At 56.1% G+C, this 121,896-nt stretch overlaps 2 protein-coding genes and 1 pseudogene across 5 annotated transcripts; all 3 read left to right on the forward strand.

Annotated features, from left to right (window-relative positions):
- Positions 1–52,268: 52,268 nt before the first annotated feature.
- ELN (elastin) lies at positions 52,269–83,879 on the forward strand. 4 transcript variants are annotated; one of them, XM_060285414.2, is made up of 35 exons: positions 52,270–52,533; positions 58,726–58,776; positions 59,749–59,775; positions 60,627–60,659; positions 64,618–64,713; positions 64,959–65,003; positions 65,093–65,149; positions 65,845–65,892; positions 66,884–66,955; positions 67,233–67,262; positions 67,736–67,807; positions 68,469–68,510; positions 68,920–68,979; positions 69,570–69,623; positions 70,990–71,070; positions 71,156–71,209; positions 71,778–71,975; positions 73,191–73,244; positions 73,831–73,941; positions 74,159–74,197; positions 74,598–74,681; positions 75,513–75,569; positions 76,544–76,639; positions 76,723–76,782; positions 77,333–77,437; positions 78,119–78,157; positions 79,561–79,629; positions 79,715–79,780; positions 80,077–80,160; positions 80,692–80,730; positions 81,053–81,106; positions 81,487–81,531; positions 81,917–81,946; positions 82,567–82,617; positions 83,750–83,879. In XM_060285414.2, the coding sequence occupies exons 1-35, from the start codon at positions 52,452–52,454 to the stop codon at positions 83,791–83,793; spliced, it is 2,229 nt and encodes a 742-aa protein (XP_060141397.1). In that variant the 5' UTR covers positions 52,270–52,451; the 3' UTR covers positions 83,794–83,879. The 4 variants fall into 4 exon arrangements, with proteins under 4 accessions (XP_069899812.1, XP_060141397.1, XP_060141398.1 ...); XM_060285415.2 differs by having other exon boundaries at positions 74,598–74,654; XM_060285416.2 differs by having other exon boundaries at positions 73,831–73,857.
- On the forward strand, positions 83,859–84,746 carry LOC115861058 (uncharacterized; annotated as a pseudogene).
- A 12,196-nt stretch (positions 84,747–96,942) lies between these two features.
- LIMK1 (LIM domain kinase 1) lies at positions 96,943–121,493 on the forward strand. The gene is made up of 16 exons (XM_030871984.3): positions 96,943–97,065; positions 98,769–98,865; positions 105,307–105,445; positions 105,790–105,899; positions 107,397–107,603; positions 112,267–112,372; positions 112,460–112,626; positions 113,718–113,901; positions 114,737–114,823; positions 115,149–115,280; positions 116,590–116,649; positions 117,022–117,087; positions 117,437–117,593; positions 119,617–119,672; positions 119,893–120,050; positions 120,128–121,493. The coding sequence occupies exons 1-16, from the start codon at positions 97,011–97,013 to the stop codon at positions 120,288–120,290; spliced, it is 1,944 nt and encodes a 647-aa protein (XP_030727844.1). The 5' UTR covers positions 96,943–97,010; the 3' UTR covers positions 120,291–121,493.
- The last annotated feature ends 403 nt before the right edge of the window (positions 121,494–121,896 follow it).

The raw sequence follows: 121,896 nt of genomic DNA on the forward strand, positions 1-121,896 counted from the left end.
CCAACCCCATCAACAGTCAGGGTGGGCTTGTAAAAGTGGCACATGGGGCCATGTCACCCTGAGCCTTGCGTCTTCCCTGGCTCCCTGTTGATTGCAGAGAAAGTTCCAGGTCCTTAGCTAGTTGTCAAGGCCCCTGATATCCCAAGGCATTCTTGCTCTCCCGGCCCCAGTCTCCCTTCCAGGTAAAACATCTCTGGCCCCTGGAAGGTCTGGGCTGTTCGACAGCACCTCCTCAGTCCTAGGCCTAGATTTGGCTAAAACATGCCCCCTTCATGAAGCGTTCCTGCTGATTCCTTTGGCCTGGGGGACTTGCTGTGGTGCACCCACATGCACTGTTACGCTCAGGGGCACTGACTGGGGTCTTAGCCTTCCTTCCCCATTATGGTGAAAGCTCCTAGAGGCAGGAGTCCATCCTGTTTCCTGGTCTTTGTGGCCCCAGTGCCCAGCATGGGGTCTGCCCCAGAGAGAGGCTATGCAGGAAGTGTGTTCATTCATTCATCCATCCATTCCCTACTATTGAGGTGTTTTTGGAAGACTGGACAACATTCTCAAGCAGGACAGCCATGGGCAGCTGTGCTCAAAACCACAGGGTTTGGGGACAGCTGACAGGACCTGAGAAGCAAGGGGAGGTACAGATGATTGGTGTCTGAGGGGGAGACCTGGCCCCTGCCCCAGGGAGACCTGTTTTGCAGTAGCCTGGTGCATGGGACGGCTTGGGTTTAATTTTAAGCTCTCCTACTTCCTAGCTGTGCATCCTGGGTAAGCTGATTACCTGCTCTGAGCCTACAATGACATTTTCCCTTAGGGTTTCGTGAGCAAGGACGTGGTGCTGGTAAAGCCCATAGTGGGTACTCGATAGATGGCTACTTCCCACCCCTTCCTTCTCTGGGGAGCTTCTCGTTCCATGTGGGACACTTGCAGCCTATTCTCAAAGAATCAGGACGTTGGGACTCCTCAGCCTGTGGAAGCCATCCTGAGGTGTCCCTGGGGGAGTGTGAGCACGGCAGAGCGGTCCTGGAGGTCTCTGCCTTGGGAGAAGGGGCTGCCTGAGTCAGGGGCACAAGGGTGCCTGCCTGCCCTTCTTGCCCACAAGCTGCCACGGCCCCTGTCCTCTGCGCTCCTTGGCAGCCCAGCAGGGCCAGTACTGGGTGCGCCCAGCATTGGCCCTACAGCCACTGGCAGGGCCAAGCCTGCAGTCAGGCCTGGCCCTGCGCCTGGTATCCCTCTGGCATTGCCCGGGCACTGGCTTCCTGCAGACAGATGCAGGCTTGTGCCCTGTGCTGGCAGGCCCTCCCAGAGCTGAAGGTGCCTGGGGCCAGGTCCCCACCACTGACCCTCCCAGGGAAGGCCTGATGAATGGAGGCTTGTCAGAAAAGGGCCACATCTCCGCACAGGTCACAGCAACCAGAGCAGGGGGACACCTCCCTCCTCTGACTGGGGCTTTTCAGAGCAGGGCCTTGCTCACCACCCTCCTCAGACTAGACTTTCTGAGCCAGGGCTGTGTCTCCCCGCTCAGATTAACTTACTTTTTAGGGTGGGTCCGTGCTCCCTCCCTCATAACCAGCTTCACGGGACAGAGCCATGGCCCTTGCTCAGACTAAGAGAGAGGAAGGGTTGCAAGAACATCCTAGAAGCACCTGGTGGTGGGGAAAGCATGGAGAATTCAAGGTCCTACAAATGGTACCATGGGTGATGGGTGTTAAGTGGTAGAGGAGGGAAAATAATGGATGAAGTGGGCTGGGCCCTGTGGCACCCTCAGGCTGGGCTTTTGTCCTGAAGATTATGGGGAGCTGGGGAGGGAAGCAAGAGGGTCAGATGGGCGAGTCCCACAGATCCTTCTGGCTGCTGTGTGGACCACGGGAGACAGAGGCCTAGGCTGCCGAGTGGCGGAGGGTGCGTGGGGGCGCACAGGGGGCCGTTTGGGAAGGAGGGATTGACGGTGCTGGTGGCGGGGGGAGGATGGTGGAGTCAGGCCCAGGCCCCTGAGTTTGGCTTGGGCAGTTGAGGCAGGGTCTCCGGCAGGGCAGCGATGAAGATGGTCATTTGGGGCCTGCACCTGAGAGGTGCCCCAGGGCTGTGCAGGTGGCGGCGTCCAGAGCAAACCCTGGGAGGGCTTTGAGTCTCAGGAGTCCGGGGAGGCGGGCAGCAGGTGGAGTCGCCCCGCGCACGGGAAGGCCGGAGAGAGGGAGAGGCAGAGATTTCGCGGCTGGGCTGGGGGACGCAGGGAGGAGAAGGAAGGGAGATCCCCCACTGCAACGCCTGCGTCCTCTTCCGGAGAAGGGGAGGACTCGTCCTGCCGGACTGGGGTGAGGGCCCAAGGCAGCCGATGTTCGGACGGCCCTGTGGGCTCCCTACCGGCCCGCCTTCCTGGTGTGAGGCCGCCTGCCCTCACCTCCAGCCCTTCCACTCAACACCGAGCCCGCACACTCCCTTGGAGTTTTCCAGGTGGAAATTCACCTCAGAGGCCCTCTGGCCCCGCATACTGCATCCATCTTGTCTCTGGTCCCACCCACCCCTGAGCCCCAGCAGTCCTATGGGCTCCAGGACGGAGGCTCCCTTGGACCACAGGGCCCTCCTCCTAGGCGAGCAGCGGCCAGGGAAGGAGGCAGGCCCCCTGGTGACCCCCACGTACTTCTCCCCACTCCCCACCAGATCCAGACACATTTGCGATTTCTCTCTCTCTGTTGTTTATTATGTGCAGTCCAGGCCTCCCAGCCAACTTGGAGCCAGACCGGCTAGCCATGGCCCGAGACGGCCGTCCCAGCCAAGCCCCGAGCAGCCCCCCGCCTGCCGTCCTCTCCGCCGTCCCTGAGCCAAGCAGGCCCTGAGCTCTGGCCGGGCCAGACGCTCTTTATGGAACCCCAGGGCCCGTCTCCCCTATTGTCTGTCCATGTTTACAGCCTTGCTGTGCTGGCCTCATGATTTTATTGCAGGTGACGCCCCAGTCTGGACAGGGCCTGCATGCCATCCTGCTGAGGCCTCTGTCATCGCCCGGGCCCTGGGCCCCTGGACCCCTCATCCATCATTCGGTGGAATCTCACCCGCCTGCAACAGCACCACTGGGAGGGCTTATCACCCACAGGAGAGCGAGTGAGAGCGCGGCGGGTGGGCAGGGCAGGAGGAGTGCCTGCGTGTGCGTGCTCGTGTGTGTGCCTGTGCGTGCACGTGCGTGTGTTCGGGGCTGGGGAAGGCACATGTGCACGCGTGCACACACACGCACTCTTACCCCCTGAGTCTGTCAACTGTTGTCCCATCTCTGCTGTCGCAGCACAGCCTGGAGAGCTAAGGGTGTGGATCCCCGCAGACCTCCAGGCCGGCTCTCTCCTTCACAGGCTAAGCCACTCACCTGTCTGGGTCTCAGTTTCCTTTTGGGTAAAAAGAAGGCTGTGCTGATACCAGCCTCACAGCGTGCCTTTGGGCAACCAGAAGGGCTGTGCCGGCCTCTGGTGGCAGCCCTAAGGTCTGTCTGCCCCTCTGTCCCTTGCTACCTCAGCTGCAGTTGTTAATTTTTGAGGCTCTTCCCAGAAAAACACAAATGTACACATACAGGTAAACTTCGGTAAGTCCCCGGAAGCACCTGCATCAATCTTCTGGTGAAAAACCTCTATGAGACTGGACAGAAGACTCCCCAGGAGGCCTAGAGTTTTCCATCGCAAATGCAGTAAGAGTGGTAATCACCGTGATGTCCCAAGAGGCCAGCAAGCGACCCAGGCAGCCGCCCAGGCCCGTCTCCTCTGTCCACCAAGAAACAAAATAAGGGGGCAGGTCTCACACACCCTGAGGCCAGGTATGGCAGGTAACCTGAGGTCATACCTTGACACTGGATTGTCTGATGACAAAGGTTGGTGCCCCCATCTCTAGAAATTGGGGTGCTGGAGTGCTCGCTTAGCTGTGTGATCCTGGGCTTAGGTCCCCTGCCAGCCCCCTGGCTCGAGTGACCAGGGCAGACCGTGGCTGAGGGCCTGGGAGCGGACGTGAGGGGAGGATGGGGCCGGGTGGTGTGCAAGATGGCAGAGCTTTGTGGACCTTGCTGGTTCTTTATGGGGTGCTGACAGCCGGGCAGCGCTGCATAACACTTCCCAAGCACGTTCCTGTCCCTAGAGGCCAACGGTGGCAGTCAGATGGCCACCACCTGGGGCTCCCAGGGGCAGGCCCGGGAGGTTTGTAAACTCCTTGGAGACATCAATGCCCAAGGCCACCTGCCTAGGATGCCTACCCCCCGACAGGGCTGGTTTCCCAGGGTCTCCCTTCCTGGGAGCCACAGCTATATTTCTGTGGCCCCCGGTGCTCTCTCTGGAGCCAGACTGGAGACTGGGGACCAGCCCAAGCCCTCTGGGGCTGAATGAGGAACTGACAGCTGGGCTGGTTGTGGCTGAGGCAGGGGTAGCTCAGGGGTACCCTCGATAGGGAGAGGGGTCACCCCAAGGATGTGGAACCCCCAAAGGGGCCAGTGGTCTCCTGGGCCTCCTGACACCGGCTAACCCCTGTGCACTAACCTGGGTGGGCAGGGGGCTCCCCCAAGCACCCTCAGAGGCTGAGGTGACCAGGCCCGGATAATCTCTTCTCCCCCACCCACCCCAAGCTGCCTCAGACCCTAAGAAGCTTCTACTTGTTCCACACCAGCCGGGGGTGCCCAAGGAATTGACACAGCATCTTCCTGGATGGTACCGGAAGGTACAGGGAAGATGGAAGGCTCCCCTGTCCCCACCAATGGGCCAGTCCCCCAAGAGCCAGGCTGGAGGGAGGGACGGACGGTTCTGGAGAGCCAAGCTCCTCGTCCCTCTCTGTGACCAAACCTGGCGCTCAGGAAAGGCTGTGCTGTGCACATGTGTGAATCCATGTACACTCGAAGCCTCGGGGGTCTGTCCAGAGTCTACAGAGACAATTAGACACGCCCCGTGACTCCGCGGCAGGCCATGCGGCTCCATCTGGGAATCCGCGGTCCTAGCCAAGCGCGGGCTCGCGGCCCACTCGCCCCACACACACGCAGAGGCCAACATCCCTCTGATCGCCCGCCTTTCGGAGAACAGAGCATTGGGGGTTGAAGGTCTCGGGAGAGCTCATAAAAGCGCCAATAAGCGTACTTATGTTCCTCCAGATGACACCGTAACAAAGCACACAAAAGAAAGAGGCAACATTTCACTTGCCTTAAATCACGGCCATGAGGACCGTGCGATTAATTTCCATTTATCATCTTCCCTGTGCGCTCGAAACGTCCACTTCTCAGACTAGCCCCCTCCCCCGCAAGCCGGTTTCAACCAGACGCTCATAAATCTGTTTTGCTCGTTCCACACGAGCTGCCTGGGAAAAGGCCTCACGTGCCGCGTCTGCCCCTCTGTCCAAGCGTTCAACGCCTTCGGGATTTTACGGTTTCCAGTTATTGACTTGGCTTCCCGGGTCTCCTGGGGCAGGCGGCTGTTTGAGAGCATGGCAAGAGACCTGGGGTGACCTCAGGTTCACCCCCTCGCCTGGCCGGAGCAGGGAGGACCACGCAAAAGGCATGTAGCTGCCCAGGGGCCCTGCGGCCTCACCTGGGAACTCCTGGCGGACCCTGACAGGGCTGCCCCTCTGTGCCCTGACTCAGGCCCCACACCACACCCCATCCTGAGGCCCGTTTGTCCTCAAGTTCCCCCACCTGCATTGCCAAACCCTCAGCTTCTGCTTCCCTCTCCTCCCTCCCTCCCCAGCCCAGCTCCTCCTTTCCCCAAGGATGCCCCCAAGGGAACAGACCTGAGGTCAGAGTGTCCTGAAAGCACAATGTCCAGGTGCAGGGAAAGGTGTGCAGGGGTAGTGACCAGGGTCATTCACGCCATAGCCACGCCAGGCCTCCTCTGTGCCACACATGAAGGCCGGGCTGATTTTCAGCCGGTACGTCCTGGAGAAGTGGCACGGGTTGTTAAGTACTTTGACTCAGGCCCAGAATAAGGGGCACGTGCCCTTGCCTGGAGGGAGCTCGTTCTTGAGGGCGAAACAGGCAAGTAACTAAATAATGATGATTCCAGTGTTCAGCATGACATGGGCATTCAGAGGTACCATCTGCCCCTGATCAAGGCTCCTAGGGGAGGGGCAACCTCTAAGTTAATCCCTGAAGGACCCACAGAAAAACTAGAAGTTTATGGTGACAGAAGGGATTGGGCAGGAGAGTGGGAGGTAGGAACTTCCAGGCAGAAGGAAAAGCATGTCCAAAACCCAGAAGCAAGAGAGACACATTTGATGTGTTTGAGAAACAGCTTGTGGTGTTGATGAAACGGGGAGATGAGGGCTGGATAGTTTGCCTCGGGCCAGATGTGAGCTAAGGCGTCTACACAGCTGGGCTTGGGAGGCTGAGGTTTGCCTGTGGGAGACAGTTTAAGCAGGGGAGTGATATGGGGAAGTTTGAATTTTGCCAAAACCATCTTTCAATGAGGGGAGTTGATTGGAAGAAAGAAAGAGTCAGACCGATAGAGGTCACCCTACCTCACACCATATACAAAGGTTAATTCAAAGTGGATCACAGACCTACCTGTAAGAGATAAAACTATGAAACTTCTAGAAAAAAACGTAAGGAAAAAATCTTAATTACTTTGGGCTTGGTAAACATTTCTGAAATGCAATACAAAAAGTACAAACAATAAAAGAAAAAAAATCAATAAATTGGACTTCATTAAAAAGCAAAAGTTTAGTTAGCCCTTCTGAGACACTATTGAGAAAATGATAAAGGCAAGATACAGACTGGAAATTTTGTAAAATATATATCCAACAAAGAATATATGGAGAAATTTTACAGCTAAGTTGTAAGATAAACACCCAATTTAAAAATGGGCCCAAACCGGAACTCCTATTCATGGCTGGTGGGATTGCAAAATGGAACAACCACTCTGGAAAACAGAGTGGCGGGTCCTTAAAATGCTAAACATACATAGACCTCATGACCCAGCTATTCCACTCCTAGGTATTGCCCGAGAGAAGTGAAAGCATCTATCCGCACAAAAAAGTATACATGAGGGTCCATAGCAGCTTTATTTGTAAGAGCCCCAAACTGAAAACAACCCAAATGTCCATTAATGGGTAAATGGATGAATAAACAAATTGAATTGTAATTATACAGCAGAATAAGACTCAGCAATCAAAAATGAATAAGCTATTGATACACGCTGCAACATGGATGCATCTCAGAATAATCATTCTGAGTGAAAGAAGCCAGACCAAAAAAGAGTCCAGAAGATCCTAGAAAATGAAAACAAATCTATAGTGAGTTGTTGGAGGACGTGGTGGGAGGCTGGAGGGAGGGATTGTGAAGGGGCAGGAGGAAACTTTGGGGGGTGATGGATGTGTGTGTTCATTATCTTAAATGTGATGATGATTCCATGGGTGTATACATGTGTCAAAACATATTGAAATTAAACATTTCAGATTATCGACGTTAATATATGTCAATCGAACCTCAATAAAGCTGTAAAAACACAAACAAACATGCAAATTACAGCGGACGACCAGAGAGATGTGGGGTGATGTCAGGACTGTGGGTGGAGTATTAAATACATGATCATTCATTCACTCATTCACTCATCTTTTGCTAAAGTTTAAGTCCCATAAAGGGATAAATGAAGTCCCCCATGCCCAGGTTATAGGAGGCACTGGGGCAGAGAAAAGTGGATCGTCTCAAGAGGCATTTAGAAGGTACTTGGCCAGACCTGAGGATGTCTAAGGTGAGAAAGGTTGAGGAACAAAAAATAACCCGCCATGTTTCCAGCTCAAGTAAATGCTGCTGGGGTACAGACCTGAAGGGGAGAGGACGGTGCATTCAGACTTGGGGATGCTGAGTTCTTGGTGCTGGGGACCATGAAGTGGAGACAGACAGGATTTGGAGCTCACCAGTGTCTCTCTCAGTGGTTCTGAACATTGGCTTCATACTAGAATGAAAACTGGAAAGTTTTTTGTTTTTATTTATTTATTTATGGCTGTGTTGGGTCTTTGTTTCTGTGCGAGGGCTTTCTCTAGTTGCAGCGAGCAGGGGCCACTCTTCATCACGGTGCGTGGGCCTCTCACTATAACGGCCTCCCTTGTTGCGGAGCACAGGCTCCAGACGCGCAGGCTCAGTAATTGTGGCTCACGGGCCTAGCTGCTCTGCGGCATGTGGGATCTTCCCAGACCAGGGCTGAAACCTGTGTCCCCTGCATTGGCAGGCAGATTCTCAACCACTGCGCCACCAGGGAAGCCCTGGAAAGTTTTTTTAAAAAATACTGTTGCCTGGTCCCCACCCCTAGACCAATAGCATCTCTGAGGAAGGATTCTGCTTGGCACTGGAATTTTCCTAAAGCTCCTAGCGTATTCTAAAGTGCAGCCAGGGTTGATACCCATCACTGGGGACGGTAATTGAAGTCTTCAGAGAAGATGAGCTCCCCAGAGGAAGGTGTGGGGAGTGAGAGAGAAGAGTATCGGAGACCGAACCTTCAGAAGACTACAAATTAAAACCATGACAAGATGCTCCCACATGTCTCCCAGAATGGCCAAAATGAAAAAGACTGACAATTCCAAGTGTTGCCAGGATGTAGGGCATTTTATACTTACACGATGCTGGAGGAAGCAAAAAATGGTCAACCACTTTGGAAAATTATGTTGTAATTTCTAATAAGGTTAAATACACATCAACCCTCTGACCCAACAATTTCACTTCTAGGTGTATAGCCAAGATAAGTGAGTTCACAGGTCCTCCAGAAGACCTGCATAAGAATGTTCAAGGCAGTTTAATTCATAATGCCCCAAACTAGAAACAACTCACATATCCATCAGCAGAGAATAGATAAATGAATTGTGGTATATCCCATACAATGGAATCTACACAGCTATAAAAGAAAGAACTAACTACTGATTCACACAAAACATGGATGAATCTCAGAAACATGTTACTGAGAAAAATAAACTGGGCACAAAGGAATGTATACTGTATGACTCCACTTTTGTGAAGTTCAAGAAGAGACAAAAGCAAAAGTGCTGATAGAAATGGGAGGGGATGTGCTTCCTTCTTCCCTTCCTCCTTCTTGATGACTGGAACAAGGATATGATGGCTGGAGCTTGAACAACCATTTTGGGCCATGAGATGGATGCTCTATGTTGATGCTAAAGATAGCAGGGAAGCAAGAAGGAAGGATCCTGGGATCCTGATGATTCTTTTTTTTTTTTTTCTTTCGGTACACGGGCCTCTCACCATTGTGGCCTCTCCTGTTGCGGAGCACAGGCTCTGGACGTGCAGGCTCAGTGGCCATGGCTCATGGGCCTAGCTGCTCTGCGGCATGTGGGATCTTCCCGGACCGGGGCATGAACCCGTGTCCCCTGCATCGGCAGGCGGACTCTCAACCACTGTGCCACCAGGGAAGCCCTCCTGATGATTCTTGAAGCTTGACCCTTGACTGCCTTTCTCTAAACTCTTTTTAGAGAGCTATAAATCTCTTACTTGTTTAATATACGTTTTCTTTTTTTTTTTTTTTTTTGGCTGCGTTGGGTGTTTGTTGCTGTGCGCTGGCCTTCTCTAGTTGCAGCGAGTGGGGGCCACTCTTTGCTGCGGTGCACGGGCCTCTCATTGCATTGGCTTCTTTTGTTGCGGAGCACAGGCTCCAGGTGCATGGGCTTCAGCAGCACGTGGGCTCAGTAGTTGTGGCTTGTGGGCTCCAGAGCGCAGGCTCAGTAGCTGTGGTGCATGGGCCCAGTTGCTTCATAGCATGTGGGATCTTCCCGGACCAGGGATCGAACCTGTGTCCCCTGCACTGGCAGGTGGACTCTTAACCACTCTGCCACCAGGGAAGTCCCAAATATACTTTTATTTTGGATTTTCTATCACTTATGATCCAACCTTTTTCCTAACTGATACAGCAAGAGAGAGATGGAATCTGGCCTGGAGAGGGAGGGTCGAGAGGTCCAAATGTGATGGAAAATAGAAGGACCTACAGACTGGAGGTCCTGATGCAGTGGGCGCACAGTGGGAGTGGGAGCCAGGAGGCTCAGGATACTGGTGTCACAGAGTGGTAGTTACAGAAGGGGAACAGCGTAGGTAATGACACTCTTCAGGGTGGATGGGATTGGGGGGCAGACATAGCTTAGAGGTGAAGGTGGCCAAGAAGCATGCAGGCTGTCTGTGCTGTCCCTGGGCAGCAGGAGGCACTGGGGCTGGGCAGAGATGAAGCATGCAAACTAGAAGCTGTCATCTCCTGTGAAGGACAGGGGTGACCAGGTGGTTGGCAGATGAGACAGGGGAGAGAGTGGCTTACCCACAGGGCCTGTGCCTTGGGCTCGGGTGGAGGAATGGCTTGGAAGAGGCGTTAGGAAGCAACAAGATTGGCAGGCAGCAAGGACTTGAGATCTGAGCTGGCCAGATTCTGAGCTCGCGGCCAGGTAAGCCTGCCGCAGCTGCCGGTTGGTGCTAGAGACAGCAGTGGGGGGGTGGGGGGGTGCTCCGGGCTTCCAGGAAAGTATGGGCAGGGGGCAGGGACTCAAGCTTGGCGAGGAGTCACTGTGCTGTGTCACGCTGCTCTCCTAGGCCTAGGTGCCCTCCATTTCCCACAGGGCACAGCTGGGGAACAGCTGCCTGAAGCCACACAGTCCCCGTTTCTCTCACATCTCTCCTGCCCCCGACCTTTCTCTCCATCCCCACCCCGCCGCCCTGGACACCTGAGATTACAAAGCACTGCCCTGGGCCCTGCTAACCAAGCCTTGAGGCCAGCAGTGCAGCCAGCACGAGTCCCAGCTCGCAGGGTGGGTGGCAGAGGCTCAGCTCCCCTCTGATGGCAGGGGTCCCCCTCTACCAGCCCGTCTCCTCTCTGCTGGCCAGTTCCAGCAACCTCCTCATGCTCGCCCAGCCTCCTGTCTCACCTCTCCCCCTTCGTGATCCACGTGCTACCTTACCAGCTGCTGCTGGAGCCCTTCAGTGGAGCCACTGCCTTCAGGCTAAAACTCAAGCCCCTTGGCGTGGCATTCAAGGCCTCTGTGGCCCACCCCATTTGCCTCTCCAGCCTGTGAGACCAGATGGGGGATATGGGACCTGGGCGGGATACGGAGGGTTGTGGGGCTGAGTACACAATCACCAGGCAGGCTTTGGGGCATGCCAGGGGAAGGCTCTAGGAGACCCACGGCACTGTCCGGGGCTGAGACAGACCAGACAAGGCTTGCATGCAGTAAGGAGTGGAGGTGGGTTGCTGCTGGGGGTGGTCCCTCTGCCCCTCCTAGTGATGCACACGGCCAGGGCACAGGGGAGCAGGTCAGGCCAGTCACTGGTGACACATCTGACTTCCCAGGGGAGGAGGTGTCAGCATGAGTGGGTCTGGCCCAAGGAAGTGGGAGTTCGACATGGACTCTTGTCCCAGTGGGGAAACTGAGGCAGAAGCCTGGACCTGTGGACGAGGCTGTGCAGCAGATGAAGAGAAAGGGCAAAGCCTGGGCCATCAGGAGAGTTCAGCCGATTGGTGGTGGGGTCTCAGGGCAGAAGGACCCAGGTCCCAGCTTTGTTGAGGTGAGGAGGGTTCTGGGGGCACCAGATCCTGTGCTGGGTTCTGTATCAGGAGAGTCTCGGCAGGGGCTCGGTGATACACCCAGAGGGATTAACAGAAGCAACTTTAAGGAAGGGAGTGGGGGAGGGACGCATAAAGCGAGAAGGGTTGCAGAGGCCCAACATGGCAGATGTGGGCTGCCGTCATCTGCCCGCCTCCAGGCGTGGAGCGGCGCACGAGCTGGGACCACGCCAGAGGGGCTGAGACCCTGGCAAAGTCAGGACCAGTTGTGAAGCTGGCTGGGGATAAACACCCCAACTTCTCCTGCCTTCCTCCCAAGGGCACCTCAGATGCACTGCTCTGTTATCGTCCCTCAAAGTGGCGATTTTTAGTCTATTTTATGGGAAAGGAACATAAAGGTCAGTGGGGAAGGGGCTGCCCGCAGCCACTGCACAGTTGGTAAGTGGCTGAGGCCCAGGCCTGGGGCCTTGACCTTGGTGCTCCGGGCACGCCTCCGCAGGTGCTCCTCGGGTGGAAGATGGAGAAGGCAGCCTGGGGTGGGGGGGTGCACCGTGGTTAAAGCTGGCTTTGAGGACCCTGAGCTTGTCACCAAGCAACGGGCTCCCTCAGGATGGCAACCTCAGCCCCCTCCTGGCTCTGAGGCAGGGCCCTGAGCCGAGTCTGGGTCCCCTCTGGTGGCTCCCCTCACAGCCATGTATGGATGCTGGCCCATCACGCGGCCGGTGCTGGTAGATTGGGTATCTCCAGTGTGCCGGTGGCTGCCGCTAAGTGGCTTGCTGGCAGGGAGTCAGAGGTCACCGCATCGCTGCTCTGCTCAAACAGTGTTGGCCTCCTCAGGGTGCCTCCCACGTCTGTCTGCCAGGATCAGGTGTGTTTAGCATCACCTGTGAGATGTAGCCCTTGCCTTGTGACTCTCTGGGAAGAGCAGCTTCGGGAACGAGCAGCCTCATGGGGCAGATGAACTGCTGGCCAGAGGGGCCCTGGGCCCTGGGCCCTGGGCCCTGGATTCAAGCGAGAGCTGGCAAGTCTCACCACCTGTGTACACAGTGTGCCACACGTGCAGGGCTGGTTGTATCCAAGGAGCTTATATTCCATCCCCTTGTTCTGGAAGGTGGTGTCCAGGCCCCTGGTTCTGGGCAAGCCTTTGATGTCAGAATTTTTCTTTTTCTTCTTGTAGTGTATTTTCCCCTCGAGGCCTGTCTGGGGCCCGGGGACTGGGTGAACCTGCCTCCAAGCCACCATCTAAGACTACGGTCCTGGTCAATGAGGCCACTCACCAGTGCAGGGAATGATCACAGTGGTCAGACCAGCACGATTCGAGGACCAGTGCCATCACCTAAGCTGAGTGACCCTGGGCAAGTCACTTCCCCTGCTTGGGGCTCAGTGTCCTTTGAAAAACAGTGAGAAGAGAGCCGAGTACATAATAGGGCTTCAGCAACCCAGAGCCGTGATCTGGGCTTGTGCGTCACTGCAAGGCTGGTCTGCCCTGCTCTCCCAGCAGTCCTGGGCCAGCCCTGCGCTGGGGGTTTACACACAGCCCCAGCCAGGAGGGGAGGCAAGTTTAGTACAGGGTGACAAGTGCCACTGGAAGATATGTCAGAAAGAAGGGGAAGCATGGACGAGGTGGAGGTCAGGAAAGCCTCCTCGTAGCGACGTAGAAGGGGACGCATGGACAAGGTGGAGGTCAGGAAAGCCTCCTCGTAGTGACGTCGGAGCTGGTCCATGAGGCCGAATAGGGGTATTCTGGGTAGAAAGGAGGTGGAGGAACAAGCCTTCCAGGTGGAGGGACCAGCACGTGGAAGAGGGAAGGTGATTGTTTTGGGGAAGCAGATATGGTTCTCGATGGTCAGAGCAGAGGGTGCATGGGGTGAGGTAGCAGGAAGTCAGCTGGAAAAGTGGGGTTCTGGGGACCGGGGGGCAGAGGCCGGGTGAAGGCGCAGGCTTTCTCGAGGTGTGACCAGGGCACCCTGCCTCTGATCAGTTGAGGAACTGTTAAAATGCAGATTTCAGGCCTATAGCTCCACAGCTCCAGCTGAGTGGGTGGCAGAGAAATCTCAGGAACAGGGAGACAGCCCCATCTCAGCCCAGTCTAGGCCTGGGGCAGTTTGGGGACCATTTGCAGAGGGTGGCTGAGGCCCAGGGTGAGCCAGGCGACAGGCCCTGGGGGTCCCACCCGTGCCCCATCTGTGCCAGGCTCCTGGCGCTGGGGACAGGTGGGCCTCCGCGTGTTTCCCAGCAGGGAGAGGGCCCATTTACCTCCACTTTTCCCTTCTGAGGCAAGGAGGGGCAGGGGCTGAGCCTCTGGGGTCCCTGGCAGGGGCTGTAGGCCTGGATCCCTGCAGCAGAAAGCCTGGCCCCGTACCCAGCAGGCGGAGCCCTGTCTGGCTGGCACTCACGCTTTGTCTGCATGCCAGCAGGGGAAGGTGCCTGGGTTGGTGTCCAGCTTGGTTGGTGTCCAGGCCAGGTCAGCAGCGCCAGCCCCCCATCTGGCCCTGGAGACGCCCCCAGAGTTCCAGGGCTCCACTGAGAGAGGTCAGGATGCAGGCATCAGGGTTGGGGAAGCCTTGGGCTTTTCTATCAGCACAGGCTGAGGCTCAGCGGGTGCCCAGAGACCTGGCTGGGCCATTCTAGGCCAAACCCCCAACCCAGCTGGACCAGGGTGGCAGACCGCATGCTGCCCAGACAGCTCTGTGAGTTTGCACATGGAAGTGAGGCGTTCCCCAGATCGCCAAGGATTCAGACTTGAAATAATCCCTGCTCAGTGAGGGCTGGGCGCTGAGGAGGCCAGGGAGGAGGGCGGGGCTCAGGGACCCAGGGAGGGTCCAGGGGCACTGAGAGGGGCTTGTGTCCTGAGCCCAGGGATCAGCTGAGGCTGGGGTGGGTCTGGGTTGGCCTCTTCCAGAGCCCTCCTTGCTGGGCAGTGGACGGGGCGGGCCGGGGGCTGCGCGCGGCAGCTCATATCTAACGGGTTACTTCATTCATTGTGCTCCCACGGATCCCTTGTTTATCTCACTGGGAATGCAGCCGTGGTGGAAGCTGGGGTCAAGGGAAAAGCCAGAGCCTGGGCCACCTCCAGGAGGGCCCCAGCCCCAGTAGCCTGCCTCCTTCCCCTGGGTTCCTGGGCTGAGCCCGCTGGGGACAGCCATCTCGGCACCGCCAATCTCTAACACGGAGCCCAGAGGCAGCATTCTGGGCTGGGCCCTGCCATGGATGGGCTGTGTGACCAGGCCAAGAACGGACTGTCTCTGGGCCTTGCTTTCTCTGTCTGTGAGTCGGAAGTTGTCCTAAGTGACCTTTGGGAATGCTTGTGGCCATGAACAATAGACTTACTATTTCATAAGTGTCCACCCCGTGCCCACCCTGTGTTGGCTCTGGGGCTCCCTGCCCTCACCCGATCCTCGCACATCTCCGTGGATTACCGTGATCCCACTTTTAGAGAGGGGCGGGGGTACCTGGGGCATCCCCAGGGGGAGGTGGGGGTGGAGGCCAGACTGGGGAAGACCCTCTGGGCGGGGTGGGGGGAAGCAGCATAGGAGGTCAGAGCTGCAATGGGCAGGGGTGTGAGGGCCCAGCAGGGCCGGTGCCTGAAAATGTCCTTTAGGAACTGACCAGAAGGATATGCCAGGCCTCCACCACACCTCCTGTTGCAGGGCCCCTGGCTGAGGGTGGAGGATGGGGGCGTTGGTGGCCTCAGGGGCTTGGGGTAAGTGGGCCCTAATCCCCATCGCTGAGAAAACCTGTCTGCCCCGGAAGATTACCCCTCTGGGATTGGGGGAGGCATTTTGGCTTTAAGCAGGCCATTCTGAGCCCTTGTCCTTAGTCAGTGACATCCAAGGACACCACCACCCTGCCAGGAAGGGGCTGCCAGTCCCCCAGTCACACGTGGAAACTGAGGCTCAGAGAAGCTGATTGAGTTGCTCAGGGTGCACAGCTGTGAGTGGCAGAGCTGGGATCCATCCACAGCCTGTCTGACCCAGAAGCTTAGACCACTGATCCGGGCCTTGACCCTCCTCCAGGGCCCCTGCCCTGAGCTCAACGACCCAGGAGGGCGTGAGTTCAGGCCATGAGAGACAGAGCGTCAGTGCCCTCTGACTTGGTTTTCCAGTCTGTGAATTGGGGTGGGTGGGCCTAACTCCAGGCCTGTTTCTGCCTTTCATCCTGAAGCCTTGGGGAGGAATGAGGTCATATTTGTCTAGGGGTTGAAGTGTCTTGGAAGGAGAAAGCTAGGCAAAGACAAGGGCCCATTGTCCCCTCTTCCCACCCCTGCCAGCTTCCGCCCCAGTCACCAGACAAGGCCAGCCCTGCCTGTAGGCCCCAGAGGCCACTGCGTGCCAGTAGGAGGTGACTCAGTGCCCCCTCCCTTCCCATTGGTTGCCACTGCCTGGAATCCCACCCTCAAAGCTTTGTCGGGGTGTGCAGAGGGGCAGGCAGGAAAAGAAGGGACGGGTTTGGGGGTCCCGGCTTGGGGATCCCACATTCAGGGTGTTACAGTAGGCTTGAGTGAGGGGTCAAGGACAGCGATGTGTACACTTGCCTTTCAGCAGCCTTGCTGTGAACCTCTTACAAGCATCAGCTCAATGAAAGCTCACAGCACCCCTGGGGGGGCACTGATGCCATCACCCCCATTTCACAGTTGTGGAACACTTGCCCTAGGCCACCCGGCTCATAACTAGTAGATGCGGAAGGAAGAGGTGGAATTTGAACTGGAGTCTGTGTGGTTCAAGAGAATCCTGCAGAGAGGATCCAGGATGTGCAGGCGAGGGCTGGACAGGGGGGACAGAGAGGGGACAGGCCCAGATCCTGGAGCTCACAGTGGATGAGCGGTCCCAACAGATATGCAACACCTCCCCACTGAGCCTGTAGACCAGGTCATGGTCCTTCTTTGCTGCAGAATGAAGAGTTTGGGGCAAATCAGCTCTTCCCCTGCTAGGGACTGGGAAGGCTCCTTGGCCTCCGGAACTTCGAAGGCAGGATAAAGGATCCTTGCACAATTTCGGCACTTCGAAACACCTAACGGGGCCACACATGACCAGGGCCACTTCTGGGCGAGAGCCACCCCCTCTTTCTGGCCTTCCCGCAGCTCTGAGGCCCGTGGAGCTCTGTCAGCAATTAACCAGGCAAGACAAATAACGGCTCGAGTGTAACAGGTCCAAAAGTAAGCTCTTGATTTCCTCCCCAACCTGCCCCTCCCTGTGTCTTCCCCATCTCAGGAAATGGTACCATCGTCCGCCCGGTTGCTCAGGCCAGAAAACTGGGAGGCATCCTTGAATCCTCCCACGTCTCACCACCCACAGCCATCCCTTGCCAAGATGTGTCAATTCTACTTCCAAAGTAAACCCCCAATCCACTTTCCTCTGTCCCCGCTGCCACCACTGTGTCCGAGCCACCACCGGCTCTCCCCTGGACCACAGCGCCAGCCTCCTGCCTGCCTCCCCTCTGCCCCCTCCAACCCACTCTCTCCAACAAGAGCCAGAGGAATGGGCTTAAAATGTAAATCAGATCCCACCCTTCCGCTTAAACAGCCCCTCCCCCCAACAACTTCTTATCGCTTCCGAAGAAAAATTGACATCCCCTCAATGGCTATGAGGTCCTGGTGACCTGGCGCTACCTTACCTCCTTCCACTCTCCCGGCACGATCTTCTCTTTGCATCTGTGTATTTGCACGTGCTGTTCCCTTTGCCTGGAAGCTCTTCCCCGCAGTTCTGCACCCAGCTTGCCCCTTCTTGTCATTCAGGTCTTGGCTCGGGTATCACTTTCTTCACTCCCACTTCCAACTCGGTCTCCTCCAGGCTGTTTCTTCAGAGCCCCATGTTTGTCTCCATTATAGGAATTTGCCTTCATTTACAATTATGCATTTCCCCTTTGTCTCCACCACAAACGATTAAGATCCCTTGCTCTGTGCTTCTGGTTGGCACTCAGATCTCTGCTGAATAAATTAGCAACTGAAATAACAGCAGCAGCTATTCCTAATTGAGCACTTCAACCTCTCTCTCACGTGGAATGTAAGCATCTCCACCACCCAGTGAGGTAGATAGTATTCGTGCCCCTGCTTCTCAGGTGTGGAAACCGAGGCTCAGAAGCTGGGATGAGTCACCAGTATTGACAGCCAAAATAGGGCAGAGCCAGGCTTAGAACCCAGGTCGGTCACATCTGAGGTCTGACCTAACCACTATGCTGCAGTGGTGTAATGTCATCAATGCCATTACTATATCCCAGCAAATCTTAGAAGCCACCGAGTCAAGGATGCACCATTGTTTTCTGGTCCGTTAAGAAAGGTTAAAAATCCTGACAATTAAACTAGGACAAGCCATCCCAGTTTCAAAGATGTGAAAATGTGAAAACAGTGTTTTTTTTCCTAATTGATGAAATATGGTATTTTGGGAACAAAAACCATTCAATCCTTAGGACCCAAGGGAAAAAATAGACGGGGTTTCTTAGCAGGGCTGAGGATTGTTCTGTAGCTACCCGGGAGCATGGAGAAGCCCCGCCCTTGGCCCTGGAGAGTTCAAGGTTAAGTGAGGACAGCCCAACGTGCTGAATGTGCAGTGACCAAGAAGCCCAGGACTCCCTGGGAGTCCGATGGGGAGACACCAACACTGCCGGGGAGGCAGAGAGGCTTCACGGAGGAGGGGGCACCTAAGGCAGACCCTAGAGGAGGAGCAGAGGGGCTGAGAAGGGTTGGGAAGTGTGCCAGGCAACGGGGCGCACTTCCCTCATGAGACATGGCTTGTAGCTCCCTGGGGCTGGAGCAGAAAGAGAGAACAGGCTAGAGGTGACGTGGGGTGAAGGGCGACGGTTCTTCCAGGGCTGATGAAGCCGCTGAGGCTGCAGTGCAGGGAACCCAGGAAGTCACGAGGCAGTGGAGCGACAAGGCCAACTTTAAAAGCCAGAAGGATGGAGTGAGGGGCGACAGGGGGGCTTGAAGGCAGCGTGGGGGCCTGGGAACGTCTGGGAAGATGTTGTCAGGATCCCCAGTCACCCTTGGGCTGGACGGTACAGACGCTCGCTCTTGGGGGCTCCCCTGGCTGTGGCCCGATCCACTAGTGAGGGGCACGGGGCGCAGGCTGGGGCGGGGGGCAGCCTCCCTCCCCCAGGCCTGGGAATGTCCAGGCCGGCTGAGAGCCCGCTAGAGGCTGGTGAAAGGCTCACTTACCACGACGGATGGGGGCCCCGTCAGGCCACGCCAATTAGGCAAGATGGAGTGCCAGGGCAGTGCTATAAATATCTTGGCCAAGGGCCGGCCCAAGAATGTAAATGGTGATGTTGAACAAGCAGGAGAAAATGTTCAGTTCAGACATGATGGGTTTTTTGTGTTTTAAAAACACGTTCGTCCCTCTGCGCAGACTTCAATCGGGCAGCAACGAGACTGGGTGCCCAAGAGGGGGCTACTTGTCCCGTCGGGCCAGAGCAAAGCTCATGAGACTGAAGCTTCAGGGCAAGTCTCTGGGAAGATTCATGTATTTGAAGCCCAGAAAAATCCTGAACCCCACTTGCAGCTTTGGCCCTGGGTGAGGGAATGCATTAACCATCCAATCTGGGGACACACAGCCAGCTAGGTGTCAGGGGTGCGGCCAGGGAGTGGAGGCATCTCCCAACACCGGGCTGCTCCCCCAGAGCTCTCTGTCCAGCTGCGGGCACGCTGGACAGGGTGTCACAAGCTGGGGCTGAGGGCACCGCTGTTCAAGGTGAGACAGGGGGCCCACTGGGGTCATGGAAGAGTGAGGCTGGGAGGCCCTCAGCAGTGCCTCTGAAGGTGGGATCCTATCCACCCTACGCTTTTGGGGAATCTCAGAGCAGCACAGACCCACAAGATGAACCCTCCACCTCATCACCTCTTTGTCTCTAACCACAGGGTTGCAGGGTCACAGGCAGAGGGGGATGAAGGTCTGGCTGAGAAGGGGAGGCACTCAGGTGCCCAGCAGCATCGGTACCCGTCCCTCTGCACAGAGAGGCTCCCAGTGCCAAGGGCTTGGGGCAGCCTGGAGACCCTTGGTCAAGCTCTGAGAGTGAGATATTCGTCCTCAGAGGGGTCTGAGGACACCCAACACAGGAGGGACAGGGTGAGAGGCCTGGGCCTCCAAATGGAACAGTGGCTGTAGCCCAGTGAGAGCCAGGGCTCCAGAAAACCTCGAGGCAACAGAAAGGGTGACGTCCAGGGAACCTCGTGGTGCTGGGGCCCTGCTCTGTGTGCCCAGGGGAAGGCGCTCCGAATCAGGAAGGACGTACCCTCCCCAGGGAAGGGAGAGGCAAACAGGGTGCATGTGAGGGGCATGAACAGAGTTGCATCGAGCATGGTCTCATCTCCTGACCCAAAGCAGCCCACCCCTAGGGGCCGGGCTGAGGGGAGGGGTCCAGGAGATCACTAGAATGTTCGAGGGGTCATTGAGGAATTGACTCATTTGTCAAATCTTTATTGAGGACCTACTATGTGCCAGGCACTGCGCTCAGCCCTGGCTGGAGTCCCTGGGCAAGGAGGCTGGCAGGGGGTCTGGTCTTCCAGGGAAGGGGGTCCCGAGGGCTTGGAGATGGGATGAGGGCTTAGCCAAGCTCCAGACAGAGCTCAGGGCAGAACTCAAGTTCTAAGGGGAAGTTCTGCGTCTGGGGGTTAAGCCCAGGCAGGCACTTGGGGTTGGGCCGGACCGACTGGACGTGGGTAAAGGGTAGTGGGGCTTGCCGGGCAGGAGCAGACCTGGGAAGCACAAGGTGGAGGTCAGCACTGCTCCCTTGGAGACCCCCCGCTCCCCCAGCAGCCTGGGTAGGTAGGAGGGCTTAAAGAACAGAACTGAGCCTGCAGGTGAGGGGATCCTGTGACCTCGCCTGGAACATGGCGCTTGTCTTTCAAGGCCTACAGACAGGGATTAGAGCAGGCACAGATGCACCGTACTTCTTGAGCTGGAGAGGGGTCCAAGGTGGGAGTATGGGGGTGGGGCAATAGGAACTGGAGCACAGCAGAGGGGTGAGCTAGCCCCAGACTCCCAGTGGCCCAGTCTGGGTGGGCACTCAGGTACCATGCCCTGGAGTGAGGTGACCACCCAGGGAGGCCCAGGCTGTGCAGGTAGATGAGGCCCTGGTCTGTGCTCAGCCACCAGCTGCATCTCCCCAATAGGCGTGCACACGCCCGTACATCTCAAAGCAATTCCCCAAGGGAGCGCTTTTGTGGGACACAGATGGGATGCATGAAGCCAAGAGAAGATGCATCTGTGGAAACCCAAGCGTGTGACAGTGCAGCCAGGGATGTAGTACACAACCACGGATGTGAGTGTGCCCTGAGGGTACGGCCTTTGTGAACATCCAAGGGCAGCCAGGCGATTCCAGTCACCGGCAAAATGCCAGGCATATGTTGGTCTATTTCTCAGTCTTCACAGATGATTTACACTGCTGGTCACTGCGCCTTCGCCCCCCATGGTCGCTCGCAGGGGATGCCCTCTGATCCTTCCCCCTACACCACCCATCCTGTAGCCAGAAAGGTTCATCTTTTTCCTTGTGATTTCTTCTATTGCTTGGAAACTTACCAACCCCTCAGGAAGTTTAAGAAAAATTAAAGAATTTAAGGAATATGTATAAATGATTTTGCAGAGAGTAAGAAAGTCTTCAATATTTCCTACTAGCTACTGTAGAATTTTATTACTTATTTATATAAGTTTTAACTCTGTCCTCTGCCTGGAGATGACTTTAGTGTTAAATAGAAATCATTAGCTAATTGCCTCTCACCCCGAGTTGCTGATCCTTCAATGCATTTGATAGTCCTTGCTTTACTGTGCATTGCATTTTTATATATAATTGGTTCTTATATATAATTGTTGCTTTGCATTCTATTCCAATGTTGCATGTTTCTGATCTTACATCAGTACCACACTTAAATTATTGTTCTTATAGGACATGTTTTATTGAAGCCTTTATAGCATAGTAATTAAGATTATGGCTTTTGAAGTCAAACTGACTGGGGTGTATATAGGAACTTTGCCACTTAATAGATGTGTGACCTTGGGCAGGTTACCTCACAGTTCCTCCTCAGTAAAATGGAGTATTAGGAGGCCCATAACTAACACCTTCACAAGTTCTGAAAAAACTGAGAGATACAGGAATCAGTCAGAGAGACAGCATTAGCCTTATTACTGTGGGTTGCTGTCCATTGTCACCACTTGCGTTCAGCATTACACAGGAGGGCCTAGCCACTGCAATAAGGCAAGAAAAAGAAATAAAAGTTATGATGATTAGAAAAATAAGCCCCAAACAAAGGCACAGTGGGCATCCTAACCCTTCATCCCTGGCTTGGATAGACTTGGATAGAACCCCAGTCCCAGGTAGTGCCAGACACCCTAGATCTTTCTTCCACCCCTGCCAGGCAGAGCCTTCCCTCATAAAGTTACTGCGGAGCTCAGCAGAAAATACAAGTGTCCTGGTGGAAGAAAAACAAGAATGGAGAGAGGACTGGAATGTCCTCTAGCTGAACTCCCTTCACATAGAAATGTGAGGTGGGGTGGCAGTGGAGACTCCCCCAGTGACAACCTCACATGGGCCCTAGTGATTATGCAGTAAGATAATGTCCATGAGGCACTTAGGACAGTGCCTGACACACAGTAAATGCTGCTCGTATTATGAATATGCATGGGGTCTTGTTCCATTTCATTTCTCCTCTTGTCTTTTTTTTTTTTTTGGCCATACCACACAGCACGTGGAACTTCCCTGACCAGGGATTGAATCCGTGCCCCCTGCAATGGAAGCTCAGAGGCTTAACCACGGATCACCGGGGAAGTCCCTTTCCTCTTGTCTTGAATTTCTAAAAAATTGTCACCCATGTATTTTTCCAGATGAAACATAGGATGCTTTGATGGTATTTTAAGGAAGAAAAAAACAAAAACACCTCTCTCCAACCTTTGCTCCACCCCCACCATTTCAATAGTTGCTGTATCAACATATAAATGACCCTCAGGTGTGGAGGCTTAATCTAGGGTTGGGCAAGGGTGGGCAGCAGGGATGGGAAGCATGGCATTCAGGTACGGCTAGAGGGAGACAAGGCACAGAGGGCTCCAGGGAGAGGGTCGCCAAGTTCTGGCTGAGAGGGGAGCATGGTACACTCGGGTGCATCCACGATGGCTGGGGTAGAGCTGGAACAAGAGGGTCCAGGGCAAGATTGGTGCAGTAGGCTTGAGCCAGATAACACAGGGCCTTGTGGGCATGGAAAGAATTTCTTAGGTTATCCTACTGGGGGTGGGAAGTTATTGGTGGGTTTAAGGCAAGTGGTGTGATAAGATTGGCATTTTTTAAAGATCAAGCTGGATTAGAAGGGGGCAGGAGTGGATGACATTAGGGGAATTGGAAAGCTATTCCAGTAAGGCGGGTGAAAGTGAGGGCAGCTGGGTCTGGGAGAGGGAAAGGGTGATGATAGAGGAGGGTGGTGGTGATGGGGAGGTGAGGGAAGGAAGGTGTGGGGGGCGATGGGAGTAGCAGTGAAGGAGCAGTGGTGATGGGAAGATGGTAGGGGTGGGGTGATGGGGATGGTTTGGGGGAAGGTGAAGAACTGTGGTGAAGATTCCGAGGGGGTGTAGATGAGGGTGGGAGTGGTGGCAGTGGTGGGGTGGGGGTGAGCAGGGGTAACAAGACAGTGCTGGGGTGGTGATGGAGTGAGCAGAGGGTAGAAACAGACAAGTAGACACATACCAGAGGTACTCAGGAGGTCAGATTTCCAGGGCACCGTCCTGGTTTGGACGTGGGGCGGGGAGGAAGCGGCAAGTGTGGGAAATGACTCGGGTTTGAGCGGCTGGGACGGGAACACTGCAGGGGGAGCAGTTTGGGGAAAGACGAGCAGTCTAGGTTTGGACGACTGAGACTTAGGGGCCGAGGGACAGCCAGCGGAGGTGACACTGCCTGTCTCGACCAAGGAGGGCAGAGGAGGGTCCTAGGAGCCGGGAAAGAGAGGGTCTTGGGGAGCGGGTAGTCCGCAGTGTTGAATGCTGCTGAGATGGCAAGTTAAAAAACCGCGATGGGCTTCCCTGGTGGCGCAGTGGTTGAGCGTCCGCCTGCCGATGCAGGGGACACGGGTTCGTGCCCCGGTCCGGGAAGATCCCACATGCCGCGGAGCGGCTGGGCCCGTGAGCCATGGCTGCTGAGCCTGCGCGTCCGGAGCCTGTGCTCCGCAACGGGAGAGGCCGCAGCGGTGAGAGAGGCCCGCGTACCGCAAAAAAAAACCCCCCAAAACCGTGATGATGCACGTGGGGCTGGGCTCCATGGGGTCGCCGCTGACCTCGGTGAGGGCCGTCTGGGCGGCGCGGTACGGGCAGCAGCCAGACAGGAGTGGGCTGAGAAGTGAGAGGGAGGTGAAGAGTGGAAACAACTGTGCAGACAGCTTTTTGGAGAGCTTGGCTGTGACAGGGAGGCGAGAGATAGGGGGCAGCCAGAGGTGGATGTGGGGTTCAAGGAAGGTTTTCTTTTTATTTTGCTAATGGACTCTCTAAATGCCATTGAGAAGGTACTGATAAAAAGGCAAGTGCTGGAAACCTAAGGGTGGTGGATAGGCTGAGATGCTGAGCAGGTGGGGGAGGGGAGCCAGGCACAGGTGGGTGCACACTGGTAGAAATGGCGTCTCTTCTGCCTGGACTGGCAGGAGGAGGGCGGACAGAAGCCAGAAGCTTGGAGACGGCAGGTTGAGGACGGTCCCACAGAACTAGCCGCAGGCTGTGGATAAAGGCTCGGAGAGGGGACGTGGAGGATTTCTGTGTCAGAGCTCAGTGACGGAGGCAAGCCCAGAACCAGCCTGGGGCTGAGGTCAGGAGTCATGGTGGACCTTGAGCCAGGTCTGGGTCTGGAGTTAGAGTCAAGATTCAACCCAGGGGCAGAGAGGGCTCTATCCAGAATGGGAGGCAGATGGTTAACACACGGTCAGAGCCCCGCACCCCTGGGGTTCATCCCAAGCTCAGGGTGCAGCCCAGGAACCACTGAGGTCAAAGGTGAACTCTCCCAGACGCTCAGTCTCCAGGTGTCTGTCTGATCTGGCCTGGCCCCCATCCAAGAACCCTTCACCCCGAGGGGCGATGCCAGCCCAGACCCCACTCCAGCTCACCCTCCAGGGTCCCCCAGCTCAGCTCACCCTTCCCACAGCTGGGCATGAACCGAGTCCCACCCTGCCCAGGCCAGGGTGAGAATTCCGGCCACATGTTTCTGTGATGTGGTCACGTTGGAAAAATGTTAATCAAATATGCTCCTCCGTGTTTCCTTTCTTTCCCAGGCTGGATTCCTAGAAGACAGGAATTTATGGTGTGAGAGCTCCAGCCCCCACAAACCCACAGCCAAGGTCAACAGCACGAGGCGGGCAGCACTGCCAAGCCAGGAGGGGAGCCCAGAAAATCAAAGTACATGCATTTAAAAAATTCCCTTCTCCCCTCACGTTCCCAAAGGGAGGGCTCAAACAAGGTCTCCCAGACCGGCCCAGAGGAGCCCCACTCAGAGACGGGTCCTGCAAAGCTGCAGGGCAGGGGGTCTCTTTGGCCCACGGAGGGTGTGGAAGTAGCCCTATCGCTGAGCCCCAAGCACAGCAACCCCCATCTGGTCCGAGGGGTGGAAGACTGGCTGCCCACGGTCCCCCTCCTTCTGGCCAACCAAGAGCCGCTGAGATGGACAGAGGTGCCCTGGGCCCTGTCACAAAGACCCCTGAGGTGGGAGCCTGATTTGCCCAATCTCTCCTCTGCCTCCTGGGGTCTGGGGCCTTGACTGCCTACCCACAGTGACCGACCCCCCCCCCTTCCCAGGAGCCAGGGATCCCTGTCACAGGCCCTGACCCCGGAGCCTCTGGCAGACAACAAGGTAGCTGAGGGGAGGTGAGGAGAGGCCTGGAGACCACCTCGATGCAAAGCGATGACGCGGTGCTGCCCTCACCCCGGCTGTGAGCCCCTGAAAGTATAACTAAACATCCACGAGTCACCCATGCACTTGCCACTCACTGAACCACGTGGAGGGGGGCGGCCAGGACCTTGGAAAGAACAGGGCAGCCTCCTGCCCCAGAGAAATGCCTCCAAGTGAGGGTGGAGGGAAGGCTGACGTGGAAATAGAGGGTGACCGGCACGTGAGTGGCTGTGGGCCTCCCAGGAGAGAGTGACCGCACGGAGGAGGGGGGGCGGAGGGAAGGACATCGGTCAGAGAAAGCTTCCTGAAGGAGGTGGCTGGAGTTCACCAGGCAGACACGGAGCAGGAGGGGGGCTTGGGGGGAACGTTCCAGCTAAGTCTGCAGCATGTGCAAAGGCCCAGAATGTTTATACCGTGGTAAGACTTCTCATATAAATACCTTCTTAAATCCAAAACAAACAAGCAAACAAACCCAGACCTCTGGCAAACCACATGTCTGGGTTTCTTGCTCAGAGAATGAGGCCTTGCGCTGCCCTGGAACCCCGGGGACCAGCAGAGCGTGTGGCCCGACACAGCCCTCAGGGTCCCGCTCTCCCTACCGGCCACCACCTCAACAGCACCAACCCTGCACCCCCAAGGAGTCCGTCCATGCTCTCAGCTCCGGCCTCACACGGCCTGCTTCCTCCCCACCATCTCCTTCCCAAGCCCAGGTACCACCTTCAGCCTGTTCTCCACGTGTGCCAGGAGTGAGGAAGGGAGGGCAGAGACTCACCTGGGACCGCAGAGTCTCTCTCTCTCTTCCAGGGTCTCTGCTCCCCGGGTCCCAGGAGTAGAGGGAATCTGAACCTCCAGCTTATATTTCATTTTTTAAATCTCTTTTTGGCCTTCAGGCATAGAAGTTTCATTTACGTTGTCCCTTTCAGCCCCACGGCCCTACCCCTACAGTCATCTTTATAACGAATGTCCTTTTATTCATGTGTGTTCTTGTAAAACGTGGACTACTAGTGACTGCTTGGTGGGTACGGGGTTTCCTTTTGGGGGGATGACATGTCTCGGAACTAGAGAGAGGGGATGGTTCATTGCACAACATCGGGAATGGACAAAATGCCACTGGATTGCACACTTTAAAATGGTAAATGGTTAACGTTATGTGAATTTCAGCTCGATCTTTTTAAAATGTGTGTCACTATTTGAAGGGATCTTTTTTTACATGAGTGGAATTGGGCTATGGGCTACATTTCTCTCCTACTTTTTCTACTCAGTGCTCTGTTTTTAAGATCTAATAGCGTAGTCTTGTCTCCATTGGGCTGGTCGCTTTGCACGGTTACCTGGTGCCCCCCGGGGGGTGGGCGGTGGCCATATTATATACCCACACTCCAGTGATGGGCACCGAGGGGGCCCGTCTCCCTGCCACCACGAGCAATACTGCTATGGACATCCGTTTGTGGGCCTGGGTGGCAGTGTCTTGATGATACAGCTGGGAGGATTGTGAGGTCTGAAGGTACATGTGCACTTAATTTTTTTTTTAAATAAATTTATTTATTTTATTTTTGGCTGCGTTGGGTCTTCGTTGCTGTGCGCAGCCTTTCTCTAGTTGCAGCGAGCAGGGGCTACTCTTCGTCGTGGTGCACGGGCTTATTGCAGTGGCTTCTCTTGTTGCGGAGCACGGGGTCTAGGCAGGCGGGCTTCAGTAGTTGTGGCACGTGGGCTCAGTAGTTGTGGTGCACGGGCTTAGTTGCTCCGCGACATGTGGGATCTTCCCAGACCGGAGCTCGAACCCGTGTCCCCTGCATTGGCAGGCGGATCCTTAACCACTGCGCCACCAGGGAAGCCCACATGTGCACTTAATTTAACGAAGCCCTGCTAGATGGCCCTGCAGCTGCCCACACCCCGGCCCTCTGCCAATATTTGTCATTACCTGGCTCTCTAACACCCGGCAGTCTGACGGGTGTTGAGAAATATCCCATGATTGTTTTAATTAGCATTTCTCTGATTATAAGTGACTTTGAGTCTCTTTTCCTATGTTCTCTAGTTGTTTATGTTTTCTCTCCAAATCGCAGTTCATACCCTGAGCCCATTTTTCTACTGGGGCTGCAGTCTTTTTCTCCTTGCTCTGTAGGCATTCCTTGCATATTCCAGATCACAGTTCCTTGTTGCTTAAGAAACCACAATATGTCGTCATCGTCCTGTCTGTCACTTTGTCCAGGGGATCCTTCATTGAACCCAAATCCCTAATTCCAGCTGGATATTTTTGAGGAACTCGATAAACTTACTCTAAGATTTATATAGAAAACAGATTCATGAATGGCTATAGGTGACTTTGAAAAAGAGAGCAGAAGGGGGCACCTGCCTGCCGGATATTAGCACATACAACAAAGCCATTGGGAGGAAAATGCTATGGCGTGGGTGCAAGGACAAACACATGGGGGACGGAACAGATCAGCAAACTCAAGGACGGAGGTTAACCCACCACAGGTCCACCGGGAAACGATGGAGCGCTTAATAGGGTTGAGGAAATGGGCTCACTTTACAGAGAAAAATTACAACCAGATCGCTACTTAATATCTCGTAAAAAGGTGACTCCAGATGGATTAGAGACCTCAACGTAAAAAGCAAGGCTGAATTTGCTAGAATGAACTGTTGGAGAATAGCTTTGCCACAGAGGAGTGGGGAAGGACTTAGAACAAAACCCCCGAAGCACAAGCCAGAAGGCGAAAACGGCGGGCCTGCCGCCTTATCCAGAGGAAGTGGCATTTCCTCCCGGATGCCAGCCTCGGCCCTGCCCACCTAGTGAGTCACGGGCGCTCTCGAGGCTGGCAGCCTGGCCCGCCCTTCCCGTCGGTCCCCAGGAGGGAGCAGTGTGCAATGCCCGTCTTATCTCGCCCTCGCCCAGGCCCTGCAGACATGAGGTCAGGGCTGGGGATGTGATGGGGGGGTGGCGTGGTGGGCAGGGGACAACGGGGGGACAGGGAGAGGTCAGGGGTCGCTGGCAAAGCTGCCACTGCCCTTTCAAGGTGGGAGTGGAAAACAAAGCAGGCCTGAGGGACCCCGGCAGCCTCTGGGGCTAGGGACAGTGCAAGGCTCATGTCATCAGGGGGTGGCAGGGGTGAGGGGAACAGGGACACATGTGGCAGCCTAGTGGAGCAGAGGGCCCTAGATTCGGATCCCCAATCTGGGAATCTCTCTGCACCACCACCCTCACCTCCTAACATCTTCTCCGGTTTCTCCAATGGCTCTTTGGGACCAGCTCTTCCAGCCAAGACAGCCAGACTGAGAACAAGCAAGGGTGTGTCTCCCTCCTTCCATGTGTGTCTGTGCTCCACCTGGGCATCTTCCTGGGGCACTTTGTGCATCTGTGTCTCACCCTCTGGTCTTCCAGCAGCAACAGCAGCCCTGTCCCCAAGGCACTCTGAGTCCAGGGTGGGCTGAGTCCCTCTCAGCAGCAGGATAAACATACATGTGGGTGCCCGTGTCCAAGCCTGTGTGTGCGGGTCCACGTGTGTCTGTGACCACGTGTGTGCAAATGTCCAGCCGTCTTTCCCCCTTCCTTTGTCCGTGAGTCTATGCCGGCTGTGTCGACCACTCTTTTTCCCAGAAGGTCCCTGATAAGTGAGACAAGATGGTGTGCCCTCCACCTGCCTCTGGGCATCCTGACCATTACTGCGCAGCAGTCTGCAAGCTGGGCAGTCAGGGGATCAACAAATATTTATTCAGGGGTGTATAGGTCAGACATGAGGGGCTTACAGCCTGGTCTGCCTCCGTCTGCCAGTTGCAGGGACTGGAAGGGGGATGTAGTCGTCCGTTCTGGCCAGCACTGCTCTACAGCTGTGTCTCTACAGCTTGAGGGCCCCCGGGACCCCTTCCCCTTCTGGGGGAGGGATGCCAGATCTGGGGGTCTCTGTCCACGGTGAGCAGGGAAGGGGGGACCTGGTCCACAGCCCTTACCTCCCTCCACCCACCCCCCTGCAGGGAACCCAATGTGCATAGAGAAAAAGTATTATCCAAGTTTTCCCAAATACACGTGGCTAAACAATGATAGATAGATAGATAGATGACAAATAGTAGATAGATAAACAGACATTAGATTTGTATGTACACGCACATATATACATACATGTATATTAAAATACTGTGACTGATTTTTGAACTCTTTCATCACAGTATTATTTATGTAGAAAAGCACAAAAATCATATGTGAACTCTCATCAAATCAAATGTGAATTTTCACAAACTAAACACCTTTGTGTTGTCAACACAAAGGTGTTTAGTTTGTGAAAATTTGATCTGGTCATTTGATTTGATCTGGTCATTCACCAGATCAATATATAGACCTTTGCTGGGTTCCCCCAAAAGCCACCTTACACCCACTTCCAGTCACGACTCACCTCCCCAGGATAACTGCTCTACTGACCTCTCTCACCATAGATGAGTGTTGCCTGTTTCTGAACTTGATGTAACTGGAATCCTGAAATATGTTCTCTTTTACGTCTGAGGTCCGTCAAAGCTGTTGCGTGTAGCTGCCAGTGTATTTTTTGCGTGTTTGTTTGATGCGGGCAACGGTCTATGCCCCCCTGCATTCTGCCCTCACCTCCACCTGAGTTCTCAGGAGTCCATCCCTGTGAGGAAGATCCCAGAAGGAGCCTTTTCGAGAGAACAAACAACACCTCGGGACCCCTGAAGCTGTTGTCCTCCCAGAGACGGGGGTGGCCTTGGGGGCGTCCACCAAGCTGCCCAGACCAGTGCCCCTGATGCTGGGCAGTAGGGACTGAGAGACCAGATGAATGGCCCCAAGCCGTTCCTGGCCCTTTCCAGAAACGTGCAGTGGGAAAGCAAGCCGGGGTTGATAGAGGCACATCCTAGGCACAGCAGGAGACCCCAGCCATTCGCTGCCTCTCTCCAAGAAAGGATGTGCTTGTGGGCCATTCAACCAACAATGCTCCCTCCCAGAGCCCTGCGTCTGTCCCAGGCACAGGGTCACAGGTGTGGGTCAGATGCGTTCTCCAGATGCCCCTCCTCTCCTTCTCCTCGAGGCCCAGACTGAGTGACAGCTCCTCTCTGAAGCTACCTTGACCCACTGCTGGGCCCCTGCTGGACCCCACACCGCTTTCCTTGGTACCAGTGGGTGGTGTTCTGCACGTAGGATGCGATGCCCTGAAGGTCATTCTAGGATGCAAATCTGGTCATGTGACCCTTCTGCTCTGAGCATCCTATGGCTCCCACTTACCTCTATAAAAGCGTTCAAACTCCTCCATCAGGCATTTCTTGCCTGGAGAGATCCAGTCCCGCTGACCTCCCCACCTTTTTCTTTCCACTGTCTGCTCTCAAGCACCCTACTCAAGACCCAGCCTTGGATTTCGGGCTTGTGTGATTTCTGAATTGTGGTCACCCTAATTGCAATGCCCCTGTCTCTCTTTAAACTAGCAAACTTGTCCTGGAAGACTTGGCTGAAATATCCCCTCCTCCAGGAAGCCCTCTCTGACTGCTGAGGCAGGGTCCGTGCCTCCTCTGGGCTCCCACAGCCTCATGGTCCCCTCAGAGTATCCCATTCCTCCGATGCAATATTCTCAGTCCGCGTGACTTGGTGCCTCTGGCAGTCGGAAGATGTCAGGGGGTCCTGGCCAGGCAGCCCAAGTGAGAAACATCTCCCCAGGGATGAGCCGGCCTCTCCTCCGAGGTGGCCCGGCAACAGAGAAGGAGGCGTGACCCTTTGGTCACGGAAGCCAGTCTTGGGCAGCACCTCTGATTTAGGCCTCTTGTGACCCCCCCAATTGCCCCCCCAGGATCCCACAGTCCCCTAACAGGACTCTCCACCTGCCCCAGCTAGTTCTCCACATGGCAGCCAAAGGGCACCTGCCCACATCCAGATCTGATCATGATGTTCCATGTCTCAAACCCTCCATGGCTCCCCAGTGCCTTAGGGGAAAGTCTAGGCCTGATTCCCATGGTCTGTCGCCCACACATCATCCCCAGCTCTTCAGTCCATCAGCAAGACCACGGGCAGGTGCCCAACTCTTCCACCAAGCCTTTGCCCAGCACACTGCCTCTGCCCGGAGCACTCTTTCCACACCCCCTCCTGGCCCCAGGTATTCTATAAATGTATTCTGTTCTTTCCAGAGAGGACTGACCGCTCTGCCTTTTTCTCCCTGCGCCCCCCATACCATCTGTTCTAGACCTTGAGGCACTTTGGGGAACTCCTCTGTATTTGTCTGTCGTCCCCTCTAGACTGTAGCCTTGGGACCAAGGCGCTGCTTGGTGCAACTCCATGCCTGGGGCCTGGCATGCAGTAAATGTTTGTTGAATGAAGGAGTGAATGCACCCATTTTATAGACAAGGGGCTTGAAGCCTGGTAGAGCAGTGACAGGGCCTCTGATGCATTGTGGCATGCAGACACAGGCCTCTGAGTTTCTTTTCTTTTTTTTTTAATTAAGTTATTATTTATTTAGGCTGCGCTGGGTCTTAGTTGCAGCACGCAGGATCTTCGTTGAGGCACGTGGGATATTTTAGTTGTGGCATGCGGGAGCTAGTTCCCCAACCAGGGGTCGAACCCAGGCCCCCTGCATTGGGAGCGCAGAGTCTTATCCACTGGACCACCAGGGAAGTCCCGGCCTCTGAGCTTCTAGGAGGTTGTGGGCTGGTTTCCAGCCTCTAGCATCTGCCTGCTCCCCGTCCCACCCCAGATCAGTCCCCTGCAGAGAGCAGCAGGCTTGACCAGCCCTCCAGGAGCCAGGAAAACGAGGGTCCCTTGGAGCAGTCTTTGGAGACATTTGGGGATGTGTACTGAGAACCAGGTCACCAGGACATCTGTTCTGCAGAGCTGGGAGCTCTGGGCAGGTCCTCCTCTGCCTCCCCTGCTGGGTGGGACTCAGGGCAGGGCAGGCAGCAGGGGAGGGTGTGGCAGGGGCAGGGAGGTGTTGGGGAGAAGCAGGCCTGGTTTATGAGACAAGCAGCGGTGGAACCACTTGGCGAGGTGGGCATGCACGACAGGCCCTTGGAGATAAGAGCCCAGAAGTATGTGAGCAAGGTAGACAGTGGGTTGCGGGCACCCCAGCTCCCCCGTACCAGCTGGAGACACCGAGACTGGGGCAGGTCAAGAACATCTTGGATGGAAGGAGGCATCAGGACCTTCCAGGGCTGGGCCCACATTTCCCCACGAGCCTCTCATTCTTCGTGGCTCCACACATCACTTTATTCCCTCTCAAAGCAAACCTGCTCCAGAATTTTCCCTGACTTCTCCAGGCTTTCTTTCATCACTGTCCCCTGGTCAGGTCAGTCTCTCCTCCTTCACGGCTCATCATGGTCCTTTTCAAACTCAGCCTTCCCGACTTCCTGCACTTCCTGGGTGTGCCTCACACTTCTTGCCACCTCGGCACCTTTGCACACATGATGCCTTGACTATAAAGTCCTCCATGCTGATCTGCTGGCAAATCCTACTCAACCTTCAAAACCAATCCCATAGATCCCCTTCTTCAGAGTCACTCTTGCCTCCCTAAGGCAGGATAGGGGCTGCTCTCAGCTTCCACAGCCCCCAACCCCATCCCATCCGTCTTGGTCACAGTACTCAGTACCCTTGCCAACCTGCTCTTCCTTCGATGGGGCTCTCTCTAAGGCAGAGGCCTCAGGCATGTCCTCTCTGGGTCCCTGAGCTCCATCTTGGGCTGTTGAGGACTCAGAATCTCCAAGTTCAAGGCTAGAGGCTCCCTCCCTTTGTAAAGAGGCCAAAAGGATGAGGCCCCAGCATAATCCCCCCTCATACCCACCCACACTCTCTCTGTTGTTCCCCTCATCCCAGTCCTGGGCCAGACACCAAGAGTGTTCTGGTCATTTCCCCTTACCCTGATCACTGCAGTCATATGAAGGGAATGATGAGATCCCCTTAAAGAGGAGGAAACTGAGGCTAGGGGCTGGGGGCACGTCCTTATCCAAGCTGCACTTGAACCAGCCCAAGCAGGTTGACTGAAATGGCCGGTTTGTCCAGAGCAGGTTGAGGACACACCCACTCCAGGTACAGGGCAGGGGACACACAGCTGGTACTCGGGCAGGACCACACAGATGGGGAAAGGCCAGTGGGTGCCCCGGCTGCCGGCTCAGGGCTGAGGACTCACGCGGGCAGGGTCATATCGGTCACCCACGTGGGGCAGGGAGATGTACCAGCTGAGTGCCGGGGGCAGGACACAGAACAGGGAGTGAGCTGCGTGACACGGCTGGTGTCCTCTGGCTGCCTGCACGAGCAGGGCCACAGCTGCCGGCCCACGGCTCAGCCACCCGCCGGCAGGCTCCCTTGGCTGTGGGCATGGCCCTGGGACCCACGTCTGCAGACAGGACTGCGTGCCTCAGCAGAGGCCCCACTCCTGCCGCCAGCCGAGACCCCTCCTCACAGCCCTCCCACAGGAATGCGTGACTTTGAATGGAGACTATGTCATCCAAGAAACATTCCGTGTTTTCCTTGGTGTGTGCTCTGGGAACGTGGCAAGAATGGCTGTCCACACTGCCGTCCACATACTTGGGCAGCTGTCGGAAAGCTGGGCTGCCCGGGGCCAGCTCTGTCCTCAGTCCCGAGAGGATGGGCCCCTGAGAGGCCACCCCTACCCCGCACCTGCCTGGAGACCAGGTGGGAACACCCTTGGGGCTAGGATCTGGGTCGGGGGAGGAAGGGGAGTTGGCAGGGAACGGAGGTCTACTGCCCCCCACCCAGGCCCTGGGCCCTGCTGGCCAAGCACTGTCTTTGAGTCTGGGAGACAGAAACATGGGTGCCAGTTGCCTTACTGCCACAACCATGTGACTTTGGGCAAGCCACACCCCTCTCTGAGCCTCAGTCTTACCCTCCAGACAGTGGGCTCCCTCAAGGCCCTCTCAACTCTGAGGGGAAGTTAGAACCTGGGTCTTGGCCTGGACAGCTCACACCAAGAGGATAGAAAGGGGCTCACTAGAATCCCCACACCCCACGACAGCAGGGACATACCAGCCTTTGGTCCTGCGGACATCCTACCTGCAAAAGCATCCCTCCCTCTTCCTGCTTTGAGCGCAGAGGCCAGCCAGCCACAGGGTCCTGTAGTCTCACACTGGTCCCTGCCCTTGTGCTGCGAGTGACAAAGCAAAGCAGGGGTGACGGGGGGCGTGCTGTCTGTCTTCCTCCCCTCTCGAATGGAGAACCCAGCCCCAGCCCTCAGGTGACTCTGAAACATCCCTGGGGTAGGTACACTACCCTGGGGAACCCAGGGTGGCAGGAGAAAGTGTCAGGGACCCAGAAGTCCTCCAGCAGCCAGACTTTCCCTCCCTCACCCCCGCCTTCCCTCGGAAAGGCCTCCCACTGAGGCAGTGGGTCCAGGGGTCACTGGGCCCAGAGCGTGAGGTTGGCTGGCACGGAGCGGCCACCTGCCAGCGAGTCCTGAATGTGCCAGTGATGGGGCCTGCAGCAGAGATGTGCACCTGGGCCCCAGCCCACAGCCCCAGGCCCGTCACCGTCACCGGCTCTGCTGGAGTTAACAGCAGTGCTCCAGGCCCTTCTGCTTTCAATTCGGATGTGGTGGACAGAGCTTAAGGATTTGCACGTTTCCTTGAACATTTCTGAGCTGGGGCCCAGGGCAGGGACTGAGGACGGAGACTTCAGGGAGAAGCGGTAGCCACTACCTGCCCCTCCCGGAAGCCCACATCAGCACAGCAGACCTGACGCTGCCCTGGCCTACGGGCTCACAGGGCACTGGGGTCCCATGGGTGATGGACGAGGAGGCTGAGGCCCGCAGGGCACAGGCACGGAGCCCGGGGCCTCTGCCCCCTCAGCCTTGGGCTGAGCGGCCTCTGAGGTGTGTCTGCTGGGACCCAGAGACCCAGGTGGGAAGGGCCTCTCCATCTGAACTGGGCCTCAGGCCCTTGCGTGGGGGGTACAGGTGTATGTCCACGTGAGGGGTGTCAAGGCTATGCCCTAGGAGGCCTGGCCCTCTCTGACTGGCGTTCTGATTTGGGGGATTCTGGGTGTGTAAAATGACCTTTCCGGGCCGAGTGACCAACCCTGCAGCTCAGGGCCTCAGCTGGGACCCCTGGAACTGAGAACCAGGCCTAGGTCAACCTTTGGATCCCTTTACCTGCCAGGCCTGTCCTCCCTGCCTGCCCCCTGCCCGGCTGCCGTTTGCCTTGGCATGCCTCTCACCAGCCCCAGGGAGGCCCAAGTGCCTGGAGTTCGGTCACATCCGGTCCAGCCGTCTAAACAGGCCTGAGGCCCCAGAGCCCGCCGGGCCCAAGGGGAGCCCAAAATAACATCTGAGTCAGCGTCCCTGCAGACGCCCCCACCCACCTGGGCCCACAGGGAGGCGGCCCAGACAGGGGACTGGGCCAGGTCAAGCGGCCACCTGCTCCAGTGGGGACCCAGCCAGTGAGAGGCACAGCCTAGAGGACAGCAAGACCATTAGCGTCAAGAGGGAGAGGCTGGGGAGTAGAAGGGAGACGGGGCCCTGCCCTGGGGCTCCTGTCTGAGGGAGACAGAGTATCTGCAGAGGATGGCAGTCCAGTGTGGTCACGGCCCCAGAAGAGGGAGAAGTAGGGGGCTAAGGAAACAGAGGGGAGCCCTCAACCCAGCCTAGGGTCAGAGAAGGCTCCCGGAGGCAAGCAAGCCCTGAGGGATGAGTTGGATCTGGACAGGACAGAAGAGGGGGAAACACACTGCATACAGGGGGGTAAAATGAGCAGAAGCCCCGGGCACTGGGGGACTCATCCCAGAGCAAGTGGGGTACCTCCACCCCTCAGCAGGCAGACGCAGACACCCCAAGACAACCCCTGCCCGGCCCTCTAACCAGAATGTGCCCCTCACACCATGACCCGGCAGGCACGGCAGGGCCGTCGAACCCACACCACCCCGGCCGAGCACAAAGGCGGTCCCAGCAGAAGGGACTGTCTGCCCTGAGCCGCCCACATCCTCCTACACCTTCCTGCAGCTGGGCCCCAACCCCAGGAGACTTAGAAGAGGTGAGATCCCAAGTCCGGGGGAGGGTTCAGCCTGGGATCGGGGACAGGAGCTAGGCCGCTGTCATCCAGGGTCCAGCCTGGCGCGGGGTCAGGCCTCAGCCTGGGCTGGAGGAGAGGGGCTCCAGGCTGTGAGACGCGGGCCCGTCGGGGGCAGAGGGGCCGGAGACAGCAGGCCTTGGCACCTCTTTGAAGGCGGTTCCTGAGCAAGCCGGTCGAGAGGGAATTCTGTCCCCACGTCCCTGGGAGGGTGGCAGCTGTGAGGTCAACCTGCCCCTCATCTCCAAGCCGGGACAAGAGGCGGATACCTGAGTCCCCGCTGGCCTGCAGCTTAATCCCCCAGCTTTCCTGAGAACAGCTCTGCTGTTCTTGGCCAAGAGCCTCTGCTGAGCCTGGCACGGCCCCGGCTTGGCCCTCACCAGCGAGTGAGGGCTTGGCGGGGGCCCAGCCAGGGCGGTGGACATGATGAAAGCACAGAACATGGGGCCCGGGCGGACGGCAGGGGCCCAGCTGGGCTCTGGTCAGCAGCTCCGCCGCAGGGGTGGGTCTCACCTCCTGGGACCCCTGTCGTCCGGTGGAGGCTGCAGTGGTCATTTCCCAGCTTACCTGGTACAGAAGACAGACAGACCCTGCCCCTTCTTGCCTCTGAAACAAATTAGAGCTTCCCCAGAGGGAAAGAACCAGAAGATGGAGAGCAAAACCCTGATCTCCCCTTCCTCCCTCCTGTAACTGGCCTTGACTGCATCTCTACCACGTTCCCAGCTCACTGCGAAACTCTGCGTGGGGGGCACAGGGATGAATTTGCTACAGAGCCCCGAGGGCAGGACCACGCCCCTCCTCACTGCCGCAGTTTCTCGGAATAGCCCTGAGCCAGGGATCTGAGCGGAGCTTGGGGCGGCGCTCCAGCGAACATTTGCTGAACAGCTACCCAATGCCTGACATGTGCAATGCGCTCCTTGACATCTCACCACTCCCCTCTCTAATAGATGGGGACTCTCAGGCTCCGGAGGCTAACTTGCCCAAGGTCAAATAGTTCAAAGTGGGATAATGGGAACTTGAACCTGAGATATGGGAGCCCAGAACCTTGTGGGGCAGAGAATGTGTGTCTATGTGTACATTTATATATATGTCCCCGTGTGTGTCTGTGTGTCCCTCTGTGTGTGTGTGTCCTTGTGTTGTGTGTGTGTCTGCGTACATGTCTAGGCGTGTGTGTGTACATCGGGGAAGAGTGGAGAGCCCTGAGGCTGGCTCAGAGGGAGAAAGGTGGTCCAGCAGGGCAGGACTAGGGGATTTGTCATAGAATGGTGCCCAGGCAGTCCCTGAGGACCGTTTTAGAAACCCCAAAGTCCCCCTGGTCCATTTTGTTAGCAATTTCACATCCTTTTGTTACAGGTCTCGACTGTGGATCACTTTCCTGAAAGTTATCTGGAGAGAAGCACTTCAACCGTGGAACCCCAGGTATTCGCCAAGTTCCATTTAAAAAAAAATTGTACTGTAATCCCACCCTGGGGACTGGGGGCTGGAGGGTGAAAGAGTGAGCAATTGTGGGCTCGCTGGATGGCAGATGACCATCACATGAGACCCCTGATTCATTAATTCTGTATGTTGAATATTGGCATCAAGGAAGTCATGGAACTAGGGATATACCAGAGTAGGACTTATTCATCATTATATCCTCAATGCCCAGTACAGGACCTGAAATATAGTAGACGCTCAATCAATATTTGCTAAATAAATGAGAAAAGGCCTCTTTGCTGAATGGATAATACCTGAGCTTCCAAACCATCTTTATTAATTAAGAGTTCAGTGTCCCTGAATGAGTCATTTAAACTCTACTTTTGACCAATCCTAGTTAGAGCCTTAGATTAGAACAGAGGCATTAAAGACACAACGTGTAGGGCACAGCACCCTTCTCTCGCTCCCAGGCATACGTTACCAAGCAAATGTATGATTCTCACCTGCTGAAACTGGATATCCTCAGAATCCTTTTTAACACCATTTCAGGCAGCCATTGCCTGTCAAATGCAGTTGGCGATGGAATCTATTTGCTGTCCTGGGACAGGACAAGCTCCTCCAGCCCATAAATCTATGAACAAGTGGAAAGAAGCTTCTGGGAAAGCCCAGGCTGTGGGGTGGGTTTAGGGAAGAGTAAGGAAGGATCAGGTGAGGAGGCTCCTCCCTGGAGATTACTTATCCCAGTCGAGGGACTCCCAGAGTTGTAGAAACTGGTGAGCTTATCACACACCAGGTAGAAATAGACATGCACATGGAGAGGGGATGGGGGACCCCACTTGCTGCCTGAATCCTGACAGAGGTTGGAAGCAGCCTTCAGCCTGAAAACCACAGGCAGCTCAGAGCTTTTATTAAATCCAGGGGCTGGGGGAAGGTCAGGGGCTAGTGAAAAAGGCAGTGCAGCCAGCAACTCAGGAGGGAAGGAGTTCTCCCAAATGCTGGGGCCACCAAGCTTGGGGAGGGATTAGGTGGGCAGGCTGAGGCCTGGCCCTGCTGAGACTTAAAATGCTCTAGGTCAAAGTAGATCAGAGACCTAAAAGTGAAAGGTAAAAGTATAAAGTTTCTAAGAGAAAACATAGGAGAATATCTTTAAGACTTTTGAGTAGGCAAAGATTTCTTAAACAGGACAGCAAAAGCACTGACCACTAGAGAAAAGATTGATAAATGTGCTTTCACTAAAATCAAGGACTTCTGTTCATCAAAAGACAACATTAAAAGAAAGGCAAGCCACAGAGTGGGAGAAGATCTTTCTAATACGTATAACTAACCACAGAACTGTATCAGCATATATAAAGAATTCCCACAAATCAATAGGAAAATATCAAACAACTCAATCTTAAAAAGTGAACAGAAGTCTTGAATAGGCACTTCACAAACAAGGATATTCAAAGGCCCAAAAGTCATATGATAAAGTGCTCACCATCATTACTCATCAGGGAGATGAAAGTTAAAACCATAATGAGATACCCCTATACACCCACCAGAATGGCTAAAACTTAAAGACTGACAATTCTAAGTGTTGACAGGATGAGGAGCAACTGGAATTCTCCTAGACTGCTGGTAGGAATGTAAAATGGTACTACTTTACAAAATGGTCCAGAAGTTCTTCAAATAATTAAACATATACTTACCAGAGAAGCCAGCAATTCCACTCCTGGCTCTACACCCATGAGAAATGGGCACATATTTCTACAAAAGATGGGGATGTTCCTAGCAGCACTATTCATAATACCAAAAAAATGGAAGCAGCCCGAAAGTACATTAACATTACAATAGGTGAATACACTGTGGTATATTTCTCAAATGGAATACTACATAGCAATGAAAAAGAATGAGCCCTAGCTATACACAACAACAAGGATAAATCTCATAGTCACAATATGAGCAAAAGAAACCAAATGCAAAAAAGTACCCACTGTGGGATTCCATTTATATGAAGTTTGTATCAGCTTCCTGAGACTGACGTAATAAACTACCACACACTTGGTATGAAAACAACAGAAATTTATTCTCTCACAATTCTGGAGGCGAGAGTCCAAACTCAAGGTGTTGAAAGGGCCATGCTCCTTCTGAAGGCTCTAGGGAAGGGAAGAATGCTTCCATGCCTCTTTCTAGTTTCTGATGGTTGACAGCCATCCTTGGAGTTCCTTGGCTTGTGGGTGATTCATTGCGATCTCTGCCTCCGTCTTCACATGGCCATCTTCTCCCTGTGGGTCTCTGTGTCCCTGCATCTTCACGTGACCTTCTTATGAAGGCACTAGTCATTGGATGTAGGACCCACCCTAATCCAATAGGACTTCATCTTAATTTGATTATATCTGCAAAGACTCTTTTACCAAATAAGGTCATGCTCACAGGTACCAGGGATTAGGGCTTGAACATATCTTTTGGGGGACACACTTCAGCCCACTGCAAAGTTCAAAAACAGGCAGAACTAATCTGTGGCGAGAGGCATCAGCCAAGTGGTGATCTCTGGTGGCTAGTGACTGGGAAGGGCCACAGAGGAAGCTGCTGGGCTGGAAGTGTTCTACATGTTGATGTGGGTGGTGGTGACACGGGTATGTACCCAAGCTACCCACCTACCCTCTGTGCACTTGAGTCTGTACGCGTTATTCTCACTTTAAAATGCCTTTGTGGGGGCTTCCCTGGTGGCGCAGTGGTTGAGGGTCCGCCTGCCAATGCAGGGGACACGGGTTCGTGCCTTGGTCTGGGAAGATCCCACATGCCGCGGAGCGGCTGGGCCCGTGAGCCATGGCCGCTGAGCCTGCACGTCCGGAGCCTGTGCTCTGCAACGGGAGAGGCCACAACAGTGAGAGGCCTGCGTACCGCAACAAAAATAAATAAATAAAATTAAAAAATAAAAAATAAAATGCCTTTGTGGAGCTGAATTAACTGTTGGGTGAGTGAGCAGATGTCATTATGTAGGTTAGACAACACACACACACACACACGCACGCACACACAATGCTACACAACCACAGACAGGCAGACACAGAGACACACATACAGACCCACTCATCCTCACTGATACCTCCCCCAAGGCCTCAGTCTCCTCGTCTGTCATCAGCACGGGTTGGCAGGAGTGTGGAGCCCAAGGCGGAGGGGGTGCTTCTCCCCCAGAGCTGAAAGCCAAAACCCATTCTGGGGGTCATGGAGAGCACCCCACCCGGCATCATTCTGGGGCCTGGAAGGTGAGTTCAGGCAGCCAGGTCTGCTCAGGATAAACAACTTAATGCAAACCCAGGGACCTGAGAGCCTCAGGTCCCGTAGGAGTAAACCCCTGAGAGGCAGAGAAAGATGCAGACAGGAACATGTAGAAACCAGCAGGAGAAAGAGAGAGACACACGGAGAAAGAGGCGGAGACACACAGAGAGCGTGAGACAGAGACATAGAAGGAGCGGGATGGAGAGAAAGGGACATTCATTCATTCACTTCTTTCCCACCCAGCCACCCCCAGCATGTGTTCTGGGCCAGGCCATGATGGGTGCTGGGGACACAGAGGGCAAGACATAGCACTACCCACAAGGAGCTCCTGGCTGTGAAATAGAGACTCCAGCTGACCAGAGGGAGTGGGGAAGGCTTTAGGGCAGGTCAGCCTCCCTCTTTTCCCAAGGGAGTTTGTGTCCCATCCCCCTCTCTCCACCCCTTCTTCAAGAGTCCAGAGAGGGGACGGAGCCCACAGAGCAGTGGAAGTGATGGGCCAGCCTGGAGAGGGCCACAGACTCAGCAGGGACAGACCCCCACGGCAAAGGGCCAGCTCCAGGAGATGTGTCTCAACCCGCGCTGCATCCCCACTCTTCTTCCTCCCCACTTCCTCCCAGGCCTGCTCTGTCTAAGGACAGGGGCCAAGGACAGATGCCCGGCTTGAAATAAGGTTCAAAGCCCAACTGCTATTATCGGCTTTGGGACCTTGGGTGAGTCACTTAATTTCTCTGGGCTTCAGTTTAGTCATTTGAAAAATGGGAAGAGAATGCTTTAAAATATAAGTTTTGTTATTATTCAGATATGGTGAGGCCAACAGATCAGGAGACCACTGCCATTGAAGAGGTAGTTTGAAATGGACGGCTAGTGGGAAGCTGCTGCATGGCACCGGGAGATCAGCTCTATGCTTTGTGACCGCCTAGAGGGGTGGGATAGGGAGGGTGGGAGGGAGGCTCAAGAGGGAGGGGATATGGGGATATATGTATACGTATAGCTGATTCACTTTGTTGTACAGCAGACACTAACACAACACTGTAAAGCAATTATACTCCAATAAAGATATAAAAAAAAAAGAAAGAAAAGGTAGTTTGTAATACTCAGAGATCCCAAGAGAAGAAGACATGCCACTCAGGGCCACACAGGGAAGCACCAGGGCCAGTCAGGGGGCAGAGGGAGGGAGACACATGAGCAATAGCCTTTGTTGTGGTTTTTGTGGGAAGAAAGATGGGAGGCAGGGTGAGCAGGGTTAGGGTTGGCTACTTTGAATAATTTCAGCAGGCTCTGGGGCCTAGGGCTGTCCCTGGTTGTCTGATACCTGGCGTGGGGTAATGAGGGTCGGTGGGCAGTAGCCCTGAGTGTGAGAGCTCCGTAAGGGAGGTGGTCGAGGTGTGAACTCTCGATTGGTTGGTTTATATATGAAAGGCACTCTCCCAGGCAACTTGTTTATCACCCCTAGAAGTTGGCTAACCTTGGGAGGGGTGGTCCCTCCAGAGTCAGCAAGGTCCCGAGATGGCAAAGCATCAAAAATACAGAATAAAAAGATGTGATTAATACAGGGGAATCACAGCAGCTCCTCATTCATTTGGAGATTAAACGAGTTACTGTTGTTGGAGCTCCCAGCATAGTGCCTGATGGGTGACAGGAACACAGTACAGGCTGGAATCCAAAGCCACATCCCTCCTCCTCTGAGAAGCCTTCCCGAGCTGACCACACCTGGCATCTCTTCTATTGATGGCCCCCAGTTCCCCATTAGTGCCACCAGATTTTGTTTTCTATACCAGTGAATTCTACACACACATGGTTCTGGGGGACCAGGGTTCTCACCAGTGGGTTGATGGGGAAAGAGTGGGTAGCTCAGCCTGAGTCCAAGGATATTTTAAAAGAAATGGATGAGAAGAATCATACACCCGCCTGGATCCTCGACCATCTGGTAACACAGTGTGACCAGGAAAGACCCTTTGGAGAAGTCAGTACAGGAGAGGGGACTTCCCTCCTACATGGGACATTTTGAATGTTGTGTCAGGACGTACACACACTTCCTCAAACCCAGGCAAGAATCAGAACCAGAAGTTCTGCTCTCAGGAGAGGGTGCAAGGAACATGTTGATGCAGTGAGCATCTGGAGGGCTTAGTTCCAGAATGTTCCTTCACTGTACTTGGGGCCTGGGAGGAAGAAGGTGGCCCCCTCGCCGGCTCCCACAAGTCCTTTGTTATGAACTGATTTGTGTCCCCAACCCCAAAGTCTTCTGATGAATCTCTGATCCCCAGAACCTCAGAAGGTGACTGTATTTGGAGACAGGGTCTTTAATGAGGTAATTAAGCTAAAATGAGGTCATTAGGGTGGGCCCTAATCCAGTATGACTGGTGTCCTTATACGAAGAGGAGATTAGGACACAGACACACAGAGGAAAGACCACGGGAGGACACGGGGAGAAGACGGCCTACAAACCAAGGAAAGAGGAAAACCCAACTCTGCCCACACCTTGATCATGGACTTCCAGCCTCCAGAAATGTGAGAAAATAAATCCCTTTTGTTGAAGTCATCTGGCCTGTGGTACTTTGTCAGGGTAGCCTGAGAAAACCCACACACCCTCTAGAAACCGCTGGTGGCTCTGCCTTCTTTCCAGAAGCAGAAGCTGTGGTTGGGAGACAGGTGACCCTTTTTGCAGAGGACTCTCATGGTCAAGGTTAGGCCAGTGGTTCTCACACTTGAATGTGCATCAGCATCACCTTGTGGGCTTGGTAAAGCTCAGATCACTGGTCCCACCCACAGAGTTTCTGAGTCGATAGATCTGGGGCGGGGCCTGAGAATCTGCATTTCTAACAAGTTTGTTCTCATGTGGTGCTGCTGGTTCAGGGACCACACTTTGGTTTTGTTTTTTAATTTATCTATCTATCTATCTATCTATCTATCTATCCGGCCGTGTCTTAGTTGCGGCATGCGAACTCCTAGTTGCGGCATGTGGGATCTAGTTCCCTGACCAGCGATTGAACCCGGGCCCCTGCCTTGGGAGCATGGAGTCTTATCCACTGGACCACCAGGGAAGTCCCAGGGACCACACTTTGAGAACCAATGATTATGATGCCCATTAAACTCTGAGAACCACTGGCCTGACAGCAGGAGGCCCCTGCAGGAGGGTCACTTTTAGAGACGGGCCATTTAGCCCAATGTTTCTCTAAGTCTGCTGTGCATTGGAAACACCTGAGAGGTTTTAAAAATACCAACACCTGCACCCTCCCCCAGAGATTCCAGTTTGGGGTACAGCTTGGGCAGTGGAATTTAGAAACTCCCAGGATTCTAATGTGCGGCCAGGGTTGAGAGCCCTGCTCCAGTCTACACGCCCACTGCTCTGCACCCCCTGCGCCCTCACGCCCAGAGCGGGGAGAAGTCACCCAGGATCACACAGCGATTGGGGCAGGTCAGAGAGTGGAACGCCAGTCTCCTGGGGACCCTGCCTTCCCACCAGAGTGGTGGCTTTCATGATTTTTCAAGCCCCAGAAGGCTTTCTTCAAATGAAATGTTACTCAGAACCTTAGTATATAAACCAAACACAACTAGGTCTGTCTTGGTTGGAACCAGCTGGGTGGGGCCTGGAGCCCTGCCACCCCCAACCCCCAGCAGCCCCACCTCTGTCCTCAAGGTTCTGAAGAACACACCCTAAGATCGCTGAGCTCTCCAAGATATCCTCTTGGGGGCCTCTGGGGAGTCTGGAGGGCTTTGGAACCAGAAGCCAGCATAGCGCCCCACTGAGAACAATGGTGACCCAAGCTTGGAGGCTAAGACCTCAGTTCTTTTTTAAAAATTTAATTAATCAATTAATTAATTTTTGGCTGCACTGGGTCTTCGTTGCTGCGCACGGGCTTTCTCTAGTTGCGGCGAGCGGGGGTTACTCTTCGTTGCGGTGTGCAGGCTTCTTCATTGCGGTGGCTTCTCTTGTTGGGGAGCACGGGGCTCTAGAGCGCAGGCTCAGTAGCTGTGGCGCACGGGCTTAGTTGCTCCGCGGCATGTGGGATCTTCCCAGACCAAGGATCGAACCCGTGTCCCCTGCACTGGCAGGCGGATTCTTAACCACTGTGCCACCAGGGAAGTCCCAAGACCTCAGTTCTTATGAGCTTAGCAGGAGCCTATCCTGTGGCCAGACAAGGGGGTCAGGGAGGTGTGTAGGAATGGGGGTCTTCCTCCCCACCGTTCACCTGTCCACCCGGACATCACTCAGCCACATCGTGGGTGACTCCTTCCCACGAGCAGGAGAACGGCCCCCAGCGCAGAACGTGAGGACAATTTGTAAACACTCATGGTAACAGTGTCTCTCAGACTTTCTGACTGTGACGTGCAAGAAAAAAGTTCATCTTCATCTAGTACTCCCATGCAAACACGTGAAACTCAGACAAAAGATTTAGTACACAAGGTCGATTTGGTCACATGTATTACACTTGCATCTCTTCTGTTCTCTCCTTTTTAAATGCTGTTCCTGACCCACTAAATCAATTTTATACCCCACCAACGGGTCACAGCCTGCAATTTGAAAAGTGCTGGTAGAGCATGAAAGGCTGAGCAGGAAGGGCCAGCGTCCTCACGGAGTCAGTTACTGGTGGCTAGAAGCAGGGCAGGGCCAGCTGAAATCTGCTTTCGGAAGCCCCCTCCCCGTGCCCCCACTGCAGGCAGGCAGGCAGGCAGGCGGCCTGTGGGTGCGCTGGAGGGAACAGGCCTGGGTCAGGGCTTTCAGCCTTCCTGCTTTTGCAGGTGCCACCAGAGCGCATCTTCCTTTGAGAGAAGGGTACAGGATGCAGCTCTGGCGTCATCTCCTCCAGGAAGTCTTTCCTGGACTTCCAGCCTCCAGATCGCTCCTCTTTCCCAGGATTGCTGGTGCCGGTGTCCTGTGTGTCCCCCACTCCCGAGGCCTGATGCTCAGCCAGAGCAGGCAGCTCAGGAATGTGGAGGACAGAACGAACGAGGGAGTAGATAACCCAGGCCCGGCAGGAGCCCCTGGCCTGGTCTCGCCTGCCTCCTACCCTGCATCCTGGCAGCTGCCCTGGCCGCCCCGTGGGACCCGCCCGGAGCCACAGGGATCAGGCCAGCTGAGGGCTCCGGGCATGGGTGGAGGGGTCTGCCTAGGGCAGGGGGTGGCTACTGGCAGAGCCCAGGAGGAAGAGAACTCCCCGCCTGGCAGTGTTCCTGGGTCAGGCTCTTGGAAGGACTTCTGGGCATGGCGGGCTGGGGGAGGTGAGGCAATAAGGGCGATAAGGGCGCGTGCAGGAGCGAGCACTACTGTGAGACAGGCAGAGGCAGCACGGAGGAGGGCGGGGGGTGCCCGGACAGCTCTGCGCACCAGCTCCCAGAGCCCCGTGGGACCCCCTGGGGCAGGGAGCTCGGCCCCAGGCCCTACTCTGTGCCCAGCCCAGGGAAGAGAAGGCCCTGCTCTCCAGTTGCTGAGTGTACCCCAAAGCTGTGGCCATCACCCCATCAGCGAATGGTGTGGCTGGTGGAGTGAAATACCCCGAAGGCCTCAGCCCCAGGCCACAATGCCTTGGGGTGACCTTGGGCCAGGGGTGTGCTTCCTCAAGCCTCAGTTTCCCTATCTGGGGAGCAGGATAATTTGTTCGGTCGTGGATACCTGTGTGTGTCAGTCCTGTATCCCTCCCTTCCTGCAGCTCACCAGGCTGCTGCCAAAGCAGACTGATGTCATCTTCTCTCTGAGTCAGAATCCCAGAGGAGCAGGAGACCCAGAGGAAAGGTGTCCTGCTCTGGGATTGGGACAGTCCCCTGTGAGTCCCATGAGTGGATCACCCCTTGCAAGCATCCTCAGAGGCGGCCCAGGCCCCAGGCTCCCCAGCTTCAGCACATGTCAGGGTGCACAAAGGCACACAGGCTCCCGCAAGGGAGTGATTGAGGCCAGGGCTTAGAAGAGACTCCTGGATTTTGGTTGGGGACGGATGGTGGAGGCCGAGAGACCCAGTAACTGGGATGGAATTTACTGCCCCCGCCCACGTGACAGGGGCTCTGAGTTAAAATTAAATAGATCTAAAGGAGATAGGAGTGCTCTTTCTGGCGGCCCGAGTTCGTAGACAGGGCTCCTAAACCCTGTGTTTATAAACTTGGCTAACAATATCTCCGATTGAAAATGGAGATGTGCTTTGTAAACTGTCAAGTGTGAAAGCAATGAGAGGCGTGTTCTGCACTCCTCTGTCCTGGGTCCCCTGGGGAGGGGTGCAGAAAGCACCTGGCTCACAATGTTCTCCCCAGACCGCAGCAGACAGCCCGTGAGGCAATGTGGGAACAGCACGGGGCAGAACGGCCCGTCTGGGACACCCACCCCCCCCCCCCCCAGCTCGCACGGGTCAAGGACCCAGACTGACAAATGACTCAGACACACAAACACCCAGGCCTGGGCAGAGGTGTCTGGATCAGAGATGCGTGCCTCGGGAGCTGGGACACCCTGGGCCAGCGGTGGAGCTGGCGCTCTTGGGGAGGGGCCTTCCCCCTGGGCCTCTGGCTCCCCCAGCCTCAAACATCTGCTTCAGCTGCCTGAAATGGTGTCACGGACCCCGTCCCACTTTTGAGCACTTGTTGTATACCAGACTCTTACGGACATGAGTCATCGATCTTAAAGGCTTTGAAGACCCCTGTCTCCGTAAGAGAAAGTGAGGGCTGCTGAGGGTTAATTACTATTAATGTCACCATTATCAGGTATGAATTACAAGGCGATCCATCCAAGCTCACACACTAATCAGCGTTCATCCATGTCACAATGATGACCACTGGCCCCTTTGCACCCCCAGCCTGCTCCCGGCACCCCAGCCTGGGGGTTGCAGAAATTCTAGCCCCCCTCCCCAACTCCCAAACCCCGCTCTGAGCACAGCCTGTACTTCCCTTGGGCTGATCCCGTGTGATGAAATGGGATTCTGTGAGTCGCCCAGATCTGCAGCATATTTACCTCCAGTGAGGTCTGCTGAGGAGGGCCCAGTCGCCTTTGGGGAGGCCGAGATGCTAAGGCCTTTCTCCTCTCCTGCCTGAAATGTTGGCTCTGGGCCGAGGCTGCCTGGTACCCCTCAGTAGGAGGCCGCCCCCTCTGGCTCGGTCATCAGCATGGTGGCCTCTCCCCTGTGGTGTGTGCGCCTCAGGCCTCCCCCTGCGGGCCCTCAAGGACTTCCCTTCCTCCCTCTGTCCCTCACCCTCATGCCCCATCCCACCTGTAACCTTTTAGTAGCAGGAACCACCCTCGATATTCCTTCCTCGCTTGTCCCAAGTCGGGCTCATCCCCACCAGACCCCTTGTGGTCTCGCCCTGCACCATCCACCCTGCAGCCACTGGCCACATGTGCTTACTGAGTACTTGAAATGTGACTAATCCAACTCGAGATGTGCTCTGAGTGGAAGCTACGCTCCAGTTTTAAGACTTAATACAAAAAAGAATGCAAAATACATCATGAATAATTTTTTATATCTGTTATCTGTTCAAGTGATAATCTTTTAGATATATTGGGTTAAACATAGCTTATTATTCACATTAGTTTTACTTATGTTTTCTTTCATTTTATGTGGCTACTAGAAAGTTTAAAATCAGAGGGGAAAGCTCAGACTTAATGTCCGCAGCTGTGTCTCATGGATGAGAGGGGGCGGCCCAGAGGTCCTTCACTCTGCCTTCCTGCTAATTCTCTCTTGGAGCGTCTAAACCGGAACCTACGCTACCCAACCAGCATGCACTTCCTTCCCAAATCTCACTTGGGTCCATATGAGAAATTCATGTTTTTCCCCTATTGGTATAACCTGGACCTTATTTCCTGTGGGACCACCTGGAGGGACACTCACCCACACAGAGGTGTAAATGACTGACAACAGTGGCCCCCTCACTGGGAGGGACCCCAGTAGGGGTCCCAGGTCTGGATGACACCCAGCTCTTCCCAGCCTAGCCCAGCAGCGCACGCTTACTCTCTCTGGTCCAAGGTCCCATGCACACAGCGCATCCTGCATTCAACGGATAAAAGGACCATGTGAAGACAAGGAAGAAAACAGAAACAACACCTCCTGGGATTCTGGAGCTCTGTCCATACCACCAGAACTCTGCCCACATCTCCTGGCGTGCACATCTGTGTTTGTCATCCCATACTCTTGGACAACGAGGGAGACGGAAATGGGTCTGTCCTCAAACTGCCTTCAGTGATGGCCAGGCCGGTCAGTGGGGGATAAGATAAAGCACGAAGTTCAACTCAAGAACCATCAGAGAGGTTCCAGGGGCAGGGATGCTGAGGGGCACAGACCTGGAGGAAGCTGAGACCAGGGGAACCTCAGCAACAAAGGTCTAGCACCTAGCCCTCCAGGACAAGTCCAGGCTGCTGGGGAGCGGCTCCACCAGCCAGAAGGAAGGAGGGCAGCAGAGCAGTGGAGTCGGGTCAGGCAAGGCCTTGAAGGCCGTACTCAGAAGACTGGACTTTATCTGAGAGGCAACTGAGGGTTTCTGAGCAAAGCAATGACATGCTGAGAGCCGAGTGGAGGCTGGGGCTCCTTTTTTTTCTAAACGGCTACACCTGGAGATGCTGGTGGACAGGGAGAGCCTGTCAGTGACTCACCTGGACGCCCAGGAGCAAGTGGGTGGGTAATGCTTGTCAGTGACAGCAGTCAAGCCAAGCTCCTCCAGCACTTGGTGCCCCAGGCATTTCGACATTTATGACCTTATTTAATCCGTACGGCTATGCAGGAAGGTGAGCACTGAGCAGTTGAGGACTGTTGCGTTTCTTGAATGAACGAATGTTGGTGTAAATTCTAACCCCCGGTCCTTACATTGTGCATTGACTGCATTGGGCTAAATTGCACTGAATAATCAGTCTGCTGGGTTTGATTCTGAGTTGAGGCCCCCTCTTGAGGTGTACAGAAGCCTTGTCGGATATGATCTCATGGAGCTCCTGTAAGACAGGATGCTAAGGAGAAGGGGGCATGCAGCTGGGGGACGGGACACGGGGCCCTGGCCCTGTGGGGAGCGACCTGGCCCAGCAGCCTCAAGTCTATCCCTGCAAGCGCCCCTCCACACCTCTCCTGATCCCTACAGCAAGCCCTCTCCCGCTGGCACCAGCCTCTCTCCCAGTCCTGGAATTAATAAAGACTGAGCAGACTGCGGTTTGAAAGTCTGAAAGCCGGTTCCTGCCCACGTCACTGCTCCGAGAGAAATGGGGCCCAGCTTCTCCCCAGAACCCCCTTCCTCCCCCCTCCCCGGGAGGGGGCAGGCACGCAGATGCACCCCACCCCTCCGCCTCCCCTCCCTTCCCCCAGCAGGCACAAGCCAGGCCCTGAGCCTCAGACCCTAACCCTGAGCACCGCTACCCGCACCAACAAGGGCTGGCTGGGGCTCATAATCTCCACGAACCACCCCCAGATCACCACCAAATAACACACATAGGAAGTAAGAGCTGCACACTTGCTGTGCACGCACAGCTTCAAGACAGCTCTGCTAGCATGCATGCCCTTCCAAACTCTTGGAGCAGCTGCCGCCTGAGACCAGGGAGAGGAAGGGATGGTCCAGGGTCCCAAGGTGACCCAGCATAGAGCCAAGCCTAATACCTACACAGGAGCGGTTCTTGCAGAACTGATGTAGTTACGGTAGCGCTACAGGACCAGGACTAGCGTACAGAGCGTTTGGATCTGCAGACACAGTACGGAAATCCATGACCACATCTTACCCATCTTTGCAATAACCTCCTAGGCGGGAATATTTATCACCATTTGACAGATGAGGAAGCTGCAGTTCTCTGGAGAGGTTAACCTGCTAGAAAGTGCTAGAACAAGAATTTAGTCCTAGGTCCTACCGAGTCCAGTGCCTGGCCTTTGGCGTCTGCACTCCTGGCTGCCCCTGCAGGACCTGCAGGCCCTGCAGACTGCTTCAGCGCTCCTGGCTGGAAGAGGGGTCCTTTAACCCCTTTCCTCTGACTTGCGGCTGTGTCCTCCTCTCATTCTCCATCTGGGTGCAGGGAAAAGCTCTCAGAACTCATGGCCTCGACTTTTCCCCCTCACAGGCTGTGATGAGGGCAGGTACCAGTTTCCCTCTCCTATCCTCTGGCTCCCAAATTTCTTCCCCACTTGGGTGAGGTGGCGTGACCCCCTCGTTTCCCACCCCACCCCATCCCCCAAATCCCTAGGGTCCCCATACCGCACAGTCAGGCGGGAACAGCCCGAGTCCTTCTGGAAATGCTGGTCCCTGTTGTTTTAGCTCAGGGCCGCCCCCTCCTGGCCACCAAAGGAATGTCAGCCCGGGGAGTTCTGGGGCAGGAAGAGAACCGGCAGTCTGGGGGCTCCTGAGTCTGGTCTGGGTGCTAGGGATGCTCAGCATTGGGACAGGTGGGGGCCAAGTGATAGAGGGGGGCTGGGCCACCTATCAGTCTGGATGGGCTCCCCAGCCCCCCGGTTCTCTGCAGGGCACCTGGGGTCCAGCCTGACCTTCAGCACACACTGTGGCCTCCACAGGCCTGCATGGGGCTGCACTTCGGTCCCTGACAGATGGAGCCCCTGTGATGTGTCAGAGTCTCCCACATGGCCCCAGATGCCCTGGGGAATGACACCAACAGAGTCTTAACCCCCAGGCTATTCTGCCCGCAGCCCCTTGGCCTCTGCAGCCGTGGATCCCAGACTGACCCATCACACCCTCCCCAGCTTCAGGCAGGAGGCTGTGACCTTAGCCCACAAAGAATGGAGTCCGGCAGCGCCTCAGGGTCCCCCTTCCTTTCCCCAGGTGCCCCACGGGGCAGTGCCAACATGATCTCACTTTCCCGGCCATTCTGCCCACAGGCCCTCGACCTCTACGGATACTGGCCTGGGCCCTGGACCCCAGATCCACCGACACCCCTGTCCCCAGCTTTGGGCAGGGCTGTCTCTTGCCAGGTCTGGGAGTGCTGAGGGAGTCTGGAGGCTGGGGTAAGGGCAGAGGCACGGGACAGCTGGCCTGTCTCCCCACACTGGGCCCGGGGCCCAGCCGCAGGGGCGGGGGCCTGGCCACTCAGGCCTTGGCTGGGGCCGGATCTTTGGCCGGCCTGCAGGGCCCTCCCTCCCGTTTCCTCTCCCGAGGGCTGTCCTGGCAGGGGCCCCCCTCGCACTTTCTGGCGGGGAACGGGGCCAGCAGTGAAAGAACAGCCACAGAGGGAAAGCAGGAGAGAGATGGGGGAAACTCTGTGTGTGTGTGTGTGTGTGTGTGTGTGTGTGAGTGTGTGTGTGTGTGAGTGTGTGTGTGTGTGTGTGTGCACGCACGTGTGTTTTAAGGAAAAAAGCCCACAGTCCAGTCCAGTCAGACCCAGCCTGGGAGGCTGTGAGCCGGCCTTTCGTAATTGCCCCCTCCCCGCGGCCCCCTCCCCGAGGCCTCCCCCTTCTCCCGCCCTCCCGCCCGCCCTCTCTCCCTCCCTCTTTCCCTCGCAGACCGACAAGGCAGCAATTACGCTTTGGGGATAAAACGAGGCGCAGAGAGCGGGCTGGGGCATTTCTCCCCGAGATGGCGGGTCCGACAGCTGCAGCCCTGTGGCCCGGAGCCCTCCTGCTTCTGCTGTGTATCCTCCACCCCTCGCAGCCTGGAGGTAGGCCTCACCCTGTTCCCTGACGTGCCCGCAGCCCTCGGGCCTACCGCTCAGGTGGCTGGACCGACGGACGGACGAGAGGAAGCTCTTCACCCCCAGCATCCTCCAGGGGGTCCCAGGCAGGAGCCCCTCAGCCACTGGATCCTTGGAACTGCCCCTCCCGGGAGCCAGCCGTGCTGAGCAGAAACCTGTCACACGATCGCCCCATAACTCAGGGTGGCCCCAAACCAGCACCGGCTTCTGCTGCCCCAAGAGGGCTGATGGGCCCTGCTCTGTCCTGGGGGGTCTCCCGGTATGGGGGTCGCGAGCATGCTGGGGAAGGGCTGACGAGGTCCCGTCGGGTCTGTGGGCACCAGCAGTTTGCACACCTGTGGACCTGCCGGGTGTGCGCGTGTGCCCTGGGGGCAGGGGACCTGGGCTGGAGGCCAGCTCAGCGGCAGTGAGCTCTCTGACCACAGGTTTCTTGTCCCCTGGGAAGTCAGGACGCGCTCGGAGCAAAGTCAGGGTTAAGTTGATTATAGGGTTGCGAGTTGGAAAGCTGCCGCTGTGGTCTGTCCCTGGTGAGGAGGGCTGGGAGCATGCATGCAGGCGTGTGAGTGTGTATGTGTGAGTGTGTTACATGCTCTTGCACAGGTGTGCATGTTGTGTATATGCCCAGACGTGTCACCAAATAGAGGAGGAGGTTTCTGTGAGGGGATGAATGTTCACAGGTTCATCCTTGGACAGGGGTGTGTGTGTGTGTGTGTGTGTTTGGGAGGAGGGGTGCTGTAGGTACGTGAAAGTGCCTATTAGCATGTGTAAAAGTCTGCCACCCGACAGGCATGTATACGTGGGAGAGCTGGTGTGCAGGTGTGTCACTGGGTGTGGTTTGTCACTGTGCGTGTGAGTGTGTGTGTATATGTGTGGTATGGGACACAAGCGAGCACAAGGAAGCTGGGGAAGGTATCCGTCTCCTGGCAGAGGGAGAGTGGTGAGCGGCAGGGGCTTGAGTGGACCTCGGGGCACTCCTGGGCCACCTGGCCTTGGGTCCCGAGGGTGCCCCCCCCGGAGCTGCTAGCGCCTGGGGGGACCCTGGGAGTGGCCTACCAGGGGTCCCTGACGGTGCTCCTGGCCACAGGAAAAGAGAGGTGCAGGCAGCCTCGCGAGCCTTTGGTGGGGTAGCCTGGGTGCGGTCTGGTTTCCAGGAGAGTCTTCCTCGCCATGAGAACCGGCCCTTCAGTGGCGGCCAGCGTGGGGAGGTGCACCGGTTGCAGCAGGGCCAGGCCGGAGGGCTGGAGCAGGGGGCTGGGCAGCAGCGAGGGCTCCCTCCATGAGATTGACCAGCTGGGCAGGACCGCTGGGAGCATGGGCTTCCTGCAGAGGTCAACTCCTGGGTCTGGGCGAGGCCAAGGGATGGTGTGCACCCTCAGATGGGGCCCGTGGGGGGCAGCGAGACAATCCCAGAGGAGCAGCCGCCCCTGTGCCCGAGAGTAGCAGCGCTGGTCCTGTCTGATCCTCCTCCCTGGAGTTTGGTCCCCGAACATCTGCCTTCCCAGAGAGAGCTCCCACCTAGAGCATGATGGTTAGTCCCCACTGGAGCCCTGGGAGTAGAGGATTTTTATCGACGCTTTTCTAATGGGGAGACTGAGGCTCAGACAGGCTAAGGCAGCCCCAGGGGGATTAGTACCAGCCAGCTCTCTGCCCTGGGCCAAAGATGAGGTGGCCAAGGTCCAGGTTCTGAGCAGCATTTGGGGAGGGGCAGGCTGGGGGCCAAGTACTCTGGGGTGGGCCTGCCCTAAGAAGAATGCATCCTCAATGACCAGGCTAAATGCTCCGTTGGTCCTGTTCTTCCTTTGCAAACGTAACTCTCAGCTCTGTCCCAGGTGGTAGAGTAGCTGGGTCCAAAGAAGGGGTGTGTGAACTGATGATGTCTTCTGGGGTTGGTGCCCAGAGCCTCCCAAAGGAAGTCTAGAGAGATGGGACGTGGGAGGGGCCCCCCACCCAAACACATATGCGCACACACCTGCCTGGCTGTCCTGAGGGAACCCAGCTTCCCCCCACCCCTCATGCGTTCCCCAGTTCCAAAGAACCGTGTTGCCAGGGGAGACAAGGAAGGGGCATCCCGGGAACCTCTGTGATGGTAAAAGTTGTTTAGACCCATTTAAGATGGGTCAAAAGTAGCTTTGATCAGCTGCCACGAGAGAGAGAAATTACATCAGTTATAATCGGGACCAGCTGCCCCAAACCCCCAGAAATTTTGTCATTTCGGTTTTGGGTGTTTGTTTGTTTTCTTATTTCGGAACTGAAGACAGTTTGCAACAGGGATTTTCAGCCCTGGCTGCATAATTGGAGTTTCCCGGGAACTTGAAACAATTCTGATGTGGGGTCTCACCCAAGAATTCTTGCTTTATTTGGTCTGGGGAGGGACCCAGACCTGTAGGTCTTGTAAGAAGCTGCCCAGGTGACTGAGGCGCCTCTGGGACCCTGGACCTTGGGGTTAGGGGGTGATCCTGCTCCAAGTTTGCTGGGGCCAAGGCAGGAGGGCAGACGTGTCCGGGGGAGGGAGGGGACAGAGTCAGTCACTGGAGGATTGTTTTTGAAAAACGCTTGGCGGCCTTTCTCCGTGCAAACGACAAACAGCTTCGTGTGGTCTTATCTGCGCCCCAGGCCGGCCCCCTGGACTTGGAACTGGCAAAGCCCCCTGCCAAGGCCTGCTGGCCTGCTGCTTGCTCCCAAACAGCCATCTCCCAGATCTTTGAACCTAGATCAAAGGATCTGGAACGCAGAATGCCCTGCGTGTGATTGGGGTCAGATGCGGTTCCTGGGCCAAGCACTTCATTTCTCTGACTCTTGGTTTCCCTGGCTGAAAAATGGGGAGAAACATCCCTGCCCTACTTACTGCCTAGGGCCAGTGGGAGGCTCCAGCAATGAACATTGCAAAAAAATAAACAAATAAAGCATCAAGTAAGAGGACTGTGGGAATGCAAATTTTAAAAGCTGTATATTCTCTTATTCAGAATTTGCTATCTTGGACTGATCAACCCTTGTAATTCATGCGCGTTTATGAGGTTTAGTTTTCCCTCTTGCTACTCATGCCACGTTTTGTCCAGTGGGGAGGCAGCCCGTGTGTAAACAGAGATGCAGTAATGGAGGAAGCTGACAAGACTGGGAGAGGGGGTGGCCTAGAGGAGTCCCAGGAAATCCAGAAAGGCTTCCTGGAAGAAGTGACATTTGAGTTAGACCTTGAAAAAAGGTAAATGTTCGAGGAACTTCTGTGGATGAGAGGTGGGCCTCAGTCTTTGGGGCTCTGGGAGGCAGACCTAGAGAGACAGAGGGGCAGATTCTATCTCAGTAGGAGGAAGATCTCTCCGCAGGTAGAGCAGACAGCATCGGGAGGTGGGAATTTGCCTGTCACTGGAGGCGTGCAAGCAGGAACACAATGGGATGTTTGCAGAAGGAATTTCAGCCCAGGCCAGAAGACAGTTACGATCCCTGAGAGTATAGGATCATGATTCTAAGATGCAAGAGACAAGTTCCACCCTGGGCTAGCCGGTGAAACAAGCCAAACCCACATAAAACAAGACAAGTATGCTCCAGGCCAACTGCTTTGGGCCGATGAGCAGTGAGAACCACAGGCTCAGAGACGGCAGGGGGGAGAAGCTGAGCCCAGTCTTGGTGGAAGGGTAGGACTTGGATAGAGGAGAGGGCATTCCTGGCAGGAGGAACTTCTCAGGCCAAGGAGGGGAGGTGGGAAGGAGGATGCCCCTTCCCATGATGGGGCAGGAGAGGAGGCTGCTGCCTTTCGAAGGCCTTTGATCAACTCCTGTCTTATTCTATTGTCACCTCTCCTGCGCTTGAAGAGAGGCCAGGCGTAGATCCTTTACACCCACTAAGCCTTCCCTATTTCCTCAGTGCAAAATGGGGATCAGAACCCCTGGCCCCCCAGGCCGTCATGGTTCAGGCACGGAGTTTGGCAAACACTGTTGGGATCTGAATCATAGGGGTGGAGAGTAGGGAGAAGAAAGAGCTTGGGACGGAAGAAGCAGAAGGAGCTGGCAGGCCCAGGAGGGGCCTGGCCACTGGTCAGGGAACAGAACCCCAGGAGAGGAAGTGGGGCTTCAGCCAGGCCAGCCCGAGGTGGGGGGACCCCGAGGTGGGGAGACCCTTAGGCTGGTTGGGGATGGAACAGGTCAGACCAGACCCACAGGCAACCTCCTTTCCTCCCCTCCACCTAACTCACCCATCCTTTATTTATTTATTTTTTTTATTTATTTATTTTTTGGCGGTACGCGGCCTCTCACTTCCGCGGCCTCTCCCATTGCGGAGCACAGGCCCCGGACGTGCAGGCCCAGCGGCCACAGCTCACGGGCCCAGCCGCTCCGCAGCATGCGGGATCCTCCCGGACCAGGGCACGAACCCGCATCCCCTGCATCGGCAGGCGGACTCCTAGCCACTGCGCCACCAGGGAAGCCCCCACCCATCCTTTATTGAACACCTACTGTATACCTGGCCTTAGGCCATGTGCTGTGCAGTGAAGTAGAAACAAAGTGTCACCTTTTTTTTTAAGCGTTACCGAGTGCCAGGCCCAGGGTAGGACAGGTTTCTTGAACTCTTTGACAACTCGCAACAACCTGGCAAGGCAGCAGTTATCAGCCCCACGTTGCTACAAAGGAAACTGAGGTTCAGAGAGGTTAAGTGACTTGCCTGAGGTCACACAGATGGTAAGAAGTGGCACAGCCAAGATTAGAGGCCAGATGGGTCTACCCTGAGCCCCTTGCTCCCTCCACCCACCATGTCGTTCCTGCAGTCTGCCCTGGAGCAGAGAGTTAGAGAGAGAGAAAGGGGAGGAGGAGAGAGGCTGAGGCAGAGAAAGGCCTGGAGCACAACAGGGAAAGGCACATAAGAGACAGAGCTCGGAGCCGGAGGCCAGAGCCAGAGAAGGCATCAAAGGCCTGGGGCGGACCATGTGTGCACTTGGCAGACGACGACAGGACCCAGGCGCTCATTCCCAGCAGGCCCAGCCTCCTGGGGCCACTGCCCTGAGCCCCTGAGGCTCTGAGCAGACTGCTTAGACACTCCAGGCCTGGATTGCAGTGCCTGGGGGGCCTCAGGCCCGGGGGGGGGAGGTAAGGGGGTGGCGCCGGGGCTTTGGCACGGGGTGGCCATGAGAGCTTGGCATCCTCCACCCTGCTGGGTCATGGCTTAGGCTGACAGAGCCCTGGGGCCAGCAGGCCAGACGTCTGCTGGGCACACTGCGGAGCTGCCCGACACTGTCCCCCAGCCCAGTCCGCGCCCCATTCGGCAGGGTGGTGCTGGGGCCCGGGCTGGGGCACTGGCAAGGCGGCTTGTCAAGGCTGGGGCCGTTCTGTGGCGGTGCAGTCGGGGCCTGGTGTGCTCCAGGATTGTCTGTTGCCATGACTACGTGCAGGCTGGGTCTGGAGCCCTGCATCACAGCGTTCCCCGGTGAGAGCTTCACTGGTCCGTGGGGACTGAACTCGTGATCTGGGCTGGGCAGACAGCCCCTGGACTGGCCAGTGAATTAGCTTTTCCTTCGGAAACTATTCACTTTGCTCATTCATGGTGTCCCCCTCTGGGCCCTGGCGCCTCCTTAGACAGCTCTGTGTCAGACGGCCAGAGCACCACCCAACCACTGCTGCCTGGTGGCTGAGGAGGCGGACCTCACGCCGTCCTCTCAGCGTGGGAATGGCCGCACTTTTGTCGGCAGCAGCCACGATTCCTTACCGCTCACTGTCACGGTCCGGCCTGCCCTCACACAGCTCTGGCCCCTCCCGTGCCGCTCAGGGCTAGAGAGGCTTGTCTGCCCAGCAAAAGGTGCTCAGACCCAGCCCCATGCCAGGCTCTCTCCAGGTAACGCAGTGCAAACCGTTATGCTCAGAGGAGTAGCCTGGCTTTGAATCCAGGCTCGATCTCTTTCCACCTGTGTGACCCCCCCCCCCCCCCGCCCCGCACATCCCTTAACCTCTCTGAGCCTGACTTCACATCTGTTAACATGAAGATAATAACCTCTGCCCTTCCAGCCTCACCAGGCCATTTTGAGGAGCATGAATGAGAAAATGCTTTGTAAACATTATTTGCTTAGTCAACCTAAATTGCTTTGCAGACACGCAGTGTTATTATCATCATCATTATCTTTATCGTTAGCATGCTTTTATTCATTCTGGCTAATGGAGGACTCTACCTACTTCATTCCAGGGGTCCCAGGGGCTGTTCCTGGTGCAGTGCCTGGAGGCGTCTTCTTCCCAGGTAATGTACATGAAATTGTCACACTCCCAGGTAAGACATCGTGATTACATTTGTGAGAGATGCACATTGTGACACTGCAGAAGGGAGGAACATTGGCACACCTACCCCAGAGGACCCATAAGTCACTCCTATTTTAAAAAGCAGTTACATGATGCTATTTTACAACTATTAAGAGCACAAAGTTTCTGAAAGATGAAACGCAATGCTTGTGAGACTGTCGGAAAGTGACCGCCTCACCGATCCCTGCTGTTTTAGTCTTCGAACCATTCACCTCACTCTTGGAAACCCATTCAAAGGAAATAATTGAGAAGAAGAGAAAAAGAACCATCTGCCCCAAGGTTCGTAGGAATGTTCCTTGCAAAAATGCAAACAAGAAACCCACCTGACTGGAGGGTGTGATTAAATAAACTTATATGATGCAACTACTAAAAATTATGAATATGCTGTCTGTCGGGTAACATGGTAAAGTGATTCTCAAGTAAAAACAATATAAAAGCAAGGACTAGGTGCGGATGGAGATTGGGCCCCCTCCAAAAAAAGAAAATGGGCAGAATATTAACTCAATGGCATGGTGGGGGGTGGCGGGGGGCGTATTTTCTTTTTTTAACATCTTTATTGGACTATAATTGCTTTACAATTTTTCTTTTAATTTAGAAAAAAGCATAATGTCTTAAAGTAGATTGAAACGTCAAACCTAATATTTTCAATACTTACAATGTGTCTGAGTGTTCAGAACCAACGTGGAAGTGAGGGCAGCTACCAGCACACCCCCAGGTACACACAGGCACACAGCTGTTTCCCCGATGAGATGGATGAGGAAACAGAGGCTCACAGAGGTCAAGGCTTGCCTGAGGTCATATGGCTAGGCAGCGGTGGATTTGCCAGGGTCAATGGATGGCTTCCTGGCAGGGACCCTGATGGTCCTCTCTCTCTCTTTCTCTCTCTCTCTCTCTCTCTCTCCCCTCAACACAGGCGCTGGTCTCGGAGGCCTGGGAGGAGGTGAGCTCAGACACCAAACTTGGTTCCTCAGCGATGGGGTCTGGGTCTCACTCTAGTCCACATACGTGCTCAGATCTGAGAACCTCAGAAGGCCCAGACATTAAGGGACCCCTCATTTCACAGACCGAGCATCCACTGGGGAGGGATTTGTCTAAGAACTAGAACTCACGAGTCCCCTAAGCCTCTCCCCCTGGCCTCTTTCCCTGGGGGCCCTGCCTTCTTTCATATTTCTTTCTTTTTTTTTCCAAATTAATTAATTTATTTTTGGCTGCGTTGGGTCTTCGTTGCTGTGTGCGGGCTTTCTCTAGTTGCTGCGGGCGGGGGCTACTCTTCATTGAGGTGCGTGGGCTTCTCATCGCGGTGGCTTCTCTTGTTGTGGAGCACGGGCTCTAGGTGCACGGGCTCAGTAGTTGTGGCTCGCAGGCTCTAGAGTGCAGGCTCAGTAGTTGTGGCGCATGGGCTTAGTTGCTCTGCGGCACGTGGGATCTTCCCGGACCAGGGCTCGCACCCGTGTCCCCTGCACTGGCAGGCAGATTCTTAACCACTGCGCCACCAGGGAAGTCCCTCTTTCACATTTCTTTTGATCCTCAGTAACATCCCTGCAAAGCCAACTGCGCGGGAAGCGTCATCCCCTTCAGAGGCTGGGAAACAGTGTGAGAGAGGGTAACGCCAAATCAGGGCCAGAGCTGGGCTTCCCACACAGGCATGTGGACACTGGGCTCCCAGCAGCTCCCTGCGCAGAGGGGAGGATCATTCCTCACCTCACAGTGAGACCCCGCAGTACCCTGGGGGATCGTGGTAGGTCAGGTGGGCTGGGACTCCCCATTTACCACCATCTCTTCCCTCTGCAGCACTGGGCCCTGGAGGCAAACCACCCAAGCCAGGTAAGACCCGTGGCCTCAGAGCACTGAGTGAGTGCCGACGGGGTAGGGGAGGGAAGGGTCCGCAGAGCTGTGAACCCAGCCTATGCACAGAGGAGGGAGGGAAGCGGTGGGCGGCAACAGCCCCTCTGCCCCCTAGTCAACCCCACCTATGACCTGGCTAGGGCCAGGCTCTGGGGCATCCAGGGTCAGGAGGCTGGAGGCAGCTTGCTGTCCTCCATGTGCGAGGAGTGTCTGGCACCTACCCTGCCGGTGCCTATGTGCCCAGCTGCCCTGACTGTCCCCTGTGCACAGAGTCCCAGAAACAGCCCTGGTGCTGGAGTCAAAGGTAGGAATTGATGTTCCAGTGGCCACCAAGCCTGTGGGCTCAGACACAGATGGTGGGCCCCATACTCTGCCTGAATGGTCTCTGACCACAAACCAAGCCCTCTCTTACTCCAGGCCAAGATCCTAGATGTCCCTGTCCTTAATGACAATCTGAGCCCTTATCCTGACCCCAGGCTGAATCTTGACCCCAGACCAAGCCCTGAACCTAACCCTAGGCTTCACCCTGACCCTGGCCCCAGATGAGCTTCCTTCCCAGGCCCCTTCCGGCTGTGTCCAGACCAAGGAGTTTTCCAGTATGAGGATGTGGCCAGATCTATCCCGGCCTTGCCCATGGGGCTTGGATCTGCCACTAGGGTCCACCATCAGCTCCAGAGAACACACCCCCAGGAAAGAGAGAGGGCGGCTTCCTCCTCCAGGAGGCCCTGGTGGATAAGGATCAGGTGGGGGAAGGGGCGTCTCTGTCCGGATTTATGGCCCTAAGAGCATGAGACGCTTCACATGCAGCCCTGGCACCCCCCACCCTGATCTGTGTCTCCCTGGCTCTGAAGCCTGGGACTGCAGGACAGTTTGCATGTCCAACAGCTCTTACGAAATCCAGATATTCGATGATTCAAGTGCAAGTGAATCTACAAGACCCAGCTTCCCCTTCCCTGCAAGCCCATCTGCGTTATGAAACTACAGGGCTGGGGCCAGCCGAGAGAGATGCAGGAGGGCAGGAGGTCTGGGCAAGGGGTTTGCTGGGGTCTGTTGGGGTCTGCAAGGCTGGAGCCCTCGGGATTCACTGCTTATCCCGCCTGAACCTGTTTCCTATCTTCTCGGAGGGGTGGGTGATCTTAGCAGGGTCTTTGACGGCAGAGAGAGAACAGGGAAAGGTTAGATAAACAAAGGTGTGGAATTAGGATCGTGCTTAGCTGTGAAGACCCAAATGGTAGCGGTCGTGACTGCAGAGCTAGAACAGGGATTCATTGATCCCATTGGCAGCAGGGGACACACGGCGGGTTGTGATGAAACACCGAAGAGAAGACTGTGAAAACTGCATTCAGTTGCAGTTGATAAAGTGAAGCTTTTATTGATGAAAGATTTAGTTTAGACTTCCAAAAGAACTTCTGGCTCAGGGTGAAGGCGTAGACCGAGAGGAAAGTCAGAGCATCTGCTCATGAAAAGGGGCTGGACTCCATGACCTCCCTGAGGTCATCTTTCAGCCTTAGGACTCTGAGCTACAAAGGCCTGGACAGGGCCACAGTGCCCCCCCGACACACACACAAAGGGCAGCTCCCCACATCCGGGCAGCAGGGACGCCTGGGCCTGCCCAGATGGGATGGAACTGGGCACAGACAATGCAGGTCATGCTTGGGAACAACTAATCCATTGGCGAGTGGAGGGTGGGTGGCCTGGCAGCTGCTCCACCTGGGCCTCGGCCGGTGGCCCCGCCTGGGCTCTCAGTGGGGGACCAGGCAGCTGGGAGCCAGCCCCACCTACACCCCCAGCACCGGCTGGAGGCCAGTCACCCACGTGAGAGAACAGGGGGGAGCAGAGGGGCCACCCACCGGTCACCCTGGCAGGCTGCAGACGCTCTGCACCCCCTGCCCACGAGCCCTCTGGTCCCAGGAAGGTGGGGAACATGCTGGCCGTTTTGTAAGTGGGGAAACTTGAGTCTCAGAGAGGTGAAGTGACTTGCTCTTTCATGCAAGGAGTAGCTTGGGACAGCGGGATTTGAATCCAGGGCTCTCCGACTCCAGGGGAGAGAGACGGTTGGGTAAGCCAGGTCCCCGGGCAACCAGGGAGTCCAGCCCCTCTCTCCTTCGCCCTCTCTCCTCCATTCTAGGGGCTGGACTCCTTGGGGCATTTGGGCCACGTGAGTCCACAGGAAGGAGGGCATGTAGCTGGTCATGCTACAGGGTGGCCCTGGGACCAGACAACTCTGGGGGAGCACGGGACGAGGGCAGATGGCCGCACAGGGGCTGCATGTCCCACCCCACGCACCCAGCCTCTTCTCACTTCCTGTTCGGTCCCCATCCTCTCCTCCCAGCCCCTCTGCGGTAAGGAAAGGCCCGAGCGTGTCCGCTGCCCTGTTGGAGCTCAGGACACAGGCCTGGCTGGAGAGAACCCCCTGCCAGAGCTGGGGAGGGGCAGGGCCCGCAGCCCTGGGAAGTGGACCCAGACACACCCCACGCCCAGCTAGACCACACCACACCTGCCCGGAAGGGAGACTGGCAGGAGTCAGAGGCCCATCTTACAGAGGGACTAGCTGGGTTTCAGACAGGCCAGCTCACAGAAGTAGGAAATGGGGTTGGGGGACCACACCCAGTGGAAGCTAGGTGGACTCTCCAGGGCTCAGCAGCCCTGCATGTTTGAGGTCGGTCCCCAGAGGGGCCGGCCCTGAGCTTGGAACCCTGGTGGCCGGGACTGGTGCTTGTGGGAGAGATTCTAGCATAATTGGAAACAAACCCAGCACGGTTGTGAACTCCAACCTGATTGCCCATCGGTCCTGGCCAAAGCCGTGGAATGTCTCCTGGAGGGGGAAAAGGAGAGATTGAGCCCAGATGTGGGAAGGAGAGAGCCAGAGGGACCCATTCGGCTGTTCATAAACATTTTAGCATCTGTCTGCAGGCAGGGAGGCTCCCGGACTGCAGGGCAGGCTAGACGGATGGACAAAAGGGGCTCCAGATACAGGGGAGAGGGCGTGGCCTGAGGCAGGGGACCCCTGCGAGGAAGCCAGTGAGAGGCCCGGGGTGGGGCAGCTAACGTGGGAGCAGAGCAGGGCCCGGCCTGGGTGAGATCTTGCCGGCAGCTCGTGCTCAGCCCCAGCCCTCACAGAAAGCCCCTCTGGGTCCCTCGTTAGGTGGCGGGCCTTCTAAGGGAAGTGAGGTCTGGTCAGGGCGTGTTGTACGGAGTCAGCACAGTCAGTCCACATGGCACATAGCTGCTGGTTGCTAAACAGCGGCTGCTACTTCATCAGATCGGCCCCTGAGCACCAAAGGTTTGAGTCCAGCTTAGGGCCCTGAGCGGCCACACGCCGACCACAGCATTGCCAGGGTCCCGCCCCTACTCCACGAGACCCTTTCCACCCTGGGCCCAGGAGCGATGCCCCACACCAGCCCCTCACCTGGCTCTGTCTTCTTCTCCCCGGGTGCAGGAGGGCTCGTAGGCGCCGGCCTTGGGGCAGGTTAGTGTGGACACCAGGCAAGGTGCCCCTCTGGGGGCCAGAGCATCTGCCCAGTAAGAAGGTCAGCTGGGGGTACGAGGATGCAGACCGGGCCTGTCCTGGGCACTGGTGTAAGGGGTGGTGCTGTGACCGCTGTCCAGGGCACAAGGGAATCACAGCTGGGGCCTGGGTGCTGTTATAACCTAGTAACCAGAGCTGGAGGGGAGCAGCCCCAGGAGCCCAAAGGAGCCGCCCACCTCGGCGGGGCTTCAGGAAGGCTTTCTGGGGGAGGGAGGTGTGGAAGGTAGACCCCGAAAGATGCCTGCGGTTTGTCAGGCCTGCCCCAAAGTGCCCGCTGACACCGCACCCCGTCCCGGGAGCAGCAGTCGCAGCTTTGCGTGGAGCAGAAGAGCCTCAAATGTACCTCGTGGGCAGCGCGGGCCGGGGAAGGGCTGAGGGCAGGACCTCACTCCGTCCTCCTCTCTGCAGGGCTTGGGGCCTTTCCTGGAGGGGTCTTCCCAGGAGCTCTGGTGCCCGGCGGCCCGGCTGGCGCTGCTGCAGCCTATAAAGCCGCTGCCAAGGCCGGTGAGTGTCACCCTTTGGGACGTGCCATAAGCCCTCTGGCCTCCGCAGGCTCTCCACCTGGCAAAGAACCTTTCCTGAAGGGCAAGCAGACGGGAGCCTCAGCTCCATCTCCTGGGGGTGCGGGGAGGCAGCCAGCTGTGCCCGAGTCTCACAGGTGGTGGCAGACCCAGACCTCAGCCCCGGGCCCTCCCGCCTGTGACTGTTCCTGGTGTGACCTCTCTCCTCTCCCACTCCTGGCTCTGTAGGTGCTGCGGGGCTTGGTGGCATCGGCGGCTTAGGAGTGTCTGCAGGTATGGAGGCGAGACCTGGGTGGCCCCGGCGAAGGCCGTGGGGGTGGGGGGTGGTGGAGCCCACTCTGTGGTGGCCCCTTCCCTACCAGGTGCGGTGGTACCTCAGCTCGGAGCAGGAGTTGGAGTGAAGCCCGGGAAGGTGCCAGGTCAGTGTGGATGGAGTCCCTGGGGGTGGAGGGCAGAGGTCAGGGAGGAGCGAGAGCTTCTAAGGCCCACGGGGCAGGAAGGACAGGGCCCGGCTGCAGCAGGGCAGGGGGCATAGCCAGACCCAGAGCATGGTGCCGTGTCCCAGATAGGGGCGAGGGGCCCTGGTCTACCTCCCGGGCCCTTCTTCCAGGACCTTGGAGCAGACCTCAGAGACAGACTCTGTGGCACCCACATTCAGGCGACAGATGGGGACGCTGAGCTTCAAGATAGGGAGTTGGCGCAGAAGGGCCCGCCCGTCACTGCGGAGCGGGGGGGGGAGCCCGAGGTGGGCCGACTCCCCATCCGGTGTTTGTTCCTCTGCACCAAGCCCTTGAGGAAGTGACTTCAGGTTAAACAAAAGGCTGCCTGAGTCCACACAGCAGGGAGGGAACATCTGGAAGCTGTTAACCCAGAGGTGGGCTGGGCCGGCCATGTAAACAGGCTCCAGGAGATGGGACAAATCCACGCACAGAAGGGTTTGCAGATGACTTCCGGAACTTACGGGAAGAGGGCTGCAGCCACTGCATGTGTCCCTCGCCGTTCCCGCCGGGCACCCAGGTGGCTGGCTCGGGAGCCCCAGAGCTGCCACGACGGGAAGGGCCTGGAGGGGCCCCTGGAGGCCAGGCTGCCACTCACTCTCCTTCTTTGGCCACAGGTGTGGGGCTCCCAGGTGTATACCCAGGTGGAGTGCTCCCAGGCGCAGGTGAGAGCAAGCAGGAGAAGGGGACCCTGTAGCAAGGAGAGCAGACCCTGGCAGCCTCCCCGGTGGCCCCCCACCCCCCCCCGAAGCCGAGGCCACCAGAGACCTTGGGTCCTGACCGGCATTTTCTCCCTAAGCATCAAAGCTCAGGCTACAGGCGTCAGATCTCTGGTTGTCTTTTCCCTACAAGGATCCACAAGCTTCCCCTGGCCCCCCGGCGCCCTGAGCCCAGGCCCAGACCCAGACGTCATCACAGCCTGCAGTGGCCCCGAGGACAGACCAAGCCCCCAGTGTGGCCAGCTGTTTGCCAAAAGCCATAAGTCCCCAGGGGCCCCACCCAGTGCATCCGCCCTGCAGGAGGCCCTCGGAGCTGCCCTCTCAACCTCCTTTCCCCACCAGGGCCCGGCCACCCCACCCAACACGTGACCTCTTGAATTCCCCCGAAAGCCCAGACTCGGGCTGCTCTGCGGGATTGGCTGGCAGAGTGTCCCTCCCTCGGCCCCTCCCTGCCACGGTGGCCCAGCCCCAGGGGAGACAGGAGAGGTGACAGCACTGGACACTGGCAAATGGAGTGTCACCCAGCCAGAGCAGATGACTGCTTTGTGTTTGCTTGTCAATCACATCCAGTGAGAGCCCCCCAAGGTCACAGGCCTCCCCGACCTGCAGGCTCTCCCCACTTCTGGCAGGCTTCTACCGTCTGCCTTCTCTGATGAGGGTGAGCAGGGCGGCGGGAAATTAGCTCCAGTTTAGAGACAGGCCAACAGAAACACAGAAGCACATGGCTAGGAAATAGCATTAAAACTTCCGACCTTGGGTCAGATGGGGAAGAAAAGTCACTACCAAAGAGGCCCTCCCCGCACCCTGTGAGCCATGCCAGTAGCTGACAGTCAGTGCAGAAGGAGGCCAGCTGTGTCACTGACGGGTATGGTGCCGGGCTGGACCTTCCAGGCCGGCCTTCCCACGCCCACTGCGAGCCCCCTCTTTGCCCCTTCAGGAGCTCGGTTCCCGGGTGTAGGGGTGCTCCCTGGGGTTCCCACTGGAGCAGGCGTCAAGCCCAAGGCCCCAGGTATGTTGCCAGCTGGGCTGGGGACCCATGGTGGGAATCTCCATTCACCCTCAGTCCCCTCCGTCCTGGGGTGAGGGGCGGGGACCCTGGGCTCAGCTGGCTGAGATGGGCGGCACATCTCTCAGAAATCCCCAAGTGTGTGCGAGGCAGCATGAGCTGGGAGGTCTGGGCAGAAGTGGCCACGGCTCGGGTCAGCCTGCCCCTCAGCACTGCCACTGGTGCGTAGGCCCTGTGCCCGTGATGGCAGGGCTGCAGTGAGGGCTCCTTGTCACTGCAGGTGGAGGCGGAGCTTTTGCTGGAATCCCAGGTAAGGCAAGGCCGGGTCCCCCATGCCAGTGAGGGTGGGCAGGAGATCCTCCCCTGGGAGGGTCTGGGCGTACCTACTGCTCCAGGCCTCGGACTGGCTTCAGCGCAAAGTGACATCAATCACAGACCTGCTTCCCCCGTCCCAACCCTCTGTCTGGGAGCCCAGATGAGCCCAGAAAGCCCAGCAGTCTGTGCCAAATGCCACAAGGGCTACAGGCCCTGAGTGTGGCCCAAGCCCCAGGAGGGAAAGTGTCCGGCAGCTTCCAGAAGGAAGTGGCCCATCACTGGGGGCTGCTCTGCTGGCCGATGAGAAAGAGGCAGGAAGGCCCTCTAGGCACTAGGATGGTTTCCGGATTCCGGATGCCACGGGAGCTCATTCTGTCTGAGCAGAAGGTGGAGCGTGAGGCTGGGCGCTTCGCAGGGGCCGCTGGCTCGAGTGACTGGGACCTCATTTTGCTCTCCTTGTTCCCACAGGAGTTGGACCCTTTGGAGGTCCGCAGCCTGGAGTCCCTCTGGGGTACCCCATCAAGGCACCCAAGCTGCCAGGTAAGGCAGAAGGAGGATTCGAGAGACACCACTCGCTGGGCCTCCCTACTGGGAAGCCAGCTTGAGAGGGGACTTGTTTGGCCACCTGTGTCTTGGGGTGGACGAGGGTAGCCAGGAAACCTGGTATTAAAGCCCATTTCTGGTCGCCAGCAGAGGGAAGCAGGGGGAAGCCATCCTGCAAGTGTTGGTCTCACTCCCATGCACACACATGCACAAGTGTGCACACACATGCACACACATGCACAGAGACCCATAGCCCTGATGGGAAACCGCTTGTGTTGATGGTAAGAAACACCATTCACTGGAAAGACTCCTCTGATGCCAACCCACCTCCACCCCAGCGATCAGCTCACATGATGAGCTGTTTCCTGATGGGGAGGAGAGTAAGGAAGATACGCAGACTCTGGGGCCATGGCAGGGCCGGAGTTGGTAGAAGAACGGGTGTCCCATCATGCCCTGGGGCAGGGGTGTCCTCTCCCTCCTCCACCAAGGCCTCTGCTCTCCCGAGAGCCTCTGAGAGCAGCTCACAGCCCTGGTGGAGGCGGCGCAGTCTTGGGCTTCAGTACCTGTGGGAATAGGTCTGTCTACCCAGGTAGTGGGGGCCCAGTGAGGCATGGGGCCGCCATGGGGCAGCCCCTGATCCCACACTCCATCTCCTCAGGTGGCTACGGACTGCCCTACAGCACTGGGAAACTGCCCTTTGGTAAGGCCCTCTTAGACTGGTGGGCTTCTGCCTCTCTCCAGATGCAGGGTTCTGGCAAGGGAGCTGTGGCCCCAGCTCAGGGCTAAGAGAGCACCAGCTGTAGGGAGGGGGTGTGTGGAGTCTTGGAATGGGAGTCCCCGAAGGAGGGGACATGGAACTTGGACTCAGAGAGCCTCGCTCTCAATCCTGGCCCTCTCACTTATCACCAGGTCTTGGGAGAACCAGTTTCTTCTCTGAGCCTCAGTGTCTTTGTCTGTAAAATGGGAATAACCATCCCATACACATTAGTATTTAACTCTGGCTGGGTGGGAGACAGGTGGAGACTCTGGGTGGCCTGGCCCTTGAAGGGCAGGGGAGGGGGCAGCCACAGTGAGGTCCACGTGGATGCCCAGAGCCTCGCGTTTCGCAGGCTATGGTCCTGGAGGAGTAGCTGGTGCCGCGGGCAAGGCCGGGTACCCGACGGGGACAGGTAAGGAGAGCCTCACCCCACTGCTAGCCAAAGGGGGCACTAATTACCGAGCCTCCATAAAGCAGGCCAGCCCACCCTACATCCAGACCCCGGTCTGAGCCTGGAGAAGGATCCTCAACCTCTGCATGCTATGAAACCCCGCATCCACACCCAGATGGGAACCAGTTGGTTTTCTTTTTTTTTTTTTTTATAAATCTATTTATTTATTTATTTTTGGCTGTGTCGGGTCTCTGTTGCTGTGCGCGGCTTTCTCTGATTGCGGCGAGCGGGGGCTACTCTTCATTGCAGTACGAGGGCTTCTCATTGCAGTGGCTTCTCTTGTTGTGGAGCACAGGCTCTAGGTGTGCGGGCTTCAGTAGTTGTGGCACGTAGCCTCAGCAGCTGTGGTGCATGGGCTTAGCTGCTCTGCGGCATGTGGGATCCTCCTGGACCAGGGCTTGAACCCGTGTCTCCTGCATTGGCAGGCGGATTCTTAACCACTGCGCCACCAGGGAAGCCCCGAACCAGTTGGTTTTCTTGGGGCTGGAATAGGTGGGCTCTGGAGATGCAGGGGCACATTTTCCAGAGTCTCTCTCCTTCCTCTCCCCCAGGGGTTGGCGCACAGGCTGCAGCAGCAGCAGCAGCTAAAGCAGCAGCAAAGCTTGGTGAGTACGCCTGCAGTCCCTGCCTGCTAGCTGCCAGCCCCCCAGCCTCTCCATCCCTATTACCACGGAGAGCCTTCCTCACAGATAACTAACTAAGGTGGCCCCTCCCCACTCCACCCCTATTTATCCAACTCTTGCAGCGCCACCCGTTCCTGTCTTCTTCCATGCATCCATTCATTCATTCTTTTTTCCATCCATCCATTCACTCCACCCTCCAATCCTCCATTCCTCCATCCCTCCATCCATCTCTCCATCCATCCACCCATCCCTCCATCCATCCATGAATCCATCCCTCCCTCCATCCATCCATCCTTCCATCCATCTATCCACCTATTTATCTCTCCATTCATCCATCTACCCGTCTATCCATTCATCCATCCCTCCCTCCGTCTGTCCCTCCCTCCCTCCATCCATCCATTTCAGAGACCAGGGACAGATAAGAGCTCTGCTGGAGAATGTTGGCACTGCTGCGGGAGTCAAGAGGGAGACGTTGTTTCTACCTGGGGATAATCAGGAAGCGTTCTCAGAGAGAATATTTGATTCAGGCCTTAAAATATAGGTGGAGTTTGCCATGTAGTTAAAATAGGAGGGAATGGGTAAAAGTGTGGTTAGAATGATAATTTTAGGTGGTACCTATATGAGCATTTAAACAATTTAATAGTTTAGTATCAATTTAATATGTACTATAAAACTTTTAACTAGCTCCTCAAGCCCATGATCCCTTGGTTAGTAGATGTGGCATGGCCTTCTCTATGCCCACGTGGGGAGCAAAGTGGGCATCTGTCCCCCTGTCCTGGGTGATTCCCCAGTTCAGAGACAGATCATGGGTGGTGAAGTCTTCACCTCTACCCCAATCCCAGGGGAGCCCTTCCTGTAGCCTGTAGCACCGAGCTGGAGGCCTGCCCCACAGAGGCCCCACAAGCCCTCCCTCCAAGCCCCCAAGGCTGGAGGGGGTGGCTGGAATGTGGGAGCAGGAGAGTGGGACGGCAAGGGGCTGCCAGAGCTAGGCAGCCAGGCGCTTGGATTACAAACTTGGCCGCGTCTTCGGAACACAGGGAGAGGAAGTCTTGAACATTCTTGCAGGGGCCCCCCTGGCCCGGGGAGCGGCCGCTTGTGGTTTCTCAGTATGTGGCAGTGATTAGAATGGGATTTGTCTGAAAACATACAAGTCCCTTAATGAGGGTGTTGAAATGGACACTTTGGGGGTGAGTCAAGGAACAGTGGGGTGGGGGCCTTCCCAAGACGGCCCAGCTGGAGACGCCTGGGCCTCATTCCCAGAGGAGATTGTGCTGTGAAAAACACCAGCATCCAAGTAGCCTCCTGCCTGGCTTCGGGAGCCACATTTGCACTATCTCCCTCCTAACAGGTGCCGGAGGAGCCGGAGTTCTCCCAGGTGCTGGCATTCCTGGCGGGCCCGGCGTGATTCCTGGCATCGGAGGCATCGCAGGTCGTGTCCATTCCAGCAGGGGGTGGAGGGTGTCCTTGAGAACGCTGTAGGGGAAGGGCCTCACCTTCTGTGGCTCTTTCTCCAGGGGTCGGGGCTCCAGATGCTGCGGCTGCAGCTGCCGCTAAGGCAGCCAAATATGGTGAGTGTCCCCCCGGGGGGCAGGACCAGGGCTCCGGCCAGCCCTGGCCTCTGCACGGGCCATGGAGACCCTCGTCCTATAAGGCTGGATGGACTTGGCCTTTGTCCATCTGGGGCACCGGCCCTCGCCAGGCATCACCGTCATGCCTCCTTGCTTCTGCCCATTCTGGCCACTCTGCCTGGGAGACTCTCTCCAGTGCTCTCCACTGACTGACTCAGCAGAGGGTGGGGACCCTGTGGAGCATCTGTCTCCTCCCACTTTACCCCCAGGGCCAGCCAGAGCTGCTGCGCCAACTGCCTGGGTGCCCAGTGGAGCGTTCTGACTCTGCTTTAGAGCTAGATCGCGCTCTTCCCAAGCATAGATCCAAACCCTTAGAGCTCTGTCGGGGTTCCCTCACTTCCCTCCCCTTCTCTCGGATGACTTGGATCCATGCAGATGCAATGCCCGCTCACCTGGGATCCTGCACTCAGGACCTGCCACTCCCGTAGTTCCCCAGAGTCGTGCCCCTGGAGGCCCTCTGAGGTTCCCACAGGGTCCAGGCCAGGGGAACAATCCTTTCCTGCCACAGGAGCTGCTGGAGGCTTAGTGCCTGGTGCGCCAGGCTTTGTCCCAGGAGCAGTCGGCATCCCAGGAGTTGGAGTCCCAGGTGTTGGGGTCCCAGGTGTTGGAGTCCCTGGTGTTGGAGTCCCAGGTGTTGGAGTCCCTGGTGTTGGAGTCCCAGGTGTTGGAGTCCCAGGTGTTGGGGTCCCAGGTGTTGGAGTCCCAGGTATTGGGGGCCCGGGCATCATGGGTAGACCAGGTGAGCTTGGCTCTGTGTGTGTGTGTGTGTGTGTGTGTGTGTGTGTGTGTGTAAGAGAGAGATGTTGAAATTATTGCCAAGACTTTTGTATTCTCCCTGACACCTCCCCACTCTATCCTCTTCTCTCCACACCGTTGGTCATCTTGTCTCCCTTGGGATATAACCACCTCCTAATTAACTGCGGCCAGCATCATCTTGAATTCACCTTTTGGCTGTCAGTGTGCTCCTGGGGGCAGGAACCATGTCTTTTTCATCTCTGTGTTCCCAGCCCTCAGCTGAATATGTGCTCAGTAAATGGTGGATAGATGGGTGGGTAGGTAGATGGGTGGATAGATGGATGGGGGCGTGGATGGGCAGAGGGACAGCTAGAGAGGTAGGTGAATGGCCATGTGGATGAGTAGGCAAATTGATGGATGAGAGAGTGGGTGGTGGGTGGATGAAGGGACAGATACAAGGATGGGTGGTTACATGGATGGATAAATAGATATAGGTAAAATGGTGGATGGTGAGATAAATGGGTAAATGGAAAAAGAGATGAATAGGCAGGTGGGGGACAAGATAAGTTGTTAGAAGGATGGATGGATGGATAGATGGATGGATGGATGGATGGATGGATGGATGGATGGATGGATGGATGGATGGATAAGCACGTGGGTAAATGAGCAGCTGAACGGGTGGGTAGAAGGCAAACACAAAATGGATGGGGAACTTCCCTGGCAGTCCAGTGGTTAAGACTGTACGCTCCCAATGCAGGGGGTGAGGGTTTGATCCCTGGTCGGGGAACGAAGATCCCACGTGCCACGGGGCGCCGCGAAAAAAAGAAAATCAAAATGGTTGGTTGGTTAGATATTTAGATGAGTGGATAGATAGACAGATGGATGGATAAATGCATGTGTGGGTGGACAGAGAGATGAGTGGTTGAGTGGGTAGATTGAGGTCCAAAGATAGACAAATGGGCAGCCATACGGGAAGGTCAGCAGATAGAAGAATGGGTGGCTGGTTAGACAGATGGACAGATGGCTTGATGGAGATATGTATGGGTAAACGGATGGACAACTCTGTGTTGGCTCAACAGATAGAAAGAAGATGGACTGAAAGACAGATGGGTGGACAGAGGGATATATATAGCGCATCTCTGCTCCATTCTCTCCTGAGCATTTGTGTTTCCCTTGATCTCTCCAGGGGCTGTGTCACCAGCTGCAGCTGCTAAAGCAGCAGCCAAAGCGGCCAAATTCGGTGAGTCCTGTGCTGACAGCTCTGCCCCACCCTATTCTGGCCTTTACTTGCCAGAACTAAAGGACCGTCCTCTTCTAGTTCCCGTTGTACAGCCCAGAGAAGGGGAGTGACTTGCCCAGGGTCGCACAGCAAGTCACTGGCAGAGCTGGGACTTGGCCCTGTTGGGCCCCAGGACCATGTCTCCCCCAATTGTCTCCCACCATGAGGCCAAGGGACTGGGTGATAGGAGAGTCCCAGTACGGCATTCCCAGTGGAGACAGTGTCCCTGACCCTCCCTGCTCTGGCCAGGACCCTCTCAGAGGAGCCCAAGCCTGGCTGGGGATAGGGGACCTGTGCGCAGTCTTTCCGTCTTCAACAAAGAGGCCCTTCCCCAAGCGCTCAGAGAAGAGAGGGGCTGGAGACACACTGTGGGGTGTCAGTAGGAAGGAAGTTGGTGGGGGACCCAGGTATCCCATGGTTTCCTGTCCTTCATGGACCAGACTTGGGGGAAGCTCGCATCCTCTTCTCCAGTCCAGCGTGTCCCTCAGAGCCCTTCCCAGCCTCTCTCATTGAGATCATTTTCCACTTGCATCTCTTCTCTCTGCAGGGGCCAGAGGCGGAGTGGGAGTTGGAGGTATTCCCACTTACGGCGTTGGTGCTGGGGGCTTTCCTGGCTTCGGTGTCGGAGTTGGAGGTGTTCCTGGGGCTGGCATTTCCCGTGAGCCTTAGCTCCATGCAGGGGAAACAGGGATGGGGCAGGGGCTTGGGGGATGGGGTGGGGGAGGGTAGACTGGGCTTCGCCACCGAGCTCAGGGATGAGTTGGGGGAGAGCGCAGGGAGGGTCTCCAGTGCCTTGGGGGCAGGAGTGCTGTCAGCACAGTCTGGCTGAGAGCCAGCAAGGTTTCTGAGTCTCTTTCTTTCTCGGCTCCTCTTAGCTGCAGCCCAGGCAGCGGCCGCCAAGGCAGCCAAGATCGGTAAGTGCCCCAGCCCTGCCTGTCCTCACGCCCAGGGCCATGCCCTCCCTCCTCCCCACCGCAGCCCTGCTCTCCTGCAGGGCCCAGGCTCAAAGCTCAGAGCAATTCTCCAACACGAGGGCAGAGCAACGTCACACTAGGGCCTCCAGGGCTGAAATGGCCTGGGTCAAGGTCGGAAGCCCCTGGGCCCATCCTCCAAAGCCACAGTGAAGTTTTCTGCGCTTTTCAATTGCGCACCATTAGGATCATTGGTACCTGGCTTATCACCCCCAGACCAGCGCGTTAAAGACGCCCATCCATACACAGCCACGGTGCCGTTACGCAACCCCTACCTCCACTCTCTGCTCCCCCAAGAAGGGGGGACTTCAAGGGCAGAGCTGGATGCTCTTCACCCCTCCAGGTGCTGCAGGAGCAGGAGCCCTGGGAGGGCTGGTGCCCGGTGCCGGAAAAATACCAGGTGTGCCAGGCGCTGAAGGGGTACCAGGTGGGCTGTGTTCCCAACCCAGACATGGGTTTGGCTTATCTCATGGAAGGGACCCTGGAGGTGGCCTATGTCCAGTGTACCATTTTACAGATGACAAGACTGAGCCCAGAGACAAGGGTAGAGACAAAGCAATTTCCCTTAGTTTGGAGGGAAGAGCCCCCATGGGATTCCAGATTGCTGAGTGAACCCGGCAATTCCCCTACCTGCCCCGGGGACGCTCAGGATGTCAGCCCAATAGGCAGTGGAACTCTGCTTTACCAGGGTTGGGGGGCCTTTCTGGTTTCTGATCAGGTGGGAGGGCCTGTGTCAGCCTTTGTTTCCCCAGAGCTCTTTCTCCAAGGGGAAGAGATTAAGAATTACAATGAGATTAATTTACAGCCTTCCTTGATTGTTTTTTTCCCACCAGAAGATTTCTCTTCTGCGCTTCCTCTTCTTTCTGGGAGGAAATTCCCCTTTTGAGTTTCCCCCCAAGAAATGTGGCGCTTCCTCTAGTAGTTTTGGATACAGGCGTGATTAGGATTTTTAAAAACTAACATCACCTTCAACAGAAAGCTCCAGAAATCTTTTAGACTGAGGTTTGGGAGAGACAGCTTCGGGCTGCCCTCCACCACGGGCAGAGCTAGAAGGCCACAGCCTCAGAGCTGCTTCTCAGGGAAGGGGCGTGTCCAGGGCGGCCGGTGGGCCATCTGAGAGCGGGCCTGCCTCACGCTGGGTTTCCTGGGTGAGGGGACAGTTCCCTAGAGGTGGTCTCTGAGAAGCCTTTCCACGGTGGAGGGTGGGTAAGAGGGGGAAGGGATGCTGGGGACCACTCCTCACTCTTCACATCTCCAGGGGCAGGGATCCAGGCAGCGGCAGCCGCCAAAGCAGCCGCTAAAGCAGCCCCGTTCGGTAAGTGAGCCCCCGCCGGTCCTGCCTTCGGCCCTCAGCCTAGAGCACTGCTCTCTTGTGTCCCTGCTTTGGGGTTTGGCAGACCCCCCTCCTCAGGCTGTCATGTTCTGGGCGTGGGCCTTCCTCACAGCTTTTGGCCCATCCACCCACTTTGAGGGGTGTGGATGAAGTTTCTGATTAGGAAGGCAAAGTGAGAACAGGTGTTGGCGAGCCCTCCAGCACACACCCCCTACCCTTCCCAAAGCCACTGCTGCCTCCCAGTCCAGCTGGGGTCTTGCCCTGCTTCTGCAACAAATGCTGGGCTCCTCTGGGCTCCCACCCACCCCAAGGGACAGCCATGTTTTTGCTCCCTGACAAGGTTCTCCATGTCCTGCTTCATCTGAGGGCCACCCTGGCAGCCCCAGGTTCCCATACCTTCCTGAATATGGCATAGCAAAACAGCTCACTTTAGAGCCAGAGAAACCTTAACTTCAGGTCTGCTGACCCCCAAACTCACATATGACAAACAACTCTTTTTTGTAAAACTATCATTTGCTGAGGTAATCATTACACCAGCCTTATGAAATTGGTACTCTTATGCCCATTTCACAGCTGTGGAAACTGAGGCTCCAAGAGCCTAAGAGACTTGCCCATAGTCACACAGCTAAATGGTGGCCGAGCTGAGTTTGGAAGCCAGTCCTGCCTGTCTTGCAGAGCTCCCTTTACTACATAAGTCTGCCTCCATCACCCTCAGGAGTCTCAAAGGGGCCCTTGTAACTCCAAAGTTTAAGAACTCCTGATCCTGCCCAGACCTCATATTAGGGATGAAGAAGCTGAGGCCCATCAAGGGAAAGTAACTTGTCCAAGGTCACACAGCAAGTCCGCGCCCAGCTAAGAACCCAGGGCTCCTGACCTCCAGCCCGCTGCTCTTTCCATTAACTTCTGCCCTCCTTGATCAGTACTTGGTTAAGGATGAGCTCTTCTCTGTCTTGCAGGGGTAGTCCCGGGTGTTGGCGTGGGTCCCGGTGTCGGTCTGGTTCCCGGAGTCGGCGTGGGTCCCGGTGTTGGCATTGGCCCCGGTGGTGTCATAGGTAAGCAGTGTGAGCAAGCGGGCCTGAGGGGCCTCTGAGTGCTCCATGGGTGCCGTCCTCGAACCCCCTCTCTCTCCTCCCAGGAGCAGGGGCCCCAGCTGCAGCCAAAGCCGCGGCTAAGGCGGCCGCCAAAGCCCAGTTCCGTGAGTGCCCCGCCTGCTTCTCCCCTCACCCCACAGGCCCAGGCCTGGCCCGGCGTGATCCGAGCCTAAACTGGACCCCGGGACATGCCATAGCTCAGGCCTGCCCTGCGGCCTCGTGAGGCTCCCGAGGCGGCAGACAGAGGGATTGGAAGTGCAGATGTGGCCTGAGGGAGACCTGGGTTCGAGTTGTGAGCCACACACTGGCTGAGTGGCCTCTGAGTTTCCTGCCCTCCCGTGTGGGTACCGATGGCACCTGTCACAGAGGCTTGTTAGGAGAATCAAATGAGTTCATCCAAAAGGGAGGAACAGGAGGTTAGGCTGAAAAGGGCAGTGGTGTCCAGAGTGTGTATCCCTGAATGCCAGCCTGGGGAAGGGCTGGACTTGGTGGTCAGTGAGAGTTTTAGGAAGACCATTCTTGTGGCAGCGTAGAGGGCAGATTAAGGGGGTCTGGGCCCCTTCCTTGGGGTCTGACTCAGCTCCCTGAGCCGGACACCCCCAAAAGGGCCTGTTCCCTGCCTGCTGCCGTCACCCCACTCCCCATCTCCCCCAGGGGCTGCCGCTGGGCTTCCTGCCGGCGTTCCCGGATTTGGAGCCGGTGTTGGAGTTCCTGGACTTGGAGTTGGTGTTGGTGTTCCTGGATTTGGGGCAGGTGCAGGTGAGGGGCCTTCTAGGGGCTGAACAGAAAGACCCCTGACCTCAGAGGAGGGAGACCTCTCCTCCCAGCATGTCCCCTCCACTCAGAGATGTGCAATAAATTCCCCGTTATGTTCTCCGGAGCAGTTAGAGACAACTGGGGTAACAGATGCAGGCAGGCCAGGCAAAAGGTCCTCTGCTGCCAGATATCAGAGTTTCTGTCTCCTCAGTGGACGGGTGCCAGGGCTCCAAACTGAGAAGAAGCCCACCACCCAAGGAAGGAGGCTGGAGGGCCCTGGGGCCAGTGGTGTGTGTGGGCTAGCCTGGCTCCCCTTCGGCAGTGTGCTGTGGCAAGAGGGCCACTAGGAACTCTAACTCTTCGTCTGCTAGTTACTGAGCCTGCTCTATGTCCAGCCTCAGGCAGACCATGCCGGGCCTAGAGGAGACGGGAGGGGACAGATGGAAGGAGGAGGCACAGTTCAGCCCTCAAGCACCCACAGACCAGACTGGTAGAGGCACAGTTAGACACTGAAGCTCTGTACTTGGCTGGGTGAGCTCCTGGCTGCAGAGCCACAGCTTCAGGGCTTTGAGAGAAGCAAAGAAGGCTGAGGAAGTCAAGGAGGGCTCCCTGGAGGAAGCAGAATCCCCAGGCACAGAGCTCAGCTGCTGACCACCCCACTTTTCCTTTTGCCCTTTTCCGCAGTACCCGGAGCCCTGCCCGCAGCTAAAGCTGCCAAGTTTGGTGAGTGCACCCCACACACCATCCCTGACAGCACCTGGTCACCCAGTTCCCCTCTCCCTGGGCCAGGGCCCAATGCCTGGAGCCTACAGCGCAGGGCTGGGATGGTCAGGATGGAAAAAGGCAGTTTCTAGGAAGTATCAATGATGGTTCAGCAGACTCTGGCTCCTGCCCACTAAATGCCTAGCGTGCCTCCAGCCCTAGGACAACCCAAACCGCCCTTCACAGTTCCAGCCCCCCTGGGGGCAGTTTCACTTTGGTGAGGACCATGGTCGCTAAGACCCCTCAGGCCCTGACCATTTCATGGGGCCCAAGGCCAGGGAGGGGCCAGGGCTGCTGTCCCAGCAAAGCCAGGACTCCTCATCTGGGCCCCTGCCTCCCTGTCAGCATGACCGCGCCCGCCACGAGCCACGAGGACGTGGCAGACCTGCCCTCCCCCCACATTTGGCATTCGGGCAGCCCCGCCTGGCCAGATCCACACTGTCTATGTCCCCCTGCATTCCCGGCCTCCTGGGATCTGGGCTGGGGCCTCCTCCAGGGAACTGCCAACCAGGCCTGGCTGGTCCACGTGGGGCTAGTTTCCACCTCGGAAAATCCCAGCTTCCTCAGACCCCGCCCACGGCGGGCCTGATGACCCACAGGCCCCTCTCCTGTTCCTCGCTGGCGGCTCTGCCGGCCTGAGTTCGTCAGCCATTGCCAGGGAAACAGAGCAGTTAAGGCCTCTGGCTCCGAAGTCATTTCCTGCCCATGAAACTGTGAACACATTGCTTAACCACTGCTGTGCCTCAGTTTTCTCATCTGCGAAATGGGGCTAATAGTGCCTACGTTTCCCGCTGCCCGGAGCAGTCTGATATGTGTGACACACGGACCACGAGTGTCCCCCTAAAGCACTAGCTATAACTCCTGCTGCTGCTGCTGCTGGCAGCTCTGTACTGGACAGTGGTTCACACTCAGAGGTCCTTTCACTATCCAAACACCTACAGGTGAGCAGGAGTAAGGACCATCATCTCCTTTATAGAGATGCAACTCTGCGGCTCAGAGAGGTGACAGCTATGATGAGTGGAGAAAACAGATTCAAACCCAGGGCTGTCAGGACCTGAGACTAGTCTTCCACCCTTGGCAGCCTGTGGCCACAGCCACCACTGTGACCACCTGCAGGTCCCAGCACCAGCCCGGGAGGAAGGAGAGGAGACAGGCAGGCTGAGGCTCAAGGGGTGTGCCCTTGCCCGATGCGTCAGGGCAGAACCGGACCTCAGACCTGGGTGTCTGGTTATGGATTTCTGTCCAATACTCCTTCCACTAGGTCATGTGGCCTCAGCCACCTATCTACTTGCCTAGTAGCCCTGGGGCCGGGAGACCCCGTCCTTCAGAAAGGGGAGGATTGACCTTTTGTCCTCTCTGCACAGGAGCAGGGGTCGGGGCCCTTGGAGAGCTTGGAGATCTTGGTGGAGCCGGTGTCCCAGGTGGTGTGGCAGGTGAGTTGAAACCCCAGGACAGGCTGGGCATGGAGAGAGACTGACCCATGGAGAGTCCCTCCCTGAGCCCCCTCTGTGTCCCCAGGAGCCGGACTTGATGCTGCGGCTGCGGCTGCGGCCGCCAAAGCTGCTGCCAAAGCCGCCCAATTTGGTGAGTACAGGAGGCGGGGCTGCCGCCAGGCTGCTAGGATTTGACGGGAGGGGAGGGGTTCTGACCACGCACCATGGAGCTCATATTCCCTGACCTGTCCCTGAGGCCCTCAGGGGCATCGTCTCCCAGGGCCCCGGCCCACCTCCTGGCCCCACTAACCCTCCAAGGCCCTGGGGGCTCAGGCTCCACCTGGGTCCTGGGATGATCTCCCCACAGCCCCCACCTCCTCCCACACCCCACCGCAGACAGACCAGCTGCTCTCACTTGCGGGGATTAATGCACAGCTGTCTCCTCAGGGTTGGGGGGAGTCGGTGGGCTCGGAGTTGGAGGACTTGGAGTTGGAGGGCTTGGAGTTGTCCCAGGGGCCGTGGGCCTTGGAGGTAAGGGGTACTCTGGAATCGGTGAGTGCATGGCCGCCCCCTTCTCTGGGCTCCTGCAGCATTTACAGGGGCCTGAGCAGTCTTAGCGAGGGCTGCCCCTTGCAGTTGGATGTCCCAGTACTCTCCCTCTCTTTCAATTCACCCAACCACCTCAAGGGGGAATTCATTAGGATAGTGATGATTATGCCCATTTTCCGGAGAAGAAAAAGCAAAGCTTGGAGGGAAATTACTTTCCCAAAGTCTCTGCCATCATGGTGGACCTTATGTTAACATTTCTCTCTCTCGGGTCATCATTGTGTCTCCCTACCTGACCTGGCCTGAAGTCTCTTACCCCGTGTACGCCACAAGACTGGCCACACAGTAGGAGCTTAATAAAGACTTCTGGGAAGATGGACGGATGAAGGTGGGGTGGAGGGATGGTGGAAGGATGAGTCAGTAGGCTGATGGCAGATCGGTGAGCAGGTCAGGAGGGGGACATGACTTGGGGAGGGAGGAGATATTCCTGGGCCCTCACGCGCGCCATCTCCCCAGGTGTGCCCCCAGCTGCAGCTGCTAAAGCAGCCAAATTTGGTGAGTTGCTCCCGATGCCGCCCCCTGCCCAGGCCTGCAGGCTGCTTAGACCCCGCCCCCACTGCCCTGTCCCCGCCCCCTGCCCAGGCCTGCAGGTTGCTTAGACCCCGCCCCCACTGCCCTGTCCCCGCCCCCTGCCCAGGCCTGCAGGCTGCTTAGACCCCGCCCCCACTGCCCTGTCCCCGCCCCGGCGCAGGCCTCCGTCCTGCTCACAATACCCCTGAAGGCCCATCCAGGAGATCCCTGACCCCAGACCCCAGATGGGATGCTCAGTGTCCCTTAAACTGTGGCTCGTCCTCACCCACATCTGCCCTCCTCTCAGGTGCCGCTGGCCTTGGAGGTTTCCTAGGCGCCGCCAGGCCATTCCCAGCTGGAGGTAGGGACCACCTCTGCTGTGAAATCCTCAGCTCTGGCCGGCCCTGGAGGAGGCCTGGCTGCCTAGCAGCTGGGGCCCTGAAGCTGCATCTGGCACAGGGACACAGAGAGAGGGAGGAGGGGACAGTCCAGGAAAGGAGGCATCCTGGGCAGAGGGGCAGGCCTCAGGGTCAGGTGGACACGTGTGACTCAGACACCGGGCCGGCGAGCTGAGGCCACGGAGCTGCACCCCCGGATGCCAGCAGGGGACCAGCTGTGTTAAGAAAGCTGCCGCGGCAGCGGGTAGGGGGCAGTGGGAGGAGGTGGTTCTAGTCGGAGAGGCGATAGGTGGCAAGGCTGGGGTGGGCCCTGCCCCCCACCAACCCCAAACCCCTCCTGCAGGTGTCGCAGCAAGGCCTGGCTTCGGACTGTCTCCTATTTTCCCAGGTATGACCAGGCTCCCCCGCCCTGGGCCCCATCCTTCCTCCTTCCCTGGTTCATCTCCTGCTCAGAAGGGCTGAGCCAGGACCCGAAGGGTACCCCGCGCCCTCAGATTGCACAGAGTTGGGTTTCCCCTTCTCCTCTCCCTCCTGTGCCAGGCCAGGGAGCATCAGCTCTTCCAACACACCACGTCCATATGAGGCAAACTGAAGTTCAGAGAGTGCCAGGGACACGCTCAGGGTCACACAGTCACTGGTAGAGGCAGAGCCAAGGGCTTCCAACAGCCAAGCCCAGAACTTGGCCCCCCTCAGACGAGGCCCAGGCTGCCCGGCAGGGCTTGGCGGGCACCCCAGAGGTGGGCACACTCACGACCCCTCTCCTTGCCTTGTAGGTGGCGGAGCCGGGGGCCTGGGAGTTGGCGGTGAGTCTATCATAAGAACGAGGGGCCCCATTTCAAGCAGGGCCCTGAGATCCTGCTGAGGGAGCGGCTAGTGCAGCCACGGCCCTGGGCTGGCCCTGGGCATGGGGACCCGAGGGAGCCCCACGGGGAATCACAGAAGCTGAAGTCAGCCCTGGGACGTGGGGATATGGGGACCCCGATTCCTGGGGCTCCCAGCCAGGCACTCGACTGGGCACCAGGAGTGAGACAGGGACCTGGGTCAGCTCGGGTCTCAGGGTCTAACCAGAGAGGTTGACAAGGTCCCATAGAAAAGGAAAGAAACTGTAGGGAAGCACAAGCCATGTTCAAGCAGGTGGTCAGGGAGGCTGAGCTGGAGCCTGTCAGTGGGCGTAAGGCTGCCCCTGGGAAGCGTGGCCAGGGTCTGACTGTGGTGGGAGAAGGTGCCGCAGAGCTGCTCAGTCCTCCATAGGCAGCAGGCCATCTGCAAGGGGCGAGGTTGGACAGGAGGGTCGGGCCGGGGTCAGAGAGGCCTTTGGAACCCGCTGCTACAAGATGGAGGCGTGTGGAGGGGCCGGGGAGGGGTTGTCTGGGAGAGGAGGGAAGGCCTGGCCTCCTCCCCAATCCCGGCCTTCCCTCCACAGGCAAACCTCCCAAGCCCTACGGAGGGGCCCTGGGAGCCCTGGGATACCAAGGTGAGTAAAGACTCAGCCCCTGGAAGTGGGCGGGGGGTGAGGGGGTGGGTGTTGGGCAGAGGCAGAGTGATGGGGTCCATCAGCCTGGGAGAGAGGGCAGCACGTCAGACGAGGCCTGGCAGGGAGTGGGGAGGCTGGGGCAGAGCTGGACACCTTACCCACCCCTTCTTCTACCTGCGACACAGACACGCAGAGCTAAGAGTGGGCCCAGGACCCTCCAGGTTCATCCAGGCCAGGCCTGGCCGCCCCTCCCTCCCTGGTACCCACACCCGCCCCTGCGGGAGGAGCGAGGGGCTGGGAGGGGGGGCAGAGAAGGAGAGAGAGGATGGAGGCGACAAAAAAGCGAGCCCCGGAGCCAGGGGATCAGAGGGGTGGACCCGGCAGGGTGGGCAGAGGCGGCCCAGAGCCACACCCTTGCTCCAAGATGCAGATGTGTCTCTGGCAGTGTGTGGGGTGGGGTCTGATCACCACCCCCCAGGCATTTCCCAATGATGCCCAAAAGAGACCCAGAGAAGCCCGAGCTCTGCACCTGTACCCAGCTCAGGCTGCGGATCCCCTTTCCACGCCCCCAACCTGCTTCCCACTGAGCAGATGAGACAGCCCAGGCCAGGGCAGGGAGAGGCAGAGACAAGAGCAGCCTGACCTCGTCCACGGCGCCCAGCTCTCAGTCAGGCACCAGCTGGTGCCTGTGGCCCTGTCACACAAGCTCTTTTTGTTGGCTTTCTTTCCCAACAAACACCCTGGATGAGCTTCACAGAGAGACAGAAAGATGGTGCTCACTGCCACCAGGTGGCAGTAATGAGCCACATCTAGCTCCCCCAGGGGTAGGCGCTACCCCAGGCCCTACTACCAGACTTCTGTGCCTTGATGATTTGAAATAAGGTTAACCAATCAGACCCTCCGCCCGAGAGGGCAGGAGTCCTGCTACCACCCACCTGCTCAGTGGGAGTTTGTACAGCCGAAGAGCTCAGAGAGTGGCCTGGGGTCGTGTCGAGGCTTCCCGTGGCTTCTTGGAGCCTCTGTTCCCCGCTGTGATGATGTGGGTGTTAAGAACAGCTTGGAGTTGGGGGGAGTGGGCAAGGGCTTGAGAAGCAACCAAGACTGACCCTTGCGTGTGCCTCCCCGCACCCAGCTGGGGCCTGCCTGGGGAAACCCTGTGGCCGGAAGAGAAAATGAGCTTCCCGGGACCCCTGACTCACGACCTCATCAACGTTGGTGCTACTGCTTGGTGGAGAATGTAAACCCTTCGTGACCCCCCCCCCATCCCATGCCCCCTCCTAAGTTCCCACCCCAGGAGGGAACAGGGCAGGCAGGGTGGCCTTGGAAATCCACAGGGCAAGCAAACAAGAGAGTGGTGGCCAAGTGAGCTCCTGGAAGCCCCCTCCTTCAGAGGCAAGGGGTGGGTGGCCTTGGCCCCTGCCCCCACCCCCTTCCCACCCAGGAGCTCTCCCTCCACACACTCCATCTCCAGGGGAACTTGGTGCTACGTACTGGTGCTCTCATTCTCCCTGCGGGGAGGGAGGAGGGAAGGACAGCCCCTCAGGGAACCCCTTCCCTGGGGCTCCTCTGAAGATGGTGCAGACACTTCCTGGGCAGTCTCGCCTCCCCCTGCCCACCAGGACCCACCTCTGGCTGCAGTCCAGTTGGTACCCAAGCATCGAAACCCTCAAGCTGGATTCGGTCACACCATCTCTTGTCCCCCTTGGCCCCCTCTCCCCTACCAATGGCTATTCCCCATGTCTGGGGCACCTTCAGGTCGGAAGATTCCCTCCATTGGGAATAGCCCTCTTGCTCTTGTGGAATTCATCCGCCCATATGCCCATCCGTCCATCTGTCCTGGTCCCCATTTGGCTGCCCGGCACCGCTAGCTGGCTGGGCGCCCCTACCATCAACTCGATTAACCTGTCATGGCAGCCTGTGCCCTGCCTCTGCCCTACCACATACACCCCTACGTAGGGGCCCCGAGCCCAGGTTGTGAGGGGCTGTCCCGACTGGGGCAGCAGGAATCTCCCTCGCATACTGGGTCTCCCCCCACGCAGTACTGTATCCCCAGTCCCCCCCCCCCGGAGCCCCTGTACTTCAGAGCATATCCCCCCCTGCCCCGCCCATCTCTTTGTGTCTCGCTGTGATAGATCAATAAATATTTTATTTTTTGTCCTGGATGTTTGGGGATTATTTTTGGCTGTTGATGTTCTCCTTTGGTTTTATTTTTGTGGTTTATGGGGGAAAAAAACCTTTTCTTTTTTTTTTTCTGATCTGGGGAGCTACACCCCCAGTAGAAGATTCATTTTAATCGCTTTGGTATAACTCTGAGTGAAACACACATTTTTTTTTTTTAATAAGAAAAGACAATTAACTGCTTCAGAAAAGACTAATAAATGAAAACCTTTTAAGGAACTGTCTTGGCCTCCTTTGTAATCCCTCATCTGCCTTCAGCTCCTGGTCAGGGTAGGGAACAGGGCTCAGCCTTGGGAACCTGTTCAAGATGTATTTAGGGGGCTGCCAATTACCTGCCATTGGCTTCTGGTGAATTAATCCTTCTCCTAGTTCAGCCTGTCCTTTCACAATGATAATCCCTTTGTAGGGGAAGCAGAGCGGCCAGCCCTACACACGTCCACCCATAGTGGGTCTCATTCCTCTGAGGAGGTGGGTTCACCCACCCAGACACTCCTTCCCCAGCCCTCACCCCTTAGGCCCAAATCCTTGGCCTCTAGATGCTGAGAGTACAGCTGGACAGATGGAGGAAACAAAAATGACCCTTCTGTCCAGACCAAACGCTTGGCCTTGGTGAACAGCCTTGCAGAGAGAAAAGAAATGGCCCGACCTAAGAAACACAGATGGATGTTTCCTTCTAAACGTCCCCTTTAAGGAAGACTCACTGTCACACATGGCCACCAGGGCACCACTTTACTTCTTTACAAAACAAAGCAAATGACACTCTGCAGGTGGCAACAGGAGACTCTGGACTACCCTTGGATGCCCCAATTCCCCAGGGTTGTCCCCCTCCCCTCAGGACTACAAATCCGCAGAGTATGGGGACGTGCCCCCCCGGAGCCCACAAGTCCCTTCTAGAGCCCACAGCTCCCTTCTAGAGCACACTCTTGGGTACCAGATTCTGGAATTTCCTCCCCAGACCGCCAAGTCCACTTCCAGGGCCCACATGGCCTCATGTGTGCATCAGAGCGAACCCCATGGCCAGTGGGCACTCGTGGAGGCCAGAAGGATGGCAAGGGAGCTGTTTGTTGGGAGTGCGGGTGGAGTCTGTCGCGCAGACGGCAGCAGATGGCAGTATGGATATCTGTGCACCTGTGCACAAGGACCCTGTGGAAAGGGCAAGGGGGTGGGGCGATGCTCAGGGACAGCTTCCCAGAGGACAGTAGAGCACAGGAGGCAATCTACCAGGCAGAGAATAGAGCAGAGAGTAGGGAGGGTCAGACCTTTCCAGCAGGAAGGGCAGCCTTGTGAAGGTTCCTTGTGCCTGGTGGGAGGGAGCAGAGCCGAGGAAAGGCGAAGGATGGATCAGAAGCGGGTCGGGGGTAGGTTAAAGGAGACCACGGGGTGGGGGGCTGCTGTGACAGTCAGTGAGGAGTGACAGCCTGCCCAAGAGTAGTGGCAAACCAGATTCATTCATTCATTCACTTGTTCAGCAAAAAGATCCCTTGCTCATCCTGGGAAACCCCTCAGCCCCAGGCATATTGGGATAGTTGGTCGCCCTGCCTTCCAGAGACATCTATTCATCATACACAAACATATACACATATTAGTTGCATCTTGGTGTTATTTTAATTGTTGCATCTTGGTGTTATTTTAATCAAAACTATGTTTCAAAGATCATTCCTTATCAGCTGTATATTCATTTAACAAATACTTATGGAGTTACGTACCATGCACTAGGTACTGTTTTAGAAGCTGAATATACAGTAGTAAACAAAATGGGCAAAAATCCCTTTCCTCATGGAGTTAACATACAAGTAACTATATCTGTTGTATTTATTTAATCACTTTGCTATTATGACCAATGCTGTCCTGGACATTCGTGTGTACATATCTTTCCTACATGTCAGTGTGAGTTGGTCTATAGCAGCACCGTCCACAGAACTTTCTGTGATGACGGAAATGTTCTCTATCTGCTGTGTCCGTTGTGTAACCACTAGCTACGTGGGCTCTTGAGCTCTAAAAATATGACTAGTGAGACTGAGGAATTGAATTTCTTTTTTTTTTTTTTGCGGTACGTGGGCTTCTCACTGTTGTGGCCTCTCCCGCTGCGGAGCACAGGCTCCGGATGCGCAGGCTCAGCGGCCATGGCTCACGGGCCCAGCCGCTCCGCGGCATGTGGGATCTTCCCGGACCGGGGCACGAATCCATGTCCCCTGCATGGACAGGCGGACTCTCAACCCCTGCGCCACCAGGGAAGCCCAGGAATTGAATTTTTAATTTTGTTTTTTAATTTAAATTTTTAAATGTAAATAGCCACAGTATTGGATGATGCAGGTCTATGGGAGAAAGTCCTGAAAATAGAAAAGATAAATCAAAAAACAAAACAAAACAAAAGATCCCTTGCTCATCCCTCTGCAGCTCTCCAGCCTCCGAAAGTTGGCCAGCCCCAGGATTCAGCCCTGGCGCCTCCCTGCTTCTATTTCTCATAATTCATGGCTTTAAATACCACGTATGCGTTGGCAGTTCCCAAACTGACACGTCCAGCGCAGACCTCTCCCCTGAACTCTGGACTTGCACGTTCAAGGCCAGTTCTTAACACCTCCACCTGGAAGTCTCATACTCCTGCGTAGCATGGGTCCGCCCACCCCTACCAAAATCTGCTCTCCTCCCCACCTTCCCCGTCTCAGTAAACAGCAGCTCCAGTGGTTCAGGCCAGCAAATTTGGAGCCCTCTTCTCTCCCCACTGCCCACACCAGATTCACCAGCAAATCCTGGGACACTGCCTTCAGAAGATAACCAGAGTTCACCCACTCCTCCCACCCCCAGGCCCTGGTCCACCAGCAGCTCTTGCCTGGGGGACTGACACAGCTTCCAGGCTCGGCTCCCTGATTCTGCCCTGGCTCCCCTTCAGCCTTCTCTCCACACAGCAGCCGAAACAATCCTTTTAAAACATAAGTCAGCTCAGGTCACACATCTGCTCAAAATCCTGCTGTGGCTCCCGTCTCATTCGGGACCCAAGCCAGAGGCCTTTCAATGGCCGAGGAGCCCCTACCTGAGTTGGCCCAGCTCTTCTGACCAGCTGTTTGACCAGCACCCTGCTACTCGGCCCCCTGCCAGGCCGTGTGGTTACACTGCCCTCTTCCCTTCCTTGCAGGCAGCAGGCCACCCCTCCGCAGCCTCCACACCTGCTGTCTCTCCTGCCCAGAGAGCTCTTCCCTCCGTTATCAACGTGCTTGGCATCCTCACCTCTTTCAGGTCTTGATTCAAATGTCACCTTCTCAGAAAGTCCTTCCCTGACCCCTTTTCTAAAACTGCAAACTATAGGGGGTTCCCTGGAGGTCCAGTGGTTGGGGTTCCCTGGAGGTCCAGTGTTTAGGATTCCGAGCTTTCACTGCAAAGGACTCAGGTTCAATCCCTGGTCAGGGAATTAGGATCTTGCAAGCCATGCGGTGCGGCCAAAAATGAAAATAATAATTAAATAAAATTACAAACTATACCTTCCTCCCCAACTTGGGAGACCAATGACTTGGCCCTGCCTTCTCTTTCTCCAGAGCACGCATCACCAGTACCCATCATGTCACCACATAGCGCAGTATACTTTGCGTCTTTGTTTATTGTCTGACTTTCCCCACCAGAATGCAACTCCCTAAGGATGGACATTGTTTTGAGATCAAAATAGTTGAGGGCTTCCCTGATGGCGCAGTGGTTGAGAGTCCACCTGCCGATGCAGGGGACACGGGTTCGTGCCCCGGTCAGGGAGGATCCCACATGCCACGGAGTGGCTGGGCCCGTGAGCCATGGCCACTGAGCCTGCGCGTCCGGAGCCTGTGCTCCACAATGGGAGAGGCCGCAGCAGTGAGAGGCCCGCGTACCGCAAAAAAATAAAAAGTTTAAACTCCCTGCTTTCATTAGTTATACACCCTGGTAGAAAGATGGTAATGGCAAGCAAATGTGCTAGGCTGATAACAGCTTCAAAGATATCCAGGTCCTAATCCCTGAAACCTTGTAAATATTACTGTTATTAGTCTGCTCAGGCTGTCATAGCAAATTGCCACAGGCTGGGTGGCAGAAATTTGTTTTCTCAGTTCTGGAGGCTGGAAGTCCAAGATCAAGGTGTCCACAGGGTTGGTTTCTCCTGAGGGCTCTCTCCTTGGCATGTAGGTGGCTGTCTTCTCCCTGTGTCCTCACATGGTCTTTCCTCTGTGCATATAAGTCTCTTACTCTCCTCTTCTTATAAGGACGCCAGTCATAGTGGATTAGGGCCCATTCTGATGAACTTGTTTTAACCTGATTGCCTCTTTAAAGATTCTATCTCCAAATACAGTGACATTCTGAAGTGTTGGGGGCTGGGACTTCGATGTACAATTTTAGGGGGGATGCAGTTTAGCCCCTGATGGTTACCTTATATGGAGAAAGAGTCTTTGCAGATGTAGTTAAGTTAAGGATCTTGAGATGGGAGATTATCCTGCTGGGCCCTAAATGCTATCACAAGTATCCTTAAAAGAAGCTGGAAGAATTGTATGCCAACAAATTGAATAACTTAAAGAAATGAATAAATTCCTAAAAATACACAACCTGCCAAGACTGAATTGTGAAAAAATGGAAAATCTGAAGAGACCAATGACAAGAAAAGAGAATGAATCAGTAGTCAATCCTCCCAACAAAGAAAAGTCAGGACCAGATGGTTTCCACTGGTGAATTCTACCAAATATTTAAAGAAGAATTTATACCAATTCTCCTGAAACTCTTCCAAAAGATTGAGGAGGAGAAACAGTTCCAAGTTCATTCCAAGAGGCCAGCATTACCCTGATACCAAAGCCAGACAAAGACACTACAAGAATAGGGCTTCCCTGGTGGTAGAGTGGTTAAGAATCCGCCTGCCAATGCAGGGGACACGGGTTCGAGACCTGGTCCGGGAAGATCCCACATGCCACGGAGCAACAAAGCCCGTGCGCCGCAACTACTGAGCCTGCGCTCTAGAGCCCACGAGCCACAACTACTGAAGCCCGCGCACCTAGAGCCTGTGCTCCATAACAAGAGAAGCCACCGCAATGAGAAGCCTGTGCACTGCAACGAATGTAGCCCCTGCTCGCCGCAACTAGAGAAAGTCCGTGTGCAGCAGCGAAGACCCAACACAGCCAAAAATAAAATAAATTAATTAAAGAAAAAAAATCAAGACACTACAAAAAGAGAAAACTAAGAAATGACATTAGTAAGATGGCAGAATAGGAGGTCTTCAGTCCATATCCTCCCACAAACAATCCTAAATTTCATGTAGAACCACAAAAGACCTAAAATAACAAAAACAATCTTGAACAGGAAGAATAAAGCTGGAGGCATCACACTTCCTGATTTCAAAATATATTACAAAGCTACAGTAATAAAGAGAGAGAGAGACCAATGAACAGAATAGAGAGCTCAGAAGTAAATCCATGCATTTACAATCAACTGATTTTCAACAAGTGCACCAAAAACACACAATGGGGTAAGGATAGTCTCTTCAATAAATGGTGCTGGAAAAACTGAATATCCAGATGCAGAAGAAGGAACCTAAACCCTTGTCTCACACCATAACACAAAAATCAACTCAAAATGGATTAAAGACAAACATAAGACCTGAAACTATAAAACTACTAGAAGAAAGCACAGGGAAAAAGCTTCTTGACATTGGTCTGGGCAATGATTTTTTGCATATGACTCTAGGAGCACAGATGACAAAAGTGAAAATGGACAAGTGGGACAGCATAAAACTAAAAAGTTTCCACAGAGCAAAGGAAACCATCAACAGAGTGAAGAGACCACCTATGAAATGGGAGAAAATCTTTTCAGACCATACATTTGATACAGGTTAATATCCAAAACATATCTGGAACTCAAGAAACTCAACATTTAAAAAGAAAAAGAACTAATTTTAAAATAAGCAAAGAACTTAGGCAGACATTTCTCAGGAGAACACATATGTAGGGCCAATAGGTATATGAAAAGGTGCTCAGTATCACCAGTCACCAGGTCATGCAAATACAAATCAAAACCACAATGAGGGCTTCCCTGGTGGCGCAGTGGTTGAGAGTCCCCCTGCCGATGCAGGGGACACGGGTTCATGCCCTGGTCCGGGAAGATCCCACATGCCGCAGAGCGGCTGGACCCGTGAGCCATGGCCGCTGAGCCTGTGCGTCCGGAGCCTGTGCGTCCGGAGCCTGTGCTCCGCAACGGGAGAGGCCACAGCAGTGAGAGGCCCGCGTACCGCAAAAAAAAAAAAAAAAAAAAAAAAACCACAATGAGATATCACCCCCTACCTGTTTAAATGGCTATTATCAAAAAAAAAAAAAAAGATAAGCATTGGAGAGGATGTGGAGAAAAGGGCACCCTTGTATACTGCTAGTGGGAATGTAAGTTGGAGCAACCATCATGGAAAACAGTGTGGAGGTTCCTCAAAAATATTAAAATAGAGCTATCATATGATCCAGCAATTCCACTTCTGGTGTATAACTGAAGGAAATGAAATCACTCTCTTGAAGAGATATTTGTACTCTCGTGTTTATTGCAGCATTATCCACAATAGCCAAGCTGTGGAAACAACCTACATATCCAACAACAGATGAATGAATAAAGAAAATGTGTTGTATATCTACAGTGGAATATTATTCAACCTTATAAAGGAAGGAAATCCTAAATAAATAAATAAATACAGGAAGGAAGGAAGGAAGGAAATCCTGCCACATGCTACAACATGGATGAACCCAGGGGACGTTACGCTAAGTGAAATAAGGAAGTCACAGACAAATACTGTGTGATCCCACTTATATGAAGCATCTAAAGTAGTCGAATTCATGGAAACAGAAAGTAGAATGGTGGTCACCAGGGCCTGGGGGAGGGGAAGAAGGGAGTTTGTTTAATGGGTACAGAGATTCAGATTTGCAAGATGAAAAATTTGGGGACTCTGTAATGACCTGTATGGGAAAACAATCTTTTAAAAAAGTGGATAATGGGGCTTCCCTGGTGGCGCAGTGGTTGGGAGTCCGCCTGCTGATGCAGGGGACACGGGTTCGTGCCCCGGTCCGGGAAGATCCCACATGCCACGGAGCGGCTGGGCCCGTGAGCCATGGCCACTGAGTCTGCGCGTCCGGAGCCTGTGCTCCACAACGCGAGAGGCCACAACAGTGAGAGGCCCGCGTACCACAAAAAAAAAAAAAAAAAAAAGTGGATAATGTATATGTATAACTGATTCACTGTGCTGTACGCCTGAAACTAACACAACACTGTAAGGCAACTATATTCCATATAAAGAAAGAACTAAAGAAAAGGTTAAAAAACAAGTTTTGGAGATCTGTTTCACAACAGTGTGAATATACAGTTTACCCTTGAACAACTCTGGTTTGAACCGGGAGAGTTCACTTATATGCAGATTGTTTTTCAATAAATATAACACTTGTATTTTCATTTTACAGGTCTTTAAGTGTGAGGAAAAGTTTGTGTGTGATTAGAGATCACAATACGTAGAATCAAAAGAACGGGGGGTTGAGTCCTGATTCTCTCCAAACGGTTTCTGCTTCCTGGTCTTGGGTGAGTCATTTATCAATTCCTTTGTTTTTGAGGCAGAGACAGCAGCGTTCAGATTTTCCACTGTGTGTGTGTGTGTGTGTGTGTGTGTGTGTGTGTGTGTGTGTGTGTGTATGTGTTGAGTGCAGCGGTGGGAGGGGAGCGTGTGTTGGTTCCCCTAACCCCTGAATCATTCAAAGGTCAACTGTACTTAACACTATTGAAACGTACACTTAAAAATGGTTAAGATGATAAATTTATATTATGTGTTTTGATGACACAGTTTTAAAAAAAAAAGAAGCCGGAAGGGAGAAGGAACTGATTTCTCCTCTAGAGACTCCGGAATGAATGCAGCCGTTGTTTTTAGCCCAAAGCCACTGGGTTAGGACTTCTGGCCTCCAAAACTGTGAGCAAAATAATTTGTGACCACAGCCACAGGAAACGAATACAGTGAATAAATGATTAATTCTAACGTCAGGTGAATCAGTGCTATGAGGATTAAAAGCCAGGGAAGGAGACGGAGAGTGAGACAGGATGTTAAGTTAGCTGGGATGGTTGGGGACATCTAATGTCAGGTCAAAGGCCCTGTGATGAACACATGCTTGGGAAGTTAGAAGAGCAGAGAGGTGCACCGTAGTTAACTAGAAAGAGCAAAAGAGAGAAGAAATATAAGCAAAGAAGTAGCGAGGGACTAGGTCCCATAAAGGTTGCAGTAAGGGCTTCGGGTTTGAAAGCAAGGAAATGTCACACTTTGACCCTTCAGAGGCTCTGGAGGGTCACAGGGGTGCATGACTCAGGGGCTGTCATACTGTACACCCAGCTAGACCAGGGAGGAGAGAAGAGTGGAGGGAGAAGTGGTAGAATTCTAGATCTGCTTTGTACAGGGAGCCAATAGGATCTGCCGGTAGGATTTGCTGATTGATCGATCAAGTGCAAGGAAAAGGAATAGGGAGAGAGGAGAAAAGTCGAGGATGCCTTCAAATTTTGGCTGAGCCACTAAAGGACGGGGATGTCATTTACTGAGATGAGAAACACTGGGAGAGGAGCAGATCCAGGCACAAATTAAGAGCTCTGATCCGGATGCATTAAGTTTGGGGTGCCCGTTTGCCATCCAAGTGGAGATGCCGAGTAGATATTTGGGTTCTTGCATCCGCAGCTCAAGGAGAGGGCAGGGGAGTCAACGAGCCACGTGTCTGGGTGATGTCACGCAGAGTGGGCAAGGAGGGGGCAGGCTGCATCTGACAGCAGGGATCCCGTGATGCCAGCTCTCTTTTCCTCCCTAGGCTAGGACAGTTCAGGCTCTGGCCCCTGCCCTGGGTCACAGTCTTGGGCTAATCCAGTGAGTATCCCCACGGAGCCTCTTGTCACCAGCCTGTGTTCAGCCAGGTATCAATTTGGCAATTTGGACAAATCCTAACCATTGACCTGGACTGAGTCTTTCCCAAAGGGCTCTGGACCCCTCATCTAGAAAACCTGTATCACGAACCCCATCAGTAAAATATTTTTGAGCAAATATCACATATATTTGCCACTTGGATGGCAGACAGGCACCTAAAACAACGCATCCAAGCCAGAGCTCTTAATTTGCACCCAAATTATTATTATTATTTTTTTGCGTTGCGCGGGCCTCTCACTGCTGTGGCCTCTCCCGTTGTGGAGTACAGGCTCCGGAAGAGCAGGCTTAGCGGCCATGGCTCACGGGCCCAGCCGCTCCGCGGCATGTGGGATCTTCCCGGACCGGGGCACGAACCCATGTCCCCTGCATCGGCAGGCGGACTCTCAACCACTGCGCCACCAGGGAAGCCCACACCCAAATTATTATTTGTTCCCCAACACACACATAGACACATTCACTTATAAATTACATACATAATTGACTATACAAATAATAAAAAATGTTCATCACATAACAATGCAAAAGCAGAGTTTAAGAAGAATGTTCGAAAGATGAAATGAACAACAGTTGAATGCTTTTATTTATTAAAAGTACAAAATTGCTTTTTTGCTTTCAGTTAAAAAAAGACTTAATAACTTGGATGAGCAATGTGACCGAATATGTCAGATCTGATGAGTTGGTCTTTGGTTTCACCAGGAAACGGGAAACGTGTCTGACAAGGAGCTCCGACAAGAGAGGGAAGTACCAGCTCTGTCTTTTCGCTCGTCTTGCAGTATCAGCATCATCTTCAACCTGCTTTCTTTTCAAGACTCTTTTGCAGCCACAAGTCTACTCTGTAAGGGTTAGTTGTGTTATAAAAGTGGGTGAGAGGGGCTTCCCTGGTGGCGCAGTGGTTGGGACTCCACCTGCCAATGCAGGGGACACAGGTTCGAGCCCTGGTCCGGGAGGATCCCGCGTGCCGCGGAGCAACGGAGCCCGTGCACCACCGCTGCTGAGCCTGCGCTCTGGAGCCTGCGAGCCACAACTGCTGAGCCCGCGTGCCACGGCTGCTGAGGCCCGCGCACCTGGAGCCCGTGCTCCGCAGTGGGAGAGGCTGCCGCGGTGAGGGGCCCGCACGCCACGGCGAGGAGTGGCCCCTGCTCACTGCAACTGGAGAGGGCCCACATGAAGCAAATATATATATAAATGAATAAATTTTTTTAAATAAATAAATTTTAAAACAAAAAAAAACCTGGGTGATTTCCTCTACCTAACAGGCACAGGCCCACAGCCCCTCTAGGTCCACTCAGTATCCCCCTGCACCCTGCACTGGGGCCCTCTCCCAAGCCCCTTCACCCAGGGGTGCTACCTGCTGCCACCTCCTGAGGCCGTGAGTGTCCTCATGGGTTTCCCTTAATGCTGCCCAGTCCGTTGTAAAATCCCCTTTATTAAACTCTGCTCAGTAATCCCTGCTGAGTGCTTCTCTGTTTCCTGCCAGGACCCTGCCTGATATATACCCTATAGGAAAGCAACAAACAAGCAAAAAACGTTGCTGTCCAGCCTCCGAGGACCTCCACACCTCCTTGGGACACTTTACTATAAGTGCTTTAGGGCCATCTGACCAGCAGACAGAATGAGGGCACCAGCATCAATCTGAATATTAAGAAAGGAGGGAGTGGGCTTCCCTGGTGGCACAGTGGTTGAGAGTCCGCCTGCCGATGCAGGGGACACGGGTTCGTGCCCCGGTCCGGGAAGATCCCACATGCCACGGAGCGGCTGGGCCCGTGAGCCATGGCCGCTGAGCCTGCGCATCCGGAGCCTGTGCTCCGCAACGGGAGAGGCCACAACAGTGAGAGGCCCGCATATCGCAAAAAAAAAAAAAAAAAAAGGAAGGGAGGGAGGGAGGGAAGAAAGAAGGAGGGAGGGAGGGAGGGAGGGAAGGAGGGAGGGAGGGAGGGAGGGAGGGAAGAAAGAAGGAGGGAGGGAGGGAGGGAGGGAGGGAGGGAGGGAAGAAAGAAGGAGGGAGGGAGGGAGGGAGGGAGGGAGGGAAGAAAGAAGGAGGGAGGGAGGGAGGGAAGAAAGAAGGAGGGAGGGAGGGAGGGAGGGAGGGAGGAAGAAAAATTATATTTTGTTCCCTCCCCCAGGTAATTGTTTTGCACCCAGGGATGAATGCCCACCTTGTAGGCCACTGGACCCAAGCCCTGACTAGAGAAAAATCTATACAAACTTGATGGCTGGAGCTGGAGTGTGGGCAGTTCTGTCCCTTGTTCACTGGGTGAACTTAAGCATGTGGCTCAACCTCTCCCCGAATAGGCTCCCAGGCAGTAGGACGACGAAGTGGGCGGTGGGCCTCGCGGAGATAGGATTCTCCACTTGTTGGCAGGGTGCTCCACGCTTCCAGTGCTGGACTGAGCACCTGTGCGTTGGGGACCACCCAATTCCTTTGGCCACTTCCCTCAGCCAAAACCCCATTCAGCCTTGCCTCCTCCGGAACGCCGGGCAGGGCGGCGCCAGCTCCAGGTCTCCAGCACTGGGAGGAGCAAATCCCTGAGCAAGGTTGCTACAGTCTCCCCCAGAGGCTGCTCCTTTAGCGCCCTGCCTAGCTGGTGAGAGCCTGAGACGTGGGCCATCGCCTTCCCCCGCAAACCCTGCTGAGGCCTGCCCTCTCTGCAGGCCTCAGAGAAGGAGAGGACCTGGCCGGCGCCCCTGCCCAAGGCAACCACTATTGTCCTCAGGGTCCATCCACAAAGTCTCCTCCGGGTCGGGTCTCGGTTCTTGGCCCCCATCCAGCAGGCTTGGGTCTAGGGGCTCCCCGCAGGGAAACCGAGGCCCCTAATTGTCCCTTCTACACCCCCTAGGTTGCCGCATCAGAGCACGCATTCCACCTAAGCCGCAGCTTTGGGCTTAGGCGTCTTGGCCAAGTGGCGCGGAGCAGAGTGTTGTCACTCCAGGAAGAATGAATGAAAGGAGGAGCTGAGCGGGGCGGGGCGCCGCCGAGCGCGCGGGGCGGGGCCGCGCAGGGCAGTTCGGCCGCTCGCCCGCGCCCCGCCCCGCCCCCGTGCCGCAGCTCCGAGGCCCCGCCCCGGCCCGCCCCTCCGCTTGCTCCCCAGGCCGCCGCGGCGCGGAGCCGGTGCCGGAACCGGTGTCTGAGAGGCGGCGGCGGCGGCGGCGGCACCGCGAGCCCCGAGCCCATCCCTGCGCGGCCCGCGCTCTCCGCCCCCGCCTCCCGGGCCGGCGGCGGCGGCGGCGACTGCGGGCGAGCTTGCGGGGCCCGGGCCGCCCCCAGCCCCAGCCCCGCCGGGCCCCGCCCCCCGCCGAGTGCATGAGGTTGACGCTACTTTGTTGCACCTGGAGGGAAGAACGTATGGGAGAGGAAGGTGCGCGGGGTGCGGGCCGGCGGGGCGCCGACCAAGGGGCCGGGCGGGCGGGCGCACCGCGCTGGGGGAGAAGGGGAAGCGGGGAGCACGGGTGGGGGCCGGGCCTGGCCGCCGCGGAGGCTGGGTCTGCCGCGAGGCCGCGCCCCTGTGTCCTCCGGGATGAGCTCGTCCTTCCGAAGCCCGCAGGCCCCTCCCTGAAAAGCTCCCACCCTGTTTCCCCCTCCTCGGCCCCGGTGGGCTGCCCTCCCGCAGTCGGAGGGCCCCTCCTCCCTTTCATCCCCGCCTTCTCCCATCCCCCGACCGACGACCACCCGGGAGGAATCCCAGGCACAGCTTGCCCAGTCTTGGCCTCCATCCGCGAGCTGTGTCCACCCGGGGCTCGCCCTTATCCCTTGGAACAGGCCTTGGAAGAAAGAGTCGCTGGGAAAGCCTCAGCCCTGACTCGCAGCCCAGCGTTTGGCCGGCTCCGTGACCTTGAGCCAGGTGCTGCCTGCTGGGCCTCAGTTTCCTCGTTTGTACAGTTGAGGGCCACATAGTTGGCCCGTGGTGCTGGTGTTGGGAGCCTGGGGGCAGAATGGACAGAGCAGAGATGCGCCTCTGGGGAACTTTTGGATGTATGCTGGGGCCCCCACCCCCTCTCCCTGCACCAAACCCAGTGCCTGCCATCAGTCTTGGCTGGGAAGATGACTCTCATCCTAGCCGCCTCTTCTGCCCCTTCCCCCTACTGGGGCCCAAGGCTTGGGTTTGCAGGACAGTTAGGGTTATGAAGACCCCCAGATTCTCTCCCTGGGGTCTCCTTTCCTGGGTTTCCTCATCCAAGCAATCTCATAGGTCCACCAGGTTCAACAAAAGTCCTATTATGCCAGCTCCTCCAGCCCTGCCCTCCCCTGGGGCTACTGCCAACCCTCCCCCAGGTCCCTGAAGGCCCACTTGGAGCAGGGGCCCACCTTATGGTAGCTCCTAGGTCCCTGGGTCCTCATGGAGGGGCAGACTGTGGCCTTGGAGCTTGGCTGGTGACCCCGCAAGCCTTACCTTCTCCAGGGCTCAGTCTCCCCAACTGTACAATGGGAAGGGGCAGGCTGGGAGATCTTCCAGGGCCCACCCAGCTCCAAGGGTGTCAGGCCCCAGGGATGACTAAGCATGCCTAGTGGCCGTCTTGAAGAGGTGTCGGGCCTCCCTGGAGCAGGTGTCTGGGAGCCCAGTCCTACGGCCCTGGCCCCATGTTAGGCCACGGCATAGCCAAGCCTTCCAGGGGGCTTCAGTACAGGACGCACCAACCTAGCCCTGTCCAGTCCCTGCCCTTTGAAGGGACTGGGCAGGCAGGAGAGGAAGGGGGGCTGTGACAAGAGTGTCACCCACTGCCTTATTTCCAAATCGTGCTGCTTTCTTTCTCCGCATTTACCGTGCCAGACCCTGAGTTGAAGGATGCCATTGCTGGGGGTTGGCGGACACCTGCTCCTCCTCTTCAGTTTACAGAGAGAGAAACTGAGGCCCAGAGGAGCTTGGTAGTTCAGCTGTGGTCTCAGCAAGACGCTCAGACCTGCATTCTCTCTCCTGCTCTGTACAGCGACTGCTCAGCCTGGGCGCTGCGTGTGTACAGGAGGATTCGTGGAGGTGCATGTGGAGCTGGCGCAGGCCAGGGCAGGCCTGCAGCAAACTGCGCCTCCTGAGAATGGTTCCTAATGCCCTTTCCACCCCTGCAGGAAGCGAGTTGCCCGTGTGTGCAAGCTGCGGCCAGAGGATCTACGATGGCCAGTACCTCCAGGCCCTGAATGCTGACTGGCACGCAGACTGCTTCAGGTAGGGCAGGCTGACCTGAGCTCGGGTGCCCTAAGCAAGGCCTGCCAGAGACGTGGCCATCCCTCCTGGTGCCATCTCTGGTTGTGACTTCCAGCAAGTCCTTGGCTTCAGTTTTCCCCATCTGTGAAATGAAGCATTTGGACTAGAAGATCCCTGGAGGCCTTTCTTTTTTGTCATTCTAGACAGAAAAGGAGAGAAAAGGCGAGACTTGCGTTTATGCTCGTAATACCAAGGCCTGTTGGCTCCTTGGTGGGGGAGGAGTGGAGGGTCGTGTGCCCCTGCCTTCCGGGTGCTGGTGCTCCAGAGAGAGGCCTTGGGAGGAGCTGGGCCTCCTTCATGGGCCCCAGGCTAGTTTGGAAGATGCATATCCAGTAAGACCAGTCCCTTCCCTCCGGACACCAACTCCCAAGTGTAGGAGAGTAGGACCAGAGCTGTGGTGGAGCACATGGGGACCCAGAGGTGGCCCAGCAATCCAGGAGCACCGTCCTGAGAAGCAGGGGCAGGGGGTAGCCTTAGATAGCTCTGTAGGGCCAGAGCTGGGGATGTGAGATTTCCCACATGGAGAAGTGTGGTAGGAAGCAGCTCCAGACAGAGGGCCCAGCAGGTGCAAAGGGTAGAATGGTGACGGGGCCTGGCCCAGTCAGTAAACGGCAGAGTTCAGGCAGGAAAGCACCCAAAAGGAGGGAAGGTAAAGTGGCGAGGCCCAGCTGGGGTCAGGGCATCAACCACCGGCCGAAGGAGTTTAATTTAGGCAGTGGGAGGCTCTGACAAGGATTTTATTTTTCTTTTATAAAAATGTCTTAACATTTTCTACAATTTAGGAAGGGCCAGGCACTGTTTTAAGGACTTTTTATAGTTGGATACGTGTTGTCTCCGTGAATCGGAACACGGAGAGGTTAATTCTCTTGACCGAAGATACACAGCCAGTGAGCGAAATGAACACACAGTACGCGCACTGGCTGGGGAGCCCAGAGGAGAGGCGGGCTCCGTGTCCTGGGGTTCCCAATCAGGTGTTCAGAAGGAGGCCTTCGGGGAGGAAAGGGCCTCTGAACAGGCAGAGACAGGGAGGTGGGACCGTGCAAACCGTTGAAGGCCCGGGATCAGCTCATCTGGTTGGAACAGAGTGAGTCGAGAGACATGATGATGAGGCAAAGTTAGAATCGATTCAGTGAAGAGCCCTGAATGCCAAGATCAGTAGCTTCTGAGGGCAGTAGGGAGCCAGCAGAGAGGGTCAGAAAGCAGGGGAGGGATGTGGGCAGAAGTGCTATTGAAAAATGCCATCCCAGTGGGCAGATGGTGGTAACATGGCAGGGAAGGGACTGTCAATAGTTCGGGGCTCTGTGCCCATAAGACCTGACATAGGACAGTGACTAAGAGTGGAGAGAGTTTCAGATCTAGAAGGGACGATATTTGGCAAGGATTAGTCACATTAGCCACTATTCATTGGTGACTCTTGTAATGTCATTTCATTAAACCTTCACCATAACCGTAGGAGGGGCCATTATTCGCTCGATTTCCACGTAAGAAATGGAGGCTCGGAGAAATCAAGTAACTTGCTGAAAGTTGCAACAGCCAGAGCTGGGACTTGAACCTATGTCTGTCTCACTCCAAGTCACTGCAGAGCTGAAGAAGTCAGGGGCTGTGGGGTGGAGCTGGGGGCTGGTGAGTGGCAGGGGCAGAATCTACAGCAGAGTCTGGTTTTTCACCCCGGGTGCAGAGGAGGCCAGTGGTCTGTTGGCTCTGGTGGAGCTGGGGGCCGTGTTGGTGAGTTGTGCCCTGTCCTTGTTGAGGTGGAGGTGCAGTAGGCTAGCCAGGGAGGCAGTGCCCTCCCGAAAGCTGGCCGAGGTGATCTGAGACCGGTCAGAGGTGGGAAGGGCAGAGACAACAGCCTACTCAGTGCTGGGGGATGGGATTTGAGAAGAGGCCAAGAGAAATCCAGGGAAGAACTTTGGGGGCCCCGGTGCATGGGGTGGGGAGGGAGGTAGAGCCTTGGGAGACATGGGGGAGGGCCAGGCGTGCAGCCACAGAAGCCACAGAAGGGCAGCACTGGGGCAGGATGCGTGGAACCTAGCTTTGGAGGGGTCCCTGCCCTGTTAACCAGCAGAGGGCTAAGGCCCCGGGAGGGGGCGGTAGGGAGGGGGCACGTTGGGTTAGGCCCCGGTGCGGTGGGGACACAGGGAAGGCTCCCACAGTGAGGGAGGGCCCACAGGCAGTAAGAGCCATGGCTTCCACATGGTTCCACGACTTACACAGTGTTTCTGGCCCCGCGGCGTGTGGTCCCAACAGCCCCCAAACCTGGTTGAGGCCAACGGTGTCCTCACTCCCCTGACAGTCAGGAAAGCAGCTCAGAGAGGAGTCGCTGCTTGCTGGGCCCCTGGAAGCATCTCAGTGCCATGAAGCGGGGCTGCCACCAGCCCCTGGGCTCCGAGAGCCTTGCAGCGACAGAGTTGCTGTGGGCCCATTGTCACCGCAGAGCCAGCCCCTTTCTCTGTTCCAGCCTCCTGGGAGGTCGTGGCCAGGCCCAGGGGGGTCCAGGCTTCCCTTTGCCCAGCTGCTGCCTCTGGGAGGTCCCTTCCCAGAAGCCTGCAGCTCAGGAGCCCTGGGGCTGCCGTAACTCGGGTAACATCTCCCCGGAGGCTGGTTGGGCTGACCCTGGATGAGGAGGGCTGAGTGCACAGCTGGCACTGGGGGCCGGAGCCTGGGCTGGGATGCCCCCCTCTTTGGGGGACTTGCAGGCAAAGAGGATGGACTGTCCATGGAAGTCAAGCTCTGTTCCCTCGGGGGCAGCACCAGAAGAAGCAGCTGCTCCCTGTCCCCAGAGAGGCTCCAGTGCCTTTGTTACAGCAGAGGCCGGGGGGCACGGAGGGTGCCTTTCTCGGGTGTGCAGGGCTGAGGACACAGTGCCGGCCAAGCTTCCCCGCCTGCACCAGAGCCCAGGCAGTAGGCCCTTCAGCTGCTTCCTGTTGTGAGCTAAGACCAAGTCCTCTTGCACCCACATCACTGCATCCTCCTCCCCTGCTGTGTGGCCACGCTGGCCCCTCCCTCTGCAGCCTCCAATCCTGAGTGCCTGGAGTAGGATAGGGAAACAGCCTGTCCGGCCCACGCCTGCACTCCCCGTAGGCCTCTGGGGCTCCCCTGCGATAGGTAGCAGGAAAGGATGCTGGCCTCGAACCTGAGAAGATGCTGCTTCCTCCGAGGGGCTAAGTAAGTGGAAAGCCCCCTCCCCACCTGTCCCAGGCCTCGGGCAGGGCCCCTGGTGTGAGGGCTGGGGCTGGAGGCCATGGTGGGACAGACCCACCTGAGGCCGGGCAATGGGGCAGGAGAACTGAAACTCCTTGGTCACTGTTGGCCGCCTGTCGAGGGGAAGCAGGCCACCGCTGAGGCTCCTAGCCCTTCTGGTACAGGTCTCCCTTGAGGCTGGTCCCCCAGCTGCTCTTTTTCACCCTTGGTGTCCAGGGATGTGGCTCTGGGTAGAGGGCACCCCTGGGAGGGAAGGACCTGTCGCTGTAGGGGTTTCCACTGCTTCCCAGCCTGGCCTGTTCATCCCCCCTCCAGCCCCACAGTGCCCTCCTCTCCTGCTCAAGCCTGGCTCTGCCTTTGCTGCTCTGGGAGAGGGCTACACTGTACCTGGTATTACTCTCTTGACACCCTTTGTAGGGGCAGGGGCATTGGGGGGCACCCCAAGAGCCAGGCATGTCCTGCCCCACCTGCCTCCTCTGGCTCCTGGCCGGATGTGGGCCTGAGGGGTGAGGGGATGCACAGAGTCAGGGGCTCCTGTGTGCCTTCCATCGGCAAAGGCCCACTGAGGCCCCAGGCGCCAGCCACCAAACTACTATGTGAGCCTGGGCTAGATCCCCTATCTGAGATGGAGGCTGAGCCAGGGTACCCTGGAGCAGTTCTGAGGACGCTGGGGGTGGGAACTGCTCCTGGTTGAGTGCACAGAGTGAGCCAGTCTGGCAGAAAGCACTTCTGTTCTCTTCGGGCACCAGCGTTTGTAGGTGCCTGGTCTGGGACCTCGGGCAGCCGGCAGGTTAATGGCAGAGGGCGGCGGTGCAGGCTGCGTGGGGGGCCATGGACGCATCTGATCAGGCTTCAGGGAAGTGGTTATCAGGGAGCTGACTGCACTCACAGAGCCTGAGTGAAGCAACGTGGGGTCTTCCAGGGCTGCTACAGTGACGAATGTTTGTGCGTGAGAAGGACTAGGAGTTTGCAGGCAGAAGAGCTTTCTCTCCCCGGGGGGAAGGCGGCTGCTCCAGAGCCCCGACTGACCCGCCCACCGAGGTGGGGGAGGGGGGCTGCTTCCTGCAGCCTGGGGCTGTGGGGGAGACTCCCGCGGTGACACTCCTGTGACGCGCTTCGTGGCTGGTGGGTCTGGTCAGTGCAAGGGCGAAGTGAATCACCGATCCGCACAGGGAGTGGGGTATCTCCCCAAGGTCACCGTGCGCTGCCTGCGCCCCGCCTCTTTGCGGAGCCTGCTCTCCTGCTGCGCACCTTCCTGCTAGGTTAGAGCCCCCTGGGGGCTGCGCCGGGGACCTCCCCGTCCCCGGGTGTCCTCCCTCCTGGCTCGGTGCCTTCCTTGCCTTGTCGCCCGCCCCGTGGTAAGATGCCCACCCACTGCAGTCGGCAGCGATTGTGGGGGCAGGAAGGGCTGCAGGGGCAACAGATGACGTCATGGCTCCCGTCCAGCCGCTGCTTCCGCTGCAGCCTCCCGCATCCCAGCGCTGCCTCCAGAGGCTTTCCCTCCCCACTCGGATCCCTTTGAGAGAGCTCATCAGACCCCGCCTTCCTGGCTTCCAAAACCCGGGCATTTTGTGTTCCCCTGCCCAAAGCCCCAAGCTGTGGTCCCCAGCCCCTCCCCTCAGGCTACCAGACAATGGGGAACTGGCTGGATCCTCTTAAAGGGACAGTGTCCCAGCAGCACTCTTGCTGCTCTGCGCTCCCTCCTTCTCCTCCCTCCTCCCCCTCCTCCTCCCCCCTCCCCTCCCCAGTTCCCTAGTTCAGGAGCAGTCATTGAGTGCAGTCAATGAGTGCTGCCCTGTGCAGGCTACGGTAGAGCGGAGGCTTTCCTGGCTGCCTGGTGCACAGTGCTCTCTGACCCAGCCCCAGTCTTTCCTGCCCTCCTGTCTCCTGGTTTGTTCCCCCACTGAACCATGCGCTCTGAGCCTGGGCCCTCCTATCCCTATGCGACCTTGGTACCTCACCCAGAGCACCCAGACAGCAACAGAGCTGGACGGGTCCCCTAGCCGTTCTCTGCGCAGTGTGTACTCCGGCCCAAGCGTACCTGTGCATGCCAGGACCCTGGGTCAGGCTTTGCAGAACCCAGTGGGGCTTGTGCCCGGGGTTGAGGAGGGTGTCAGTCACTGGGGGTCCCACATTATAGCATTTGCTTATTACCCTGGCTTAGCTGAGCTGCTGGTCCCCACCCGACCAGGACACTTGATGGGAAAGACGTCAGGCATGTAGGTCTAGCTCCTGGCCTGGGGGGTGGCACATAGAAAGAAGCCTGTACATCATTTCTCCCCATCTGCCCTTCAGGGGCCCCACCAGCCAGGCCTTCCCGCTGCCTATGCTGAACCCCGTTCTTGTGCCTGGCAGCACTCGTGGGGCTGGCTGAAGCCTAGGGAGCCTGGAGATCCCCTCTCATAACTGACTGACTGGTCTATACTGAGCTGAACTCCTGCCTTGTATCTTGGTGGAACTGGGAGTATCTTCATGGGGCCTATGGTGCCCATCTCTGTGACCTTGGGCAGGGTAGACCCTCCTAAGTTCATCTGCCTCATCTCTAAAACGAGGGTAGCCATGCCTGCCTCATGGTGGCCTGTGAGAATTAGTAAATTTATTAAGCAAGAAAATGGGAAGGTGCCAGCACTTAGTAGGTCTTCACAGCGCCGAAAGGTTACCACCATCTACATCAGCTGCCAGAGCTGCCTCCACTTTGCTGGGAGTGGGGGGAGGGGGAGGGAGAGGAAGCGGACTAGACTGGAAGAGTGGGGCTCACAGTGTGTTCCAGCCCCGCTCCCCCCAACCTGAATCCTGGGCTCCCAGGTTCCAGCCCTCCCTGGGCCTGACTGGTGGGTGACTGAGAGTAACTTGCCTGCCCTCGCTGGCCATCTTCCTTCACGACAAGGGACAGGGGACTCAGATGAGTAGCACCTCTCAGTCCAGGTCTAGCAAGTGGGCCAGACACCCTGGGTGCAGAACTGCTGAGAGTGGTTGTTCAGGCTGCACATAGTACCAAGGCTTCGGGCTGAGGGACCACGGCAGAGGGGGTGGGGGTGGGCGCTGAATCCATCCCCGGCTCCACTTGCCAAGCCCTGTGCCCCGGCACAGGCTGCTCCCGTCCAGAGGGTACACCTTTCTCTAGTGCTGCCTGTAGACTGGAAGGGCCCAGGTGTGTGGGAGGGGTGGGCCCCTCTGAGCCCCAGCTCCCCTTCCACCCAGGTGTTGCGAATGCAGTGCCTCCCTTTCACACCAGTACTATGAGAAGGATGGGCAGCTCTTCTGCAAGAAGGACTACTGGGCCCGCTATGGCGAGTCTTGCCACGGGTGCTCAGAGCACATCACCAAGGGGCTGGTCATGGTAAGCACCCCTCCCCCACTCACACACCTCACGTGTGTGTGTGTGTGTGTGCGCGTGCGTGCACGCACGCGCGTGCGTGCATGTGTATGTGTTTTCACAGGTTTCCCTGCTCCAGATCTCTCTCCCATCATCTCTCTTGTTCTTTTCACTAGTTTTCTGATTCTCTGTGCCTCCTGAGCCTGTTTCTCTGTCTGTATCCCTCAGCCCGCTATTATGGAGGCAACTCTGTCTGCCCCGAAGTTGGTTTGGGGCTGCCCTTCTGAGAGGAGGCCGAGGGGAGGAGCTATGGGGGCTGAAGGGGCTGCTGAGGTGGCTTGTCCCCATCCCCCCAACTCCCCTTCCAGGTGGCCGGGGAGCTGAAGTACCACCCCGAATGCTTCATCTGCCTCACATGTGGGACCTTCATTGGTGATGGAGACACCTACACTCTGGTGGAGCACTCCAAGCTCTACTGGTGAGTGCCCCGCCCCTCCCTGCGCCTGGCGTGCACCCCTCCCCCCCGGTGTCACACGTCTCCCACGCCAGGGCCCTTCCCCTTTCCATGTGGGGGGCAGTCATAGTGACAGTGTAGAAACCACTGGGAAATATAAGACACAGCAATCAGGTGGAGAAAGCCTCAGACATCAGCTTTCTTTTCTCTTCGTTTTTTTTTTTTTTAATATTTATCTAATATTTTGGCTGCGTCCGGTCTTAGTTGCGACACGCGGGATCTTTTGTTGTGGCGCGCGGGCTTCTCTCTAGTTGTGGCGCACGGGCTCTCTAGTTGCGGCGCGTGGGCTCAGTAGTTGCAGTGCACGGGCTTAGTTGCCCTGCGGTATGTGGGATCTTAGTTCCCCGACCAGGGATCAAACCCACATCCCCTGCCTTGGAAGGCTTATTCTCAACCACTGGACCACCAGGGAAGTCCCACAGACATCAGCTTTCTTACTGACATCACTGCTGTGCAGTTCTGGCACCAACCCTCAGAGTTACCACCAACCCTGTGAGCTCAGGACCTGTCCCCAGCAAGTTCACCCTGACTTCAGTCACCGGCCACAAGTTTGGGAGTCCCCAGGCTGCTCGCATTTCTGACCGATTGGCTGCAAAGTCAGGGATTCCCACAGCTCTCTCAGCTTTGCTACTTCGCTCAGTGACTCAGAGCTCAAGAGAGCGCTATACTCACAATTGTAGTTTTTTACTAAAGGCTACACATCAGGACCAGCCAGATGAAGAGACGCAAAGGGCGAGGTCCGGGAGGGTCTCGAATGCACAGCTTCTGAGCATTCCACCCATGGAATCAAGACGTGTGACCCGTCCTCCCTGGCATCACCAGAGTTTTTATTGGGGTTTCATTATGTAGCATAATTGATTGAATCACTGGGCATGGATTGAACTCAGTTTCCTCGAGGTCAGGCTGGGTCAGAGCCATAGCCCTCTCATCACGTGGTCAGTCTTTCTGGTGACCGGCACCCACCTCCCTGCTGCCTGAGTCATCTCATTAACATTAGCTCAAGTGTGTGAAGGGCTCAAGAAAAAGGAAGATACTCCTGTTCCAAGGATTTAGAGCCTCTTTCCCAGGAGCCAGGGACAAAGACCAGACAAATTCTTTATTATGGCAACACTGATAAAGCTGGATTTGAGGGCAGCATGACTTTTGAGGATCCCGAATGGACTCTTAATGACTTCCTGCTGAACTGGACTTATCCCCAGGCCTCATCTTGGCCAGCTGACAGAGCATAGACAACCTAGAGTGAGCCCCGGAGAGGGGCAAGGCTGGGCTGAGCATGCCCAGTTCCTGCTCCCAGCCCATCAGGCAGCCAAGCTCCTCCTCTTCCCTTGGGGAGCAGTGAGGGGAGGGTGGGAGGAGAAGAGAGCCTGGGGCTGAGGGATCAGGGTGGGGGTGATGCTGGTGACTGTCCTGACACACTTTTCTTCCCGCTCTTTGGGTCCCCACCGCCTGTGGCTCTTGCAGCGGACACTGCTACTACCAGACTGTGGTGACCCCCGTCATTGAGCAGATCCTGCCTGATTCCCCCAGCTCCCACCTGCCCCACACAGTCACCCTCGTATCCATCCCAGCCTCGGCTCATGGCAAACGTGGTCTCTCGGTCTCCATCGACCCCCCTCACGGCCCGCCAGGCTGCAGCACAGAGCACTCCCACACCGTCCGCGTCCAGGGGTGAGTGGCTGGCCTGCTGAGGCTGCAGCTGGTGCAGCTGTGGGCGCGGATGCTCTAGGTGGGTGGCTGACCCTGGGGCAGGGGGGCCATGAGAATGAGTGAGCACATGGGCCCAGATGGAACCCAGCTCTGACAACTGGTATACCAGATGCCTGGTCCAATCATTCCTCCAAAAAAAATAACAAATGTTAGATAAAATATTTTAAATGTTTTCTTTAATCCCTGCATGACCCAACAAGAAAGAGAAGTAACCAGGTCAGGAATAAGTGAAGGAAGGAGCCCAGGGGTGTCAGCAGAGCACGGAAGGCAGCCATGACTTAAGGGCAAATCTGAATTGGGTGAATTAGGCTTCAGTTTTCGAGTCTTCTCATGGCTGAGTCTCTCAAAGCCCTGCCTTGCTCAAGGAAAGTGAGACTAATAAGAGAACGCCTCCCCACCCCATAAAGCTGCAACCCCCAAAGGGCTCTCAGGGTGAGGAAGAGCAAGAAATAAACCACACCTTCCACCAGCCGCCCACCCCGCCGCCCCTGGCAACCAACTCCCAGAACTAGAAAATAAACTGATTTGAACCTAAATGGAAGGGGAGAGGGAATCTCCCCTGAGAATTCATACACTTGGGTTTGCCAACCAAGTTCACATGCCTGGGTGGTTCAGAAAACCTCCAGGCAAAATTGTAAAAGTTTAAAGTACTTCTCCGCTAGGGGTAATGTCCTCAGGCCGCGACAGAATCAGACGCAGATCCTTTCTGGAGGAACCCACCTCCAGGCTTCACAGAATTTCTCTTGAGATAAGCGTCCCAAGGAAGGTGAGCCATTTGGTCAAAAATCACAGAGAACAAGGCACTGTGAGCAGGAACCAGCGGAAACAACAGGTGGCAGAAGCAGACCTGCAAAACCTGCAGATAGTAGGATTATCAGAAACAGTACAAAATAATTATGCTCCATATGTTTTAATAAATAAGAGATCCTTGGAAAAAGTGAGTAAAGAGCAAATGAATTTGGAAAATAACCACATAGAACCCCTAGAAGTGAAAGATGGGTTTAGCAGTAGAGGAGGGTTTTAAACAGCTGAAGGGAGAAGCAAAAACACAGCAAGGTGAAAATAGGGAAAGAGAGGTTAAGACGTACGGAGGACAGAGTGAGCAGCTCTAATCATCCATCTAGAATCACAGGCGGAGAGAATGGGAGAGAGGCAGTATTTGAAGATATGATGGCTGAGAACTTCCCAGAGCTGATTAAAAGATACCAATCCACAGACTGAAACCCAGTGAATCCCAAACAGGAAAAGTAAAAAAAAATTCACCCATAGATTCCCCCACCTGGTGAAACTACGACACCAAAGGCAAAAGAAAAGACTTTAAAAGTACCCATAGGGAGGACTTCCCTGGTGGCTCAGTGGTTAAGAATCCGCCTGCCAAGGTAGGGGACACGGATTTGAGCCCTGGTCTGGGAAGATCCCACATGCCGAGGAGCAACTAAGCCTGTGTGCCACAACTACTGAGCCTGTGCTCTAGAGCCCGCGAGCCACAACTACTGAGCCCCTGTGCCAGAGCTACTGAAGCCCTTGCGTCTAGAGCCCATGCTCCACAACAAGAGAAGCCACTGCAATGAGAAGCCTGCACACTGCAATGAAGAGTAGCCCCGACTCGCCACAATAGAGAGAAAGCCTGCGTGCAGCAGCAACAAAGACCCAACGCAGCCAAAAATAAATAAATTTATTTTAAAAAAAATTTCCTTCAAAAACAGAACAGGCTGACACCTGATTTCTCAACAGAAACAATGAAAGCCAGAAATAGTGAAATGATATATTCAATGCACTCAGCAAAAAAGAACCATCAACCTAGAATTCTATACTTGATGAGAATATCCTTCAAGCATGAAGGTGAAATAAAGACATGTTAAGGCAGACAAAATGAGATTTGATACTAGCAGATCATCCCTAAAGAAAATTCTAAAGGTTGTAGAAAAGGTCCGAGATGTAAGAAGAAATGAAGGTTAAGGGGCTGACGCAGTTGATAACATGCTATGAGACGTTGAGCAGTTCCCTTGTCCTCTCGGGCCTTTGGGGTCTCTTCTGAACAATGAGGAAGTCAGATACCTTGGGGCCTTCTGAGATTTCTCCTGGGCCTTCATGGACCCTTGAGAAATAGTTTTAAACGTTCCCCGTGTCTGGGTGTGGGAGCCATGTGCCAGCTTTCTTTGGATTCAGTCAACGTTTCTCACATACCTGCCAGGTACCAGGCCCCATGCCTAAGCACTGGTGAGAAGTGAAGATGGTACTTGGGGGGGGGGGAGGAAGTTGGGCTTGACTCTGCATCTCCACCCCCATCTTGAGCATCAGCCAGGCCAGCTGCTGCCTTCCATACACAAGTGAACAGACAGATTGGTGAGAGAGATGGGGAAACTCCCAGACCAGCTGGTCCCTGACAACTGGGCAGAATTTTAGGAGTAGAGGGTCCACGGCACCTCCTCCCTGCCTCCCTCACTGGGTGAGCATTCTTTTCTGCTTCTCTCCCCCCCTTTGGCCACACTGTGCAGCTTGTGGGATCTTAGTTCCCCCACCAGGGATCGAACCCGGGCCACAGCAGTGAAAGCACCGAGTCCTAACCACTGGACCACCAGGCAGTTCCCTAAGGAATATATATATATTATTTATTTATTTATTTATTTTTTCCTCGGTACGCGGGCCTCTCACTGTTGTGGCCTCTCCCGTTGCAGAGCACAGGCTCCGGACGTGCAGGCTCAGTGGCCATGGCTCACGGGCCCAGCCGCTCCACGGCATGTGAGATCTTCCCGGACCGGGGCACGAACCCGTGTCCCCTGCATTGGCAGGCGGACTCCCAACCACTGCGCCACCAGGGAAGCCCAGGAATATATTTTTAAGGCTATATCCATAAGAAGTCTTTATCCATGAAAATATATTCACTATTTTTTAACTTTTTTAATCCTGAAAATTTCAAATTTACAGAAAAATTACTAAAATAATAAGTATATTGAATACCTGTACACCTTTTACCTAAGTTCACCAATTTTAACTTTCTGCCACACTTGAGGCATGTGTGTCTCTCCCTCTGTCTATGTATTTGTGTGTATGTACATATATATACTTATTTGTATATACACACATGTACATATTGCTATTTTTTTACTAAATCATTTGAGTGGAGGTTGTAGGCACCATTGACCCATCCTCCCCCCACATACTTCAGACCTTCTCCTAAGAACAAGGGCATTCCCTTACATAATTATCCATTGTATCTTACAGTGTAATGATGATATTTAGGAAGTTTAACATTGACACTTGTATTCAGTATACAGTCCACATTCGAATTTTGCCAGTTGTCTCAACACTGTCCTTTATGGCAGTTTCCCCCTTGATCCAAGATCCAGTCCAGGATCACACATTGCATTGAATCCTCACATCTCTTCGGTCTCTTTTAATCTGTGCCAGTTCCTCAGCTTTTCATTGTCCTTTATGACCTTGACATGTGTGAAGAGTGCAAGTCAGTTAAGGAAGCATGCCCCTCCGTTGGGGTTCTACAGAGGGTTCCTCTTCCTTAGGTTGAAGTCATGCATTTTAACCAGATAACTGATGCTGTGTCCTTCTCTGTGCATCTTACTGGTAGACACAGGATGTCAGTGAAGTGCTCCCTTTATTGGGGATGTCAACTTCGATTATTTGGTTAAAGTGCAGTCCACTCTCTCTGCTGTAAAGGATTTTTTTTCCCCTTTGCAGTGTAACCAGTTTGAGTCATCTGTGAGATATGAGTCTGTAAATATCCTGTTTCCAGCAGCCTTTCACTGACTCTAGCATCCACAGATAATTCTGTGATGGCTACAAAGTGGTGATTTTCTGTGTTCTTCCTGCTGTATTTATTACCTGACTTTCCTGTGTAAGGAAGCACTTCTCCCCCATGTGAGAATATACTCTCGATAATTGAAAAATTGCTAGCAATCTGTTTTTCTTAAAGCTCTCAGTCTCCTTTCTGTCCTGCCTACCCTCCCCCAGCCCTTCCCCATCTCAAGTCAGAGACAAAGTGACCATTCTTTGAAAAGCTTTTACAAAGACAAAATGACAATCAGACAGTTAACACCAAGGAGTTAAAAGAAGCAAGTAAATTTGGCAAGTTGGCCATTCCGTGAGTTAGTTTATGGCCAAGTAATCCAGGGCACCAGCCCCATCTCCACCCTGCAGCTGTGGCCCAGCCCAGGCTACTGGCTCCTTCCCGCCGATCCCAGAGGAGTGGGAGCCTTAGCTTCATCTTGCAGGGCAAGTTTGGGGGTCAGGTAGGAAGCAGTGGGTCCAAACCCTCTTAGGACTCTTTGACGCTTGTCTGCCCCACACGTACCAGCCAGGTAGAAGGAGAGGTCTGTCCTCCATGGCAGAGACAACGGTCTGTTGAACAGGAGCCCCCGAGCATCTAGTATAGGGGGGCAAACACCTGGAGGGCATGCCACTTTTCTCCAGTTCCACACCCATAGGGGGCAAGCATTGTAATTACTATAGAACTCTTCCCACCAAACCAGAATTCGGTGTTCCCGCCAGTTGCCACCTGCCGATCACACAAGATAGAATGGTTTGCCCCACGCTCCTGATCTGATCCCCTTGGCCTTGGTTTCCTAGTGGGGTGAGCAGGGGTCTGACCACCGCTCTATGCCCACAGAGTGGACCCAGGCTGCATGAGCCCGGATGTGAAGAATTCCATCCACGTTGGAGACCGGATCCTGGAAATCAATGGCACACCCATCCGGAATGTGCCCTTGGACGAGGTATGGGTCCTGAGTCTGGTTGGATGTGGTGCTCCCCTGAGAGCACCACCCCTGAGACTCACCTGTCCACACTCCTGCTCTCCCCAGATTGATCTGCTGATCCAGGAAACCAGCCGCCTGCTCCAGCTGACTCTTGAGCATGACCCCCATGACGCACTGGGCCACGGGCTCGGGCCTGAGTCCAGCCCCCTGGTCTCCCCGGTTCACACTCCCAGCGGGGAGGCGGGCAGCTCCGGCCGGCAGAAGCCTGTCCTGTAAGTCAGCCCTGCACCTTGATGTACTGTATCTTGGTACTTTCACTGACGCTGGGCCGCAGGGGGCATGGGACCTGGTCCCTACCCTCCGGTAGCTCACAGTCTGATGGGGGAGTCAGCCCTGCAAAAAGAAGGAGGCCGGCAAGGGGTGAAGGGGGCTAGAAAGAGGAAGGAGAATGAGGAGCAGACGGGGAAAGCAGCACCCCCAGCTGGGGATGACAGCGCTTCCAGGGTGGACCAGCGCCCTGGCTTCGAGGAGCAGCTGGCCAGCAGCTCAGGATGCTGGGGCATCGGATGTGTTGGGGAGTGATGGGCCCTGAGGCAGAAACTCGTGGCGGGGTCTTCGGGCTTTGCCCATCCCGGGGCGCCACCGAAGGGTGTTGCAGCACAGTGATGTGTTTCACAGAGACCACTCTGGTCCCCTTTGCAGGGAGGTGCCCAGGACCAGAGACAGCTGGGGGACTGTTGTGGTGGTCCAGGCCAGAGGGGCCAAGTGCTCTGTACCCTCTTAAAGAGAGGTGGGGAGGCACCAGGAAGAAGCCTAGAAGCAGGCTGGTCCTCGTGCCACTCACTGCAGGGGTCTGCTCAGGACTCCTGGTCAAGGCTTTGAGGGGGACACCTGGGATGACAGCCTTTACGCTAAGAAACAGTGGTACTGAAGGCATGTGTTTCCTCCTCCCTTGCATTTGTCTGGAGCTCAGGCTACCCTGCAAGGCCACCTGTGGGCATTCTGGGCAGGTAGTCTGCCTCTGCACTCCAAGGCCTGGGACTCAAATGCTGGGAGACAAAGCGTCTGATCCAGGGTCACCAGGCAGAGAAGGCCTAGGGCAAACATTCCTACCTTAACAGGAAGTCCAAGCCAGACAGGGCACTGGGTGCTGGCATCAGGATGGGGCAAGAGCCTTATGACTGCCCCAGAAGAGCTGTCCTCTGCTGCCCTTTCTGGCTGTACGGGTGACTGTACATAGACTGGCATCGATGGGGCATGGCGGGTAGGGGGAAGGGGGCAGGGCCAAGACCTGGCCTCCCCCCAAGGGGGCCTCGTCCGGGTGCCCACCTGGTGGCAGCGGGCACTGGGTGTGTCCCCCCAGGAGGAGCTGCAGCATCGACAGGTCCCCGGGCGCCGGCTCGCTGGGCTCCCCGGCCTCCCAGCGCAAGGACCTGGGTCGCTCCGAGTCCCTCCGTGTGGTCTGCCGGCCGCACCGCATCTTCCGGCCTTCGGACCTCATCCACGGGGAGGTGTTGGGCAAGGGCTGCTTCGGCCAGGCCATCAAGGTACAGGGCACGCCAGGCAGGGATGGGGCCGTGGGTGGGAGCAGGGGGGCAGTCTGTGTGTGACCCGTTGGTCCTCCACCCTCCTCCCACCAGTGTCCCCAGGAAGCCCCAGTGGACGGGTATCTGGCTTCCAGACTCGCTGGCCAGAGCTCTCCTCCACCTGGGCCTCCCTGAGCTAGTTAGGGGGAGGGGACTTACTATACATAGACCACGAAAAGTGGCTCCTCAGGGTGGGGGATGGGAGGGCAGCCCGGACTGACCCTGAAGTCTCCCTCCCCCAGGCCCCCTTACTGAGCCCAATACCAGCCCCCTCCTGGCCTCTGGGCTGCTCATCCCCTTCACACTCTCCCACAGCAAGACACAAGCCCTTCCCTGGCTCTGATGTCACCTGGCTATGACCAGACTGGAAGGTTCAGAGTTACACAAAGGGCACCAGCCAGGTTGCCCACATGTGCAGACAGGCCCCAGCCCCTGTCCCTGGTCAGAATCTCTGGTAGAGCTACCATTTGACTTCCAGGAGACAGCCCAGCAGAGCAGAGGAAAGAGAACTGGCCTCTGGGTCAGGTAGTCCTGGACCCAAGCCCTGGCCACCCCCCTTCCTGCCACCTGGGTGACCGTGGACCGTGGTGGGAAACCTTCTTGAGTCTCAGTTTCCTCACCTGTAAAGGACTTAAGCCCCACCCCCTCGGGGGCTGCGAGCATCCCATGAAAAGTCTGCGAAGGGCTTGAAGCCGTCTGTCCATCTGCCTGGGGTGGGGATGGGCCTCCTGCAGGGCGGGCCTAGAGCAGAGCACGTGCCTGTGCTGAGTCTCAACCCCTGGGCGTCCCCACACAGGTGACACACCGGGAGACAGGCGAGGTGATGGTGATGAAGGAGCTGATCCGCTTCGATGAGGAGACCCAGCGGACGTTCCTCAAGGAGGTGGGTGAGGGGCCTGCTGCACCCTCTGCACCAGACTCCTAGGACCTGCCCCACCCTTCGCCATTGAGAGGGGGTGGGGTGGCAGAGGGCTCCAGGAGGATGTGTCGCTCAAGCCCACGCTGGAAGAAGAGAAACTATCTGCCAGGAGGGCGAGAGGGGCAAGGACGTCGCTGGGGGTGGGAGCAGCCCAAGCAAAGAGCACGGCAGCCGGCAGATGTGACCCCGGGGGCTTGAAGGCTCCTCCATCTTTGGAACTGTCCGTGTTGGCCTCTGGTGGGATACGGGGAGAAGGAGATGTGGGCCCAGCCTGTTTGCACCCCACCAGGTGAAGGTCATGCGATGCCTGGAGCACCCCAACGTGCTCAAGTTCATTGGGGTGCTCTACAAGGACAAGAGGCTCAACTTCATCACCGAGTACATCAAGGGTGGCACGCTCCGGGCCCTCATCAAGGGCATGGTGAGTGCCGGGCAGAGCCCCTGCCTGAGACCCGTCCCAGCCGCTCCTGCCCTAGGACCCTGGGCCCAGCGGCTCCTCTGTCGGTCCCAGTTTCCTCCCAGGCTCTTCACTGGGGATCGACCTCTGGTGTCAGAGGCCCTCCAGACCCTGATTCTGAATCAAATAAGGGAGCAACTGACTCCATCTAAGGTGAGGGGGGAAGCTGGGGCCCAGAGAAGGGTGGCAGCTTTGCTGAGGGGATGCACAGGCTGTCAGGTTAACCCCGTGCACCTGCCATAGGTTACCTCTCCCAGAGGGTCTTTGTTTTGCTTCTAAGCAAAACCAAGTCACTTACTGTTTGCCATGACATATAAAATTCAGAACCTGCTGTGACAGCTTGGATGAAATTACCGATCCTCCTCTGAAAAAGAAGCGTTTGGAGGGGAGCTTCCAGCTCTCCTGGGATGCTGACGGTGCCCCGGGATCCGACACTCAGCATCACCACCCCAGCATCACCCTCAGACCCAGAGACCCTGTTCCCTTCCGTCGCCGCTGAGTCCTCCTCAGTCCCTTAGGTTGGATTACCTGCTGTCACCAGAGTATGGTCCCTGCAGGCTCCAGACAGGTGTAACTTCTCAGAGGGATTCTATGGTCCAGTGCAACTTAGAAATGGTGGGCTGCACCAGCGCAGGCTTCCTGGCTGCACCTGAATCTTTAATACGTTCTGATGTCCTTGCTCTCCCATTTGAGGTCTCCAAGGAGATGGGGGGAGAGAATGGGGTGTTTCCCCAAATGATTTGAGCCCAGAGCCCTGTTCTCCAGAGTGACTCACCGCAGCTCTCTGCAGGCGACCTTGCCAGGCCCGTCTCTGCTGGGCCATGAAAGCAGGTTCAGGTTTTTTAAAAACTTGAAAAAATGGGATTTTGTAGAAGAGAGTTTTTGTTCTCAGAGGAGGTGGGTCAGGAACTATAGAAGAGTATCTCCCACCCCGTCACTGTTTGGAACCAGTTCTGTTAGAAAATTGTTTTGAATTATTCACCCACAGCCCTTAGAGGGGATAGTTGTGAGGGGCTTCCTTGGCAGTCCAGTGGTTAGGACTCAGCACTCTCACTGCCGGGGCCGCAGGTTCAATCACTGGTTGGGGAGCTAAGATCCCAGAAGCCACATGGCAAAAAAAAAAAAAAAAGAAGGGACAGTTGTGGGTGTAGAAGAGAGTTGGGGGTGTGTCATCAGACCCTACAGGACAGTCGCCCCTTCCTGTCTCTCTCTCACCCAATGTCCTGCAACTGTGGCCCCGTTGGCTCATCCTGGTCATTCTCCCCACCTCCAGGACAGCCAGTACCCGTGGAGTCAGAGGGTGAGCTTTGCCAAGGACATCGCTTCGGGGATGGTGAGTAGGCTCCGATTGCCGCGGGGCGTGTGGGCTGGGTGATCAGGCCCCACTTATAAAAGCATCTCGGGGCTTCCCTGGTGGTCCAGTGGCTAAGACTCCGCGCTTCCACTGCAGGGGGCGCGGGTTCCATCCCCGGTCGGGGAAGTAAGATCCCGCAGGCCACGCGGTGCGGCAAAAAACGAAAACCAATACACGTTCTCCAGCGCTCACCTAAACTTCACAAGTTTAGAAATGGAAGGCACAGGAAGCTTTGAGAGAGGACAGAGGGGATCCAGTGGAAGGGGGAAGGTGGGAGCCTTGGGGTGACCAGGGCGGGGCTGGGGGCCCTCAGCACGGCTGCCCCCTGATCCCCGTGCCCCCCACCCTCAGGCCTACCTCCACTCCATGAACATCATCCACCGGGACCTGAACTCCCACAACTGCCTGGTTCGTGAGGTGAGCGGCTGGGCCGGGAGGGGACAGCGGGGGCCCCGCCCACCACGCTGCTAGACGTGCGAGGGCGGGGCTCTGCTGTCAGCGTGGCCTTGACGGAGAGCCGCCCACACGAGGCTGCACCAGGGGCTGCGGGCCCGGAGGAGGGCCCGGGTGTGTGGACTGGGGTGGTCAGGGCAGGCTTCCTGAAAGAAGCTTTGCGGGGGGATGTATTTCAATGGGGGACAAGTGGGCCCAGGGAACCCGGCTCTAAGGGGCAGTGACTGAGGGACCACAGGCTGTGGTCGAGGAGGGAGTGGGCAGATGGTGCCAGGGGCGTGTCTCAGTGTGGCTCTACTTCCGGGTCACCCAGAACAAGAACGTGGTGGTGGCCGACTTCGGGCTGGCGCGGCTTATGGTGGACGAGAAGACGCAGCCCGAGGACCTGCGGAGCCTCAAGAAGCCAGACCGGAAAAAGCGTTACACGGTGGTGGGCAACCCCTACTGGATGGCGCCCGAGATGATCCATGGTGAGTCGGCAGCCCCGCCTGGCACATCCCCCAGGGCCCCGCAGTCCCAGGCGGAGCTGCAGGAGGCGGAGGTCCTGCCCTGCCCCTCTTTGAGTCCTGTCGTTGGTTTCCTTGTGCTGCTGCAACCAGTCATCACACACTTGGCTTAAAAAACACAAATTAGGGCTTCCCTGTGATGCAGTGGTTGGGAATCCGCCTGCCAATGCAGGGGACACGGGTTCGAGCCCTGGTCCGGGAAGATCCCACATGCCGCGCGCAGCAACCAAGTCCGTGCGCCACAACTACTGAGGCTGCGCTCTGTAGCCCGCAAGCCACAGCTACTGAACCCCACGCGCCTAGAGCCCGTGCGCCGCAGCAAGAGAAGCCACCGCAAATGAGAAGCCCGTGCACCGCAACGAAGAGTAGCCTCCGCTCACCGCAACTAGAGAAAGCCTGCGCGCAGCAACGAAGACCCAGTGCAGCCAAAAACAAAATAAATAAGTAAATAAATTTATTTAAAAAACCCCACAAATTATCCCGTAGTTCTGGAGGTCAGGAGTCCAGTATCAGGCTCACTGAAGTCTGAAGTCTGGTGTCAGCAGGGCTGCATTCCTTCCGGAGGCTCAAGGGGAGAGGATCTGTTTCCTTTCCTTTTCCAGTTTCTAGAGGCTGCCTCATTCCCTGGCTCCTGGTCCCTCCAACAGCAAGGCCAGCAACGTAGCCTCTTCTCTCTGACATCTGTGTCCATTGTCACGTCTCCTTCCCTGACCCTGACCCTCCACCCTCCTTCATAAAGACCTTTGTGATCCCATAGGGCTCGGCTGAATGATCCAAGATAATCTCATCTCGAGATCCCTAACTGAGTCACACCTGCAAAGTCTTGTATAAGGCAGCGTGTTCACAGGGTCCAGGAGTTAGGATGGGGACACCTCCAGAACCGTTCTTCAGCCTCCCACTGATCCCCTTTCTCCCACTCCATTTCTTTTTTTTTTCAGGCCTGTTACACAGCGGTCCCATGTGTGCCCAGACTGGGGCTTTATAAAGCCTCTGCACAGGCAGGGGACACGCAGACACAGGGTCAGGGCCGCAGAGCCAGGGTCACCTCAACGCCAGCTCTGACCAAAGTTAACCCCCCCCAGTAGCTTAACCTGTAAATTGGGGTTAATAGTCCCTATCTCTAAGGAGTAATGTGAGAATTAGATAAGGTTTGTAAGCTAGTCAGAATTCAATAGAGAGTGGCTGTCCTGATTATTTTTAACGTCGTCAGAGAGCGGGTATTGTTTCCATTTTACAGCTGAGGCAACTGAGGCTCAGAGAGTCTGTATCAGTCCCTGAGGCTGCTGCAACAAATTACCACAAACCAGGTGGCTTAACAACAGAAACTTATTCTCTTATAGTTCTGGAAGCCAGAAGTCTGAAATCCAGTAGATCCATGCTCCCTCCGGGGATTTTAAGGGAGAATCCATTCCTTGCTGCTTATAGGTTCTGATCCTGGCGTGTCCGGACTTGTGGCCACATCGGTCCAATCTCTGCCTCTGTCTTCATGTGACTGCCTCCTCCTCTGTGTCTTTTCCTTTTCAGTCTCTTTTTTAAGGACAACTGTGATGGCATTTAGGGCCCGCCCGGATAATCCAGGACTGTCTCATCTCAGGATCTTTAACTTAATCGTAACTTCAAAGACCCTTTTTCCAATAACATTCACAGGTTCCAGGGGTCTGACACAGTTCTCTTTCGGGGTCACCACTAGGTCCATGACCTGCCCAGAGTCACATCGCTGGTTAGTGACCGAGCTGGGCCTGGAACCCCTTGCCCAGGGCTTTCACCTTTACCCACTGCCTACCCCCGCCAACAGGTTGGCTCAGACTGGGTGGGCTCGGGTAGTGTCAGAGCCTAAGGCCTGATGCTACAGAGGTTTCCAGCATCTGCCTCCTGTCCTGACCTGCTGGCCAGGGCATCCCCCCAGTGGGCGGGTCCCTGGCCCGGCACCCTCACCAGCTGACATGCCTGGCCCCGTGCACTTGCTGACAGTGGTCTCTTCATCCAGGCCGCAGCTACGATGAGAAGGTGGATGTGTTTTCCTTTGGAATCGTCCTGTGCGAGGTAGGTCCAGGGTGGGCTCACACTCCCAGGCTGCAGGCTGAAGTCTGCAGGGGCCCAGGCCGGGGAGGCTCTGGGAACGGGGCTGCCCACAGCCACCTGCATTCCCAGGGGGGTGGTGGTCCAGGGGGCGCCAGGCCCGGGTGTGACCTGCCCTCGAACCCACCTGGGTGGTGCCCAGTCCCAGGGGCCCTGGGTAACTGCTGGGCTTCGTGCTGGACAGATCATCGGGCGGGTGAACGCTGACCCAGACTACCTGCCGCGCACCATGGATTTTGGCCTCAATGTGCGAGGCTTCCTGGACCGCTACTGCCCCCCAAACTGCCCCCCAAGCTTCTTCCCCATTACTGTGTGCTGCTGTGATCTGGACCCTGAGAAGAGGTGAGTGGGTTGGGGGCTTAGGGTGGGGTGGTCCCCAGCAGAGCCCGAACCCACCATCCCCCTGCCTGTCTCCCCAGGCCCTCTTTCGTGAAGCTGGAGCAGTGGCTGGAGACGCTCCGCATGCACTTGGCTGGCCACCTGCCACTGGGCCCACAGCTGGAGCAGCTAGACAGGGGCTTCTGGGAGACCTACCGGCGCGGCGAGAGTGGACTGCCCGCCCACCCCGAGGTCCCCGACTGAGACCGGCCCGCCCAGCTGCCCCTGTCCCCGACTCGGGAGAATCCACCCTGCACCAGATTCCTCTGTGTGCGGTGGCCAGGTGTGGCACCCTCAGCGGGGCAGCGGACACCCAGACCCCTCCTCAGCGCCAGGCCCTAACTTGCCTTCTACCCTGTGGGCCGTGGCCCCTGCCTTTCCTCTGCCCCCGGCCCCAGAGCTGGCCTGGCTGCACAGACACCATCACCTCGCCCTGCCTTACCTCTGTCTTGGTGGGACCACCCCCTCACGCTTCTCCTTGCATGAGCTGGAGGACCCGTGTGAGCTGTACCCCATCCTATACCCGGTACCCTACCCCACACCCGCTGCCCCGGCTGTCCTATGCACACTCTACCCGTCTGCAGCTCCTCCGAGGCCGGGCCAGAGGACAGACAGCCTCAGACCGTGGCTCATCACTATTCCCAGGAGCCAAACAGGGAGTCTGGGGCCCATCACCCCCCCAGGGGGTGTCTAGGTAGCGTCAGGTATTGATAATTATCCAAACCCCCAAAGCAGAGAGAGGTCGTCTCCTGTGGAGTGGAAATCCCCGTGGCTGGGCAACAGCCCTCCCTCGCTTTGGGTCTTTTTGTTTCTTTATTGAAGCCACTTTAGTGAGAAGCAGGTACCAGGCCTCAGGGTGAAGGGTGGGTCCCTGGAGGGAGAGGGGAGCCGTGGTCCCAGGGCCAGAGCTGCTGGGAGGAGCAGCAGAGGGAGGCTGGGCAGAGTGGACAAGGCAGTGTCCACCAGCATCCCAGCCCCCTGAAGTTCATCTCAGCACCATCCCGGGCCTCTCCCCGAGGCTCCCTGCCAGTGGCCAGAGCAGCCCCTGCCCCTCCCCGTGCCCCTCTGTCCTCTGGGTTCTTTCTGTGTAATCTATTTTTTAAGAAGAGTTTGTATTATTTTTTCATACGGCTGCAGCAGCAGCAGCTGCTGGGGGCTTGGGGTTTTATTTTTTTGGCGGGCGGGGGTGGGGGGGCCATTTTGTCACTTTGCCTCAGTTGAGCATCTAGGAAGTATTAAGACTGTGAAGCCTTCTCAGTGCACTTTGAACCTGGAAAGCAATTGAAACAGGCCCATGGGACTCTGACTCAGGGAGGTGGGACACAGTCACCTCCATCTAGGAATCACGATGTCTAAGGAACAAAACCCAGACTCAGAATAATAAAATAAATTCTGTACTCCCCACCAGATCCCGCTTTGTGACATGTGTCTGGGGGCCCTGAGGAAACAGGAGGAGAGAGGAACTTTTTGGATTAGAAGCCTTGTGGGAAGACAGGAATGGAGGTGTGGGAATGGAGGTGTGGACGGAGGGCCTAGAGGGTGGGGATGGAGGTGGTGGCCCAGCTGGGACAAGTGAGGACTTTCCAAAGCTGGGTTTGGTGGTGGGGGGAGGATTGGGGAAGAGTGGGAGAGACTAGGGAATGGATTGCTCTTATATCATGCTTGCTTTTTTTCTAAAATGTAAAGGGTCCAATCAGGAAAGCAGAAACCACGCTAGTTATTTCAAATATAGGTCATTTAATCCAGGGAATTGTTTATACAGGTGGCGAAAACACAGTGGAAGGGCGAAAAGTGGATACTGAGATAACCA

This window comes from Globicephala melas, chromosome 15 (genome assembly GCF_963455315.2).
Source record: "Globicephala melas chromosome 15, mGloMel1.2, whole genome shotgun sequence".
Lineage (NCBI taxonomy): Eukaryota > Metazoa > Chordata > Mammalia > Artiodactyla > Delphinidae > Globicephala > Globicephala melas.

Bases quoted from the DNA above. Each gene is read 5' to 3' on its own strand.
- ELN (XM_060285414.2), top strand. From the start codon at position 52,452: ATGGCGGGTCCGACAGCTGCAGCCCTGTGGCCCGGAGCCCTCCTGCTT. The intron at 65,004-65,092 runs GTATGGAGGCGA...CTTCCCTACCAG, and splicing joins CGGCTTAGGAGTGTCTGCAG to GTGCGGTGGTACCTCAGCTC. The intron at 74,198-74,597 runs GTAAGTGCCCCA...TCACCCCTCCAG, and splicing joins CGCCAAGGCAGCCAAGATCG to GTGCTGCAGGAGCAGGAGCC.
- LIMK1 (XM_030871984.3), top strand. From the start codon at position 97,011: ATGAGGTTGACGCTACTTTGTTGCACCTGGAGGGAAGAACGTATGGGA. The intron at 98,866-105,306 runs GTAGGGCAGGCT...CCTTCCACCCAG, and splicing joins TGGCACGCAGACTGCTTCAG to GTGTTGCGAATGCAGTGCCT. The intron at 105,446-105,789 runs GTAAGCACCCCT...CTCCCCTTCCAG, and splicing joins TCACCAAGGGGCTGGTCATG to GTGGCCGGGGAGCTGAAGTA.